At 50.3% G+C, this 141799-nt stretch overlaps 3 protein-coding genes and 2 pseudogenes across 4 annotated transcripts; all 5 read left to right on the forward strand.

The window, feature by feature from the left end:
- Window positions 1-35026: 35026 nt before the first annotated feature.
- On the forward strand, window positions 35027-38983 carry LOC129395337 (small ribosomal subunit protein uS5-like; annotated as a pseudogene).
- Window positions 38984-59076: 20093 nt separating this feature from the next.
- On the forward strand, window positions 59077-64655 carry LOC129395272 (transmembrane protein 185A-like). Its single transcript, XM_055106320.2, has 3 exons — window positions 59077-60923; window positions 61549-61672; window positions 62975-64655. The coding sequence occupies exons 1-3, from the start codon at window positions 60774-60776 to the stop codon at window positions 63217-63219; spliced, it is 519 nt and encodes a 172-aa protein (XP_054962295.1). The 5' UTR covers window positions 59077-60773; the 3' UTR covers window positions 63220-64655.
- A 137-nt stretch (window positions 64656-64792) lies between these two features.
- Window positions 64793-73086, forward strand: LOC100976508 (heat shock transcription factor, X-linked). Its single transcript, XM_008959668.6, has 2 exons — window positions 64793-67074; window positions 67912-73086. The coding sequence occupies exons 1-2, from the start codon at window positions 66511-66513 to the stop codon at window positions 68617-68619; spliced, it is 1272 nt and encodes a 423-aa protein (XP_008957916.2). The 5' UTR covers window positions 64793-66510; the 3' UTR covers window positions 68620-73086.
- Window positions 73087-73777: 691 nt separating this feature from the next.
- LOC117977650 (melanoma-associated antigen 9) lies at window positions 73778-79577 on the forward strand. Of its 2 annotated transcripts, none has more exons than XM_034950023.3 (4): window positions 73778-73869; window positions 77597-77683; window positions 77842-77910; window positions 77986-79577. In XM_034950023.3, exon 4 carries the CDS (start codon window positions 78051-78053, stop codon window positions 78996-78998), a length of 948 nt encoding a protein of 315 aa, XP_034805914.1. In that variant the 5' UTR covers window positions 73778-73869; window positions 77597-77683; window positions 77842-77910; window positions 77986-78050; the 3' UTR covers window positions 78999-79577. The 2 variants fall into 2 exon arrangements, with proteins under 2 accessions (XP_034805914.1, XP_054962294.1); XM_055106319.2 differs by lacking the exon at window positions 73778-73869 and adding an exon at window positions 74331-76835.
- Window positions 79578-99977: 20400 nt separating this feature from the next.
- Window positions 99978-100966, forward strand: LOC129395310 (melanoma-associated antigen 8-like; annotated as a pseudogene).
- The last annotated feature ends 40833 nt before the right edge of the window (window positions 100967-141799 follow it).

Genomic DNA, 141799 nt, shown 5'->3' on the forward strand with positions numbered 1-141799 from the left:
ATCGGCAATTAAATTCTAATTAAATCTATTTGGATAACTGAGATACCCCTGAGAGAGTATAGAGAAGAGAGTAAAAAAAGTAGTCCTAGAGAATACAGACATTTAAAGGATGCACAAATGTTGTCCTTAGAAGGAAGCTAAGAAGAGACAGAGAAGAATAAATGCATATGTGAATGTGTGCATGCATGCATACACACACACTGTAATGAGATACAGTAGAATAATATTATTATCATGTAAAACATTCATTGAGTACATGTTGTATGTCAAGAGGGCTCCTTATATGCATTACCTCATTAAATCTTTCCTGATAACCCTAAGAGTTGGATAGGTACTATTTTCTCCATTTAACAGGTAAGGACAATGAAATGCAAAAAGGTTAATTAATTTGCCCGAGGTTATCTTAAGTGAAAGCCTGAATTCAAATGGAGTAACTTAGAAGCCTATTCTCTTAACCACGGTGCTCTAGACAAGTTAAAAGAAAAGAGTGTCTTGGAGGAGGAAGTGTTGAATAGTGTTTAGTGCTAAGAGTGTAAGTTACATGAGAACTAAAAAGTGCTCACAAGACTTAGCGAAAGGAGCTCTGTAGTGAGACTGCTGTTGGACTTACAGAGGTGCTATATAAACAGAGTGAGCTTGGAGTTCATTCAGGTTAAATGAAAGATGAGGAACTTGAGTTAGTGACTGAGGAAAAGTTCTTCAATAGGCTTTACTGAGAAGGTAAGAGAAGAGAAATGGGGTGGGAGACAGATTCCTCAAGATGGAAGGGAATTAAGCATGTTTACTTGTCAATGAGAAAAGTGTCAGGAAAAAGGTAAGAAGTCGAGGAAAAAAAAGTAAATGAAAGATTCAGAAAGTCCTCCAAGAGTGAATTTAATCTTCTGTTGCCGGAAGTCAGGGACCCCAAATGGAAGGACCGGCTGAAGCCATGGCAGAAGAACATAAATTATGAAGATTTCATGGACATTTATTAGTTCCCCAAATTAATACTTTTATAATTTCTTACGCCTGTCTTTACTGCAATCTCTGAACATAAGTTGTGAAGATTTCATGGACATTTATCACTTCCCCAATCAACACTCTTGTGATTTCCTATGCTTGTCTTTACTTTAATCTCTTAATCCCATTGTCTTCGTAAACTGAGCGTGTATGTCACCTCAGGACCCTGTGATGATTGCATTAACTGCACAAATTGTTTAAACAATATGAAATCTGGGCACCTTGAAAAAAGAACAAGATAACAGCAATGTTCAGGGAACAAGGGAGATAACCATTAGGTATGGCTGCCTGAGAGCTGGGCAGAAAGAGCCATATTTCTCTTCTTTCAAAAGCAAATAGGAGAAATATCACTGAATTCTTTTTCTCAGCAAGGAACATCCCTGAGAAACAGAATGTGTTCCTAGGGGTAGGCCTCTAAAATGGCCACTCTGAGGATGTCTGTCTTTTATGGTTGTCAATAAGGGATGAAATAAGCCCTGGTCTCCTGTAGTGCTCCCAGGTTTATTAGGACGAGGAAATTCCCACCCAATAAATTTTGGTCAGACTGGTTTTCTGCTCTCAAACTCTGTCTCCTGATAAGATGTTATCAATGACAATGCATGCCCCAAACTCATTAGCAATTTTAATTTTGCCCCGGTCCTGTGACCATTTGCCTTGTGATATTTTATTACCTTGTGAAGCATGTGATCTCTGTGACCCACATCCTATTCGTACACTCCCTCCGCTTTTGAAAATCACTAATAAAAACTTGCTGGTTTTGCGGCTTGGGGGGCATCATGGAACCTGCAGACATGTGACGTCTGCCCCGGACACCCAGCTTTACAATTTTTCTCTTTTGTACTCTTTCCCTTTATTTCTCAGACCAGCCAACACTTAGGAAAATAGAAAAGAACTCACGTTGAATCATTGGGGGTGGGTTCCCCCAATAATCTTCAACAGGAGGAACTTTTTCTTATGTTTCTTTGAAAGTGTCAGGTTGATGTTTTTCCTAAACACCACTGCCCTTTTCTAAATCTTTGGTCTTCAGTCTCACCTCCATTTGCCAGACAGAGAGAGACAGAAGGACACATATGTATCCTCTCTCCTACCCACACAAAATCTCTGTTGGAAGATAAAGTATTTCTTTTTTCATCTGGGCACATGGAGGTGGAGATGAATAAACATTTGGGTCTCTAACTCTCTGCTCAACTAAGCATTAAATAATGAGGTGTTGCTACTCTTAAGGGTTGTTATAATCATGGCCTTCACTTCTTTCAGAGGCTCTTAGAAACTTTCAGCTAGTATGTGTTTGCAGTGGGCAAGCAATCCCATTTTTTAGGAAGAACAATAAACAAAGTCATCATTTTCCTGATCATTTTTTCACAAAATATAGTATGAGATAAACTCAGAATGAAATGTGGCATTTATTTAGTAACCAGTGGGATGAGTTTCACCTTTTGTATAATCCTTGAATAGAGGAAGGGGCAACAGTAGCTACACAGTCCATCAAAGATTCATGATAGTTAGATGTCAAACCTGCTTAGGGGAAGCCATGGAACAACATTGCTGTGGGTCACTAGAACAATGCAGTATCTATCTCAAAAGATAAGCTTTTTCTTTATCATAAAGAGATAGATTTATTTTCATAGAGCATAGGAGAATTTAGATCTCAAAGCAATCCATAGCCATAGTAGAGAGACTGAAACTTCCAAGTTTAATAGCTGAAGGTCATAAGCTTCAGTCGTGAAAGAAAATGGCCAGGCGTTTCTTGCTAAGTGCTCAAAGAAATTATAGCCTCAATCCTGCATGAAAATGGTGAAAAGAATCTAGCAAATTCAATAATTTACATTATCTATTGCTTAGGTCACTTGCGGACATCTTATAATAAAGGCACATTAGCTGAACTGAAGAATACTGAGACATGAAAAAGCATTCCAAAGATCAACAAATCCAGGAGCTGGTTTTCTGAAAAAAAATTAATAAAGAGATAGACTCCTAGCTAGAATAAAAAAGAAGAGAGAAGATTCAAATAAACACAATTAGAAATGACAAGGTAGATATTACCACTGACCCACGGAAATACAAACAACTATCAGAGAATATTATGAACACCTCTATGCCCATACTAGAAAATCTATGGCCGGACGCGGTGGCTCACACCTGTAATCCCAGCACTTTGGGAGGCCAAGGTGGGCAGATCATGAGGTCAGGAGATCAAGACCATCCTGGCTAACACAGTGAAACCCCGTCTCTACTAAAAAAAATGCAAAAAAAATTAGCCGGGCACAGTGGCAGGTGCCTGTAGTCCCAGCTGCTCAGGAGACTGAGGCAGGAGAATGGCGTGAACCTGGGAGGCGGAGCTTGCAGTGAGCCGAGATAGCACCGCTGCAGTCTGGCCTGGGCGAAAGGGTGAGACTCCATCTCAAAAAAAAAAAAAAAAAAGAAAATCTATTAGAAATACATAAATTCCTGAACACATACACTCGTGCAAGACTGAGCCAGGAAAAAATTGAAGCCCAAAACAAACCAACAATGAGCTCTGAAATTGAGTCAGTAATAAATAGCTGATACGAGTTCACCAAAATCTCATGTCAAATTGTAATTTCCAGTGCTGGAGGAGGTACCTAGTGGGAGGTGATTGTATCATGGGGGTGGACTTCTCCCTTGCTGTTCTCGTGATAGAGTTCTCATAAGATCTGGTTGTTTGAAAGTGTGCAGTTCCTTTGTGTTCTCTCTCTCTCTCTCTCTCTCTCTCTCTCTCTCGGCAGATCCACTGACAGCTTGCACTGTGGATCTAGAAAAGCCACAGGCACTAAACAGCAGCCCATGAAAGCATGCAGAGCCACAGGGGCAGAGCTTCCCAAGGCCTTGGGAGCTGACCACTTCGATCAGTGTGCCCTGGATGCCAGACAAGGATTCAAAGGAGATAATTTTGGGCCTTTCAAATATAATGACTGCCGTGCTGGGCTCCAGACTTGCATGAGGCCTGTAGCTCCTTTGTTTTGGCCAATTTATTCCTTTCGGAATGGGAGGATTTACCTAATCCCTGAACCCTCATTGTATCTTGGAAGTACCTACCTTGGTTTTATTTTATAGGCTCATAGGCAGAAGGTACTTGCATTGTCTCAGATGAGACTTTGGAATTGGAATTTTGAGTTAATGTTGGAATGAGTTAAGACTTTGGGGGACTCTTTGGAAGGCATAATTTTGATTTAAAATGTGAGAAGGACGTGAGACTTGAGAGGGCCCAGGGGAAAAATGATATGTTTTGGTTCCGTGTCCCCATCCAAATCTCATGTTGAATTGTAATTCCCAGTGTTGCAAGAGGGTCTGGTGGGAGATCGTTCTATCATAGGATAGAGTTCACCCAGGCAAAAATCTGTTTGTTTGAAAATGTAGAACCTCTGGCTTCTCTCTCTTCTGCTGGCCATGTGCCGACATGCTTGCTTCCCCTTCACCTGCCACCATGATTGTAAGTTTTCTGAGGCCTCCCCAGAAGCAGAAGCCTATACATTTACAGAATTGTGGGCAAATTAAACCCACAAACTTTTTTAATGTTAGGCATTAACTTTTTTAATGTTAGGCATTCTCATAAATGTATCCTGGTTTCACATTATGATTTTAATTGATATTTCCATAATGACTAGTAAAGTTAAACCCAGGAGGCGACGGGGCCGGAAGGGTGGTCCAGGGAATAGCAGGAGCCGACGGGGCCGGAAGGGTGGTCCAGGGTTTAGCAGGAGACGACGGGGCCAGAAGGGTGGTCCAGGGTTTAGCCGGAGATGATGGGGCCGGAAGGGTGGTCCAGGGTTTAGCAGGTGACGACGGGGCCGGAAGGGTGGTCCAGGGTTTAGCAGGTGACGACGGGGCCGGAAGGGTGGTCCAGGGGTTAGCAGGAGACGACGGGGCCGAAAGGGTGGTCCAGGGGTTAGTCGGAGACGACATGCCGGAAGGGTGGTCCAAGGCTTAGCCGGAGAGGACGGGGCCGGAAGCGTGGTCCAGGGTTTAGCCGGAGATGACGGGGCCGGAAGGGTGGTCCAGGGTTTAGCAGGTGATGACGGGGCCGGAAGAGTGGTCGAGGGGTTAACAGGAGACGACGGGGCCGGAAGGGTGGTCCAGGGAAAAGCAGGAAACGACGGGGCCTGAAGGGTGGTCCAGGGTTTAGCAGGTGACGACGGGGCAGGAAGGGTGGTCGAGGCGTTAGCAGGAGACGACGGGGCCGCAAGGGTGGTCCAGGGGTTAGCAGGAGACGACGGGGCCGGAAGGGTGGTCCAGGGGTTAGCAGGTGACAACGGGGCCGGAATGGTGGTCCACGGGTTAGCAGGAGACGACGGGGCATAAAGGATGGTCCAGGGTTTAGCAGGTGACGACGGGGCCGGAAGGGTGTTCCATGGGTTAGCAGGAGACGACGGGGCCTGAAGGATGGTCCAGGGTTTAGCAGGTGACGACGGGGTCGGAAGGCTGGTCCAGGGTTTAGCAGGAGACGATGGGGTCGGAAGGGTGGTCCAGGGGTTAGCAGGTGACGACGGGGCCGGAAGGGTGGTCCACAGGTTAGCAGGAGAAGACGGGGCTGGAAGGGTGGTCCAGGGTTTAGCAGGTGACGACGGGGCCGGATGGGTGGTCCAGGGGTTAGCAGGAGACGACGGGGCCGGAAGGGTGGTCCAGGGGTTAGCAGGAGACGACGGGGCCGGACGGGTGGTCCAGGGTTTAGCCGGAGATGACGGGGCCGGAAGGGTGGTCCAGGGTCTAGCAGGTGACGACGGGGCTGGAAGGGTGGTCCAGGGTTTAGCAGGTGACGACGGGGCCGGAAGGGTGGTCCAGGGTTTAGCAGGTGACGACGGGGCCGGATGGGTGGTCCAGGGGTTAGCAGGAGACGACGGGGCCGGAAGGGTGGTCCAGGGGTTAGCAGGAGACGACGGGGCCGGAAGGGTGGTCCAAGGTTTAGCAGGAGACGACAGGGCCGGAAGGGTGGTCCAACGGTTAGCAGGAGATGACTTGTCCGGAAGGGTGTTCCAGGGGTTAGCAGGTGACGACGGGGCCGGAAGGGTTTTCCAGGGTTTAGCCGGAGACGATGGGGCTGGAAGGGTGGTCCAGGGATTAGCAGGTGACGACGGGGTCAGAAGTGTATTCCAGGGGTTAGCAGGAGACGACGCGGCCGGAAGGGTGTTTCAGGGGTTAGCAGGAGACGACGGGGCCGGAAGGCAGGTCCAGGGTTTAGCCGCAGATGACTGGGCCAGAAGGGTGGTCCAGGGATTAGCAGGTGACGACGGGGCCTTAAGGGTGGTCCAGGGGTTAGCCGGAGACCACTGGGCGAGAAGGGTGGTCCAGGGGTTAGCAGGAGACGACGGGGCCGGAAGGGTGGTCCAGGGGTTAGCCGGAGACCACTGGGCGAGAAGGGTCGTCCAGGGGTTAGCAGGAGACGACTCGGCCGGAAGGGTGGTCCAGGGGTTAGCAGGTGACGACGGGGCCGGAAGGGTGTTCCAGGGTTCAGCAGGAGACAACGGGGACGCAAGGTCGTCCAGGGGTTAGCAGGAGACGACGGGGCCTGAAGGGTGGTCCTGGGGTTAGCAGGAGAAGACGGGGCAGGAATGGAGGTCCAGGGGTTAGCCGGAGACAACGGGGCCGGAAGCATGGTCCAGGGCTTATCCGGAGACGATGGGGCCGGAAGGGTGGTCCAGGGCTTAGCCGGAGAGGACAGGGCCGGAAGGGTGGTCCAGGGTTTAGCAGGTGACGACGGGGCAGGAAGGGTGGTCCAGGGGTTAGCAGGAGAAGACGGGGCCGGAAGGGTGGTCCAGGGGTTAGCAGGTGACGACAGGGTCGGAAGCGTGGTTCGGAGGTTACCAGGAGATGACTTGTCCGGAAGGGTGTTCCAGGGGTTAGCAGGTGACGACGGGGCCGGAAGGGTGTTCCAGGGTTTAGCCGGAGATGACGGGGCCAGAAGGGTGGTCCAGGGTTTAGCAGGTGACGACGTGGCCGGAAGGGTGGTCCAGGGGTTAGCAGGAGACGACAGGGCCGGAAGGGTGGTCCAGGGTTTAGCAGGTGACGACGGGGCCGGAAGGGTGTTGCAGCGGCTAACTGGAGACGACAGGGCCGGAAGGGTGGTCCAGGGTTTAGCAGGTGACGACGTGGCCGGAAGGGTGGTCCAGGGCTGAGCCGGAGATGACGGGGCCTGAAAGGTGGTTCAGGGTTTAGCAGGAGGCGACGGGGCCGGAAGGGTGGTCCAGGGGTTAGCAGGAGACGACAGGGCCGGAAGGGTGGTCCAGGGTTTAGCAGGTGACGACGGGGCCGGAAGGGTGGTCCACGGTTTAGCAGGTGACGACGGGGCCGGAAGGGTGGTCCAGGGTTTAGCCGGAGATGACGGGGCCGGAAGGGTGGTCCAGGGTTTAGCAGGTGACGACGGGGCCGGAAGGGTGGTCCAGGGGTTAGCAGGAGACAACGGGGCTGGAAGGGTGGTCCAGGGGTTAGCCGGAGACGACATGGCCGGAAGGGTGATCCAGGGCTTAGCCGGAGAGGACGGGGCTGGAAGCGTGGTCCAGGGTTGAGCCGGAGATGACGGGGCCGGAAGGGTGGTCCAGGGTTTAGCAGGTTGCGACGGGGCCGGACGGGTGGTCGAGGGGTTAGCAGGAGACGACGGGGCCGGAAGGGTGGTCCAGGGGTTAGCCGGAGACGACATGGCCGGAAGGGTGGTCCAGGGCTTAGCCGGAGAGGACGGGGCCGGAAGCGTGGTCCAGGGTTTAGCAGGTGATGACGCGGCCGTGAGGGTGGTCCAGGGGTTACCAGGAGACGACGGGGCCGGAAGGGTGGTCCAGGGTTTAGCAGGTGACGAAGGGGTCGGAAGGGTGGTCCAGGGTTTAGCCGGAGACGATGGGGTCGGAAGGGTGGTCCAGGGGTTAGCAGGTGACGACGGGGCCGGAAGGGTGGTCCACGGGTTAGCAGGAGACGACGGGGCTGGAAAGGTGGTCCAGGGATTAGCAGGAGACGACGGGGCTGGAAAGGTGGTCCAGGGATTAGCAGGTGACGACGGGGCCGGGAGGGTGGTCCAGGGGATAGCAGGGGACGACGGGGCCGGAAGGGTGGTCCAGGGGTTCGCAGGAGACGACGGGGCCGGAAGGGTGGTACAGGGGTTAGCAGGTGACGACGGGGCCAGAAGCGTGGTCCCGGGGTTAGCCGGAGAGGACGGGGCCGGAAGGGTGGTCCAGGGTTTAGCAGGTGACGACGTGGCCGGAAGGGTGGTCCACGGCTGAGCCGGAGATGACGGGCCAGAAGGGTGGTCCAGGGTTTAGCAGGTGACGACGTGGCCGGAAGGGTGGTCCAGGGCTGAGCCGGAGACGATGGGGCCGGAATGGAGGTCCAGGGTTAGCCGGAGACAACGGGGCCGGAAGCGTGGTCCAGGGGTTAGCCGGAGACGACATGGCCGGAAGCGTGGTCCAGGGGTTAGCCGGAGATGACTCGTCCGAAAGGGTGTTCCACGGGTTAGCAGGTGACGACGGGGCCGGAAGGGTGTTCCAGGGTTCAGCAGGAGACGACGGGGACGGAAGGGTCGTCCAGGGGTTAGCAGGAGACGACGGGGCCTGAAGGGTGGTCCAGGGGTTAGCAGGAGACGACGGGGCAGGAATGGAGGTCCAGGGGTTAACCGGAGACAACGGGGCCGGAAGCATGGTCCAGGGGTTATCCGGAGATGACGGGGCCGGAAGGGTGGTCCAGGGTTTAGCAGGTGACGACGGGGTAGGAAGGGTGGTCCAGGGGTTAGCAGGAGACGACGGGGCCGGAAGGGTGGTCCAGGGTTTAGCAGGTGACGACGTGGCCGGAAGGGTGGTCCAGGGCTGAGCCGGAGATGACGGGGCCTGAAAGGTGGTTCAGGGTTTAGCAGGAGGCGACGGGGCCGGAAGGGTGGTCCAGGGGTTAGCAGGAGACGACAGGGCCGGAAGGGTGGTCCAGGGGTTAGCAGGAGACGACAGGGCCGGAAGGGTGTTCCAGGGTTTAGCAGGTGACGACGGGGCCGGAAGGGTGGTCCACGGTTCAGCAGGTGACGACGGGGCCGGAAGGGTGGTCCAGGGTTTAGCCGGAGATGACGGGGCCGGAAGGGTGGTCCAGGGTTTAGCAGGTGACGACGGGGCCGGAGGGGTGGTCCAGGGTTTAGCCGGAGATGACGGGGCCGGAAGGGTGGTCCAGGGTTTAGCAGGTGACGACGGGGCTGGAAGGGTGGTCCAGGGGTTAGCAGGAGACGACGGAGCTGGAAGGGTGGTCCAGGGGTTAGCCGGAGACGACATGGCCGGAAGGGTGGTCCAGGGCTTAGCCGGAGAGGATGGGGCCGGAAGCGTGGTCCAGGGTTTAGCCAGAGATGACGGGGCCGGAAGGGTGGTCCAGGGTTTAGCAGGTTGCGACGGGGCCGGACGGGTGGTCGAGGGGTTAGCAGGAGGCGACGGGGCCGGAAGGGTGGTCCAGGGTTTAGCAGGTGACGACGGGGCCGGAAGGCTGGTCAAGGGGTTAGCAGGATACTACGGGGCCGGAAGGCTGGTCCAGGGGTTAGCCGGAGAAGACGTGGCCGGAAGGGTGGTCCAGGGCTTACCCGGAGATGACGGGGCTGGAAGGCTGCTCCAGGTGTTAGCAGCAGGCGACGGGCCCGGAAGGGTGGTCCAGGGGTTAGCCGGAGACGACGGGGCTGGAAGGGTGGTTCAGGGGTTAGCAGGAGACGACAGGGCCGCAAGGGTGGTCCAGGGGTTCGCAGGTGACGGCGGGGTTGGAAGGGTGGTCCAGGGTTTAGCAGGTGATGACGGGGACGGAAGAGTGGTCCAGGGATTAGCAGGGGATGACGGGGCCGGAAGGGTGGTTCAGGGGTTAGCAGGAGACTACGGGGCCGGAAGGCTGGTCAAGGGGTTAGCAGGAGACGACAGGGCTGGAAGGGTGGTCCAGGGTTTAGCCGGTGACGACGTGGCCGGAAGGGTGGTCCATGGCTGAGCCGGAGATGACGGGGCCTGAAAGGTGGTTCAGGGTTTAGCAGGAGGCGACGGGGCCGGAAGGGTGGTCCAGGGGCTAGCAGGAGACGACAGGGCCGGAAGGGTGTTCCAGGGTTTAGCAGGTGACGACGGGGCCGGAAGGGTGGTCCACGGTTCAGCAGGTGACGACGGGGCCGGAAGGGTGGTCCAGGGTTTAGCCGGAGATGACGGGGCCGGAAGGGTGGTCCAGGGTTTAGCAGGTGACGACGGGGCCGGAGGGGTGGTCCAGGGTTTAGCCGGAGATGACGGGGCCGGAAGGGTGGTCCAGGGTTTAGCAGGTTGCGACGGGGCCAGACGGGTGGACGAGGGGTTAGCAGGAGACGACGGGGCCAAAAGGGTGGTCCAGGGGTTAGCCGGAGACGACATGGCCGGAAGGGTGGTCCAGGGTTTAGCCGGAGAGGACGGGGCCGGAAGGGTGGTCCAGGGTTTAGCAGCTGACGACGGGGCCGGAAGGCTGGTCCAGGGGTTGGCAGGAGACGACAGGGCCTGAAGGGTGGTCCAGGGTTTAGGAGGTGACGACGTGGCCGGAAGGGTGGTCCAGGGCTGAGCCGGAGACGATGGGGCCGGAAGGGTGGTCCAGGGTTTAGCAGGTGATGACGCGGCCGGGAGGGTGGTCCAGGGGTTACCAGGAGACGACGGGGCCGGAAGGGTGGTCCAGGGTTTAGCAGGTGACGAAGGGGTCGGAAGGGTAGTCCAGGGTTTAGCAGGAGACGATGGGGTCGGAAGGGTGGTCCAGGGGTTAGCAGGTGACGACGGGGCCGGAAGGGTGGTCCACGGGTTAGCAGGAGACGACGGGGCTGGAAAGGTGGTCCAGGGATTAGCAGGTGACGACGGGGCCGGAAGGGTGGTCCAGGGGTTACCAGGAGACGACGGGGCTGGAAGGGTGGTCCAGCGGTTAGCCGGAGACGACATGGCCGGAAGGGTGGTCCAGGGCTTAGCTGGAGAGGACGGGGCCGGAAGCGTGGTCCAGGGTTTAGCCGGAGATGACGGGGTCGGAAGGGTGGTCCGGGTTTTAGCAGGTTGCGACGGGGCCAGACGGGTGGTCGAGGGGTTAGCAGGAGACGACGGGGCCGGAAGGGTGGTCCAGGGGTAAGCCGGAGACGACATGGCCGGAAGGGTGGTCCAGGGTTTAGCCGGAGAGGACGGGGCCGGAAGGGTGGTCCAGGGTTTAGCAGGTGACGACGGGGCCGGAAGGGTGGTCCAGGGGTTAGCCGGAGACGACGGGGCCGGAAGGGTGGTTCAGGGGTTAGCAGGAGACGACAGGGCCGCAAGGGTGGTCCAGGGGTTAGCAGGTGACGGCGGGGTTGGAAGGGTGGTCCAGGGTTTAGCAGGTGATGACGGGGACGGAAGAGTGGTCCAGGGATTAGCAGGGGACGACGGGGCCGGAAGGGTGGTTCAGGGGTTAGCAGGAGACTACGGGGCCGGAAGGCTTGTCAAGGGGTTAGCAGGAGACGACAGGGCTGGAAGGGTGGTCCAGGGTTTAGCAGGTGACGACGTGGCCAGAAGGGTGGTCCAGGGTTGAGCCGGAGATGACGGGGCCTGAAGGGTGGTCCAGGGGTTAGCAGGGGACGACGGGGCCGGAAGGCTGGTCAAGGGGTTAGCAGGAGACTACGGGGCCGGAAGGGTGGTCCAGGGGTTAGCCGGAGAACATGTGGCCAGAAGGGTGGTCCAGGGCTTAGCCGGAGATGACGGGGCCAGAAGGATGGTCCAGGGTTTAGAAGGTGACGACGGGGCCGGAAGAGTGGTCGAGGGGTTAACAGGAGACGACGGGGCCGGAAGGGTGGTCCAGGGGTTAGCAGGTGACAACGGGGCCGGAATGGTGGTCCACGGGTTAGCAGGAGACGACGGGGCCTGAAGGATGGTCCAGGGTTTAGCAGGTGACGACGGGGCCGGTAGGGTGTTCCAGGGGTTAGCAGGAGACGACGGGGCCGGACGGGTGGTCCAGGGTTTAGCAGGTGATGACGGGGCCGGAAGGGTGTTCCAGGGTTTAGCCGGAGACGACGGGGCTGGAAGGGTGGTCCAGGGATTAGGAGGTGACGACGGGGCCGGAAGCATGGTCCAGGGGTTACCAGGAGATGACTTGTCCGGAAGGGTGTTCCAGGGGTTAGCAGGTGACGACGGGGCCGGAAGTGTGTTCCAGGGTTTATCCGGAGATGACGGGGCCGGAAGGGTGGTCCAGGGTTTAGCAGGTGACGACGGGGTCGGAAGGTTGGTCCAGGGTTTAGCACGGACGATGGGGTCGGAAGGGTGGTCCAGGGGTTAGCAGGTGACGACGGGGCCGGAAGGCTGGTCCACGGGTTAGCAGGAGACGACGGTGCTGGAAGGGTTGTCCAGGGATTAGCAGGTGACGACGGGGCCGGAAGCATGGTCCAGGTGTTGCCAGGAGATGACTTGTCCGGAAGGGTGTTCCAGAGGTTAGCAGGTGACGACAGGGCCGGAAGGGTGTTGCAGGGTTTAACCGGAGATGACGGGGCCGGAAGGGTGGTCCAGGGTTTAGCAGGTGACGACGTGGCCGGAAGGGTGGTCCAGGGGTTAGCAGGTGACGACGGGGCCGGAAGGCTGGTCAAGGGGTTAGCAGGATACTACGGGGCCGGAAGGCTGGTCCAGGGGTTAGCCGGAGAAGACGTGGCCGGAAGGGTGGTCCAGGGCTTATCCGGAGATGAGGGGGCCGGAAGGGTGGTCCAGGGTTTAGCAGGTGACAACGGGGCCGGAAGGGTGGTCGAGGGGTTACCAGGAGGCGACGGGACCGGAAGGGTGGTCCAGGGTTTAGCAGGTGACGACGGGGCCGGAAGGCTGGTCAAGGGGTTAGCAGGATACTACGGGGCCGGAAGGCTGGTCCAGGGGTTAGCCGGAGAATACGTGGCCGGAAGGGTGGTCCAGGGCTTATCCGGAGATGAGGGGGCCGGAAGGGTGGTCCAGGGTTTAGCAGGTGACAACGGGGCCGGAAGGGTGGTCGAGGGGTTAGCAGGAGGCGACGGGGCCGTAAGGGTGGTCCAGTGTTTAGCCGGAGATGAGGGGGCCGGAAGGGTGGTCCAGGGTTTAGCAGGTGACGACGGGGCCGGAAGGGTGGTCCAGGGTTTAGCAGGTGACGACGGGGCCGGAAGGGTGGTCCAGGGTTTAGCAGGTGATGACGGGGCCGGGAGGGTGGTCCAGGGGTTAGCAGGGGACGACGGGGCCGGAAGGGTGGTCCAGGGGTTAGCCGGAGATGACTTGGCCGGAAGGGTGGTCCAGGGTTTAGCAGGTGACGACGGGGCAGGAAGGGTGGTCCAGGGGTTAGCAGGAGACGACGGGGCCGGAAGGGTTGTCCAGGGGTTAGCAGGTGACGACGGGGTCGGAAGCGTGGTCTAGGGGTTACCAGGTGATGACTTGTCTGGAAGGGTGTTCCAAGGGTTAGCAGGTGACGACGTGGCCGGAAGGGTGGTCCAGGGCTTAGACGCAGATGACGGGGCTGGAAGGGTGGTCCAGGGTTTAGCAGGTGACGACGGGGCCGGAAGGGTGGTCCACGGTTTAGCCGCAGAAGTCGTGGCCGGAAGGGTGGTCCAGGGTTTTGCAGGTGACGACGGGGCCGGAAGGGTGGTCCAGGGGTTAGCCGGAGAACACGTGGCCGGAAGGGTGGTCCAGGGCTTAGCCGGAGAGGACGGGGCCAGAAGGATGGTCCAGGGTTTAGAAGGTGACGACGGGGCCGGAAGAGTGGTCGAGGGGTTAACAGGAGACGACGGGGCCAGACGGGTGGTCCAGGGTTTAGCAGGTGACGACGGGGCCGGAAGGGTGTTCCAGGGTTTAGCCGGAGACGACGGGGCTGGAAGGGTGGTCCAGGGATTAGGAGGTGACGACGGGGCCGGAAGCGTGGTGCAGGGGTTACCAGGAGATGACTTGTCCGGAAGGGTGTTCCAGGGGTTAGCAGGTGACGACGGGGCCGGAAGGCTGGTCAAGGGGTTAGCAGGATACTACGGGGCCGGAAGGCTGGTCCAGGGGTTAGCCGGAGAAGACGTGGCCGGAAGGGTGGTCCAGGGCTTATCCGGAGATGAGGGGGCCGGAAGGGTGGTCCAGGGTTTAGCAGGTGACAACGGGGCCGGAAGGGTGGTCGAGGGGTTAGCAGGAGGCGACGGGGCCGGAAGGGTGGTCCAGGGTTTAGCAGGTGACGACGGGGCCGGAAGGCTGGTCAAGGGGTTAGCAGGATACTACGGGGCCGGAAGGCTGGTCCAGGGGTTAGCCGGAGAAGACGTGGCCGGAAGGGTGGTCCAGGGCTTATCCGGAGATGAGGGGGCCGGAAGGGTGGTCCAGGGTTTAGCAGGTGACAACGGGGCCGGAAGGGTGGTCGAGGGGTTAGCAGGAGGCGACAGGGCCGTAAAGGTGGTCCAGTGTTTAGCCGGAGATGACGGGGCCGGAAGGGTGGTCCAGGGTTTAGCAGGTGACGACGGGGCCGGAAGGGTGGTCCAGGGTTTAGCCGGAGATGACGGGGCCGTAAGGGTGGTCCAGGGTTTAGCAGGTGACGATGGGGCCGGAAGGGTGTTCCAGGGTTTAGCAGGAGGTGATGGGGTCGGAAGGGTGGTCCAGGGGTTAGCAGCTGACGACTGGGCCGGAAGTGTGGTCCAGGGGTTAGCAGGAGACGACGGGGCTGGAAGGGTGGTCCAGGGATTAGCAGGTGACGACGGGGCCGGAAGCGTGGTCCAGGGGTTACCTGGAGATGACTTGTCCGGAAGGGTGTTCCAGGGGTTAGCAGCTGTCGACGGGGCCGGAAGGGTGTTCCAGGGTTTAGCCGGAGATGACGGGGCCGGAAGGGTGGTCCAGGGTTTAGCAGGTGACGACGTGGCCGGAAGGGTGGTCCAGGGCTTAGCCGGAGATGACGGGGCCTGAAGGGTGGTCCAGGGGTTAGCCGGAGACAACATGGCCGGAAGGGTGGTCCAGGGCTTAGCCGGAGAGGACGGGGCCGGAAGCGTGGTCCAGGGTTTAGCCGGAGATGATGGGGCTGGAAGGGTGGTCCAGGGTTTAGCAGGTTGCGACGGGGCCGGAAGGGTGGTCCAGGGGTTAGCCGGAGACGATATGGCCGGAAGGGTGGTCCAGGGTTTAGTCGGAGAGGACGGGGCCGGAAGGGTTGTCCAGGGTTTAGCAGGTGACGACGGGGCTGGAAGGCTGGTTCAGGGGTTAGCAGGAGATGACTTGTCTGGAAGGGTGTTCCACAGGTTAGCAGGTGACGACGGGGCCGGAAGGGTGTTCCAGGGTTTAGCAGGAGACGACGGGGACGCAAGGGTGGTCCAGGGGTTAGCAGGAGACGATGGGGCCGGAATGGTGGTCCAGGGGTTAGCAGGTGACGGCGGGGTCGGAATGGTGGTCCAGGGTTTAGCAAGTGACGACGGGGACGGAAGGGTGGTCCAGGGATTAGCAGGGGACGACGGGGCTGGAAGAGTGGTTCAGGGGTTAGCAGGAGACTACGGGGTCGGAAGGGTGGTCCAGGGGTTAGCCGGAGAAGACGTGGCCGGAAGGGTGGTCCAGGGCTTAGCCGGAGATGATGGGGCCGGAAGGGTGGTCCAGGGTTTAGCAGGTGACGACTGGGCCGGAAGGGTGGTCCAGGGGTTAGCAGGAAACGACGGGGCCGGCAGGGTGGTCCAGGGGTTAGCAGGAGACGACGGGGCCGGAAGGGTGGTCCAGGGTTTAGCAGGTGACGACGGGGCCGGAAGGGTGGTCCAGGGTTTAGAAGGAGACGACGGGGCTGGAAGGGTGTTCCAGGGGTTAGCAGGAGACGACGGGTCCGGAAGGGTGGTCCACGGGTTAGCAGGAGACGACGAGGCTTGAAGGGTGGTCCAGGGTTTAGCAGGTGATGACGGGGTCAGAAGTGTGTTCCAGGGGTTAGCAGGAGACGACGCGGCCGGAAGGGTGTTCCAGGGGTCAGCAGGAGACGACGGGGCCGGAAGGGAGGTCCAGGGTTTAGCCGCAGATGACTGGGCAGGAAGGGTTGTCCAGGGCTTAGCAGGTGACGACGGGGCCGGAAGTGTGGTCCAGGGGTTAGCCGGAGACGACGGGGCCAGAAGGGTGGTCCAGGGGTTAGCCGCAGACGACATGTCCGGAAGGCTGGTCCAGGGCTTAGCCGGAGACGACGGGGCCGGAAGGGTGGTCCTGTGTTTAGCAGTTGACGACGGGTCCGGAAGGGTGGTCCAGGGGTTAGCAGGAGACTACGGGGCCGGAAGGGTCGTCCGGGGGTTAGCCAGAAAAGACGTGGCCGGAAGGGTGGTCCAGGGCTTAGCCGGAGATGACGGGGCCGGAAGGGTGGTCCAGGGTTTAGCAGGTGACGACGGGGCCGGAAGGGTGGTCGAGGGGTTAGCAGGAGACGACGGGGCCGGAAGGGTGTTCCAGGGTTTAGCCGGAGATGACGGGGCCGTAAGGGTGATCCAGGGTTTAGCAGGTGACGATGGGGCCGGAAGGGTGTTCCAGGGTTTAGCAGGAGTTGATGGGGTCGGAAGGGTGGTCCAGGGGTTAGCAGGTGACGACGGGGCCGGAAGCGTGGTCCAGGGCTTAGCAGGAGACGACGGGGCTGGAAGGGTGGTCCAGGGATTAGCAGGTGACGACGGGGCCGGAAGGGTGTTCCAGAGTTTAGCCGGAGATGACGGGGCCGGAAGGGTGGTCCAGGCGTTGGCAGGTGACGACGGGGCTGGAAGGGTGGTCCAGGGGTTAGCAGGTGACGACGGGGCCGGAAGCGTGGTCCAGGTGTTACCAGGAGATGACTTGTCCGAAAGTGTGTTCCAGGGGTTAGCAGGTGACGACGGGGCCGGAAGGGTGTTCCAGGGTTTAGCCGGAGATGACGGGGCCGGAAGGGTGGTCCAGGGTTTAGCAGGTGACGACCTGGCCGGAAGGGTGGTCCAGGGCTTAGCCGCAGATGACGGGGCCGGAAGGGTGGTCCAGGGTTTAGCAGGTGACGACCGGGCCGGAAGGGTGGTCCACGGTTTAGCCGGAGAAGACGTGGCCGGAAGGGTGGTCCAGGGTTTTCCAGGTGACGACGGGGCCGGAAGGGTGATCCAGGGGTTAGCAGGAGATGACTTGGCCGGAAGGGTGGTCCATGGGTTAGCAGGTGACGACGGGGCCGGAGGGTGTTTCAGGGTTTAGCCAGAGATGACGGGGCCGGAAGGGTTGTCCAGGGTTTAGCAGGTGACGTCGTGGCCGGAAGGGTGGTCCAGGGCTTAGCCGGAGATGACGGGGCCGGAAGGGTGGTCCAGGGGTTAGCAGCAGACGACGGGCCCGGAAGAGTGGTCCAGGGGTTAGCGGGAGACGACGGGGCCGGAAAGGTGGTCCAGGGGTTCGCAGGAGACAACGGGGCCGGAAGGGTGTTCCAGGGGTTAGCAGCTGACGTCGGGGCCGCAAGGGTGGTCCACGGATTAGCAGGGGACGACGGGGCCGGAAGGGTGATCCAGGGTTTAGGAAGTTACGAAGGGGCCGGAAGGGTGGTCCAGGGTTTAGCAGGTGACGACGGGGCCGGAAGGGTGGTCCACGGGGTAGCCAGAGATGGCGGGGCCGGAAGGGTGGTCCAGGGTTCAGCAGGTGATGACGGGGCCGGAAGGGTGTTCCAGGGTTTAGCAGGAGACGACGGGCACGCAAGGGTTGTCCAGGGGTTAGGAGGAGACGACGGGGCCGGAAGGGTGGTCAGGGTTTAGCAGGTGACGACGGGTCCGGAAGGGTGTTTCAGGGTATAGCCAGAGATGACGCGGCCGGAAGGGTGGTGCAGGGTTTAGCAGGTGACGACGTGCCCGGAAGGGTGGTCCAGGGCTTAGCCGGAGACGACGGGGCCGGAAGGGTGGTCCAGGGGTTAGCAGGAGACGGCGGGGCCGGAAGGGTGGTCGAGGGGTTAGCAGGAGACGACGGGCCCGGAAGGGTGGTCCAGGGAATAGCAGGAGACGACGGGGCCGGAAGTGTGGTCCAGGGGTTAGCTGGAGACGACAGGGCCGGAACGGTGGTCCAGGGTTTAGCAACAGACGACGGGGTCGGAAGGGGGGTCCAGGGGTTAGCAGGTGACGACGGGGCCGGAAGGGTGTTCCAGGGTTTAGCAGGAGACGACGGGGACGCAAGGGTGGTCCAGGGAATAGCAGGAGACGACGGGGCCGGAAGGGTGTTCCAGGGGTTAGCAGGAGACGAAGGGGCCGGAAGGGTGGTCCAGGGGTTGGCCGGAGAAGACGTGGCCGGAAGGGTGGTCCAGGGTTTAGCAGGTGACGACGGGGCCGGAAGGGTGGTCGAGGGGTTAGCAGGAGATGACGCGGCCGGAAGGGTGGTCCAGGGAATAGCAGGAGACGACGGGGCCGGAAGGGTGGTCCAGGGGTTAGCAGGAGACGAAGGGGCCGAAAGGGTGGTCCAGGGTTTAGCAGGTGACGAGGTGGCCGGAAGGGTGGTCCAGGGGTTAGCAGGTGACGACGGGGCCGGAAGGGTGGTCCAGGGTATAGCAGGAGATGACGGGGCCGGAAGGGTGGTCCAGGGAATAGCAGGAGACGACGGGGCCGGAAGGGTGGTCCAGGGGTTAGCGGGAGATGAAGGGGCCGGAAGGGTGGTCCAGGGTTTAGCAGGTGACGAGGTGGCCGGAAGGGTGGTTCAGGGGTTAGCAGGTGACGACGGGGCCGGAAGTGTGGTCCAGGGAATAGCAGGAGATGACGGGGCCGGAAGGGTGGTCCAGGGAATAGCAGGAGACGACGGGGCCAGAAGGGTGGTCCAGGGGTTAGCGGGAGACGAAGGGGCCGGAAGGGTGGTCCAGGGTTTAGCAGGTGACGAGGTGGCCGGAAGGGTGGTCCACGGGTTAGCCAGAGACGACGGGGCCTGAACGGTGGTCCAGGGTTTAGCAGGTGATGACGGGGCCGGAAGGGTGGTCCAGGGGTTAGCAGGGGACGACGGGGCCGGAAAGGTGGTCCTGGGGTTAGCCGGAGACGACGGGGCCGGAAAGGTGTTCCATGGGTTAGCAGGAGACGACGGGGCCGGAAGCGTGGTCCAGTGGTTAGCAGGAAATGACTTGTCCGGAAGGGTGTTCCAGGGGTTAGAAGGTGACGACGGGGTCGGAAGGGTGTTGCAGGGTTTAGCCGGAGATGACGGGGACGGAAGGGTGGTCCAGGATTTAGCAGGTGACGACGGGGCCGGAAGGGTTGTCCAGGGGTTAGCAGGAGACGACGGGGCCGGAAGGGTGGTCCAGGGGTTAGCCAGAGATGACAGGGCCGGAAGAGTGGTCCAGGGTTTAGGAGGTGACGACGGGGCCGGAAGGGTGGTCTAGGGGTTCGCCGGAGACGACGGGGCCGGAAAGGTGTTCCAGGGGTCAGCAGGAGACGACGGGGCCGTAAGGGTGGTCCAGGGTTTAGCAGGTGACGATGTGGCCGGAAGGGTGGTCCAGGGCTTAGCCGGAGACGACGGGGCCGGAAGGGTGGTCCAGGGGTTAGCAGGAGACGACGGGGCCGGAAGGGTGGTCCAGGGGTTAGTAGCTGACAACGGGGACGCAACGGTGGTCCAGGGGTTAGCAGGAGATGACGGGGCCGGAAGCGTGGTCCAGGGGTTAGCGGGAGACGACGGGGCCGGAAGGGTGGTCCAGGGGTTAGTAGCTGACAACGGGGACGCAACGGTGGTCCAGGGGTTAGCCGGAGACGACGGGGCCGGAAGGGTGGTCCAGGGGTTAGCAGGTGACGACGGAGCCGGAAGGGTGGTCCACGGGTTAGCCAGAGACGACGGGGCCGGAAGGGTGGTCCGGGGTTTAGCAGGTGATGACGGGGTCGGAAGGGTGGTCCAGGGGTTAGCAGGGGACGACGGGGCCGGAAAGGTGGTCCAGCGGTTAGCCGGAGACGACGGGGCCAGAAGGGTGGTCCAGGGTTAAGCAGGTGAGAACGGGGCCGAAAGGCTGGTCCAGGGGTTAGCAGTTGACGACCGGGCCGGAAGCATCGTCTAGGGTTTAGCCAGAGATGACGGGGCCGGAAGGGTGGTCCAGGGTTTAGTCAGAGATGACGGGGCCGGAAGGGTGGTCCAGGGTTTAGCAGGTGACTAGGTGACCGGGTGGGTTGTCCAGGGGTTAGCAGGAGACTACGGGGCCGGAAGGGTGGTCCAGAGGTTAGCCGGAGAAGACGTGGCAGGAAGGGTGGTCCAGGGCTTAGCCGGAGACGACGGGGACGGAAGGGTGGTCCAGGGTTTAGCAGGTGACGACGGGGCCGGAAGCGTGGTCCAGGATTTACCCGGAGATGACGGGGCCGGAAGGGTGGTCCAGGGTTTAGCCGGAGATGACGCGGACGGAAGGGTGGTCCAGGGTTTAGCAGGTGACGAGGTGACCGGAAGGGTGGTCCAGACCTTAGCCGGAGATGACGGGGCCGGAAGGGTGGTCCAGGATTTAGCTGGTGACTACAGGGCCGGAAGGGTGGTCCAGGGTTTAGCAGGTGATGACGGGGCCGGAAGCGTGGTCCAGGGTTTCGCAGGTGACGACGGGGCCGGATTGGTGGTCCAGGGGTTAGCGGGAGACGACGTGGCCGGAAGGGTGGTCCAGGGGTTAGCCGGAGACGACGGGGCCGGAAGGGTGGTCCAGGGTTTAGCAGGTGACGATGGGGCCGGAAGGCTGGTCCAGGGGTTAGCAGGAGACTACGGGGCCGGAAGGGTGGTCCAGGGGTTAGCCGGAGAAGACGTGGCCGGAAGGGTGGTGCAGGGCTTAGCCGGAGACGACGGGGACGGAAGGGTGGTCAAGGGTTTAGCAGGTGACAAGGTGGCCGGAAGGGTGGTCTAGGGATTAGCCGGAGATGACGGGGCCGGAAGGGTGGTCCAGGGTTTAGGAGGTGACGACGGGGCCGGAAGGGTGGTCCAGGGGTTAGCAGGAGACAATGGGGCCGGAATGGTGGTCCAGGTATTAGCAGGAGACGACGGGGCCAGAAGGGCGGTCCAGGGGTTAGCCGGAGACGACGGGGCCAGAAAGGTTTTCCAGGGGTTAGCAGGAGACGACGGGGACGGAAGGGTTGTCCAGGGCTTAGGAGGAGACGACGGGGCCGGAAGGGTGGTCCAGGGGTTAGCAGGAGACGACGGGGCCGGAAGGGTGGTCCAGGGGTTAGTAGCTGACAACGGGGACGCAACGGTGGTCCAGGGGTTAGCAGGAGATGACGGGGCCGGAAGCGTGGTCCAGGGGTTAGCAGGAGACGACGGGGCCGGAAGGGTGGTCCAGGGGTTAGTAGCTGACAACGGGGACGCAACGGTGGTCCAGGGGTTAGCCGGAGACGACGGGGCCGGAAGGGTGGTCCAGGGGTTAGCAGGTGACGACGGAGCCGGAAGGGTGGTCCACGGGTTAGCCAGAGACGACGGGGCCGGAAGGGTGGTCCGGGGTTTAGCAGGTGATGACGGGGTCGGAAGGGTGGTCCAGGGGTTAGCAGGGGACGACGGGGCCGGAAAGGTGGTCCAGCGGTTAGCCGGAGACGACGGGGCCAGAAGGGTGGTCCAGGGTTAAGCAGGTGAGAACGGGGCCGAAAGGCTGGTCCAGGGGTTAGCAGTTGACGACCGGGCCGGAAGCATCGTCTAGGGTTTAGCCAGAGATGACGGGGCCGGAAGGGTGGTCCAGGGTTTAGTCAGAGATGACGGGGCCGGAAGGGTGGTCCAGGGTTTAGCAGGTGACTAGGTGACCGGGTGGGTTGTCCAGGGGTTAGCAGGAGACTACGGGGCCGGAAGGGTGGTCCAGAGGTTAGCCGGAGAAGACGTGGCAGGAAGGGTGGTCCAGGGCTTAGCCGGAGACGACGGGGACGGAAGGGTGGTCCAGGGTTTAGCAGGTGACGACGGGGCCGGAAGCGTGGTCCAGGATTTACCCGGAGATGACGGGGCCGGAAGGGTGGTCCAGGGTTTAGCCGGAGATGACGCGGACGGAAGGGTGGTCCAGGGTTTAGCAGGTGACGAGGTGACCGGAAGGGTGGTCCAGACCTTAGCCGGAGATGACGGGGCCGGAAGGGTGGTCCAGGATTTAGCTGGTGACTACAGGGCCGGAAGGGTGGTCCAGGGTTTAGCAGGTGACGACGGGGCCGGAAGCGTGGTCCAGGGTTTCGCAGGTGACGACGGGGCCGGATTGGTGGTCCAGGGGTTAGCGGGAGACGACGTGGCCGGAAGGGTGGTCCAGGGGTTAGCCGGAGACGACGGGGCCGGAAGGGTGGTCCAGGGTTTAGCAGGTGACGATGGGGCCGGAAGGCTGGTCCAGGGGTTAGCAGGAGACTACGGGGCCGGAAGGGTGGTCCAGGGGTTAGCCGGAGAAGACGTGGCCGGAAGGGTGGTGCAGGGCTTAGCCGGAGACGACGGGGACGGAAGGGTGGTCCAGGGTTTAGCAGGTGACAAGGTGGCCGGAAGGGTGGTCTAGGGATTAGCCGGAGATGACGGGGCCGGAAGGGTGGTCCAGGGTTTAGGAGGTGACGAAGGGGCCGGAAGGGTGGTCCAGGGGTTAGCAGGAGACAATGGGGCCGGAATGGTGGTCCAGGTATTAGCAGGAGACGACGGGGCCAGAAGGGCGGTCCAGGGGTTAGCCGGAGACGACGGGGCCAGAAAGGTTTTCCAGGGGTTAGCAGGAGACGACGGGGACGGAAGGGTTGTCCAGGGCTTAGGAGGAGACGACGGGGCCGGAAGGGTGGTCCAGGGGTTAGCAGGAGACGACGGGGCCGGAAGCGTGGTCCAGGGTTTAGCCGGAGATGACGGGGCCGGAAGGGTGGTCCAGGGTTTAGCCGGAGACGACGGGGCCGGAAGGGTGGTCCAGGGGTTAGCAGGAGACGACGGGGCCGGAAGGGTGGTCCAGGGGTTAGCAGGTGACGACGGGGTCGGAAGCGTGGTCCAGGGTTTAGCCGGAGATGACGGGGCCGGAAGGGTGGTCCAGGATTTAGCTGGTGACTACAGGGCCGGAAGGGTGGTCCAGGGTTTAGCAGGTGACGACGGGGCCGGAAGCGTGGTCCAGGGTTTCGCAGGTGACGACGGGGCCGGATTGGTGGTCCAGGGGTTAGCGGGAGACGACGTGGCTGGAAGGGTGGTCCAGGGGTTAGCCGGAGACGACGGGGCCGGAAGGTTGGTCCAGGGTTTAGCAGGTGACGATGGGGCCGGAAGGCTGGTCCAGGGGTTAGCAGGAGACTACGGGGCCGGAAGGGTGGTCCAGGGGTTAGCTGGAGAAGACGTGGCCGGAAGGGTGGTGCAGGGCTTAGCCGGAGACGACGGGGACGGAAGGGTGGTCCAGGGTTTAGCAGGTGACAAGGTGGCCGGAAGGGTGGTCTAGGGATTAGCCGGAGATGACGGGGCCGGAAGGGTGGTCCAGGGGTTAGCAGGAGACGACGGGGACGGAAGGGTTGTCCAGGGCTTAGGAGGAGACGACGGGGCCGGAAGGGTGGTCCAGGGGTTAGCAGGAGACGACGGGGCCGGAAGCGTGGTCCAGGGTTTAGCCGGAGATGACGGGGCCGGAAGGGTGGTCCAGGGTTTAGCCGGAGACGACGGGGCCGGAAGGGTGGTCCAGGGGTTAGCAGGAGACGACGGGGCCGGAAGGGTGGTCCAGGGGTTAGCAGGTGACGACGGGGTCGGAAGCGTGGTCCAGGGTTTAGCCGGAGATGACGGGGCCGGAAGGGTGGTCCAGGATTTAGCAGGTGACGATGGGGCCGGAAGGGTGGTCCAGGGTTTAGCAGGAGACGACGGGGCCGGAAGGGTGGTCCAGGGGTTAGAAGGTGACGACGGGGTCGGAAGGGTGTTGCAGGGTTGAGCCGGAGATGACGGGGAAGGAAGGGTGGTCCAGGGTTTGGCAGGTGACGAGGTGGCCGGAAGGGTGGTCCAGGGCTTAGCCGGAGATGACGGGGTCGGAAGGGTGGTCCAGGATTTAGCAGGTGACGACGGGGCCGGAAGGGTGCTCCAGGATTTAGCAGGTGACGACGGGACCGGAAGGGTGTTCCAGGGTTTAGCAGGAGACGACGGCCGGAAGCGTGGTCCAGGGTTTAGCAGGTGACGACGGGGCCGGAATGGTGGTCCAGGGGTTAGCGGGAGACGACGGGGCCGGAAGGGTGTTCCAGGGGTTAGCCGGACCCGACGGGGCCGGAAGGGTGGTCCAGGGCTTAGCCGGAGATGACGGGGACGGAAGGGTGGTCCAGGGTTTAGGAGGTGACGACGGGGCCGGAAGGGTGCTCCAGGGGTTAGCCGGAGACGACGGGGCCGGAAAGCTGTTCCAGGTGTTAGCAGGAGACGACGGGGCCGGAAGGGTGGTCCAGGGTTTAGCAGCTGACGACGGGGCAGGAAGGGTGGTCGAGGGGTTAGCAGGAGACGATGGGGCCGGAAGAGTTGTCGAGGGCATAGCAGGAGACGACCGGGCAGGAAGTGTGGTCCAGGGTTTAGCAGGTGACGACGGGGCCGGAAGGGTGGTCCACGGGTTAGCAGGAGACGAAGGGGCCGGAAGGGTGGTCCAGGGTTTAGCCGGAGAAGACGGGCCGGGAAGGGTGGTCCAGGGTTTAGCAGGTGACGACGGGGCCGGAAGGGTGGTCCAGGGTTTAGCAGGTGACGACGGGGCCGGAAGGGTGGTCCAGGGGTTAGCAGGAGACTACGGGGCCAGAAGGGTGGTTCAGGGGTTAGCCGGAGGTGACGGGGCTGGAAGCGTGGACCAGGGTTTAGGAGGTGACGACGCGGCCGGAAGGGTGGTCCAGGGGTTACCAGGAGACGATGGGGCCGGAAGGGTGGTCCAGGAATTAGCAGGAAGCGACAGGGCTGGAAGGGTGGTCCAGGGGTTAGCCGGAGACGACGGGGCCGGAAAGATGTGCCAGGGGTTAGCAGGAGACGACGGGGCCAGAAGGGTGGTCCAGGAATTAGCAGGAGACGACGGGGCCGGAAGGGTGGTCCAGGGGTTAGCCGGAGACGACGGGGCCGGAAAGGTGTTCCAGGGGTTAGCAGAAGACGACGGGGCCGGAATGGTTGTCCAGGGCTGAGCAGGAGACCACGGGGCCGGAAGGGTGGTCCAGGGATTAGCAGGAGACGACGGGGCTGGAAGTGTGGTCCAGGGGTTAGCAGCTGACAACGGGGACGCAACGCTGGTCCAGGGGTTAGCAGGAGACGACGGGGCCAGAAGAGTGGTCCAGGGGTTAGCAGGAGACGACGGGGCCGGAAGGGTTGTCCATGGGTTGGCAGGAGACGACGGGGCCGGAATGGAGGTCCAGGGGATCGCCGGAGACAACGGGGCCGGAAGCGTGGTCCAGGGGTTAGCCGGAGACGACGGGGCCAGAAGGGTGGTCCAGGGGTTAGCAGGTGACGACGGGGCCGGAAGGGTGGTCCCCGGGTTAGGCAAAGACGACGGGGCCGGAAGGGTGGTCCAGGGTTTAGCAGGTGATGACGGGGCCGGAAGGGTGGTCCAGGGGTTAGCAGGGGACGGCGGGGCCGGAAAGTTGGTCCAGGGGTTAGCCGGAGACGACGGGGCCGGAAAGGTGTTCCAGGGGTTACCAGGAGTCGACGGGGCTGGAAGGGTTGTCCAGGGCTGAGCAGGAGACCACGGGGCCGGAAGCGTGGTCCAGGGGTTAGCAGGAGACGACGGGGCCGAAAGGGTGGTCCAGGGGTTAGCAGGTGACGACGGGGCCGGAAGCGTGCTCCAGGGTTTAGCCAGAGATGACGGGGCCGGAAGGTTGTTCCAGGGTTTAGCCGGAGATGACGGGGACGGAAGGGTGGTCCAGGGTTTAGCAGGTGACGAGGTGACCGGATGGGTGGTCCAGGGCTTAACCGGAGATGACGGGGCCGGAAAGGTGGTCCAGGGTTTAGCAGGTGACGACGGGGCTGGAAGGGTGGTCCAGGGTTTAGCAGGTGACGACTGGGCCGGAACGGTGGTACAGGGGTTAGCGGGAGACGACGGGGCCGGAAGGGTAGTCCAGGGGTTAGCCGGAGACGATGGGGCCGGAAAGGTGTTCCAGGGGTTAGCAGGAGACGACGGGGCCGGAATGGTTGTCCAGGGCTTAGCAGGAGACCACGGGGCCGGAAGGGTGGTCCAGGGGTTAGCAGGAGATGACTTGTCCGGAAGGGTGTTCTAGGGGTTAGAATGTGACGACGGGGTCGGAAGGGTATTCCAGGGTTTAGCCGGAGATGACGGGGACGGAAGGGTGGTCCAGGGTTTTGCAGGTGACGAGGTGGCCGGAAGGGTGGTCCAGGGCTTAGCCGGAGATGACTGGGCCGGAAGGGTGGTCCAGGATTTAGCAGGTGATGACGGGGCCGGAAGGGTGCTCCAGGGTTTAGCAGGTGACGACGGGGCCGGAAGGGAGGTCCAGGGGTTAGCGGGAGACGACGGGACCGGAAGGGTGGTCCAGGGGTTAGCCGGAGATGACGGGGCCAGAAGGGTGGTCCAGGGTTAAGCAGGTGACAACGGGGCCGGAAGGGTGGTCCAGGGGTTAGCAGGAGACGATGGGGCCAGAACGGTGGTCCAGGAATTAGCAGGAGACGACTAGGCTGGAAGGGTGGTCCAGGGGTTAGCCGGAGACGACGGGGCCGGAAAGGTGTTCCATGGGTTAGCAGGAGACGACGGGGCCGGAAGGGTGGTCCAGTGGTTAGCAGGAGATGACTTGTCTGGAAGGGTGTTCCAGGGGTTAGAAGGTGACGACGGGGTCGGAAGGGTGTTGCAGGGTTTAGCCGGAGATGACGGGGATGGAAGGGTGGTCCAGGGCTTAGCCGGAGATGACGGGGCCGGAAGGGTGGTCCAGGATTTAGCCGGTGATGACGGGGCCGGAAGGGTGGTCCAGGGTTTAGCAGGTGACGACGGGGCTGGAAGGGTGGTCCAGGGGTTAGCGGAAGACGATGGGGCCGGAAGGGTGGTCCAGGGGTTAGCAGGAGACGACGGGGCTGGAAGGGTGGTCCAGGGGTTAGCAGGAGACGACGGGGCCGGAAGGGTGGTCCATGGCTTGGCAGGAGACGACGGGGCCGGAATGGAGGTCCAGGAGTTAGCCGGAGACAACGGGGTCGGAAGCGTGGTCCAGGGGTTCGCAGGTGACGACGGGGCCAGAAGCGTGGTCCAGGGTTTAGCCGGAGATGACGGGGCCGGAAGGGTGGTCCAGGGGTTAGCAGGAGACGACGGGGCCGGAAGGGTGGTTCAGGAATTAGCAGGAGACGACGGGGCCGGAAGGGTAGTCCATGGGTTAGCCGGAGACGACGGGGCCGGAAAGGTGTTCCAGGGGTTAGCAGGAGACGACGGGGCCGGAAGGGTTGTCAAGGGCTTAGCAGGAGACCACGGGCCCGGAAGGGTGATCCAGGGGTTAGCAGGAGACGACGGGGCCGGAAGCGTGGTCCAGGGTTTAGCCGGAGATGACGGGGCCGGAAGGGTGGTCCAGGGTTTAGCCGGAGATGACGGGGACGGAAGGGTGGTCCAGGGTTTAGCAGGTGACGAGGTGACCGGAAGGGTGGTCCAGGGCTTTACCAGAGATGACGGGGCCGGAAGGGTGGTCCAGGATTTAGCAGGTGACGACGGGGCCGGAAGGGTGGTCCAGGGTTTAGCAGGTGACGACGGGGCCGGAAGCGTGGTCCAGGGTTTAGCAGGTGACGACGGGGCCGGAAGGGTGCTCCAGGTTTTAGCAGGAGATGACGGGGCTGGAAGGGTGGTCCAGGGGTTTGCAGGAGACGACGGGGCCGGACGGGTGGTCCAGGGGTTAGCAGGTGACGACGGGGCCGGAAAGGTGGTCCAGGGGTTCGCAGGAGATGACTTGTCCAGAAGGGTGTTCCAGGGGTTAGCAGGTGACGACGGGGCCCGAAGGGCGTTCCAGGGTTTAGCGGAGATGACGGGGCCGGAAGGGTGGTCCAGGGTTTAGCAGGTGAGGACGGGGCCGGAAGGGTGGTCCAGGTCTTAGCCGGAGATGACAGGGCCGGAAGGGTGGTCCAGGGTTTAGCAGGTGATGGCGGGGCCGGAAGGGTGGTCGAGGGGTTAGCAGGAGACGACGGGGCCGGAAGGGTGGTCCAGGGAGTAGCAGGAGACGACGGGGCCGGAAGGGTGGTCCAGGGGTTAGCAGGAGATGACGGGGCCGGAAGGGTGGTCCAGGGGTTAGCAGCAGACGACGGGGCCGGAAGCGTGATCCAGGGCTTAGCCGGAGATGACGGGGCCGGAAGGGTGATCCAGGGTTTAGCAGGTGACGACGGGGCCGGAAGGGTGGTCCAGGGGTTAGCAGGTGACGACGGGCCCGGAAGGGTGGTCCAGGGGTTAGCAGGAGACGACGGGGCCGGAAGGGTGGTCCAGGGGTTAGCAGGTGACGACGGGGCCGGAAGGGTGGTCCAGGGCTTAGCAGGGGACTACGGGGTCGGAAGGGTGGTCCAGGGGTTAGCAGGTGACGACGGGGCCGGAAGGGTGGTCAAGGGCTTAGCAGGGGACTACGGGGTCGGAAGGGTGATCCAGGGGTTAGCCGGAGAAGACGTGACCGGAAGGGTGCTCCAGGGCTTAGCCGGAGATGACGGGGCCGGAAGGGTGGTCCAGGGTTTAGCAGGTGACGACGGGGCCGGAAGAGTGGTCCAGGGTTTAGCAGGAGACGACGGGGCCGGAAGGGTGGTCCAGGGGTTAGCAGGAGACGACGGGGCCGGAAGGGTGGTCCACGGGTTAGCAGGAGACGACGGCGCCAGAAGGGTGGTCCAGGGGTTAGCAGGAGATGGCGGGGCCGAAAGGGTGGTCCAGGGGTTAGCACGTGACGACGGGGCCAGAAGGGTGTTCCAGGGGTTAGCCGGAGATGACGGGGCCGGAAGGGTGGTCCAGGGGTTAGCAGGAGATCATGGGGCCGGAAGGGTGGTCCAGGGCTTAGCCGGAGATGACGGGGCCGGAAGGGTGGTCCAGGATTTAGAAGGTGACGACGGGGCCGGAAGGGTGGTCCAGGGGTTAGCCGGAGACGACGGGGCCGGAAGGGTGGTCCAGGGTTTAGGAGGTGATGACGGGGCCGGAAGGGTGGTCCAGGGGTTAGCAGGAGACGATGGGGCCGGAAGGGTGGTCCAGGAATTAGCAGGAGACGACGGGGCCGGAAGGGTGTTCCAGGGGTTAGCCGGAGACGACAGGGCCGGAAAGGTGTTCCAGGGGTTTGCAGAAGACGACGGGGCCGGAATGGTTGTCCAGGGCTGAGCAGGAGACCACGGGGCCGGAAGGGTGGTCCAGGGGTTAGCAGGAGACGACGGGGCCGGAAGGGTGGTCCAGGGGTTAGCAGGTGACGACGGGGCCGGAAGCGTGGTCCAGGGTTTAGCCGGAGATGACGGGGCCGGAAGGGTGGTCCAGGGTTTAGCCGGAGATGACGGGGACGGAAGGGTGGTCCAGGGTTTAGCAGGTGACGAGGTGACCGGAAGGGTGGTCCAGGGCTTAGCCGGAGATGACGGGGCCGGAAGGGTGGTCCAGGATTTAGCTGGTGACTACGGGGCCGGAAGTGTGGTCCAGGGTTTAGCAGGTGACGACGGGGCCGGAAGCGTGGTACAGGGTTTCGCAGGTGACGACAGGGCCGGATTGGTGGTCCAGGGGTTAGCGGGAGACGACGGGGCCGGAAGGGTGGTCCGGGGTTAGCCGGAGACGACCGGGCCGGAAGGGTGGTCCAGGGTTTAGCAGGTGACGATGGGGCCGGAAGGCTGGTCCAGGGGTTAGCAGGAGACTACGGGGCCGGAAGGGTGGTGCAGGGGTTAGCCGGAGAAGACGTGGCCGGAAGGGTGTTCCAGGGCTTAGCCGGAGATGACGGAGCTGGAAGGGAGGTCCCGGATTTAGCAGGTGACGACAGGGCCGGAAGGGTGGTCTAGGGGTTAGTCGGAGATGACGGGGCCGGAAGGGTGGTCCAGGGTTTAGGAGGTGACGACGGGGCCGGAAAGGTGGTCCAGGGGTTAGCAGTAGACGATGGGGCCGGAAGGGTGGTCCAGGAATTAGCAGGAGACGACGGGGCCGGAAGGGTGGTCCAGGGGTTAGTCGGAGACGACGGGGCCGGAAAGGTGTTCCAGGGGTTAGCAGGAGACGACGGGGCCGGAAGGGTTGTCCAGGGCTTAGCAGGAGACGACGGGGCCGGAAGGGTGGTCCAAGGGTTAGCAGGAGACGACGGGGCCGGAAGCGTGGTCCAGGGTTTAGCCGGAGATGACGGGGCCGGAAGGGTGGTCCAGGGTTTAGCCGGAGATGACGGGGACGGAAGGGTGGTCCAGGGTTTAGCAGGTGACGAGGTGACCGGAAGGGTGGTCCAGGGCTTAGCCGGAGATGACGGGGCCGGAAGGGTGGTCCAGGGGTTAGCCGGAGAAGACGTCGCCGGAAGGGTGGTCCAGGGCTTAGCCGGAGACGACGGGGACGGAAGGGTGGTCCAGGATTTAGCAGGTGACGAGGTGGCCGGAAGGCTGGTCCAGGGGTTAGCAGGAGACTACGGGGCCGGAAGGGTGGTCCAGGGGTTAGCCGGAGAAGACGTGGCCGGAAGGGTGTTCCAGGGCTTAGCCGGAGATGACGGAGCTGGAAGGGAGGTCCCGGATTTAGCAGGTGACGACGGGGCCGGAAGGGTGGTCTAGGGGTTAGTCGGAGATGACGGGGTCGGAAGGGTGGTCCAGGGTTTAGGAGGTGACGACGGGGCCGGAAAGGTGGTCCAGGGGTTAGCAGGAGACGATGGGGCCGGAAGGGTGGTCCAGGAATTAGCAGGAGACGACGGGGCCGGAAGGGTGGTCCAGGGGTTAGCCGGAGACGACGGGGCCGGAAAGGTGTTCCAGGGGTTAGCAGAAGACGACGGGGCCGGAAGGGTTGTCCAGGGCTTAGCAGGAGACGACGGGGCCGGAAGGGTGGTCCAGGGGTTAGCAGGAGACGACGGGGCCGGAAGGGTGGTCCAGGGGTTAGCAGGTGACGACGGGGCCGGAAGCGTGGTCCAGGGTTTAGCCGGAGATGACGGGGCCGGAAGGGTGGTCCAGGGTTTAGCCGGAGATGACGGGGACGGAAGGGTGGTCCAGGGTTTAGCAGGTGACGAGGTGACCGGAAGGGTGGTCCAGGGCTTAGCCGGAGATGACGGGGCCGGAAGGGTGGTCCAGGGGTTAGCCGGAGAAGACGTCGCCGGAAGGGTGGTCCAGGGCTTAGCCGGAGACGACGGGGACGGAAGGGTGGTCCAGGATTTAGCAGGTGACGAGGTGGCCGGAAGGGTGGTCCAGGGCTTAGCCGGAGATGACGGGGCCGGAAGGGTGGTCCAGGATTTAGCAGGTGACGACGGGGCCGGAAGGGTGGTCCAGGGTTTAGCAGGAGACGACGGGGCCGGAAGGGTGGTCCAGGGGTTAGCAGGAGATGACTTGTCCGGAAGGGTGTTCTAGGGGTTAGAATGTGACGACGGGGTCGGAAGGGTGTTCCAGGGTTTAGCCGGAGATGACGGGGACGAAAGGGTGGTCCAGGGTTTTGCAGGTGACGAGGTGGCCGGAAGGGTGGTCCAGGGCTTAGCCGGAGATGACGGGGCCGGAAGGGTGGTCCAGGATTTAGCAGGTGACGACGGGGCCGGAAGGGTGCTCCAGGGTTTAGCAGGTGACGACGGGGCCGGAAGGGAGGTCCAGGGGTTAGCGGGAGACGACGGGACCGGAAGGGTGGTGCAGGGGTTAGCCGGAGGTGACGGGGCCGGAAGGGTGGTCCAGGGTTTAGGAGGTGACGACGGGGCCGGAAGGGTGGTCTAGGGGTTAGCCGGAGAAGACGGGGCCGGAAAGGTGTTCCAGGGTTTAGCAGGAGACGACGGGGCCGGAAGGGTGGTCCAGGGTTTAGCAGGTGACGACGGGGCCGGAAGCGTGGTCCAGGGTTTAGCAGGTGACGACGGGGCCGGAATGGTGGTCCAGGGGTTAGCGGGAGACGACGGGGCCGGAAGGGTGGTCCAGGGGTTAGCCGGAGACGACGGGGCTGGAAGGGTGGTCCAGGGTTTAGCAGGTGACGATGGGGCCGGAAGACTGGTCCAGGGGTTAGCAGGAGACTACGGGGCCGGAAGGGTGGTCCAGAGGTTAGCCGGAGAAGACGTGGCCGGAAGGGTGGTCCAGGGTTTAGCAGGTGACGAGGTGGCTGGAAGGGTGTTCCAGGGCTTAGCCCGAGATGACGGGGCCGGAAGGGTGGTCCAGGATTTAGTAGGTGACGACGGGGCCGGAAGGGTGGTCTAGGGGTTAGCCGGAGATGACGGGGCCGGAAGGGTGGTCCAGGGTTTAGGAGGTGACGATGGGGCCGGAAGGGTGGTCCAGGGTTTAGCCGGAGACGATGGGGCCGGAAAGCTGTTCCAGGGGTTAGCAGGAGACGACGGGGCCGGAAGGGTGGTCCAGGGCTTAGTCGGAGATGACGGGGCCGGAAAGGTGGTCCAGGGTTTAGCAGGTGACGACGGGGCCGGAAGTGTGGTCGAGGGGTTAGCAGGAGACGACGGGGCCGGAAAGGTGGTCGAGGGCATTGCAGGAGATGACCGGGCAGGAAGTGTGGTCCAGGGGTTAGCAGGTGACGACGGGGCCGGAAGGGTGGTCCACGGTTTAGCAGGAGACGAAGGGGCCGGAAGGGTGGTCCAGGGTTTAGCCGGAGAAGACGGGCCCGGAAGGGTGGTCCAGGGTTTAGCAGGTGACGACGGGGCCGAAAGGGTGGTCCAGGGTTTAGCAGGTGACGACAGGGCCGGAAGGGTGGTCCAGGGGTGAGCAGGAGACGACGGGGCCGGAAGGGTGGTCCAGGGGTTAGCCGGAGATGACGGGGCCAGAAGGGTGGTCCAGGGTTTAGCAGGTGACAACGGGGCCAGAAGGGTGGTCCAGGGGTTAGCAGGAGACAATGGGGCCAGAACGGTGGTCCAGGAATTAGCAGGAGACGACTGGGCTGGAAGGGTGGTCCAGGGGTTAGCCGGAGACGACGGGGCCGGAAAGGTGTTCCATGGGTTAGCAGGAGACGACGGGGCCGGAAGGGTGGTCCAGTGGTTAGCAGGAGATGACTTGTCTGGAAGGGTGTTCGAGGGGTTAGAAGGTGACGACGGGGTCGGAAGGGTGTTGCAGGGTTTAGCCGGAGATGACGGGGACGGAAGGGTGGTCCAGGGCTTAGCCGGAGATGACGGGGCCGGAAGGGTGGTCCAGGATTTAGCCGGTGATGACGGGGCCGGAAGGGTGGTCCAGGGTTTAGCAGGTGACGACGGGGCTGGAAGGGTGGTCCAGGGGTTAGCGGAAGACGATGGGGCCGGAAGGGTGGTCCAGGGGTTAGCAGCTGACGACGGGAACGCAAGGGTGGTCCAGGGGTTAGCAGGAGACGATGGGGCCGGAAGGGTGGTCCAGAGGTTAGCAGGAGACGACGGGGCCGGAAGGGTGGTCCATGGCTTGGCAGGAGACGACGGGGCCGGAATGGAGGTCCAGGAGTTAGCCGGAGACAACGGGGCCGGAAGCGTGGTCCAGGGGTTAGCCAGAGACGACGGGGCCGGAAGGGTGGTCCAGGGGTTAGCAGTTGACGACGGGGCCGGAAGGGTGGTCCACGGGTTAGCCAGAGACGACGGGGCCGGAAGGGTGGTCCAGGGTTTATCAGGTGACGACGGGTCCGGAAGGGTGGTCCAGGGTTTAGCAGGTGACGACGGGGCCGGAAGGGTGGTCCAGGGTTTAGCAGGAGACGACGGGGCCGGAAGGGTGGTCCAGGAATTAGCAGGAGACGACGGGGCCGGAAGGGTGGTCCATGGGTTAGCCGGAGACGACGGGGCCGGGAAGGTGTTCCAGGGGTTAGCAGGAGACGACGGGGCCGGAAGGGTTGTCCAGGGCTTAGCAGGAGACCACGGGCCCGGAAGGGTGATCCAGGGGTTAGCAGGAGACGACGGGGCCGGAAGCGTGGTCCAGGGTTTAGCCGGAGATGACGGGGCCGGAAGGGTGGTCCAGGGTTTAGCAGGTGACGAGGTGACCGGAAGGGTGGTCCAGGGCTTTACCGGAGATGACGCAGTCGGAAGGGTGGTCCAGGATTTAGCAGGTGACGACGGGGCCGGAAGGGTGGTCCAGGGTTTAGCAGGTGATGACGGGGCCGGAAGCGTGGTCCAGGGTTTAGCAGGTGACGACGGGGCCGGAAGGGTGCTCCAGGGTTTAGCAGGAGACGACGGGGCTGGAAGGGTGGTCCAGGGGTTTGCAGGAGACGACGGGGCCGGACGGTTGGTCCAGGGGTTAGCAGGTGACGACGGGGCCGGAAAGGTGGTCCAGGGGTTCGCAGGAGATGACTTGTCCGGAAGGGTGTTCCAGGGGTTAGCAGGTGACGACGGGGCCCGAAGGGTGTTCCAGGGTTTAGCGGAGATGACGGGGCCGGAAGGGTGGTCCAGGGTTTAGCAGGTGACGACGGGGCCGGAAGGGTGGTCCAGGTCTTAGCCGGAGATGACAGGGCCGGAAGGGTGGTCCAGGGTTTAGCAGGTGATGGCGGGGCCGGAAGGGTGGTCGAGGGGTTAGCAGGAGACGACGGGGCCGGAAGGGTGGTCCAGGGAGTAGCAGGAGACGACGGGGCCGGAAGGGTGGTCCAGGGGTTAGCAGGAGATGACGGGGCCGGAAGGGTGGTCCAGGGGTTAGCAGCAGATGACGGGGCGGGAAGCGTGGTCCAGGGCTTAGCCGGAGATGACGGGGCCGGAAGGGTGATCCAGGGTTTAGCAGGTGACGACGGGGCCGGAAGGGTGGTCCAGGGGTTAGCAGGAGACGACGGGCCCGGAAGGGTGGTCCAGGGGTTAGCAGGAGACGACGGGGCCGGAAGGGTGGTCCAGGGGTTAGCAGGTGACGACGGGGCCGGAAGGGTGGTCCAGGGCTTAGCAGGGGACTACGGGGTCGGAAGGGTGGTCCAGGGGTTAGCAGGTGACGACGGGGCCGGAAGGGTGGTCCAGGGCTTAGCAGGGGACTACGGGGTCGGAAGGGTGGTCCAGGGTTTAGCCGGAGAAGACGTGACCGGAAGGGTGGTCCAGGGCTTAGCCGGAGATGACGGGGCCGGAAGGGTGGTCCAGGGTTTAGCAGGTGACGACGGGGCCGGAAGAGTGGTCCAGGGTTTAGCAGGAGACGACGGGGCCGGAAGGGTGGTCCAGGGGTTAGCAGGAGACGACGGGGCCGGAAGGGTGGTCCACGGGTTAGCAGGAGACGACGGCGCCAGAAGGGTTGTCCAGGGGTTAGCAGGAGATGACGGGGCCGAAAGGGTGGTCCAGGGGTTAGCACGTGACGACGGGGCCAGAAGGGTGGTCCAGGGGTTAGCCGGAGATGACGGGGCCGGAAGGGTGGTCCAGGGGTTAGCAGGAGATCATGGGGCCGGAAGGGTGGTCCAGGGGTTAGCCGGAGATGTCGGGGCCGGAAGGGTGGTCCAGGGGTTAGCAGGTGACTACGGGTCCGGAAGGATGGTCCAGGGGTTAGCAGGAGACGACGGGGCTAGAACGGTGGTCCAGGGGTTAGCAGGAGATGACGGGGCCGGAAGGGTGGTCCAGGGGTTAGCAGGTGGTGACGGGGCCAGAACAGGGTTGCAGGGAGGGGGGATGTGGTCCACGGCGGCCTCCTGGGAAGGTATCATTTGAGCAAAGACTTGACAGGCGTGAGAGGAAAGGCTCGCGGTGTCTGGGGAACTGGTGAACTGGGTACAGCTGGTGCGGGGCTCGGAGCGGAGACTGTGCTGGGGATGGGGTGGCCCAGCCGGGAGGTCTGTTGGCCTCGAGTCAGAAAGGTGACAGGCATGGATTAGCAGGGCCTGTGGGCACCAGGAGGATTTGTCCTGCAGGAGGTGGGAGCCACTAAGGGGTCCAGGGCAGAGGAGGAATGGGACCTGACGTCCAACTGTCTTTAAAACCTAAGTCAGGCCAGGCGCAGCAGCTCAGGTTTGTAATCCCAGCACTTTGCGGGGCTGAGGCAGGAAGATTGCCTGAGTCCAGGAGGTCAAGACCAGCCTGGGCAACATGGTGAAACCCCGTCTCTACTAAAAATATAAAAATTCGCCCGGCGCAGTGGTACACGCCCGTGATCCCAGCACTTTGGGAGACCAAGGTGGGCGGATCACTTGAGGACCGGAGTTAAGACCAGCCTGGCCAACATGGTGAAATCCCATCTCTCCTAAAAATACAAAAATTAGCCAGGTGTGGTGGTGGGCGCCTGTGATCCCAGCTACTCGGGAGGCCGAGGCAGGAGAATGGCTTGAACCCGGGGGATGGATGTTGCAGTGAGCCCTGACTGTGCCACTGCACTCCAGCCCCGGCGCCAAAGTGAGACTCTGTCTCAAAAAATAGGCCAGGATTGGGAGGCAGAGGCGGGCGGATCACGAGGTCAAGAGATCGAGACCATCCTGGCCAACATGGTGAAACCCCATCTCTACTAAAAATACAAAAATTAGCTGGGCGTGGTGGCGGGTGCCTGTAATCCCAGCTACTCGGGAGGCTGAGGCAGGAGAATCGCTTGAACCTGGGAGGCAGAGGCTGCAGTGAGCCGAGATCGTGCTACTGCACTCCAGCCTGGGGGACACAAGGAGATACTGTCTGAAAAAAAAAAAATAGCCCAGGGTTGCTTCTCCTGGGAAACACTAAAGGGCGGATGACGCTGGTGCAGTGGGGCGGCCCTGGGATGGGGAACGGCGCTGGCTTCCCCCGAGGCTTCGGCACTGGCTTCCGGGCTGGGGCCGCGGAGCTCACAGAGGCAAGACAGAGGATAAGGAGTAGACGCCTGTCACCAAGCTGGGCCGCCTGGTCCAGGACATAAAGATCATGTCCCTGGAGGAGGTCTGTCTCTTCTCCCTGCCCATCAAGGAATCTGAGATCATTGACCTTTTCCTGAGGGCCTCTCTCTGAAGGACGAGGTTTTGGAGATTATGCCCGTGCAGAAGCAGATCCGCACCGGCCAGCGCACCAGGTTCGAGGCGTCTGTTCCCACCGGGGACTACAATGGCCACGTCGCTCTGGGTGTTGAGTGCTCCAAGGAGGTAGCCACTGCCATCTGTGGGGCCGTCATCCTGGCCAAGCTCTCCGTTGTCCCCATGCACAGAGGCTACTGGGGGAACAAGATCGGCAAGCCCTACACCGTCCCTGGCAAGGTGACAGGCCGCTGCGGCTCTGCGCTGATGTGTCTGATCCCCGTGCCCGGGGCGCTGGCATCGTCTGGGCACCTGTGCCCAAGAAGCTGCTCATGATGGCTGGTATCGGTGACTGCTACACCTTAGCCAGGGGCTGCACTGCCACCCTGGGCCACTTTGCCAAGGCCGCCTCTGATATCCTCTCTAAGACCTACAGCTGCCTGACCCCTGACCTCTGTATTCCCCAAGTCTCTCTTTCAGGTATTCACTGGCCATCTTGTGAAGACTCACGCCAGAGTCTCCGTGCAGACGCCCGGCTCCAGCTGTGGTTACAACATAGGGTTTTATACACGAAAAATAAAGTGAATTAAGCCTGGAAAAAAAAAAAATGGCCAGGCACGACGGCTCACGCCTGTAATCCCAACACTTTGGGAGGCTGAGGTGGGTGGATCACTGGGTCAGGAGTTCGAGACCAGCCTGGCCAACATAGTGAAACCCCATCTCTACTAAAAACACAAAAAACTAGCCAGGTCTGGTGGCGAGTGCCTGTAATCCCAGCTACTTGGGTGGCTGAGGCAGGAGAATCACTTGAGCCTGGGAGGCGGAGGTTACAGTGAGCCGAGATGGCGCCATCGCACTCCAGCCCCGGTGACAGTTCGAGATTCTGACTCAAAAAAAAAAAAAAGAAAAGAAAAGAAAAGTAGGCCGGGCTCGGTGGCTCACGCTTGTAATCCCAGCCCTTTGGGAGGCCGAGGCAGGTGGATCATTTGAAGTCAGGAGCTTGAGACCAGCCTGGCCAACATGGTGAAACCCCGTCTCTACTAAAATACAAAAATTAGATGGGCTTGGTGGCGGGCACCTGTAATCCCATGTACTTGAGAGGCTGAGGCAGGAGAATCACTTGAACCCAGGAGGTTGAGGTTGCAGTGAGCCGAGATGGCGCCATTGCCCTCCAGCCCGAGCGACAGAGCGAGAGACTGTCTCAAAAACTAAACATATGTCAGATCCACCCCCGGGGCCACCCCACCCCCGGGGCTCACCCGCAGCAGGCAGATGTCGTTGGCGTGGGTCATGGGGTGGTAGTCGGGGTGCGTGGTGAGAGCATCGATGCCAAACACCTGCTGGGTGGGCTCCGTGGTACTCAGGACGTGGGCGCCCAGCACCACCAGGCCAGTGCGGAGGTCTCTGCAGGGAGGAGGTGGTGGGTGAGACGGGGGTGAGGGCTGCCCGTCCTGGGCCTCGGTCCACTCATCTATGAAACAGAGGCCCAGGCCGGGCACGGTGGCTCACGCCTGTAATCCCAGCACTTTGGGAGGGTGAGGAGGGTGGATCACCTGAGGTCGGGAGTTCAAGACCAGCCTGATCAACATGGAGAAACCCCGTCTCTACTAAAAATACAAAATTAGCCGGGTGTGGTGGCACATGCCTGTCAACCCAGCTACTCGGGAGGCTGAGGCGGGAGAATTGCTTGAGCCCGGGAGGCGGAGGTTGCAGTGAGCTGAGATTGCACCATTGCACTCCAGCCTGAGCGACAGAACAAGACTCCGTCTCAAAAAAACAAAAAAAAAACAATTACTTTTGCATCAACTTAATATTCTTTTTCTTTCTTCTTTCTTTTTTTTTTTTTTTTTTTTTTGAGACAGAGTCTCACTCTGTCCCCTAGGCCAGAGTGCAATCGAGGCTTACTGCAACCTCTGCCTCCTGGGTTCCGGTGATTCTCCTGCCTCAGCCCTCCAAGCAGCTAAGACTACAGGCGTGCGCCACCACTCCCAGCTAATTTTTGTATTTTCAGTAGAGATGGGATTTCACCATGTTGGCCAGGCTGGTCTCGATCTCCTGACCTGAAGTGATCCACCCACCTCGGCCTCCCAAAGTGCTGGGATGACAGGCATAAGCCACCGTGCCCAGCCACCAATTTAATATTATGATAAGAAATTAATAATTATGTTTATTATTATTCCTACCTCCAATATAGAATTAACTGCAATAGTTGTGGTATTAATTTGAATCATTATTATAAAAACATATTTAGAATGAAGATAATACTTATTATATTTATTATAAGTTCTACTTCAATTATAATATTAACTACAGTAATTTCAATATTCTCCTTTTTTTATTTCTTTAATTTTTTTTTTTGAGACGGAGTCTCGCTCTGTCACCCAGGCAAGATTGCAGTGGTGCAATCTTGGCTCTCTGCAAGCTCCACCTCCCGGGTTCACGCCATTCTCCTGCCTCAGCCTCCTGAATAGCTGGGACTACAGGCGCCCGCCACCATATCCGGCTAATTTTTTGTGTTTTTTTTTAGTAGAGATGGGGTTTCACCGTGTTAGCCAGGACAGTCTCGATCTCCTGACCTCGTGATCCGCCTGCCTCGGCCTCCCAAAGTGCTGGGATTACAGGCGTGAGCCAACGCACCCGGCTTTATTTTTTTATTTTTTTTTTTGAGACAAGGTCTCACTCTGTCACCCAGGCCGCAGTGGTGTGATCACAGCTCACTGCAGCCTCGACCTCCCAGGCCCAAGCGATCCTCCCACAGCAGCCTTTCAAGTAGCTGGGACCACAGAAGCACAGCTCCGGTGCGGAGGACTCTGCGGGGAGGAGGGGGTGGGTGAGATGGGGGTGACGGCTGCCTGTCTGGGCCTCAGTCCACTCATCTATGAAACGGAGGCCCAGTAATCCATTTAATGCTCACGCCGGCCCCGTGATAATATTAGGTTGGTGCAAAAGTAATTGCACGAAAAAAATTAAATGGCAAAAACCACAATTAACTTTATTTTTTTCCGACAGAATCTCACTCTTTCCCCTAGGCTGGAGTGCACTGGTGCCATCTCGGCTCACTGCCACCTCCACCTCCTGGGTTCAAGTGATTCTCCTACCTCAGCCTCCCGAGTAGCTGGGGATACGTACAGCCACTCGCTACCATGCCCAACTAATTTTCGTTGTTTTTTTTTTTTTTTTTTTTTTTTTTTTTGAGACAGAGTCTCGCTCTGTTCCCCAGGCTGGAGTGCAGTGGCGCGATGTCGGCTCACTGAAAGCGCCGTCTCCCAGGTTCACGCCATTCTCCTGCCTCAGCCTCCTCAGTAGCTGGGACTACAGGCGCCTGCCACCACATCCGGCTAATTTTTTTGTATTTTTAGTAGAGATGGAGTTTCACTGTATTAGCTAGGATGGTCTCGATCTCCTGACCTCGAGATCCTCCTGCCTCGGCCTCCCAAAGTGCTGGGATTACAGGCATGAGCCACCGCACCCAGCCTAATTTTCGTATTTTTAGTAGAGACAGAGTTTCACCATGTTGGCCAGGCTGGTCTCATACTCCTGACCTCAAACAATCCACCGTGTCCCAACGTGAGGGGGACTGCAGGCTGGCGGGGGAGCTGGGGACACTGCAGCCCAGGACCAACCTATCCCGTGCCTGGTGGGGGCTCCTGCAGGAGGGGACCCACCCACCTTGGCCCCAATATACATTTTAATAGTTATTATAACAATATGTTTAAAACGAGGCAGGGCATGGCGGCTCACACCTGCAATCCCAGCACTTTGGGAGGCAGGGGCGGGTGGATCATTTGAAGTCAGGAGTTCAAGACCAGCCTGGCCAACATGGTGAAATCCAGTCTCTACTAAAAATACAAAAATTCGCCGGGCATGGTGGCAGGTGCCTGTCATCCCAGCTGCTCGGGAAGCTGAGGCAGGAGAATCGCTTGAGCCCGGGAGGTGGAGGTTGCAGTGAGCCGAGATTGCACCTTGCACTCCAGCCTGGGGAACCGAGACTGCCTCAAAAAAAAAAAAAAAAAAAAAAAAAAAAAAAAAAAACAAGAACACAGTGACAGTTACAGTAACAGAATATGTACTTGTTGCGCCTGTTGCTTCTTCTGTGCTTCTTTTGCCTCCCTGCCTTCTCCTCCTGTTTTCCCTTTGTTGCCCCTTAAATCCAGCCCCTGCTGAGACTCCCCCTCCTGCAGGAGCCACGGCGCCCCCAGTTCCCCCGCCAGCCTGGAGTCCCCCTCATGTCGGGATACGGTGTCCAGAAGGAAGGGGCCCGACAGGTGAGCTCACCTGTGGCTGAAGCAGTGGGCAGCCGAGACCACCCAGCGGGCTCGCAGCAGGAAGCCTCCACAGTGATGTTGGCCCCCGAAGCGCACGGATGCCATGTAGGGCCTGGAGTGGGGGGTCACCTCGTGGCCCCCGATGATCTGGGCCCCCCAGGAGCCTGCTGGAGGGACGGCCTGAGTCAGGGACGAGGCGGGAGGAAGGGATGACGGGGCTGGGGTCAGGGCAGGGGGAGAAGTAGCGGCCGAGACAGAGACGGGGGGTGAGATTAGAGACGGAGAGACCCAGAGAGCTGGAGACAGAGCCCAGACGAGCCCCCCAGATGCGCTGGGAGGGGCTCCCGAGCCCGGGAGATCCAGGGCTGGGCTGGGCAGAGACCCCGGGCCTGATGTGCATCCATTTCCAGCAGAGGCAGCTACAGGGGCTCGGTGGATGGAGAAGGTGGAGCTCTCCCCAGGTCCTCCCGGGACTGGGAGTTCCTGGGTGTGACCCCCGTACGGGGACTTGGTGGGGGCCTGGGTGGGGATCCCGGGGGGCTCCTCACCGGGGGGCTTCACGGGCAGCATCAGGGCGGTGGCCACGGTCAGCAGCGGACGTCCCCAGCCCCTCAACCCGAGCCCCATGGCAGACGCAGGCTGGCGTCTCCCTGCAGAGGTCTTCGGGCCGTGGCTCCCACCCTCAGCCAACGGCCGGAAAGGGGGAGCCTGGCTGTGGCCTGTGGTCGGGAGGCCCCACCAGCAACGCCTGGAGCCCAGGCGGGCGTTTCTGAGAAATCGATGGTCTCAGGTGGTGGCTGGTAATAATCATGTTGATAATAATCATTGTCCCCTAGTCCAGAAACAGGGAGAGGAGGAGACAGCTCTGGGGCTGCAAGTGACCTCGGGAAGGCAATTGACCCTTCTGTGCCTCAGTTTACCCAGCCTCCACGTGGCCCAGCATGTGTGGGGAGCTTTCCGAGGAACCGAGGTCACAGCGGCACTCGAGACCCGCAGCTCCCCTCCGGCCCCCACCCCGCAAACCCCAGTCTTCCCATCTCCAAACCCAGTGCCGACCTCAGGGCTGTGGGGACAGCGAGGAAGGCCGGTCTCCTGGGAAGCTCTGATGATTTCTGCCTTTATTTTATTTTTATTTTTATAGGTGGGGTTTTGCTATGTTGCCCAGGCTGGTCTCGAACTCCTGGGCTCCAGCGATCCTCCCTCCTCGGCCTTCCAAAGTGCTGAGATCACAGAAGAGAGCCACTGCACCTGGCAGATTTCTGCCTTTATTCAGCAGTTATTGAGTGCCTAGTGTATACCAGACCTCATGCTAGGAGGTGAGGATGCAGCAGTGACCGCAACCCAGCCTGTAGCACTGACGTTCTGTGGGGTCCGGAGTCCAGTGGGACATGGCTGTACCTGGGGGTCTTCACCATTTTTTTCTTTTCTTTTTTTTTTTTTTTTGAGTTGGAGTCTTGCTCTTGTTGCCCAGGCTAGAGTGGAATGGCACCATCTCGGCTCACCGCAACCTCTACCTCCCGGGTTCGAGTGATTCTCCTTCCTCAGCCTCCCGAGTAACTGGAAATACAGGCGCCCGCCACCACGCCCCGCTAATTTTGTTTCTGTATTTTTAGTAGAGACGGGGTTTCACCATATTAGTTAGCCAGGATGGTCTTGATCTCCTGACCTCATGATCCGCCTGCCTCGGCCTCCCAAAGTGCTGGGATTACAGGCATGAGCCACGGTGCCCGGCCTTTTTTTTTTTTTTTTTTTTTTTTGAGAAGGAATCTTGCTCTTGTTGCCCAGGCTAGAGTGCAGTGGCGCGATCTTGGCTCACTGCAACCTCTGTCTCCTGAGTTCAAGGGATTCTCCTTCCTCAGCCTCCTAACTGGGATTACAGGTGCCCACCACCACGCCCCGCTAAATTTGTGTGTTTAGTAGAGACGGAGTTTCTCCATGTTGGCCAGGCTGGTCTCGAACTCCCGACCTCAGGTGATCCACCTGCCTCAGCCTCCCAAAGTGCTGGGATTACAGGCCTGAGCCACCGCGCCCGGCCCGGCAGGTCTTCACCTTTCAGTGGGAGCATTCTTAGTGGCAAAGTTCAGGTCGTAAATTGCAGCTCACACAGCCAGGTGATGGCGTTCACGGCAGTGGCTAGCAGTGGGGTGCTCGTCAGCGCTTAATAATGAACAGGCTGGGGCCGGGCGCAGTGGCTCACGCCTATAATCCCAGCACTTTGGGTGGCCGAGGCAGGTGGATCACCTGAGGTCAGGAGTTCAAGACCAGCCTGGCCAACATAGTGAAACCCCCGTCTCTACTTAAAGTACCAAAATTAGCCAGGCGTGGTGGCAGGTGCCTGTAATCCCAGCTACTTGGGAGGCTGAGGCAGGAGAATCGCTTGAACCGGCAGGTGGAGGTGGCAGTGAGCCGAGATTGCACCATTGCACTCCAGCCTGGGTGACAGAGCGAGACTCCATCTCAAAAAAACAAAGTCATCGTTGAACGCTCCAGACCTGTGTTTTACCAAATGTAAAGTGTTCTCAATAAAGAATGAAGTGAAATGAAGCAACAGGAAATGCGTGGAAAGGAAGGTATGAAAAGGCCCCACAATGAACTCGGGCTCTGCGAGATGTGGGCGGCCTCTGGAAGCTAAAAAACGGCAGGAAACGAATTTTCTCCTGGAGCCTCCAGGAAAAGCCAGCCCTACCGATGCCCTGACGTTAGCCCAGCAGGGCCTGCAGGGGCTTCTGACCTCCAGCACTGCCAGATAATAAATTGGTGCCATTTCGTTTATTATTATTATTATTATATTTTCTTGAGATGGAGTCTCGCTCTTTCGCCCAGGCCAGACTGCAGTGGCGCGATCTCGGCTCACTGCAAGCTCCGCCTCCTGGGTTCATGCCATTCTCCTTCCTCACCCTCCCAAGTAACTGGGACTACAGGTGCCCGCCACCACGCCCAGCTGATTTTTTGTATTTTTAGTAGAGACGGGGTTTCACCACGTTAGCCAGGATGGTCTCGATCTCCTGACCTCGTGATCTGCCCGCCTCAGCCTCTCAAAGTGCTGGGATTACAGGTGTGAGCCACCGCGCCCAGCCTCATTTATTATGTATATATTTATTTTGAGACAGGGAGACAGGGTCTTGCTCTGCCGCCCAGGCTGGAGTGCAGCGGTGCAATCAAAGCTCACTGCAGCCTCGACCTCCTAGGCTCAAGCCATCCTCCCACCTCAGCCTCCCAAGTAGCTGGGACCACAGGCACCTGCCACCACCAGGCCCGGCTCATTATTTCATTTTTTGTGGAGACGGGGTTTTGCCATGTTGCCCAGGCTGGTCTTGAACTCCTGGCCTCGAGCAATCCTCCAGCCTCGGCTTCCCGGAGTGCTGGGATTACAGGTGTGAGCCACCATGTCTGGCCCAAGTTGGTATCATTTTAAACCACTACGTTTCTGGGAATTTGTTACAGCAGCTGCAGGAAAGATTTTGGGAAATGGAAAGCTGTTTCCAGGGCCTGGGGACAGGTGGGACCCCAGCTCAGGGTCCGTGTACTTGGGGACCATTTCCTGCTCTGCTGTGGTCTACTGGACCATCTGGCATCGCTGTGACCGCATGGGCTGTGCTCCATCAATATTGTTTTTTTGTGTGTGGGTGTTTTTTTTTTTTTTTTTTAGATGGAGTCTCGATCTGTCACCAGGCTGGAGTGCAGTGGCGTGATCTCAGCTCACTGCAACCTCAGTGTCCCGGGTTCAAGCGATTCTCCTGCCTCAGCCTCCCCAGTAGCTGGGACTACAGGCGTCTGCCCCCATGCCCGGCCAATTTTTTGTATTTTTAGTGGAGATGGGGTTTCACTATGTTGGCCAGGCTGGTCTTGAACTCCTGACCTCGTGATCCGCCCGCCTTGGCCTCCGAAAATGCTGGGATTACAGGCATGAGTCACCGCGCCCGGCCCTGTTTTTATCTTTTAGAGACAGGGTCTCCTTCTTTCGCCCAGGCTGGAGTGCAGTGGTTTGATCTCGGCTCACTGCATCCTCTGCCTCCTGAGTTCAAGCGATCCTACTGCCTTAGCCTCCCAAGTAGGTGGGATTACAGGTGCCTGCCACCACGCCCGGCTAATTTTTGTGTTTTTTTGTTTTGTTTTGTTTTATTTGTTTGGTAGAGATGGGTTTCGCCATATTGCCCAGGCTGGTCTCAAACTCCTGAGCTCAAGTGATCGGCCTGCCTCGGCCTCCCAAAGTGCTGGGATTATAGGCGTGAGCCATCGCACCCGGCTGTCCGTCAATATTGTTGAACGACTGGACAGCAGGCACTCTGGTCTCCACGGTCGTCGTGTCAACACGAGTGGGTCCCCTGGACTTGCTCCTACCTCCCCTGCTGCCCTCCGTCGCGGAGCACTGAGGCAGAGACCTGGAAAACGTCCCCAGCTCCACGGGCGTTAGAAGGAGAATTGCCCGAAGCTGCAGGCGTGTGAAACTTTGTTCCCTCACGATCCTGTCCCTGTCCCGGTCGCTGATGGGGACACAGTAGGGAGAGGGTAAGCGCCTTAGAGCCAGGGGGCCGGGGCTGCTGCCTCGGAGGAGCTCCCACTGCCTCTCGGGACCGATTCTATCCAGAGCTGGGCCATTTCCTTCCCTTTTGGTGAACAGTTGTGAAATAAACAACCGTCCTCCAGCGTCTCAGAAAACCGAGCTCCTGGCAGCCCTGAGGAGGGGGCTGAGTGGAAGTCACTCTTCCCACTTCCCAAACTGAGGCCCAGAGAGGGGAGCCGATTTGTCTGGGGCCGCACAGCACAGGGTCTTGACCCATGAGCCGCTGGACTGCGATTCTCCTGGAGGGTCTCTCCATGGCAGATCTGAGTGGCTCTTCAGGAGCTCAGACACCAGCCACTGCAGGGAGTCAACAGCAATGGTGACAACAGCTTCCTTTATTGTATTTAATTTTACATTTTTATTTTATTTATTTTATTTTTTTGAGACGGAGTCTCGCTCTGTCGCCCAGGCTGCAGTGCAGTGGTGCAATCTCGGCTCACTGCAAGCTCCGCCTCGTGCATTCAAATGATTCTCCTGTCTCAGCCTCCTGAGTAGCTGGGATTGCAGGCGCCCACCACCACGCCCAGCTAATTTTTTGTATTTTTAGTAGAGATGGGGTTTCACCATGTTGGCCAGGCTGGTCTTGAACTTCTGATGGCAGGTGATCCACCCGCCTGGGCCTCCCAAAGTGCTGGGAAGACGGGCGTGAGCCACCGCGCCCGGCCTCTCCCCTGCGAAAAATTGTTTTTCAAGACAAGATGTTGCCTGGTCGCTGAGACTGCAATCACAGCTCACTGCAGCCTCTGCCTCCTGGCTCCGCCTTCCCTGTAGCTGGGACCACAGGCTCACAAAACCACCAGGGTAATTAAAAAAAAAAACAAAAACTAGACACCTATTACTTCTGTAATAGGTATATATATATATATATATATATATATATATATATATATATATATTTATTCCCCCTTCCCAGGACTTCTTGATTTTGCTTGCTCTGGGTTGTAGGGGTTTGTTGTTTGTTTAGTGACTTTTCTGGACTATATTTTAAAGTCTATATTCTTTGTCATGTACAGACACTGCCATCTCTTAATTTATTAGCTTAGCGGCCACCTAGTGATTTGATAGAGATTTTCTTAAATGTATGGAATTTAAAAAAAATCCCAGTATTTGTAGATGCTATGCGTGTGTCTGTGTTGGAGCACATAATACCTCAAAAGATGAGCTAGTCTATCTTCACTTTGGCCAATTTAAGAGTTTTTCATGATGATAGCAATACCTTGAATATCCACATAGTATCATTGTGGAAAATAGTCATACTTTATATAATAGTACATTTTCACAATGGGCAATTTTATCCTGGTTAGCCCCAAGGGCAGCTTGAGAGAATCACAATTGTGATAGTCATACTTAGCCATGATGCATCACCTTTCTTCTGAGAATGAAAAAAAAAAGTCATAAATGGTAAATAAGCTTCCCAACACCCACTGGGGAATGGATATTATTATACAAGCTAATTTTAAAGATGAGTAACCGAAATCAAGTTTTCATCTGCTGAAGCATTAGGACCCTGCCCCAGATGTTTGGGTCCAGCTTCCTTTCCCATCCTCTGGGTAAAGTCCAATGTGTAGCCCAGAGGTGGTTCTCAATGAACTCTCAAATACAAACGAGGAACTAAGGCACAGAGAAGCTTGTGTAACAGGTCCTGAGCCACCAAGCAAGTAAGGGTGGAGGAGCACAGATGCAACTCAGGGTCTAGCTGAACCTGCAGCCCATACTGTTAGAAAGAGGTGCTTGCCAGTGTTCCTATCGGACAGCATCATCTTTATTACCAGTGATCATGCCCAAAGCAGGCATGAAGGGGGAGATGGCTTGTCAGTTCAGACACTTGAATAACAGGCACCATTGCCTTTTCAAGAGCTTCATAGATGGAAACCACTCAAGCCCCTCAGAGTCTAGAGCCTTGAGGGCAGACGATATTTTAGTGAGATCCAGGGAGTCCTGGAGCTGAACCACTACTCTGCAGGCCCACAAATTCAGTTTTAGCAGTCCTCCCAGAGTTGTCCAGGCCCCAGAGGCTATCTAGCAAAAGCAACACGACACTGACACACAAACCAGTTGTCAACCTCAAGGTTTCTTACTATTAAGTAAAAATTTCCAGACAGACAAGGAGAGGAGGCTGTAATGATCTCTGCGATAGCAGATTTGAGTTAGAGATATTAGGAAGAACTCACTGTTGACTTAATATTCATGCAGATCATTGCACCTAGAAATATTTATAGATATATTAACAGGTTACTATACACACATATAATTTCTTGCTCTGTCAGCAGATACCACAAACACCCCAGTAGGAATGAGCATACCTAATATACATATCTAGATTTCTAATACCATTCTCCAATTTTAAAAAATGGGCTCAGTGGAGAAATTGCTGATGGTTGAAGCAGATCAGGAAATATGCATTCTATTCCTGGAACATCTTATTGTGCTTGACAGTAAAGAATTACTAAAAAAAAAAAAAATTAAACACATTGACAAATGTATAAGAAAGACATGTACAAAGAGAACTAAGAGAAAGTGCTCCCAGTGGCCAAACCTGGAGTAATTTTAACAACAGAACATATAAAGTTGTATTGGATTTTCAACAAAGTGTAAAATTAGTATCCGTAAGTCCACATCGAGATAAATAAATGATTACTTAAATGCAAAAATGAGGGTGAACAGACAAATTTCTTATGGGAAAGAGTTCCAAACAATTTATGCAGATACTCTCACTCTCACAAGAAAGCAGAATGTGATTCCCCACTGCTCATAGTGTGGGCTACACAGAGTAACTTTCTTCCAAAGAGAACACTATGAAATAGGGGAATAAAAGAGAAACTTTACAGTAACCATACTTCGCGAGCACTACTTCAGCCAGGTGTTCAAGGTAAACATCATTAGTAATAAGTCATGCTGATAATATGTAGCCTTGATGTGAAGTGATGAGAATGGCATTTCTCCTTTATTGTCTTCTTCCCCAGAACCCATAACCCCAGCCTAATCATGAGAAAAGTACCAGACAAACCACAACTGAGGGTCATTCTACAAAATACCTGACCAATACTCCTCAAAACTGTCAAGATCATCCAAAACAAGAGAAGTATCACACCCAAGAGGAATCTAAAGGGACCTTACCACTAAATATAATGTGGCATCCTGGATGGAATCATGGAGGACCAAAAGGACACTAGGTAAAAATGAAATAAATCTCAATAAAGAGTGACCTTTAGTTAGTAACACGTAACGCAACAATTGTAGCAAATGTACCATACTCATGTAGGATGTTAACAATAGGGGAACCTGAAACTGAAGGAGGAGGCATATAGAAACTTTGTACTATCTTTGAAAATTATTTTCAAGCATAGAATACCTCAAAATAAATAAAGTCTATGAAATTTTAAAAATGGATGTAACAAAAGGAAACTTTGCAGACTGATGAATTTAATTTTCATAAAAGAAACCATACACAAGCACAGAGAACTAGGAAATGTGACGCCAACCATTTCTGAGTTGTCCTCAGACCTTTCCTCCCCTGCAGCCTCTAAGCTGGACTCGCCCACAAGACCCGCCTCTTCCCCCTGTGCGATACCTCGGAAATCCATCCCTCATCTCCAGCCTTTCAACCACTGCCCTAATTTGGCCTCACAATTCCTCTCACTTGGACTGTGACCACAGCCCTCTAATAAGGCTAGATGCTCTGGGACCCCATACTTGCTCAAGAAGGGCTATAGAACACTTACCAGGGGTAATTGCCACAGAGAAAGGCTGGCAAGAGCCAGGCAGGAGATCAGCCCCTTGTCAAGGAGGCTGGAGTTCAGAGTAGGGGGTTTAGCCATGGCTGGTGGAACAGGGAGGTTTCTCAGGGAAGTGAGACCATGGCTGAGAGGTCTCTCACCAGCCCCTCAGGGGGCAGGCTTGGGGCACCTGGAAACCCTCAAGACCTATCCACGGATGGGCACAGGTATGCTCCCATCTGCTCTGCCCTGTGATGTTCAGAATTGTCCCAGTCCTGTGTGATGTGTGTCCATACAGGAGGCTGCTGTGGAGGATGCTGGACCCTGAAATGCCTGTAGGAGAGGATGTGGGGTGCATGGAACGTCCTAGCTGCTGCAGCCCTGCAGTCCTTAGGAAACACAGGGTGAGCATTCTCCATATCCCTTTGCTCTGTCCAATAAGGGACATGTGGTGTTGCTGTTTCCACCAATGTCCCCTGTGGGGTCCAAGGGCCCACCCTGAGACCAGCAAGATGCAAGTTCTTGAGTACATAGCCAACGCCAATGGGAGGGATCCCACTTCTTACCCATCCTTCTGCGGACGTGAGTCTCCATCCCTCAGATTCTCAACGCCGAATGAGGAGGCACCTCAGTCTAAGATGGGGGCGGGGTGGGCCCCCTGTCCTGGGGTGCTGGGTCCCCTCAGGCCTCTCTCATCTCCCAGGAACTCATAGCATGCAGGATCACTGCCAGGCACTTGCCGGTACACCGGGTACTTTTCCTGCACCCAATCTTGGGTGAGGAGCTTCTTGGGCTCCCCAAAGAGGAAGTGCTCCCTTCCAGCATACACCCCCATAATGCTGAGGACTTCCCACATAACCTCCATGGGACGCAGTTCCCCTCCATGAAGATCACACCCAGGACTATTATCAGGAGGCCAGACTTGGGCATGCTCTGCTCATCACCCAGTATGCCATCATAAGAGAGGCCGAGGGAAACAGAGGAAGCTGGGATTTGTGAGATCCCTTTATCTTGGCATGTGAGAGGGTACCTTCTTACCTTCAGTCTTCACCAATATTCCTCTCCTTGACTACTGGTGAGAGGTGACAGCATGCTGGCAGCCCTCACAGCCCTTGCTCACTCTCGGCACCTCCTCTGCCTGGGCTCCCACTTTGGCAGCACTTGAGGAGCCCTTCAGCCCACTGCTGCACTGTGGGAGCCCCTTCCTGGGCTGGCGGAGGCTCCCTCAGCTTGCGGGGAGGTGTGGAGGGAGAGGCGCAGGCGGGAACCGGGGCTGCGCTCGGTGCTTGCGGGCCAGCACGAGTTCCGGGTGGGTGTGGGCTGGGCAGGCCCGCACTCAGAGCGGCCGGCTGGCCCCGCCTGCCCGGGGCAGTGAGGGGCTTAGCACCTGGGCCAGCAGCTGCTGTGCTCAATTTCTTGCCGGGCCTTAGCTGCCTTCCCGCGGGGCAGGGCTCGGGACCAGCAGCCCACCATGCCTGAGCCTCCCCCTCGCTCCGTGGGCTCCTGTGCTGCCCGAGCCTCCTGGACGAGCGCCACTCCCTGCTCCACGGCGCCCAGTCCCATCGACCACCCAAGGGCTGAGGAATGCCGGCGCACGGCGCGGGACTGGCAGGCAGCTCCACCTGCGGCCCCGGTGCCCGATCCACTGGGTGAAGCCAGCTGGGCTCCTGAGTCTGGTGGGGACTTGGAGAACCTTTATGTCTAGCTAAGGGATTGTAAATACACCAATCGGCACTCTGTATCTAGCTCAAGGTTTGTAAACACACCAATCAGCACCCTGTGTCTAGCTCAGGGTTTGTGAATGCACCAATGGACACTCTGTATCTAGCTGCTCTGGTGGGGACTTGGAGAACTTTTATGTCTAGCTCAGGGATTGTAAATATACCAATTGGCACTCTGTATCTAGCTCAAGGTTTGTAAACACACCAATCAGCACCCTGTGTCTAGCTCAGGGTTTGTGAATGCACCAGTTGACACTCTGTATCTAGCTACTCTGGTGGGGACTTGGAGAACCTTTGTGTCCACACTCTGTATCTAGCTAATCTAGTGGGGAGGTGGAGAACCTTTGTGTCTAGCTCAGGGATTGCAAAGGCACCAATCAGCACCCTGTCAAAACAGACCACTGGGCTCTCTGTAAAATGGACCAATTAGCAGGATGTGGGTGGGGCCAGATAAGAATAAAAGCAGGCTGCTCCAGCCAGCAGTGGCAACCCACTCAGGTCCCCTTTCGCACTGTGGAAGCTTTGTTCTTTTGCTCTTTGTAATAAATCTTGCTGCTGCTCATTCTTTGGGTTCACACTGCCTTTATGAGCTGTAACACTCACCGCGAATTCACCGCGAAGGTCTGCAGCTTCACTCCTAAAGCCAGCGAGACCACGAACCCACCAGGAGGAACGAACAACTCCAGACGCGCCACCTTAAGAGCTGTAACACTCACCGCGAAGGTCCGCAGCTTCACTCCTGAGCCGGCGAGACCACGAACCCCACCAGAAGGAAGAAACTCCGAACACATCCGAACATCAGAAGGAACAAACTCCGGACACGCCGCCCTTAAGAACTGTAACACTCACCGTGAGGGTCCACGGCTTCATTCTTGAAGTGAGTGAGACCAAGAACCCACCAATTCCGGACACACTGGCAGATCCTGGACTCCACCCTGTGCTGACCAGGTGTCTATCCCTCTGCTGACCTGACAACCTGCCTCAGACCAAGGGCCCCACCTCTCTGAGATGTGGGAGGCACAAAGTGAAGGGGCACTACACGGACAGCCCTGCATGGCATGCCAAAGGCTGACAGATGGAGCAGATTTCAGGGGTGCCTGCTCTCTCTGGGTGTCCTCCAGGTATTCAGATTTACTCATGACAATGCCTGCCCCTTTCCCTTCATCCCCTGGAGGCCCCAGGTAGGGGAGGCATGTGCCATGCTCACATTTCTGCCAGGTGGTTGGGGGTGGGAGGTTTCATGGAGGTGAGCATCTGGTTCCAAGGGGGTGATGATAGGTAGGTAAGCAGTGGAGCCACAACTGGTCAGCAGAGGAAGGAGTCCCAGGATCTTTAGGACTCAAGATGTGAACCCCTCGTGAGGACTGGAGATACCCCCATCCCATAATGAAGGGATCCCACAGAGTCTCTCTGTCCCCTGTCCTTGTCTCTTTGGAGACCTGATCATGGGTGGCTCTAAGTGGCAAGGTCACTTGTACCACAGGCAGGAAGTTGGGGAATCTTCAGGGAGATTCCCTGAAGATTGGTGTAAAGGGAAGTCTTGGTGTAAAGGGATATGTTTGCTCATCTCAGGGGTTGGGAGTAGAGGAAGGACAGGCCCTGGCAGAAGTAAAGATGAAAAACCCACAGGAGGACTTTGGAATCCCCAGAACAGAAGGGTCCAGCCTCTGTTGTCAGCCCTGGACAACCACATGATGGGGTGATGGGACGTGGGGCCCCTTGCTTCTGTTTTGGAATCTTGGGCAGGTGAGCACTATGTTCTCAGAGGACGACTTCCAGTCAACAGAAAGAGCCCCATATGGTCCACAACTACAGTGGTCCCAGGATCTGCCAAGAGTCCAGGTGAGAAACCTGAGGGAGGATTGAGGGTTCCTCCTGGCCAGAACACAGAGGGCTGCTTAGAAATCTGCTCTGCCCCTGCCGTCTCCCCAGAGAGCATGTGCAGGACTATCTGCTGAGACCCCTCTCTTATACTGGGATCATTGGTCTCAGGGAGGGGGAGGCATTGGTCTGAGAGGGCTGCACTTAGGTCAGCAGTGGGAGGGTCCCAGGCCATGACCACAATCAAGGTGAGGGCTGACGGGACAGCACTTACCAAAAACATGGGACTCAGCCCTTCCCTGCCCCTTCTGTCAGCCATGCGAAGTCCCCGGGAACCATGGGTGTTTCCACTTCCCTGATCTCCTCTTCTGATGTCTCCTGGAGATAGAGCTTTGGTTTAAGGAGATGGCCTTAGGTCAAAAGAGGGAGGGTCCCAGGCCCAGATACACACCAAAGATGGGGACCAAACAGGCTCCTTACCCCAGCACACATGGACCCAGCTGACTATCACCACCTCCTGCTGTCCTTTTTGGGTATCCCTGAATTGTGGATGGGTTTTGCAGGCCAAGACCACCATCTCCCAGAGAAATCCAACTAGGAAGTGGGGAGCTGCCTCTCTTTCCTAGAGTCCTGCCTGGGGCCTCCCAGGACTGATGGCAGGGGCAGGTTTTCTACCTCAGGGATAACTTGTTGTCTGAGTCCTCCCTCAGTGCTCTGGGACTTCTCCTGGGGTTGACCTGAGGCTCCACTCCTCAGACCACAACCCACTCCTCTCTGACACCCCAAAGGCAGAGTGAGGATGCACCACATTTGGGCACTGTGCCTTGAAACTCCAAGGGCCAAGGTCCCCACTGAACTGGAGTCCAAGGCCTCCTGAGTCCTCCCTCTTCCTCCCATTGATCCTGGCAGGGCTGAACCAGAGATCCCCTCTGCGGACCTGAGTCTCCATCCCTCAGATTCCCAACGCTGAATGAGGAGGCACCTCAGTCTAAGATGGGGGCGGGGTGGGCCCCCTGTCCTGGGGTGCTGGGTCCCCTCAGGCCTCCCTCATCTCCCAGCAGGGACTGGGCCTTATCTGTGCTCCCCCTAGGCCATTCTCATGATACCAAGCCTCTTCCCTCGGTCAGCCCGGGATGCGGAAATCAGGATCCACTTGCCTGGCAGCAATGCCAGGAACTTCCCAGGGCTGACAGCAGAGAGGGAGCCTCGCTCTGTGGGGCCTCAGCCCTCCCTTGGGGTCCTGACCTTGATGCCTGGCAGAACCTGCGTCCTGCTCCCTCCTAACCAGCCCTGCCCTGGTCACACCAAGCTCTGACCCCACAGTCCCTTGAGGCTTAAGCGGCAGGGGGCAGAAGGGGGTGGGGGGTGCGGCAGGAGGGGAAGGCCCAGCCTGAGAAGTCCATCCCCATGGGGTGATCCAGGGCTGGCAGCAGAGGCGGTGCTGGATTATCTGGGGTCCTCTATCTGGGGAGGGAGCGTCCTCAGTCCTCCCTCAGTGTCTCATCTTGCCTCCTCACAGAGCCTGGGCCCGCTGCCCTCAGCAGGTCACAAGCCGCCCTTCAGAACCGGGCTGTCACTTCTCTCTGACCCCCTAAAGTGCAAGTCCGCAGTACCAAGCCCGGAGGTCCTTTGCGTTGACTGCAGGGACAAGGATGGACTCTGGGGCCCCTCTATCAGGATGGGGTGGAACCTCTCCATAATTTCTCAGAGTCCTGATGTTGATGTCTGGAAAGGCCGGGGCCCCACCCTTTACGGAACTGCCTCTGCCCGGGTCACACCATAGACTCGCAGAGTCTCCTTGAGCATTGAGGTGGGGGATTGTCTCAGCCTGATAATTTGGTCCCCTGTTGTTTCAGGGCTGGCTCCAGGGTTGGCGCTGGATTATTTGCGGCCCTCTATCTGGGTAGGAGGCCTCCTCAGTCCTCCCTCAGCTCTCACCTTGCCTCCTCATGGAGCCTGGGCCCGCTGCCTTCTGCCACTCTCAAGACACCCCTCAGAGAGATGCCCTCTCTTCTCTCAGATCCCAGAGGCAGAAGCCAGTGGAGGTCACATCTGGCCCCCATGCCTGGAGCTTCCCTGGATTGACAGCAGTGGCAGTACTCGATTCTGCTGGGGTGGGGGCAGGGGGAAGAGTAATGGCGAGGGGTGCAGATGTGGTCGAGGGTCATGGAGGTGCCTCAATCCTCCCTCAGGTTTCTGTCCTTCATTCTCTGCAGAGCCTGGAGCTCCGTCCTCTGCCAATGGTGTCTCCTCTCCTCAGACCAAGTCTCTGACTCTGAGTCCCCTGAAGTGGCAGTGAGGGGGAGGTGTCAGGTCGGGGGACAACATTGCCAAGGTCTTCCAGGGCTGACAGGAGGGACCGAGCTGGATTCTGTGGCCCCTCTATGTGGGGACGGTGGACCCTCACTTCTCACTCAGGAGACTCTTCCTCCTGGCTCCCAGCTCTTTGATGAAGTGATGGGTGGGAGATGCTCTGTTTCTGTCACCTCTGAGCATTTGCCAACTGCACCCCTTGCAGAGAATGGCCGTGGGTCCCAGGCTAGGTGCTTCCTGGGGGTCTTCAGCACCTGTAATTTTAGTGACCTCTGGGAGAAGACCCACACCTTCCTACAGGGGCTTCTCCCCAACCAGAGCTAAAGGCTGGCCCTGTTGGTTCTGGGATGGGTGTACCAAAGTCCTCCTGTGGGTTATTCATCTTTACATCTGCTGGGGCCTGCCATTCCTCGGCTCCCAATCCCTGAGATGAGCAGACATCTGCCCTTTACACCAAGACCCTATCTCCCTGGGGGTTCCCTAACTTCCTGCCTGTGGTACAAGTGAGCTTGACACTTAGGGCCACCCGTGATCAGGTCCCCGTAGAGCCAAGAACAGGAGACAACAAGATTCTATTTGCTAGATCATTTTTCTGTAAGACTGTTGTAAGAAATGTATTGAATTGCCTGACACAGTGCCTGGCATATATTGAATATTTAATAAATGGTAGTTTTCAAATATTATTTTTAGACCACATCTTACTATAATCTCCTTTGGGAATTACTTCTGTTGTTATCTAAAATATCTCAGAGAATATGCAGCTCAATAGAACATATAATATCAAATTAGTCAAAATTGAAGCTTTGTGAATAAAAGTTAGTAAAATTTCCCTCCGAGATGGCCTATTATTTAATTTGGGCATATAAGAGTCTTCCCCATCTGGATGCAGCTCAAAGATCTTGAAAGTTGAGTGAAAGACCAACTCATTCTCTCCCTCCCAGCTGCTTTTCCATCCAAACCACTATTTTCATTCATTTTACTCCTATCCCAAACCTAGCCCTTGATTATCTGAGTTCTCCATTTCAGACCAAGGCCTTACCTCCCTGAAGCCCCACTCTCACCCCACTGCAGAAGTGAGAGCATGCCACATCCAGCCTCTTGCCAGGGTCATCCTAGGGCTGACAATCGGCAACAGCCAGAATCCTGGAGGGCCCTTCTTTTCTGGAGTGTTGAGTTCCTTCTAACTTTATTCTTACAGGCTCTACTCACTTCCACAGTTACTTATGCCAGCACCTTTTCTCTTGATATTCATTAAAGAGGTTGTTTCATATCTTTGTAATATATAGTTATTCTGTTTTGTCATATTGTCCATTCTTTCCTGGGATATTCAGACCTCCTAAATTATTTTTTTATATTTGCATACATTAGGGGTCACAATTGTTCTGAGCATTTTGACAAATGCATAGTGTTATATTCACCATTACAGTATCATACAGGATAGCTTCACCACCCTAATAAATCCCCTGTGCTTACCCTATTCAATCCTTCCCCCTCACCCACCCAACCCCTGGAAGCAACTGATCTTTTTACTGTCTCTATAGTTTTGCCTTTTCCAGAATGCCAAATAAATTGTATCATCATACACTATCTAAACTTTTCAGGCTGGTTTTTTTCACTTAGGGATAGGCATTTAATATTTATCCATGTCTTTGTATGGCTTGTGATGTGGTTTGGCTGTGTCCCCACCCAAATCTCAACTTGAATTGTGTCTCCCAGAATTCCCATGTGTTGTGGGAGGGACCCAGGGGGGAGGTAACTAAATCATGGGAGCTGGTCTTTCCCATGCTATTCTTGTGATAGTGAATAAGACTCAAGAGATCTGACGGGTTTATTAGGGGTTTCCACTTTTGCTTCTTCCTTATTTTGTTTCTCTTGCCACTGCCATATAAGAAGTGCCTTTCGCCTCCTGCCATGATTCTGAGGCCTCCCCAGCCGTGTGGAACCGTAAGTCCAATTAAATCTCTTTTTCTTCCCAGGCTTAGGTGTGTCTTTATCAGCGGCATGAAAACAGACTAATATAGCTTGATAGCTCATTTCTTTTTATTGATTAATAGTGTTCTATTAAATGGTTGTACCACAGTTTGTTTATCCATTCACCTACTGAAGAACAACTTAGTTCATTCCATTACTGACAATTATAAAATAAGCTATGATACAAATTTATATGCAAGATTTTGTGTAGAATTAAAATTTCAAATTACTTGGATTAATACCTAGGGGTGTGTTCTCTGAATCACATGGTAATACTATGTTCAGCTTTGTAAGAAACTCACAAACTGTACTACAAAGTGACTGTACTATTTGCATTCCCACCAGCAATGAGTGATTCTTTTTGCTCAGCATCCGTGCCAGCAATTGATATTGTCTGTTTTTTTTAACTTTAGACACTCTAAATATGAAATTAATGTAGCTATTCCAGCTTACTTTTGTCAGTGTTAGAATACCTTTTTCAACCTCCTTACATTGAACTTATGTGAGTCCTTATAATTAAAAATGGGTTTCTTATAGACAACATGTTCTGGAGTATTATTTTTTATTAATTCTGACAACCTGTCTTTTATTGGTATACTTAGACCATTCAAACTGAAAGAGATTATTAATATAATTCATTAATATCTACCATGCATGTAACTGTTTTCTATGTATTTAATTTTTCTTTATTCCTCTTCTTTTTCTGTCTTCTTTCGCTTTATAAAACATTTAGTACATGTAAAATACACCTTTTTTTAAAAAAATTAGTCTTTGTCTTAGAGTTTATAATATATATTTTAATAACATGCCATAAAACAACACTATACTGCTTCATATGTACTATAGATACCTTATAAAAGAGTATACTCAGTTCCTTCATTGCATTGCTTGTAACATTACAATCATTTATTTCATTTATCCATATACACTAATTGTCTGATACATTGTTACTATTATTAACTTAAATAAATAGTTACCTTTTAGGTCAGTTAAGAATAAGAAAGCATTTTATTTTACCTTTATTTATTTCTTCTCTGGTATTCTTTCTTTATGTAGACCTAAACTTAGGACCTTTATAAGATTCCTATAATTGATAGAGAAAAGTAGAAAATCAGTAAGAGCAAAGAAGATCTAATGACCATTAAATGCAGAGTATCATTTGAAAATTTCAACACATTTTATTTTAAAAAATTCTCAGCAAATTAAAAATATATGTGAGCATTATCAATTCATTAAAGGAAATCTACAAAAAAACTAGAGCTAAGAATATGCTTAATGATGAAATACTGAATGTTTTCCATCTAAGGTCAGGATCAAGGCAAAAATAACGGATTTCATACTTCTCAACTTTTTCTATTAGAGGTTCAAACTATTGCAATAGAGCAAGAGAAAGAAATGAAAAACATGATTCAAAAGGAAGAAATACAATGGTCTTTACTGCAAACAACATGATGGACAGTGTGGAAAATCCTAAGGATTCTACAAAGAAAAAAGGAAAACTGCAATTAATAAGTGAATATACCACGGTTATAAGATACACATTTAATACAAAGAAATTAATACTATAGCTCTATACTAACAGCAAACACATGAAAATGACAAAAAGCAAGTGCTTTATGAATAGCAAAACATAAAATACTTTGGAATACATTTAATGAAAAATTTGTAAGACCTGTACACTGAAAACTACAAAATATGACAGAAAAATTTGAAAACAGCTAAATAAATGAAGAGATAATCCATGCTCATACCTGAGAAAAATCTAAATTGTTGTTTTATTCTATTGCTTATAATTCAGTACTACCATTATTTATATTGTTACTCAAATTTTCCAGCTTTTGGGAGCCCTTTTAGTCTTTGGAAGCTCCTGTACCCTTTTTATATACTGCATCATTTCTTAAGCACGTCTTTATTTTCCGGCACCACAAAATGCTAAGCTCACCTTGTATTTTCTATGCCCCAGTCCTAGAACCAAATAAATAAATAAATTTGGACTTCCTCAAAAATAAAATAAAGACAGGCCACAGACTGGGAGAAAATATTTGCAAAACACACATCAAAACACTGACTTGCACCCAGAACATACAGAGAACTCTTAAAAACTCAAAACTGCAAAAAGAAACACCTAAAATTTGGCAAAAGAGTTGACAATTTGCGAAGGGGATATACACATGGCGAAAAAGCACAGGAAAAGATGCTCAACGCCATTACAGGTTAGGGAAGACAAACTACAACCAGGATGAGGGCCCGAAACACATGGCTTCAGAATGGTGAAACTCAGCAACACTGACAAGGCCACGTGCCTGGGAGGATGCAGAGGAACTGGGACACTCCAGTGTTACTGGCGGGAAGGCAGGTGGTACGGGCACTGTAGAAAATGGTTTGGCCATCTCTGATGCAGTTAAAAGCGCACTTACCGTGGGACTTGGCTGCCCCACTCCTGGGTATAAGATTTACCCCCAGAGAAGTGAAAGCGCGCAGCCTTGTAGAAACCCACACACCAGTGTTTGTAGCAGTCTTGTTTGCATTTTGGATAGCGGCCTTGTTTGGTTTTCACAAACCACCCTCAGCGGACAGTCAGATAAACTGTAGGCATCCATACAATGGAATACCACTCAGAACTGAGAGGGAACGACCTGTGGATACAGGGAGGGAACAACTTGGGTGAATCTCATTAGAGACATTATGTGGATGGCGGGAAGCCAGTCTCAACAGGTTACTTGTCTCGCGATGCCATCTACATAAAGTTCCAGCAGAGACAAAAGTACAGTGACAGAGAACAGATCAGTGTTTGCCGGGGCTAATGGTGGGGACGGTGTGATAGTGAAGGGACAGCACGGAGAGTTTTGCAGGGTGACAGACCTCTTCTGCATCCTGCCAACGGCTGTGCGAATCTACTTGTGTGAAGACTCAGGGAACTCACACCAAAGGAAGACGGTCACTTTTCCTACTGTATGATAGATAATTAATAAAAAGGGAGAACGGAGGAGTGTCGTCCCAGGAGGCAGGGCAGGAGGGCAAAGACGTGTCACAGGGGAGCCTGGCCAAGTGGCGCCCCCGGAACTCATCCTCTGGGCTTGTGTGTGGATGAGACAAGGTCTACCTGGTACGACAGGGACATACTGGGAATGCGCCCTTGCCGTGGAGGCGGGGACCCGGCAGCGCTACGTATCCAGCATCACCCTGTATCCAGCATCAACCCGCCAAGTTCACTAACTTGGTAGGGGTGAGGTTAGGGATCCTTAGGAGCCCAGGCAGCCAGACTTTCTGGGGAGCCCATTCCCATTTGTGTTGCCAAAGTACCCCCAGCAGGTTGTGGGAATGTTGCCTGTGAAGAGAGTCTGTTGGGGTGAGATCTTGTGTGTGTGCACAGGGTGACAGTTGTGTCCCATTTCCCGGGAAGCTGTGATGGCAGCAGAACCTAGAGGAGCCTGAGAGAGTGTGGGAGAGTGGGCCTCTGGAAGAGTAGAGGCTGCGGAGCCAGGTGCAGGGCTGTCTGTCACCCAAAGGAAGAGGGACTGATGACTCAGCGTGTGTGTCCCCTGGTGGCAGCAGGCCCCATAGTGAACATACCATACCTTTTCTGTCCTGAGCGATGCTCCCAGCAGTCCTGGGAGATGGAACGGTCCTTATTCGGCTCACGGGAAGGACCGCCTTAACTGGACAGACACAGCAAGGTGCTAAAGATGCCTTCCATCAGAGGCCAGGTTGGAAGCTCTAAAGAGACTTCTCTTGCTGTTCTCTCACCCACCCCCAGGTTGTGTGTGTCCCGCTGTGGATTCTCATGTCCTTTCTGTGCCTGGTGGTCCTCTACTACATTGTGTGGTCCGTCTTGTTCTTGCGCTCTATGGATGTGATTGCGGAGCAGCGCAGGACACACATAACCATGGCCCTGAGCTGGATGACCATCGTCGTGCCCCTTCTTACATTTGAGGTAAGCGTTCCACGGGAAGCCTCTTCAGCCCCTGAAGCTTGCGCTTCCCCTGACAGGATTCTGCACCCCTAGAAAGGCAGCCTCTGTCCCTCGAGCTCACAGTGAGCCCACTCCAGGAGAGGGGAGAGAACACAGCCGTCTCCGAGAGGGAGCTTCGGGGAAAGGAGAGCATCCTTCCTTTCTCTTGGGGGCAGCACGTGGGGCTGGCAGGGAGAAGAGTGCACCTTTTTAGCCATGGTGCCTCTGTATGGCTCCAGTTTCCACTCTCGGGAAAGCAGACTTGGATGTCAGATTTGTGTATTGGAGTCACGTGGAGAATTCTAGAATGGGAGCTGCTGACTCCTTAGAACAAACACCGGGAGGAGTTTGCCATAAAACTGCTGGCACTGGGAACTTTTCAAGTGGATAGGCTATTGCCGAGCTCTGAAGAGGGACATAAAAGCTCATTTCGAGCTTTCCCCAGGGATAGGTGGTTTCCTGCCTTTTTCTGGCAGTGCTGATGTTCCCTCTTGTGGGAGCTCACGCGGGGGTGGGGTGGTGGGGAGGAACTGCCTAATGAAGTCTGGCTTCCGCCTCTGCCCATTTTCGGTGCTGGCATCAACCGGGACTATGTCTCTTTCTTTAGATTCTGCTGGTTCACAAACTGGATGGCCACAACGCCTTCTCCTGCATCCCGATCTTTGTCCCCCTTTGGCTCTCGTTGATCACGCTGATGGCAACCACATTTGGACAGAAGGGAGGAAACCACTGTATGTACTCAGCATTTCAGAAGTCCTTGGTGTGTGTCTGGGGTGGGACCAGGGGGTGGGGGGGGCGGATAGAAGTCTAGGAAGGGATGAGTCCCCGAGGGCCCCAATTTAGAAGCTTGTGTGGGAAAGTGAGGGCTGAGGAAATTCTGGGACCTTCTAAGGGAAGGGCATGCCGTAACTCTGGTGTTCTGCTGGCCTGCACCGGGACTTTTCTCGCAGTGCACGCTGCCATTTGAGGTAGAACCAGACACGGCAGGCAACCTCTCAGAGATCCCGTTCCCTCCTCTGCAAAATGGGGATCAAGACAGATTCTTCCCAGGCCCGGGAGGGTTTGATGGAAAATCCACATCTCCCACCCAAACCTGGGATTCATCCTAGGTCCCTGTTGGCCTCTCTGCCTCCCCCATATCCTTGCTGCCATCATCCGAGTCTTGCCTGTCTTGCCTTGCTAACACTCTATTCCCCTCCACCTGCTTGCTGAGGCAGACACTTCCAAAACGATCTCTGCAGAGGGTGCCTTCCTGGCAAGGCTGTGAGCTCCATGGCATGGAAGCCCAGAGCATTGCCCTTCGGAAAGCCAGTGGGTTTAGGGGCAGGGCCTCACTGCAGCCCAGCAGCCCGGGCTGTGCTTGCTGTTTGTGCCTCTGCGCCCCCCCCACCCCGCCCCGGGAGCAGGGAGGGCTTGCACCGAGCTGACACTCCAGTAGCCTACAGAGAGGAATAGTGGGACTGGGAAAGTGGCTTTAAGGTGGCTCCATGAGTTCAGGCCCCCTCCTGGCCAGGACCCATGCATGACTACCGCCCTCACGGATTCCAGAGGGTGACAGAAATCTTGTTCTTGGGTGGCACTGTCATCCATGAGTTTATCCTGGCTGGAGAAGATTAGCGGAAGACACCGTAGTCTGCGCACCACAGATATTTTGAGACTCACTGGAGCAGTAGTTCTCAAACTTGGGCATCCAGCAGAATCCCAAAAGGGCCAGGAAAAGGGGACCGCTGGAGCCCACCCTAGCCCGACTCAGTTTCTGGAGGTCTGGGCTGGGGCCCGAGAATGGCATCCCTAACTAGGCCCCGTGGACGCTGTCCCTGCCGGTCCGGGAACCCCACTCCAAGCACCACAGAGCTAGCATTTGCACTTCTTCCCCATTTTGGGTACTCAAGCCCTGTTCAGGCTTTGTGACTCAGGAGTCTGGATAAAGTATGTTATGACATTGTAGGAGTGAAACTTCTTGTTATGGAAAGAAAGTTAACAGGAAGGTCAGTTGAGCCTCGTGTGTGAAATAAAAAATTCTTATTTTTCAGGGTGGTTTGGTATCCGCAAAGATTTCTGTCAGTTTCTGCTTGAAATCTTCCCATTTCTACGAGAATATGGAAACATTTCCTATGATCTCCATCACGAAGATAATGAAGAAACCGAAGAGATCCCAGTTCCGGAGCCCCCTAAAATCGCACCCATGTTTCGAAAGAAGGCCAGGGTGGTCATTACCCAGAGCCCTGGGAAGTATGTGCTCCCACCTCCCAAATTAAATATCGAAATGCCAGATTAGATGCCACTTCCGGGGACAGAGCTTAAGTGGACTGGGACGCACTCTCTCCGCCTTCCTCTGCCCCCTCGTTCACCCCGCAGACCAGAACCAGTACTGGAGCTGGGTCTCCAGGTACGTCCATCTCATGCCTTGTTTGCATCCAGCGCCTATCAGCCACTCACCACGACGGGACGCGGAAGTGGCAGGTGACGGGGGTGTGTGCCAGCAGATGCGGATGCCAGGAAGAGTGTCAGAACAGGGGTGGGATTACCATCTGTCTGGGAGGGCCTCCAGGTACCCCTCTTCCCCGTCAGACCCACTGGGAGATGGCTGCTTGCCAGGCCCCCAGAAGGAACATCTGTCTATACGGTGCTGAAATCCCAATCAAAAGTATTGTTTAGAAATGTATTTCTCCACAGGGCTGACCTCCTGCAGCTCGCTCAGCACTCCCAGGTCGTGGCTGGGGCAGTCAGTAGGAACTGTAACTATGTCTCTGATGCACCACGTGTTTAGACACAGCACAGTCCTTTTTTCTGTTCCTACTGTGGAAGTAGTTTCTCTTTGGGCATGCTGACAGCAGTTTTTCATAGCCTCACCGATGAGCCCTTTCTACGGGAGTGACTCCATGCTTGTATACAGAGTATTTATACAAATGTTTTAGCATCTTCATATGTGGTGTTAAACCCTAGTTCTGTACAGCATATTCTGTTCAAGTATTTTTTTACAAGCTTGTGCTGTAGGCACATGCCTTCTGCTGCAGAAGTGGACGCCCGTGGCACACTCCCCCCCTCCCGTGGGGTGCCACGCCTTCATGGGACATTGCCACTTCTGCCCTGGAACTCATGCAGGTACGTAGTAGCTGCTACTGCCAGAACGGCAACACCAAGCAAGAGATGGTCCATGCTTTTCTGACGTTCTCAGAATAGTGGCTGGCTTCGAACCTGACAAGCGCTGCTTGAAGCCGGAACACTAGAGAATGTTGCTGAGAGCAGAAACGGCCACGCGGGTCACGACTATGCGTGGGAAAGTCTCAAGCTTCCCTCCTGCCAGCAACAAGAAGGCTTTGGAGTAGGCATGATGTTTTCACGTGTGCGTGCCGTTTCTCCAAGCACTGCAGGTTCCACCGTGTGTCAGAGGCTGCAAGTTTAACATCCTCCTGCCTGAAAACAAATAGGTCCTTTGCTGAAAAGAGGGTAAAAAAAGAGCTTTGATCTTCTCAGCCAGGAGAAGAGGGTGGTGTTTTCACGCGGGCAACTGCTCGCCGGCCTACATGGGGTTAATTCAAGTCTGCTGCGAGCACGACTCCGCCCTTGGCACTGGCCTCCAGCAAGCCCTGTTCTCTTTGGGGTATAGGGGAACGGGATGGTTTAGCCTTTCCTGCTCAGTGTGTGAAAAATGTAGCTAATGCCACTATTTTTGCTCTCTTAAGCTGTTCAATAAACCGGTTCCTCATTTTACACGTGCATGATGTGTATCTTCTTTGCTGGATGGCCCAGGAAACTGGAATGGTCCTCTCAGCCAGCCTCAGAGGAAAGAAATCTCTAGCTGGCACAGGCAGCCAGCGAGTGAGGCTGGCGGCTGCAGGGGCACAGCCTTTAGAATGAGTCCTTCAGTGCACAGGTCCCAGGGTATACGGGGTAGTGGGAGGAAGGAGGGGACGCCTTGCAGATGCCACTGTTGGCTGGGCTACACCTTGCCACACTTGTTACTGCTTAGGAGGCTTTCTGGAGTGTTCCTTGGGTGCTACGACAATCTGCAGCAGACACTGTCCTTTCACCGCTCCTGGTCCCCGTTTGCTCCCCAGTGATGTCAACAGCTGAGGACTGCTCACGCTGCAACAAAAGGCTCTGCAGTTGCTGTCTAGCTTGCCCTAGCCGTCTCTAGAGTTCTACCTGAACTGAAACTCAAGTGGGGTTCAGCTCATGACTTGTGGCAATTGACCAGGAAATTCACCAGTTGCTGTGGCTGGAAGGATTTTCAGTCCTGTGGGTTGTAACCAGAGGCCACAGGTGGATTCTGCCTTAGGCTCATGAGATTTCCGACTTGCTGTTCAAGAAAATGCCTTGTGAAGTGACAACAGTAGCTCTGACCCAACTGCCGGTGCCTCGCTAGTTCCTATACGTCCCACTGGATCCTCACAGCCCCGGGAAGCAGGTGCTACTACTCTTATCCCCGGGAGGAGACAGAGGCCGAGAGAGGTTAAGTGACGTGCCCAAGTCACACAGCTCGGCAGCGGCCGGGTTGAGCATCAGCAGTCTGTTTGCAGACCCCTCACTGTCACCCCCTGAGCCAGTGCGTCTTGGGCCCTGCGGTCAGGATGTCTCAAGCGTGGAGGCATCACCGGTTCGTGGCAGTCTCTGGAAGGTCACTGAGCTCTGTGCCCAGAATCGAGTCGGGGGAGTCTGTGCAGAGGTGGTCCTGTGTGTGGGGACAGTGTGTGACACAGACACTGCTTTGGATGGACACCTCTCCCGTGACCTCCTAGCATCCAATCCCAAAGGAACAACTGTTGCAGAGATGGACCGCTGGACACAAACCCACGTGCGTTTCTCTGGAGACACTGGCCAAGGAAAACAAAACATGCTCGAAGGCCAACAGCTGCATGCCCCACCGCGATGTGACCGCAGAGACCCGGGGTGTAGAAGGGTCTCTGCCTGGTGGGGGGACACGTGCAGGCCGAGGAGAGGCAGGAAGGAGGCTGCCTCCGACTCCCCACTGGACTGCATGGCGACGGCGTGTGGTGGGGCAGTCAGCTAAGCCATTTGCCTAAGTGGCTGTCGGGCATCTGCGTGCTGGGGACCGACAGTGTGGGTGTGTTAGGAGGATCTGTATGGAGCACATTGCTGCCTCTGGCTAGGACAGGGTGGAAAGGGTGGCGTGGCTACAGCCTGACCCATGGGCACCGTCCTACCCTTTGTTCTGTGCTTCCGAGTGTCAGTCATGTGCTGGGGTCTGTGGGCCCATGACTCAGACGGTGAGCTCTGACCTTCCTGAGCCAGGGCTTTGCTGTAGTTGTGCCTGGCTCAGGAGCTCTAGGACAAGGGGACCGCTCCAGGTCTGCATCTACGGTGTGGCAGGGCCCCTCGGCACTCTTGTGCACTAGTGTCATCTTTCCCATTGAAATGACTGTGAGGACCAGAATGTGCACATGCAGATGGGCAGCTACTTGTCTGCCTTGGCCCTTTATTACATAACTTGCTGGGGGTGGAGATGCCACCCCCCGGCAGTCAGAGCCCCTTTATGATGTCATGGGGCTGGTTACATGACTGCCAAGGGGTGCTGCTGGCCACACTGCACTAGCAAGTTTGCCAGATGGAGGACAAGCCATCATTGAGTATGGCTCGCTGTGAAGAAAGAAATTCGAGAGGACAGGATCATGGCTTGGAAAGGGGGCCTTTCCCTCCCCAATTGCAGTCAGAGACCTACCTTCACCCAGCAGATCCTTCCCCTGCCTGGGACGACCCGGGGTCCACTGGGAGCCCTAACTTGAGGCTGCTGACAGAAGAAATCACTTTCCAACCTCTGGCCAAGGAAGCTTCGTTCAGAAGGCCGCACCCTGACGGTGACTTCCCGCCCCAGGGAGAAGATAATCTCCTCTCCCTCCCCTTTCCACAGAAACTGTGGAGACTGGTCAGCAGCAACCAGTTTTCGTCCATCTGGTGGGATGACAGTGGGGCTTGTATAGTGATCAATCAAAAACTCTTTGAAAAGGAGATTCTCAAAAGGGACGTCGCACACAAAGTGTTTGCCACAACTTCGATAAAGAGCTTCTTCCGCCAGCTAAACTTGTATGGCTTCCGAAAACGGCGTCAATGCACTTTCAGGACCTTCACCCGCATTTTCTCCGCAAAAAGGCTGGTCTCCATCTTGAATAAGGTAATGAACGACAAGCCTCTGGAGGGGTTAAGTCGGTGGGCTCTGGGGCCTGGTCGGGTGGAAGTCCCAGGACTGCCTCCTGGGAAGTGGGCGGCCTCAGTCAGGGTGTGGGGCCATCGCTGTGGGCCTGTGTCCCCCTCTGGGTGGAGGTGACATGAACTAAGAGTGACTGTGGGGAGAGGGCTGAGGATGGTGCGGGCCCCTCTTGAGTGTGTAAAATATCACAGGTGCTAAGTAGCCGTATCTGCGTGTCGTCCTCCCCGGGGCCAGCCATGTCGTCTGGCGGTTGCTGTGTCCCCCTGACTCCATAGCACATTACCCTGTGAGGTGAGCAGGCCAGGGGAGTCTGGTATTTGTACCACTGTCACCCTAGCTGGTGTCTGGAGAGGTGCTCAAGTGGAAGCACTGAAGGGCGCCTGGCGCAGGAGGTGCAGATGCTCCTGCTGCTCTTGGTAGGTGGGCCCCTGGTGTGGAAGAGCCAGTACCCAGGGCCTCCAACCCAGCCGGGGTGCATTCTGTTGCCAGCTGACACTGCATGGGGGAGGCCCAGAATCTTCTTCCCTCCTGGTCTGCAACTTCAAAGACCCTTTCCGCCGGCCATGGACACCCTAATCTGCCATTTTGAGGCTTTTTCCAAGACGGAGAGGCCCGCCACAACTTGGTAAACCTTGACGATGTGAACGCGAGTCCCCAGCTTCCTTTGGGGACTGGGACCTTTTCCAGAAAGGCCTCCTGGGCCAGTAGAGTTCTCTTGCACAGGGGCGTAGATGGTTGGTAGTTGTAGTCCATCCTTGTGACTTGCAGTTTCCTTTTGTTTATTTAAACTTTGACTTATAGTTAGAGTTCTACTGCCATCCTTACTTTCAAAGAGACTCCCCTCACCTCCTCGTGAGGATGAAGAGAAGAGTGGGCGTCAAGTCTGCACCAAGACATCAGGAGGAGGACAAGCCAGAAGCTGCTGGATCCTGTCTGGCACCAGCAGACACTGAGCAACAAGATCACACGTCTCCGAATGAGAATGACCAGGTCACACCGCAACACCGGGAACCGGCCGGTCCCAACACCCAAATCAGGAGTGGCTCTGCTCCACCAGCAACTCCTGTGATGGTGCCCGATTCCGCCGTGGCGAGTGACAACAGTCCAGTGACCCAGCCGGCCGGCGAGTGGTCAGAGGGCAGCCAGGCTCACGTCACTCCGGTGGCCACTGTCCCTGGGCCTGCAGCACTGCCCTTCCTCTATGTCCCTGGATCTCCCACTCAGATGAATTCTTACGGGCCTGTGGTGGCCCTTCCCACAGCGTCCCGTAGTACCCTTGCCATGGACACCACAGGACTTCCTGCACCTGGCATGCTGCCCTTTTGCCATCTCTGGGTACCGGTGACCCTAGTGGCTGCTGGGGCTGCACAGCCTGCTGCCTCCATGGTCATGTTCCCCCATCTCCCAGCTCTGCACCACCATTGCCCCCACAGCCACCGCACGTCACAGTACATGCCAGCTAGCGATGAGCCCCAGGTGTACCCAGACTACGCAGACCAGAGCACATAGAGGGGAGCATTTGGGCAGAATATGTGCTGGTCAATAAATGTGTCAGAAAATGAGTAATTTTCTGACTGCACAAAAAAGTCTTCATGGTCTCCATCCTTTTTCTTTCTTTGCAGTCCAGTACCCCCCTCCGACATCTTTGGCTTGCACGATAGAGACTTCAGCCTAACACGCCTCCCTGGAAAAGTGCCCAGGAGATACTCGAGCAGGTGCTGGGTTTTAGGAAGCCCCTCAGACATCCTGCCTCTACTCATTAAAAATTACCTGGAGCTGGCCGGGCGCAGTGGCTCACGCCTGTAATCCCAGCACTTTGGGAGGCCGAGGCGGGCGGATCACGAGCTCGGGAGATCGAGACTCTCCTGACTAACACGGTGAAACCCCGTCTGTACTAAAAATACAAAAAGTTAGCCGGGCGTGGCGGCGGGCACCTGTAGTCCCAGCTACTCGGGAGGCTGAGGCAGGAGAATGGCATGAACCCGGGAGGCGGAGCATGCAGCAAGCCGAGATCGCGCCACTGCACTCCAGCCTGGGCGACAGAGCAGGACTCCGTCTAAAAAAAAAAAAAAAAAAAAAAGTTACCTGGAGTTGCTCGCTGAGTGCCAATTGTGCTGCTAGCATTGCCGGCCTAGGGTTCACAATGACTCTGTGTTACTGGCCATTCCTTGTCATGGCGGTGCCTTTATATAACAGGATCTTCACTTTACATTCAGATGAGATCACGTCTGGCTTTGTCATTGGGTTAAAAAGTGCCCTTGATAGTTGTGGAGGTGACACATACTACCAAGGAGTCCTACGGGTTTGCAGTTTAGAGGGTGCTCATTAGTGTCTGGTGCACAGGATTTACGTTTGGCTTTTATGTCTGTGCTGGATCCGGTGGGGTTTTTTACTTCCTTCCTTGATTCCCCCACTATGCCCCCACTTTTTCTTTCTTGTTTTCCTTCCTTCCTACTTTCCTTTCCTCTCCTTTTTTCTTTCTCTCTTTCTCTCTCTCTTTGCTTCCTTCTTTCCTTCCTTCCTTCCATCTCTCTCTCTCTCTCTGCTTCCTTCTTTCCTTCCTTCCTTCCTTCCTTCCTTCCTTCCTTCCTTCCTTCCTTCCTTCCTTCCGTCTCTCTCTCTCTCTCTCTTTCCCTCCCTCCCTTCCTTCTCCTTTCTTTTGGAGTCAAAAATTAATTTAAAAGATGTCATGTCATGTTTTAACTTAGGAAGCAGCCTTTTCTGGTCACTTGGGGTGTTCATCTTAGAACACATGCTATCATCGACGAACTTCTTTGACTGATCAGAGGAAATAGATTCAAGTTCTTACCGTAGACACAACTGGGCACAGACATCAAAAGAGCTCTGAAATCAGGGCGTGCAGAGAGCCCCAACACCCACACACCAGAACCCAGAGGTATCCCTGCCTGTGATTTTTAATTTGACAGTAGCTGGCAGAGTCCTGGGAGACGTGGGAAGAGGCCATAAGAGAATGCAGACATGGGAATGGATTAATCCAGAGTCCAGCCATGGTCTGCAGGTGGATCTCCCTGTCTCGGCCTGCTCACTTACAAATGGGTGCTCATTTACAAATCGGTGTGAATCACATTTCATCATTTGTGAGCTCCTTAGTTTCCAAGAAGTACAATTTTCTCATGTGTTTCTTGGACTTTATGCATATGCCTCCAGAGTTTGAATCATGCAGAGATGCTGCCACTTAAAAACCTCTTTCCTACAAACTTACACCCCTCCGATCGTGGTTTTCCTGTGAATCTCAGCCGGGCACGATGGCTGATGCCTGTCATCCCAGCACTTTGGGAGACTGAGGCAGGTGGATCACGAGGTCAGGAGTTCAAGACCAGCCTGGCCAAGATGGTGAAATCCTGTCTCTACTAAAAATACAAAAAATAGCCGGGCACGTTGGCAGGCACCTGTAATCCCAGCTACTTGGGAGGCTGAGGCAGGAGAATCGCTTGAACTCAGGGGGCAGAGGTTGCAGTGAGTCGAGATCACGCCACTGCACTCCAGGCTGGGTGACAGAGTGAGACTCCATCTCCAAAAAAAAAAAAAAAAAAAAATACTGTTAGAAGAATGGAAAAAACTATATAGATGGAGAGAAAATATTAGTAATCTGATATCTGATAAAGAACTCATATGCTGAATAAATACCAAACATTTAACATTCAACCTTTGAAAACAAAGAAGCCAGCTAAAGATGTAAATGATTTGAAGACATTCACCAGTGAAGACACGCAGAAATACACATACATTCACCAATGAAGATACACACATGAAAAGATGATCACCATAATTATTCACTAATAATGCAAATGTCAACAGCACTAAGATTCCTCTACCCACCTATTACAATGGATAGAATTCAAATACCTGAGAATATCAAATTCTGGAGAGGATGTGGGATTCTCATTCATAGCTGGTAGACAAGAAAAATGTTTCATTCACTCTAGAAGGCCTTTTGGCCCTTTCTTATGTAGTAAAACATAGACTTACCCTTAGATCCATCAGTCGTACTACTAGGTTTTACCTAAGTGAATTGGAAACTGGTTCTCACATGGAAAATCGTGTACACGAATGTATATAGTAGTTTATTCATAATCACCAACCAAGATGTCCTTGAAGAGGTGAATGGATAAAACCAATGGTACTTCCACAAACTGAAAGTGTATTCAAAGTTCAATCTACCCTCAAATATTCCAGGACAGGAAATTTTGGAAGCCAGTTCAGCCAAGTGGCAAGGGAAAATGAATCACCATCTTATCTCAACTCTTCCAATGCATCCAAAATGGGCAATTGTTTAACTCATTCTCCCAGGCTCGCTCTCCTAGATTCATAAACAGATGAAGGCACCCGAGCACTCATGAAAAGAATTTGTGAGGCAAGTGTTCACACACATCGCAGCAAATGTCATAAACAGATAATCACATATCCAACACAACAGTGGATTAAACGAACAAGCTGCCTGTATGCATGGAATAAAAATAGGATTAAATGTTAGAAAAAAATTCAATTCTAATTCCCTGCATACCAGATAGACTAGAAAAAAACATTCAGTCATGACAATGGGTACAGGAAAAGGCTCTGAAATGAATCTATGTAAGTACAAATTAACAATGTTTAGCAAACTAACATTAAAAGGAACTTCCATTTCCTAAAATCGGCAGCAAGCATACATAAATGTGAAATGTCAGAAGCTCTGCCATTCACGGCAGTGACAAGTCGTTGACATATGCTGTCACCACTACCACCTACATCTGCAGTGAATATCAAAATGAAAAAGAGCCAGAGCTATGGATGTCAAGATGAAAATGAGATATGAAGACTGCAAAGAAATATAGTATTTGTTAACTATATGATTGTCTACATAGAAAATTCAAAGGAATAGACACATTGAATATTCAAATGAATAAAAGACTTCAGAAAACATCATACAGAAGGTCATTGAAGCAAAATCAAGAGCCTTGCCACACAAAAGCAACTTAGTGCATAAAATAGAAAATAGAAAATACACCATTCACAGAAGCATTAAAATCCAAAATGTAAATAAGAAGAGCCTGACAAGACCTTTATGGAAGCAACTGTGCAAAGTTGCTGATAGACTCAGGAAATAATCTCAAGTAAATGGATCTGTATACCATATTCCTTGATGGGGAACAGAATATGGCAAAGATGTAAATGCTACTTAAATTAAATACAGAGTGAGTGCCTTAACTGTCATTGCCAAAGTGACAACCAAGCTCAGGTTGCTGTGCTCTGCTCCCCAAATCAACCCCGGAAAAAATATAGGAGGGAAAAGATTTAAAAAAAAAAAAACCATCAAAACAGAGAAAGCCCTGGGGATGACTGAAGACTGTGCTAAACTGGTACTTGTGTTTTGGGTCCAGGGAGCAGCAGGGAAATCGAGGAGGTCTGTACCCTGCATAGATGGCAGATTACGGGATGGATGGGAGAAAGTGTTTAACATTCCACCCCACATCATCGCGCAATCTGAGGCAGCACCACAAAATCTGATGCCAGTAGCCCTGGAGTAATATCAGGACACCAGGAAATTTGAGTTGATTGAGACACTATGGCTCCAGAGTTCTGCTAACAACCACCTGAAACAAACTTAGTAGGAGAAGATCAGCCTTCCAAAAAATTATTATTTTAATGGAATATAAACAATGAACTAGGAATAGAATAGTAAGTATGTGTGAAGGCCACATACTATGGGTAGATATTAATAAAATATGTGTGCATATATATAGTATAAAGTCTAGAAATACAAGCGAATATGTAGCTAAAGATATATACATGTAAGTATATATAAGATATAAAGATATATATGCGTGTATGTATACATATAAGCATAGATGTATATAATGTCTAAAACAGGTATGTATATAAACGTAGATATAAACAAAATGTACAATACCATATATAACGTACACATACAATGTAAAATTTATTACCATGTGAATGAGAATTAAAATATGAAAATCGCTAATCTGGACTCTGCTGTGTTCGATACCTTCAAAACACATGGCTTCTCCAAATCTCTTGCTGCTGCTCAGCCTCTTCCGTGTAAAAATAAATCTTTTAGGACAAAAGGTTTGCAAAGTCTAGCTCTGGCTGGGGAGGAGCCCCCATGGGAAGGTGTGCATCTTCTCTCACAGGTCCTACAATCACAGGTGCTGCAGCCCCCCAGGGAGCATCTAGCCTTGGACCCGCAGCCATTGTCTGCAACGCGTGCAGCTGGGCAAATGCTCAAAGGTGACATAAACAGATCATCTCCCACACATCACTTCATCAAAGAGCCAGGAGCCAGGAGGAGAACCCTCCTGAGAGGGGACTGAAGGTCCACCCTCCCCACATAGAGGGGCCACAGAATCCAGCTCAGCCCTTCCTGTCAGCCCTGGGAGACCCTGGCAATGTTGTCACCCTGACCGCACCCCTCCCCTCACTGCCACCTCATGTGACTGGGAGTCAGAGACTTGGTCCGAGAGGAGCAGACCCAATGGGCAGAGGATGGGGATCGAGACCCAGGCATCAAGGTCGGGACCCCCTGAGGGATGACTGAGGGCCCCTATCCCCATCCCCACCCCTACTCCGCCAGAACCCGGTTCAGCCCCTACTGGCAACCCAGGGAAGCCCCAGGCTTGGGGGCCGGATGTGACGTCACTGACGCGCGCACTGGGGTCAGAGAGAAGGGAGAGGCCTCCTTCTGAGGGGCGGCTTGACGCCGGTGGAGGGAAGCGGGCCGAGGCTCTGTGAGGAGTCAAGGTGAGGTGCTGAGGGAAGACTGAGGATGCCCCCACCCCAGATAGAGGACCCGAAAGAACCAAGTGCCGTCTCTGCTCCCAGCCCTGGACCACCCGGGGGCCGATCTGGGGCTGACTTGTGAGGCTGGGCCGACCCCCTCCCTCCGCCGCTCAAGCTGCTGGGCACTCTGGAGTGAGAGCTTGGTGTGACCAGGGCAGGGCTGGTTAGGAGAGGGCAGGGCCCAGGCTCTGCCGGGCATCACGGTCAGGACCCTGAGGGAGGGCTGGGCCCCCCCAACCCAACCATGACCTACAGCCCCAGGTTCCCCAGCCCCATCCGCAGCTCCACTCTACACCCCACCCCACCCCACCCCACCCCAAACTCCACCCCACCTCCCAACTCTCCCGCGGCAGAATCTGGTTCCGCCCCTGTTGTCAACCCAGGGAAGCCCCAGGTGCCCGGATGTACGGCCAGTGACTCCCACACTGGGGCTCAGAGAGTAGCTGGGGCCTCGCTGTGAGGGGCGGGTCGATATCGGCGGAGGGAAGCGGGCCCAGGCTCTGTGAGGAGGCAAGGTGAGACCCTGAGGGAGGACTCAAGACTCCCCCGCCCCAGATAGAGGACCCCAAATAATACAGCAGCACCCCTGTGCCAGCCCTGGACCACCCCGCGGGGTCGGGCTTATCAGGCTGGGCCCAGGCTCTGACTGGCATCAAGGTCAGAACCCTGAGGGAGGGCTGAACGCCTCCACACCCCTAACCCAGCCACCACCACCATGACCTACAGCCTCAGGTTCCCCACCTCCATCCTCACCCCCCCCCCCCACTCCACCCCACCCCCAAGTCTCCCGTGGCAGAATCCGGTTCGGCTCCTGCTGTCAACCCAGGGAAGCTCCGGGTGCCCGGATGTAAGGCCTCTGACTTGGGCACTGGGGGTCAGAGAGTAGCAAGGGCTTGGTCCTGAGTGGTGGCTGAAGATCGGCAGAGGGAAGCGGGCCCAGGCTCTGTGAGGAGGCAAGATGAGACGCTGAGGGAGGACTGAGGACGCCCCCACCCCAGATAGAGGGCCCCAAATAATCCAGCAGCACCCCTGCTGCCAGCCCTGAACCACCCCGGGGGCGGACTTCTCAGGCTGTGGGCCACCCTTCGCCACCCCACCGCTTAAGCCCCAGGGGACTCTGGGTCAGAGCTTGGTGTGACCAGGGCAGGACTGGTTAAGAGAGGGCAGGGGCCAGGCTCTGCCAGGCATCAGGGCCAGGACCCTGAGGGACGGCTGAGGCCCCATAGAGGGAGTCACTGCCCCTGCAGTGGACCCTGGGAAGTTCCGGGCATGGCGGTCAGGCAAGCGGATCCTGATATCTGCATCCTGGGCTGACCGAGGGAAGGGGCTTGGTATCGTTAGCGTGGCCGCGGGAGAACAGAGGGAGGGCCCAGGTCCTGCTGGGAGACAAGGGAGGCCTGAGGGGACCCAATACCCCAGGACAAGGGGCCCACCCCGCCCCTATCTGAGACCGAGGCCCCTCCTCATTCAGCCTCGGGAATCCGACAGATAGAGACTCAGGTCCGCAGAGGGGTGGGGCCCAGCCCTCTAGGAGACCAGGGAAGGAACAAGACGGAGGACAGAGGGGACCCCGGAGTCCAGCTCAGTGGGGATCTTGGCCTGGGCGATCCCGGGCACGGTGGCCGCATGTGGTGCATTGTGGCTGGTGGGATCGGGTGTCAATGGGAACAGGGCTGTGGTATGAGGAGTGGGGCCTCAGGTGAGCAGAAGGAGGAGTCCCAGAGGCCTGAGGAAGGATTCACCAGACCTCTCATCCCAGACCTAGGAAACCTGCCCCTGCCGTCAGTCTTGGGAGGCCCCAGGCAGGACGGTGAGGAAGGGAAGTGCCCCCTCCACCCCCAACACACACTTTCTCAAAGAGGGTCTAAGGGAGAAATTGGCCTTGGTCTGCAAGACTCATCTCTGGTTCAGCAAAATGGAAGGGGCCAGATTCTGTCAGAAGCAAATATGAATACCTAGAGGACACCCAGACCGACGAGGCCCCCTGGAACCTGCTCCTTTGGTCAGCCTTGGGTATCTCATGCATGAGTGACCATGAGGTGGCCCCTCACTTCTGCCTCCCGGGTCTCAGGGAGGTGGGGGCCTGGGTCCGAGGGGTTTCCTCAGCTCGGCAGAGGGAGCCACACCTGGTCAGCACAGGGTGGAATCCAGGGTCTTCCAGGAGTGACGGGGAGGAAGTTTGGTGAGGATTGAAGGTAAGAAGGTACCTCCACGCTCTCAAAAAAGAAAGGACCTCACAGACACTGGTGTCACCTGTTCTCAGCCCCAGGTGGCCCCAGGCAGGAATGGCATGAGGCATGCTCTCATTTCTCCCACGTGACTGGGGGTGAGAGGTCTCAGGGAGGTGAGTACCTTGATCCCGGGGGCACTGAGAGATTCAACAGAGGGCTCCACACCTGGTCAGTAGAAGGAGGACTCCCAGGATCAGCAGGACCCAAGGTGTGCCCCCTTCATGAGGAATGGAGGTACCCCCAACGCAGAAAGAAGCCACCCCACAGAGTCTAGGTGAACTCTGTTCTTAAATCTGGGGGCGGGGGCGGGGGGCCTGATCAAGGATGGTGCTAAGTGGCAAGCTCATTTGTACCACGGCAGGAAGTTGAGGAACCCTCAGGGGGATGAGGCGTTGGTGTAAAGGGAGATGTCTGCTCATCTCAAGGGTTTGGGGGTCGAGGAAGTAGAAGCCCCAGCAGGAGTAAAGATGAATAACCCACAGGAGGACTTTGGAACACCCACCTCATACCTGAAGGGTTCAGCTGGTGGGGTCAGCCCCGGACACCCCACGCAGGGGTGACATATGTGGGGCCTCCTCACCTCTGTTTCTGGATCTCAGGGAGGTGAGGACTTTGTTCTCAAGAGGGTGTGTGGACAAAACAGGGAGGCCCTGTGTTCGACAGACACAGTGGTCCCAGGATTGGAGAGCAGTCCAGGTGAGGAACCTAAGGGAGGATCGAGGGTACCTCCAGGCCAGAGAAACTCTCAGATCAAGAGAGTTTGCCCTGCCCCTACTGTCACCCTAGAGAGCCCGGGCAGGGCTGTCTGCTGAGGTCCCTCCTTTATCCTGGGATCACTGGTGTCAGGGAGGGCTGGCCTTGGTCTGAGGGGGCTGCACTCACGTCAGCAGAGGGAGGGTCCCAGGCCCTGCCAGGAGTCCAGGTGCAGACTGAGGGAACCCCACTCACCAAACACAGAGGACCTAGCCCCACCCTGCCCCTTGTGTCAGCTGAGGGAAGCCGCTGGGTGGATGGACTCCCCTCACTTCCTCTTCAGGTGTCTCCTGGAGATAGGGCCTCAGGTCAACAGAGGGAGGGTTCCAGACCCTGCAGGCATCAAGATGAGGACCAGGCAGTATCCTCACCCCAGGACACATGGACCCCATTGAATTTAGACATCTCTTACTGTACTTCCGAGGAAACCCTGGGCAGGTGTGGGCAGATGTTGGTTGGGGCATGTCCTTCTGTTCCATATCAGGGATGTGAGCTCTTGATCTGAGAGACTCTCAGGCAAGTAGAGGAGTAGAGTCCAGTCCCTGCCAGGAGAAAGGTCAGGGCCCTGAGTGAGCGCAGAGGGGACCATCCACCCCAAAAGTGTGTGGAACTCAAGAGTGTCCAGCCCGCCCTCTTGACAGCACTGAGGGACCGGGGCTCTGCCTGCAGTCTGCAGCCTAAGGGCCCCTCGATTCCTCTTCCAGGAGCTCCAGGAAGCCGGCAGGCCTTGGTCTGAGACAGTGTCCTCAGGTCGCAGAGCAGAGGAGACCCAGGCAGTGTCAGCAGTGAAGGTGAAGTGTTCACCCTGAATGTGCACCAAGGGCCCCACCTGCCCCAGCACACATGGGACCCCATAGCACCTGGCCCCATTCGCCCTACTGTCACTCATAGAGCCTTGATCTCTGCAGGCTAGCTGCACGCTGAGTAGCCCTCTCACTTCCTCCTTCAGGTTCTCGGGACAGGCTAACCAGGAGGACAGGAGCCCCAAGAGGCCCCAGAGCAGCACTGACGAAGACCTGTAAGTCAGCCTTTGTTAGAACCTCCAAGGTTCGGTTCTCAGCTGAAGTCTCTCACACACTCCCTCTCTCCCCAGGCCTGTGGGTCTCCATCGCCCAGCTCCTGCCCACGCTCCTGACTGCTGCCCTGACCAGAGTCATCATGTCTCTCGCGCAGAGGAGTCCGCACCGCAAGCCTGATGAAGACCTTGAAGCCCAAGGACAGGACTTGGGCCTGATGGGTGCACAGGAACCCACAGGCGAGGAGCAGGAGACTACCTCCTCCTCTGACAGCGAGGAGGAGGAGGTGTCTGCTTCTGGGTCATCAAGTCCTCCCCAGAGTCCTCAGGGAGGCGCTTCCTCCTCCTTTTCCGTCTACTACACTTTATGGAGCCAATTCGATGAGGGCTCCAGCAGTCAAGAAGAGGAAGAGCCAAGCCCCTCGGTCGACCCAGCTCAGCTGGAGTTCATGTTCCAAGAAGCACTGAAATTGAAGGTGGCTGAGTTGGTTCATTTCCTGCTCCACAAATATCGAGTCAAGGAGCCGGTCACAAAGGCGGAAATGCTGGAGAGCGTCATCAAAAATTACAAGCGCTACTTTCCTGTGATCTTCGGCAAAGCCTCCGAATTCATGCAGGTGATCTTTGGCACTGATGTGAAGGAGGTGGACCCCGCCGGCCACTCCTACATCCTTGTCACTGCTCTTGGCCTCTCGTGCGATAGCATGCTGGGTGATGGTCATAGCATGCCCAAGGCCGCCCTCCTGATCATTATCCTGGGTGTGATCCTAACCAAAGACAACTGCGCCCCTGAAGAGGTTATCTGGGAAGCGTTGAGTGTGATGGGGGTGTATGTTGGGAAGGAGCACATTTTCTATGGGGAGCCCAGGAAGCTGCTCACCCAAGATTGGGTGCAGGAAAACTACCTGGAGTACCGGCAGGTGCCCGGCAGTGATCCTGCGCACTACGAGTTCCTGTGGGGTTCCAAGGCCCACGCTGAAACCAGCTATGAGAAGGTCATAAATTATTTGGTCATGCTCAATGCAAGAGAGCCCATTTGCTACCCATCCCTTTATGAAGAGGTTTTGGGAGAGGAGCAAGAGGGAGTCTGAGCACCAGCCGCAGCCGGTGCCAAAGTTTGTGGGGTCAGGGCCCCATCCAGCAGCTGCCCTGCCCCATGTGACATGAGGCCCATTCTTCACTCTGTGTTTGAAGAGAGCAATCAGTGTTCTCAGTGGCAGTGGGTGGAGGTGAGCACACTGTATGTCATCTCTGGGTTCCTTGTCTATTGGGTGATTTGGAGATTTATCCTTGCTCCCTTTTGGAATTGTTCAAATGTTCTTTTAATGGTCAGTTTAATGAACTTCACCATCGAAGTTAATGAATGACAGTAGTCACACATATTGCTGTTTATGTTATTTAGGAGTAAGATTCTTGCTTTTGAGTCACATGGGGAAATCCCTGTTATTTTGTGAATTGGGACAAGATAACATAGCAGAGGAATTAATAATTTTTTTGAAACTTGAACTTAGCAGCAAAATAGAGCTCATAAAGAAATAGTGAAATGAAAATGTAGTTAATTCTTGCCTTATACCTCTTTCTCTCTCCTGTAAAATTAAAATATATACATGTATACCTGGATTTGCTTGGCTTCTTTGAGCATGTAAGAGAAATAAAAATTGAAAGAATAATTTTTCCTGTTCACTGGCTCATTTTTTCTTCAAACATGCACTGAACATCTGTTATTCGGAACACCCTGGGTTAGTAGTAGAGATACTCGGTAAGCCAGACCCACCCCTTTGCCATAGGGTGGTGAAGTCTAGGGGCTACAATCCTAAAATTAAGGTGGTGCCTTGTCCTCTAAGAACTAGAGGAAAATAAAACATGGGTGAGGGTTTGGGGCTCTAGATGACAGCAGTCGAGTGTATATGCCCTGAGCCAGGGCCCTTTGGGCTTTGGGAAACTGCAGTTCCTTCTGGGGGAGGTAATTCTATTGAAGCTGGGTGGTGCCAGAGCCAGATTCTCAGAGGATGAGAGAAAGGCCTGGAATGGACGACTGCTCAGCAGTTCCTTTTGGATAGTGGATGAACAGAGAAGAGTCTCCACCTGGGGCAGGAATAGAAGGAAATCGTCCCGCGCTCTTGTCTCGGTGCGCTTGAACACAGTGCAGGGGCTAGGTGATGGATACCTATCATCTGCAAGGGTTTCCTGCAAGATGAGGGTGAATCTCCCAGAAGGGAAGCCCAGAAGTCATTGGCCAGGTGCTTTTCTGCCTGTCTGGGAGAGCCAGAGTTGATCGTATTTAAAAGGCATTCTAATCAAGTTATCTCAGGTGGGATTTGACCAATTGTGAGCAAAGGCTAGATTTCGAGTGTTAACAAAATAAGTGAAAACACAGTCTTGGATCCAAAAGCAGGTGGGAGAGAGGAAAGGAGTTGATCCTCGATTCAAATTCTAGGAGCTTTGAGCTGCATTCAGCTGCGCAAGACTCCAGCACACCCAAATTTTGAAGCACATTCGCTAAGAGGAAATACTTAATTTTATTGACGAAACTTCCTGTTGGGGCTGATTATCCCATGTCCTACTGAGCTGTATATTCTCTGGTAAGTCTTGGAGAACAACAACATTTACGAAATCCCAGAGTGCTAGGGTCTAGGGTCAAATAGTATTAGATATGACAGCCATCCGCCATTCCTTAAACTTCTAACTTAATGCCAGGCCCTGAGCCAGATGCTTCACTTACATTGCACACACTCTAACCGTCCTAGTGGAAGGGCCTCATCATACCTGCTTCACAGATGAAGAACCAGAGGCTCACAGAACTTGGGTATTTCCCAGGATCAGGTGGCTAGTAAGGAACAGAGCTGGAACCGGATCCCTGATCTGAATTCCTCTAGAGCCCGTGCTGTTCCCACTGCCCTGAGCCGGAGGCAGACCTCCTCACTGGCACTTCATTTCTCTTCTCAGCAATGCATCATGTCTCTCAAGCAACAAAAAGAAGGACCCTGAGGCCAAGGTACTAAATGCAGGCCTAAAGAAGGTGACAATGAGCATCAAATACAATTTGGGGATGGCATGCCGGGGGTCCCCTGGGAACTGTCTGCTGGGTGCTGCCTGTTGAGCACCTACTATGCAACAGGTTGTAGGAGCGCCTACAAATGCTCATCCACATCTTTGATCTTCTCTTTCCTGGGCACAAGGGACGAATACATAATCAGCACTTCTGTCTGGCATCAGCACGTTCCCGTGTCACAGTGCCCTTCCCCGGTCACTATCATGTTTCCTCCCTTCTGAATCTGCGACCTGACCTACTGCTTGCTCTTCACTGTTGCCTCCCCATGGAGGCTGGGCAGACCCCCCTGCCCTTCCTGCAACATGGAGCATTCCTAGCCCTCGAAGTAGTCCCCTGGTCCTCGCACGGCTCGCCCTTAGTCCAGTCCCACAGCCGCAACCATTCTGGACGGTGACTTTAGACACTTGGTCCTCCCTCCCCGGGAGAATTCTACTCTGTGTATTCCCAGTGGGCTGTGAGAAGAGTCCAATTTGACCCATAAGCTCCTGGTTGGGTTACAGCCCCCAGGATTGAGAGAGTATTTTCGCAGTCAGTTGCATATTTGTAGTAGGATTTTATTGAGTTTGTTATCTGAAGCTGGGGACAGAACACGCAAACAGACGGATGGTGCTCAGAAATTCCCCTCCTAAGAGGTAGAAGAGGAGCAGCCATTTCATGAAGCTGAATTCTTACAAACCCTGGGCTCCTCCCAGGAGGGGAAAAATGGTCCCATGGCGAACATGCCAGCTGGAGTTTCAAAAGAATATTTAACCAGCCTTTCACTGCTTCCTGTCTGGCATCTGTCCCCAGGAACACGCCGGCTTTCAGCGTGACTAGTGGCACCTACACAGGTGTTCAGGTAAGAACAGTCATATGGAGGGTAGCAGAGATGATGGGTAAGATTCTGCCCCTGCATCAGATGGAAGGAGGAAATCCTCAGCTTCCTGAGCTGATAGATGGTGTGGCAAAGGGAAGTGCAGAAAATGCTATGGAGTGTAGAAGGTGAACTCTCCATGCTAACCTTACAGGATCCTCTTCAAATTAGATGGGTTAATGCAGTGATCCCCACCCTTCCTGGCACCAGGGACCGGTTTCTGGAAGACAATTTTCCATGAGCACGGGGTGGGGGTGGGGCATTGTTTCAAGATGATTCAAGCACATTACATTTATTGCGCACTTTATTTCTATTATTATTGCATACTCACCATCATGCAGAATCAGTGGGAGCCCTGAGCTTGTTTTCCTGCAAATAGATGGTCCCATCTGGGGGTGATGGGAGACAGTAACAGATCATCAAGCGTTAGATTCTCATCAGGAACGCAAAACCTAGACCCCTCACGTGTGCAGTTCACAATAGGGTTCCCGCTCCTATGAGAATCTAATGTCGCCACTGACGTGACAGGAGGTGGAGTTCAGCTTCACCTGCTTGCCCAACCACTCACTTCCTGCTGTGCAGCCCAGTTCCTATCCATGGCCGGGGGTGTTGGGGACCCCTGGGTTAATACGTTTGAAAGCATCTGTAACATAGCAGACACGTTGAGCATTTCAAGGCAAATCTGGTCTTCTCAGAAACTTCTCTAAGAAACATTGTTGTTGTCACAACAGTTAATAGTTTCTGTAAAGTGTCCTCTACTTCTAGCTGTGTTCAAAGCTGTTGCTTCTCCAAAACCACGTTTTCTGGGGTTTGGCTTTGTTTTGTGAGACAGAGACTCACTCTGTTGCCCAAGCTGGAGTGCAGTGGCAAGATCACAGCTCACTGCAATCCCTGCCTCCCAGGCTCAAGCCATTTTCGTACCTCAGTCTCCCGAATAGCTGGTATTAGAGGCATGCACCGCACGCCTGGCTAATTTTTGTATTTTTAGTAGAGACAGGGTTTCACCATCTTGGCCAGGCTGGTCTTGAACTCCTGGCCTCAACAGATCTGCCTGCTTCTGCCTCAAAAAGTACTGGGATTACAGGCTTGAACCACCGCACCTGGCCCAAACCCATGTGTTTTAAATTTCTCAGATTGACTTCGGGCCTTTCGGCTTGTCTGATCTACTTAAAGATCTAACTTTTGATTCCATCAGTATTATTTACTGTTTTTCTAAAATTTCTGAAATCTCAATTTCATTAATTTTTCTCTTCTTGTCTATATTATCCCCATCGTTTTGCTCACCTTAGGTTTAATTTCCTTTTTCTTTTCTAGCTATTTGAGATCAAAATATACATATTTGAGTCTTTTATTACTTTCTAATATAAACATTTCAGTACATAAAATGTCCCCTAGGCACATTTTAGCTAAATTGCAGATATTTTAAAACATCACATTTCCATTTTTATTTATTTGAAAATATTTTCTAACTTTCCTCAAGAATTTTTTTAAACATGGATTAGTAAAAATGTGTTGTTTATTTTAAAAATACTTAAGGACTTTACAGATATTTCCTTTGTTATATTTTGAATCACATTCCATTATAGATTTTAAAAAGATACTTTGTACAATTCCAATTATTTTAAATTTTTTATGGGTTGTTTTCTGGTCTCTTTTGGTAAAAATTCCACACACACTTGAAAATACCACATAATCTACCGTCGTTCTGAGGAGTGTTCACTAAAATCTAATCAGCTCACATTTGTTCTTTGTTGTTCAGCTCCTCCTACACCCTTGCAGAATTTCTGTCTACTTCAATCATTTACTTGGAGAGGACTGTTGCCATCTCCAAATATCATTGTAGATTTGACGATTTATCCTTGCAGTTCTATCAGATGTAGTTTCTTGCATTTTGAAGCTCTGCTTTTAGGTGAATTAATAGTTAAGATTATTACGTCTTCTCCCCAAAAGAAACCTCCTCCATGTGCAATTCATTTATAGCTGTACCCACCACTGCGCGCCGAAGCCTGACAGCCACTCATCTGTACTCCATCGTTTCAGTTTTCTCTTTCAAGAATGCCAGGTAAACAGAATAATAGAATATGTAACTGGTTGAGACTGGCTCCTTTCACACAGCAAAACACCTTCGAGTTTGAAACACATTGTTGTGTGTATCAGCAGTTCATTCTTTTTCATTGCTGAGAAGTATTTCATAGTAAGTAAGGATGCCCCAAAATTTCATTTCCCATTTACCCATGGAAATACATTTGTATAATTTCCAGGTTTTGGCAAATATGACTGGAGCTGCTATAAACATTCACGTACATAGGCTTTTGTGTGAACATAAATTTTTCTTTTTCCCTTAGATGAAATCGCTGAGTCACATGGCATGTGTTCATAAGTAATTACCAAACCATTTTCTGCAGTTGTCCCGTTTCATAACTGCCACTAGCAATGTATGAAATTTCAAGTTGTTCTTCATCCTTGTTAGCACTTACAAGTATCTCGTTAAAAATTTCAGTCATTTTCAAATACGTGTTATGGCATCTGATCATGGTTTAATTTGCATTTCTCTAATAGCTGTGATGTAGAATAGTTTTTCATGGGCTTATTTGTCATGCGTATGTCCTTTTGGGTGAAATGTCTATTGATATGTTTTGCCTTTCTAAAAAATGTGGTTGTTTGTGTTAAATGAACTCATGGGAGGCCATTGTTTTGCCCTAATCTCTGGCCCCAGACCCCAGCAGAACAGACAAAATCAGAATAGTGTCCCTTGTACTAATTGCCATTCATCAAAGTGAACATTGAAACGGGCCAGTTCTCAAGAAACTAAAAACAGAATAGTCACAGCAACCAATAACGAGGAGCCCACCGTACCTGAGCAGGCACGATAAGAAAGTTTTCTCTGCTTTAATCCTACAAGGAAATCAACTTTGAAATCACCAAACCACCTTTTGTTCCCTGTTTCTACTTTTTTCGTCCTCTTCTGCCTATAAGCCAACGTCTTTTGCTCAGCACATAGGGACACTCATTTAAGTTGACGGAGAGAAAAAATGCCCATTCAAGAATCAAAAAGAAAAGCCAGTTAGATCTTTGAACAAAATTTGGTGAAACTTTGTGTTTTGACATGTGTTCTAAGTTTTGAGATTTTGGGAATCTTTATACAATTTTCATAAAAGGCCTTTGGTGTATATATGATTTGCAAATACTTGTGAATACTTCGTTTGGCTTTTTAGTGTCTCCTCAGTGTCTTTCTCAGAGCAAAAGTTTTAACTTTGAGGAAGTTTAATTTATTGTTTCTTTTCTTTATGAATCACACTGCTGGTGTCATGTTTAAGAGCTCTTTGCCTCACATCAGGCTACTAATATTTCACCCTGTGTTTTCTTTAAAAGTTTTTTCTTGCTGTTGTTGTTTGTTTGTTTGTTTGTTTTTTGAGACGGAGTCTCACTCTATTGCCCAGGCTGGAGTGCAATGGCAGGATCTCGGCTCACTGCAACCTCCGCCTCCCGGGTTCAAGCGATTCTCCTGCTTCAGCCTCCCGAGTAGCTGGGATTGCAGGTGCGCACCACCACGCCCAGCTAATTTTTATACTTTTACTAGAGATGGGGTTTCACCATGTTGGCCAGGCTGGTCTTGAACTCCTGACCTCGTGATCTGCCCACCTCGGCCTCCCAAAGTGCTGGGATTACAGGCGTGAGCCACTGCACCCGGCCTTCTTTAAAAGTTTTATAGTATTTCATGTAACATTTGGATCTGTAATCCACTTTGAGTTAATTTTTGTATAACGTGAGGTTTTGGTCAAGTCTTTTTTATAACACATGGATGTTCAGTTGTTCCAATACCACTAATTGAAAAGACTAATATTTTTCCAATAAATTGTCTTTACCCCTTTCTAAAACCTCCGTTGCTATATTCGTGTGGATCTATTTATGGATTCTCTGTTTTAATCCATTAATCTATACGTGTATCCCTTAGAAAATTCCATAATGACTTGATTGTTTTAGGCTTATGCTAAATCTTAAAATTGAGTGGTACGATTTGTGCAATTATTCTGTGTTTTGAAAATTGTTTTAATTATTTCAAAACCTTTACCTTTCCGTATGCTTTTTGAATCAGCTTGTGTACAAGTACAAAAAAGCTTGCTGGTGTTTTACTGGAGTTACACTGGATCTATGGATCGCTTTGTTACAGATCACATATCTTCACTGAGTCTTCCAGTGAATGTACATGCTATGTCTATTTAGTTGGGCCTTCTTTGAATTTTTCATCAGCATTTTGTAGTTTTCACCATCCTGATATGTACATGTTTTGTTAGATATATACCAAAGCATTTCATTTTTAATTTTATTAAAACGGCTATTTTGTTTTTGTTTTTGTTTTTTGGGTTTTTTTTTGGTAAAAAAAAAATCAAGAATTTATAGTATAGAATCTACAGTGTAGCTGGAGTCAACAAAGCCTTTGAGGATAATATGCTGTATCAGCTGGGCCTCAAATGATTATTTGGAAAGGAGAAAAGGGCACACAAGAAGTGATACTAAAAGAGCAAAGTGATTGAGATGGGAATTTTTTTCCAGAGAATCTCTTTTAATTTTAAATTATTATTATTACATTTTAAGTTCTGGGGTATATGTGCAGAACCTGCAGGTTTGTTACATAGTGCGGAACGTGCAGGTTTGTTACATAGGTATACACGTGCCATGCGGCACTATTCACAATAGCAAAGACTTGGTACCAACCCAAATGTCCAACAATGATAGACTGGATAAAGAAAATGTGGCACATATACACCATGGAATACTACGCAGCCATAAAAAAGGATGAGTTCATGTCCTTTGTAGGGACATGGATGAAGCTGGAAACCATCATTCTCAGCAAACTAACACAAGAACAGAAATCCGAACACCGTATGTTCTCACTCATAAGTGGGAGTTAAACCATGAGAACACATGGACACAGGGAGGGGAGCATCATACACTGGGGCCTGTCAGGGGGTGGGGGGCTAGAGGAGGGATAGCATTAGGAGAAATACCTAATGTAGATGACAGGTTGATGGGTGCAGCAAACCACCATGCCACATGTATACCTATGTAAAACTGCTATGTTTAAAAAAGTTTTCCAATTTTCTTAAATTCTTATGTTCACTCGGGTATGTAAGGAGCTAGATGGCTCTCTGCCTCTGACACAAACAAGATAAGTAGCTGAACAAATTGGAAAACAACAACTTTTCTCTGATCCCTCAGAGAGCTGAGGCCATAGGGCTGATTGCTGACCCAAAACAGAAGAGACAGTAGATACAGTCAGCCACAAGTTTGGAGAGCAGAAGCTCAGGAGCTAAATGCCCAGAAACAAGGACCAGGATACGAAAACCTCATCTTTATAAGACGAATGGTGGAGGGCTCACTATGGACAAATTTGAGAACTAAAAACTCCTGGGGGCACCATCTAGAAGGCTACCACAGTTTCCAGAGTTTCACCTCTGGGAGCCCTATCAGGTTCCCCCAGTGAGGACCAGAGGGAGAAAGGAGTCATTCGAAAATATGCCCAGAGTATTCTGTTCTTCAAACGAGGGCCTGCCCTCAAGAGAAACTGTTTTACCAGAGTCTGTCCTACTTGGTTTTTTTCTAGACTCTCATCAACATTGGGTAAGGAAAACACCCAACTACAACATTCTGGCCCCTTAATGTCTGTCCAAGGAGAAAACAAAACAAAACTGAGAAGCACTAGTGAAAGCCACAGCCCGGTGTACACTGACTCGAGCCTGCCATGTAGTCATAGGAGGATAGAAGTCTTCCCCTCCCTCTGCAGCTCACTGCCACATCAACTGGGGAATAAAAATGAAAGAACTGTGAGTGCCAGACCATAGTGAACAGGTCTCCAAGGAAAACCAAACACAGCCAAGGAGGAAAAGTGAAGGACACCACAGGGAGGTTTAGCCTCTGACACCTACAGCTACAGCAAACAGTAAACACAGCCAGATGAAGGTAAACCTCACACTAAAGGCCTATTTAACTTCATTCTTTTCATCTGACGCATTGTGGCAAGTTTGCAAAAGGAAATTTCAAAGCATACTAATAGATAAAAAAAAAAAACCACAGTGTGAAGACAAAGAGCAGGTATCAGAAACAGACTCAGATATGATAGAGATGTTGGAATGATCTGACTGGGAATTTAAGACAAGTATGAGTAACATGCTGTGGGCCATAATGGAAAAAGTGGATAATATCCAAGAATAGGTAAGTACTATAAGTCAAAATATGGAAACTCTTCAAGAACAACTGAAAAGGGGCCTGTAATCCCAGGGCTTTGGGAAGCCGAGGTGGATGGATCACTTGACGTCAGGAGTTTGAGACCAGCCTGGTCAACGTGGTGAAACCCCATCTCTACTTAAAAAATAAATAAATAAATGAGTACAATACAAAAATTAGCCAGGTGTGGTGGCAGGCGCCTGTAATCCCAGCTTCTCGGGAGGCTGAGGCACAAGGATCGCTTGAGCCTGGGAGGCAGATGTTGCAGTGAACCAAGATCGTGCCACTGCACTCCAGCCTGGGCAACAGAGCGAGACTCCTTCTCAAAAAAAAAAATGAATGAATGAAAAGGAAATGCTAAAAATTAAAAAAAGAATGAATGAACACATGAAAAGGAAATGCTAAAAATTAAAAAAATATATAGACCATAAGGGAAATGAAGAATGCCTTTGTTGGGCTCATCAGGGGACTGGACAGGGTGAAAGGTACAATCAGAGAGCCTAAGGAAATGCAACAGCAACTTCCCATTTTTATTGCCATTATATGAAATACGATAATACGATTATCGTGTGTTGCGCTTCTACCTTGCGACCTGCCTGCACTCACTTATTTGAGGAGTTTTTGTGCAGTTTCCTTGGTACTTTCTGCATAGGCAGTTGTGTCTTCTGAGGTTGGAAACAACATTATATATTCTGTCCCATTCAAGATGTCTCTTATTTATATTTCTTGATTGATTTCACTGGTAAGAATCCCACCACCTTTCTGAATAGGAGTGGTGAGAGGGGACATCCTTTTCTTGTTTCTCTTTTTAGGGGTAGGCATTCAGTCTTTCACTATCCAGTTTGATATTTGCTCTTGGTTTTCTGTACATGTACTCTGTCAGGTTAAGTTCCTTTCTATTTCTAGTTTCCTGAGACTTTTCACTGTGATTATGTTGTACATTCTCAAGTGCTTTTGTCTGCTTTAGTTGAGGTCATCATACATTTCTGGATATAGTGGACAGCATTGATCAACTATCAACTATTCAACCAGCCTTGCATTCTCCAGATAAATCCCACTTTTAAGATATTGCTGGATTCTATTTGCTAATTTTTTGGAGATTTTGCATCTATGTTTATGAAGCATATTGACCTCTAGAATTTTTATTGGTTTGTGTTTCCTTGTTTGTTTGTACTGTTAGCCTGGTAATACCGTGGTAATGTTAACCAGGTAAAATGATTTGGGAAACATCCCCTTCTCTTCTATTTTCTCTGAGAGACTGTGCAAATTCATGTTACTTCTTTAAATGGTTGTACGAAATCTCCAGTGAACCTATCTGGGTCTACAGATTTCTTTCTCAGAAAGAGTTTTACTATGAAATCAGTTATTTTGGTAGCTAAAGTACTCTTCAAGTTATCCATTTTGTCTAAGGTGAGTTCCGCTAGTTTCTGATTTTGGTAGAATTTCATTTCATTTTATCATGAATTCCATTTCAGTTATTGAATTTTTCTGCACAGATTTCTTCTTAGCATTTCATGGCTATCTTCAGGTCTACAGGTTCTCTAATGATATTTCCTGTTTCACTTTTGATCTTAATAATTTGTATCTTGTCTCTTACTTTCCATGACTGACTAGAGTTCCATCCATTTTCTTGATCCTTTCAAAGAACAGCTTTTGGTTTCCATGATTTTTCTTTCTTTCCTTTTTTTTTTTCGGATTTCATTGTGAACTATTTCTGTTGTGTTTTTTTCTTTTTTTTCTGCTTGCTTTGAATTAATTGGTTTCCCTCTTTTTCTGGTTAGTTAAGGTAGAGGCTCACATTATTTATGTGAGATCTTTCTTTTATCTTAATCTAAGTAATGTTATAATTTTCTCTCTAAACACTGTTTTAGCTGCATCCCACAAGTTGTGATATGTTGCTTTTCCAATTAAATTCAGTTCTATGGACTTTTTAATTTCCTTGAGGCTACCTTTTTGATCCTTGAATTGTTGAAGATGGTGTCGTTTAATTCCACAAGGTATGATAATTTCCTATTGTACTTATGTTATTGTTTGATTTCTAATATGGTGCCATAGAGGTCGAAGAACATAAGCTTGATGATGTGGATTTTTAAAAATCTGTTGTTTGAAAAATGAAAGAAAGAAAGAAAGAGAGACTGGCAAGGTGGCTCACACCTGTAATCCCAGCACTTTGGGAGACCAAGGCAGAGAGATCACTTGAGGTCAAGAGTTCCAGAACAGCCTGACCAACATGGTGAAACCCTGTCTCTACTAAAAATAAAACAATTAGCCGGCCAGGCGTGGTGGCTCACACCTGTAATCCCAGCATTTTGGGAGGCCGAGACAGGCAGATCACGAGGTCAGGAGATCAAGACCATCCTGGCCAACATGGTGAAACCCCATCTCTACTAAAAATACAAAAAAAAAAAAAAAAATTAGCTGGGCGTGGTGATATGCGCCTGTAGTCCCAGCTACTTCGGAGGCTGAGGCAGGAGAATCACTTGAACCTGGGAGGCGGAGGTTGCAGTGAGCCGAGATCACGCCAGTGCACTCCAGCCTGGTGACAGAGCGAGATTCTGTCTAAAAAAAAAAAATTAGCCAAGCATGGTGGTGTGTGTCTGTAATCCCAGCTACTCGGGTGGCTGAGGCAGGAAAATCCCTTGAACCTGGGAGGCAGAGGCTGTAGTAAGCTGAGATCTCACTACTGTACTCCAGCCTGGGCAATGGAGCAAGACTCTGTCTTAGGAAAAAAAAAATATTTATTTTATGACCCAAGAGATAATCTAGCTTGGTGTGTTTTCCATGTGTGCTTGAAAAAAGGCATATTCTTATGTTGGTGGTGCTGTGATATTTGCATCCATAGCATTTCTGAGTCCTCCTGAATAATGGCTGACTACTGGGTGATGGTCTACCACTAGTTCAGTCCTCCAGTCCTCGGTAACTATGAAGATTTCTGTGTGAGCACCTTAGGTTGAGCCCAGGAATTTCTGCTCAATTTAATGTGTTCTCTTGCTTACATTCGCTACTCTCAGTGGTTTTTCCCAAGCTCACTGGGTCCCTGGGGACTTTCTCTGATCCTCTAGCTAGAAGGTAAGTCTTTTGTGTCCTCACATTGCTGTGCATTTCCCTTTCAGGGGTCAGGCTAGGCGGCCAAGTGTTGAGAGGATAGACAGAGAAAGGATTTCTCTCACACTTGTTTTTCCTCCAGCTTCTTTCAAGATTTTTTTTCTCTTTGATTTTCTGCAGTTTGAATATGTACATAGATGTATACTTCTTAGTATTTATCCTGTTTCCTGTTCTATGAGCTTCCTGAATCTGCAGTTTCATGTCTGTCATTAATTCGGGGAATTCTCAGCCATTACCACTTCAAATATTTCCTTTGTTTCTTTCTCACCTTCTGAACATGGTGTTTCAGTTATGCACAGTGGTGGTGCCTTTTGTAACTGTCTCACGCTTCTTGAATTTTCTGTTACTTTTCTTCCTTTTTTCTCTCTTTGCATTTCAGGTTTGGATTTTTGATTGACGTTTCTTCAGGCTTGCTGCTTGTTACCTCAGCCATGTCCTGCCTATTGATGAATTAATCAAAGATATCCTTCATTTCTGTTACAGTGGGGGTTGTTTTATTTTTCCTAATAAATTATTTTTATCATGATAAAACACCTATCACATAAACCCTCCTAACCATGGTAAGTGCACAGTTCAGGGCTCTTAAATACATCCATACTCTTATTCAACCATCACCATGGCTCATCTGAAGAACTCTTTTCCTCTGACAAAAATGAAACACTATACCCGTTCAACAATAACTCCCCATTTTTCCTCCCTCTCATCTGGTAACTAGCTTTCTATTTCCTGTCTCTATGAATTTGACGACTCTATGTACCGTGTGTAAATGATATCCTACAGTATTTGTCTTTTCATGCCTGACTTATTTCACTTAGCATAATGTCCTCAGGTTCAGTCACGCTGTACCTTATGCCAGAATTTCCTTCCTTTTGAATGCTGAATAATTTCCCATTGTATGTATATTGCATTTTCCTAATCCAATTATGTGTCAAGGGACACTTAGGCTGGTTTCACAGTTTAGCTATGGTGAACATTGCTGCTATATATATGGGTCTACAAATATCTCTTTGAGACTCTGCTTTTAATTATTCTGGGTATACATTCGGAAGGGGAATTGCTAGATAATATGGTAACCCTATTTGGAATTTTGTGAGGAATCACATACTGTTACCCACGGCAATTTTGTCACATTTTATATTCCAACCTACACAGAGATTCCATTAACACCACATCCTTGCCAACTTGTTATTTCCTGGTTGGTTGTTGCTTTATTTGTTTTAACAGTAGCCATCCTAGTGAGTGGCAGGAGGTGCCTCATCGTGCCTTTGATTCCTATTTCCCTAATGATTAGTGATGTTGAGTATCTTTTCTCATGCGCATCAGTCACTTGTGTACATTTTTAGGAGAAATGTCTATTCAAATATTTTCCCCATTTTTGATTTTGCTGTCGTTGTTGTTTTTGTCATGTTTCAGGAGTTCTCTATATATCCTGGATATATATCCCTTAACACATATGTGATTTACAAATATTTTCTCCCAGTCTTTTGGTTGCATTTTGATTCTGTTCATTGTGTTTTTGATGCACAAAAGTTCTTAATTTTCATGAAGTCTAATTTGCCTGTGTTCTTTTATTGCCTATTTAGAGTGTTTTAGATTTTTAGTGTTTTCTTGTGATTCTTCTTAAAGAGTTTCCATCTCCCTGCTATTATTACCCACCTGTTCTTGCATGTTGTTCACTTTTTCCACTAGCGCCCTTAGCCTATTCATCATAGTTGTATTAATTCTCAAGCTGGTAATTCCAACATCTCCGCTAAACCTGCATATGTACCTGATATTTACTCTTCAACCTGTGATTTTGTTTTCCCCCTTCACTATGCCTTGTAACATTTTTGGTGAAAGCCAGTAGTAATGTCCTGAGTAAATGGAATGGAAGAGAATGGGCCTTTCAGCTGAGAGTTTATTTTTATCTGACTATGCGGTAGACTGTGTTTACTGTTTGCTGGAGCTATAGGTGTCAGAGGTTAAACTTTACTCAGGTGTCCTTGTTTTGTTCTTCCCTCCTGTCTTGGATTTCCCTAGAGACTTTTTCTTCTTCTATTTGGTTTGTTTCTTTTAGACACAGTGTCGCTCTATGTTGCCTTGGCTGGTCTCAAACTCCTGGCCTCAAGTCACCCTCCCGCCTTGTCAACCGAAAATGCTGTGATTACAGGTGGGAGCCATTGTGCCTGGCATGGGACTCTTCTTAAATGAAGTTTGCGATGTGCACTTGTTTCAGTGCTGCTCCCCTGCTATTACACAGGAGCCTACTGACATCGTGGTAAGGTGTGGGGGAGGGGAACTGTTCTACACACCTATGAGCAGGGCTCAGTCTTTTTATTGGCCTCTGCCACTGTGCTATGACCTGCACGAGTGCTTTTCATTTCCTACCCCCAAACTCTCCCCCTACTTTTTGGTTGAAATTTCTTGTCAGAGAGCAGGAATCACCTATTCGAGGGTTTTAGGTGCCTGCCTGCCCAGCTGTGGTTGATGCTGCAACCGCAGGTTATAGATGCAGGACTGGGGCTGGTGTGGAGGCAGGTCCAGCAGGATCGAAAGGTTTTTTTCCCTCATTACCCATGTCCTCTATGGGCCTGCCTTCCTAGCTTTTGGACCATAAAGAGAGACCTTCATACATACAGCTTTTCCTATCCTTGTGCAATTCTCAAATGTAGGCTGCCTTTGAGTCCACGCTTGGAGATACAAGAGGGACAAATAGCACAGGAATTTCTCCACCATATTGACCTTACTTCAACTTCTGGTTTCTTTGCCCAGTGCTCCTTTTCTGAACCACGCACCCTTTTGGACAAGGTGTCCTTACAGGAAATTATCAGTAGGACCTGACACAGCAGGGCGAAACCGAGCTGCATATAGATGTCACATACGCCGTTAGGGGTCCTGGACTGAACCAGTTAACACGAACCCCATTAACCACAGAGGTGCATCTTAGACAGCCACGTGGCTTCCCTCTTAAATTTCCGTATTAACTTTTTCTTTATACTTGGCCAATTGAATCAATTGGGGCATCAATTCAGGCAGGACACAGCTCTGGACCGTTGTGACCTGACCTGAAAGCCATCCTGGACTGAGGCCATGTCACAAAGGCAGGGCACACATGGGACTTACAACCCCGAGGGCACATGTGGTCCCCCTGCAAAGACACACGGTACCATAATTTGGGCACCCCAAGGTGGCCGAACTGAGTCAGGAAGCACAGAATATCAAGGCCTCACTGTGATATATCACCATGGCACCTCCTGCCAGCTACAAGGGTATCCAGTACAGGACACATAATCCAGTTCAGTCCCTGGTTTCACTTGCAGACAATTTGGCTTCTCCATGACTGGTAGGGAGGGCATCTGAAGGTACTCCGTGGGGAACACAGTGGAGCCGGGGTCTCTCCCTCTGTCCCCTAGTCAGCGAGGTCAGATGTTGTCATGGGTGCAGCCATCAGTTTGGGGTCACGGAAATTGCAGCTGCTTGCAAAGGCAGCATGGGGAGTTTTCTTTCAGCAAGAGAAGAAAGCTTCCAGGAACAGTTCTGCAACACCAGGATCACAATGCCCTCCTCACACCTCCCCAGATGTTGTGTTTTTCCTCCGTCCTTACTAAATCAGCATGGCCCACTCAATAATAAAAGCTTTACATTGTTTCAATCATCCCCTTATGCCTGAGGCCTTCTCACCTGGCAGGGCTGTGTGTCATGGGGACAAAACCATTTTCACAGTAAAACACTGTCATAAAACAAGATGTGAACAGAAAGACCCATCATGTTTAGGAAGCAGCCAGGAAAAAATCCTATGTTTCTAAAAGATTCCAAAATGAGTTTGCATACCCCTTTTCATCCTGCTCATTTATGCAGTAAACAGTATAGAACAATAATGATAAAAAGAAAACAAAATCCATCCCTTCCTGGGCTCAGCTGCATTTGATAATCCTACTGCCTGGCGTGTGGACCAGGAGGAAGGAGAGGAAGCAGAGTTAGGCTGTCTGTCCACTGTCAAAAACTGCAACTGAAGTGGGTCCTGGGACACAAATGACTGGCAGTGGACACGCTAGAGAGAAGATCTGAGACTGATCTGTCACGAGTGGGTGGAGAAATCACAGTCGATGGGGGGTGCCATCCCACAACATGCAGCTTTCAGCAGACATCGCACAAGTTAGAAGTGCAACCTGTCTGCATCAGAAATACAGTGCCCATGAGCAGCTTCACTCCAGTTGGCCCCACCGGAGAACAAGCCCTTCATCATGGGCATCTGCAAGAGATGTGGGAGGTCTGTGCTGCATCTGTGCTGTGTGGTGACGGTTTCGAACCCCACTAACAGGTGTTTAAAACCTGCCAGGGTTCCAGAGTCAAAGATGCCTTTGTTGCATTGAGCTATGCCTGCTTTCTGCTTGGCACAGCTTGTGGTGAGTCCGAAACAGCTCAGAGCAGATACTTTGGTTTTAGTTTAGAGTCAAGGCCAGCCTACTGAGATTTGTGAGTTTGCAATTCCAAAACAGTCGGGGGTGGGAGGAAGGGGTTCTGTAGCAGCAGGATAGCCAGCATGCTGCAAGGCCAGAAAACAGTGGGGCAGGGAGACGCCTGCCTGGCATGCTTTCCTATGGCCTTTAGGCCTTGCCAGTCTTACAGTCCAAACATGCACCTCAAATCACGCACCTTAGCTCCGACAGTCATCAGCTTATACGTGGCTGACATCCCAGTTCAGAAGAGCTCATTTCACACTGTTTGGGACTGGGGGTTGATCATGGAAAATGAGAGGATCACCAGAGGCTGTACCATACAAGCAGCTTTATTGGGTGGTGCTTGGACAGGGAATGCAGGGAGGGGGCAGACTGTCCAGAGTCTATGTTTCCAGGGTCACCATCAGAACGGAAGGAAGGCAGGAGAACTGATGGTGCAGATGGGAATTGGAGAAGGACCTTATGAGTATAGGTGATGTTGCTCAGCAGCTGGGCCAAGTGGCTTGGGAGTCTCGTAACCATAAGGTTCTATCTTATCTATGGTTAGCAGATGTTAGGTGAGGACTAGCAGGGTATGCAAGCGAGGAAGGCTCTGAATGCCTAAAAACGTGCTTAGCTGTGCCACGTTTCAAACCATCAACTGTATGAAACATTCAGTTTTGTGCTGATGGGCTTCTGAGCCAACAGGTCTCAGTCTTGTGAAGAAAAACAGTAGAGAAACATCAGCAGTGCTGCACGACAGCTGAGATGCTACTGCAAGGCCCTTTGCCAGCCACATCCCACGTCTAAACAATAAGCAAGGCCTTCCTCCAGCCTAGGGGCTACACACACAGGTCATCTTTGGTTCATTTATAGAACACAAGCTGAAAACTGTTTTTAAAATCTCTGAAGATGTATCTCCACCTGGAGACCATCTCTCTTTTTCCATGTGGACTTCCTTTCTCCAGGGATCCCAGGAGGCAAGAATTATCACCTTCAGAAACACTTTCTGTTTCCCATACTTGAAAAGCTTAACGCGAACACACATGCAGAGTTAGAGAGAAAGAGCGTGAAAGCCAATCCAAGCACTAGATATACACTGATTGAGAATAGTGTTAATACTGTAATTCCTCACAGACAAAGTTTCCTACAGAAGGCTTTTAAGATTCTGTAGAAAAGAAAACCAGTGGAAATCACGAGCATCCAAGTATCCCTGTCTACAGCAAGGGAGGAAAGCTCGGTGTTAAGCAAAGCTAGCACTGTTTCCTTTAGAAAGGCTCATTAACTCGGGGGCCTGTGTGAAACAACATTCAGGGGAGGCCACTGCTGTGGACTAGCCTCCTGCCCTAAGCCCCAGCTGACCACACCTGACCAGAATGGGGTCACTTGTGCTGAGCGCCTTGGGGATCACAGAGAAGTGAGGGCCTGGTTCTGATGAGATTGTTGGAGGGAAGCGGGCCCAGCTTCCGTGAGGAGGCAAGGTGAGGCCCTGAGGGAGGACTGAGGACGCCCCCGCCCCAGAGGGAAGACCCCAAATAATCCAGCACCACCCCTGCTGCCAGCCCTGGACCACCCGGGGGCGGACTTCTCAGGCTGTGGGCCACCCTTCGCCACCCCACCGCTTAAGCCTCAGGGGACTCTGGAGTCAGAGCTTGGTATGACCAGGGCAGGGCTGGTTAGGAGAGGGCAGGGGCCAGGCTCTCCCAGGCATCAAGGTCAGGATTCTGAGGGAGGGCTGAGGCCCCATAGAAGGAAGCTCTGTCTTTGCTGTCAGTGCTGGGAAATGCCGGGAATGGGGACCAGGCACGTTGATGCTGCTGTCCACATCCTGGGCTGATGGAGGGAAGGGGCTTGACACCATGAGCATCACCTCAGAGGAGTAGACGGAGGGCCCAGGTCCTGCCGGGAGAGCACGGAGGCCTTAAAGGACAATCACTACAGGACAGGGGACCCGCCCCGCCCCCATCTCAGGCTAAGGCACCTCCTCATTTCGCCTCAGGAATCCGACAGATAGACTCAGGTCCGCAGAGGGGAGCTCTGACGCAGCCCTGCCAGGATCAAGGGGAGGAAAAAGAGGGAGGACTCAGGACACCTTGGACTCCAGATCACTGGGGACCTCCGCCCTTGGAGGTCCCACGCACGATGGCTGCATGTGGTGCATCCCTGCCTATGCCTTGGAGACGACAAAGAGGAGAGGGCTTTGGTATGAGGAGTGGAGGCTCAGGTTAGCAGAGGGAGGAGTCTCAGGACCCTGAGGGAAGACTCAGCAGAGCTTCTTTCCCAGAGGTAGGACACCTGCCCTTCCTGTCAGTCCTGGGGGGCCTCGGGCAGGACTGTGGGGAACGGACCTGGCCCCCACTTCCTCGTTAGAGATCCCAGGGAGATGGTGGCCTTGACCTGGAAGACCGTCCAAAGTTCAGCAGGAGGGAAAGGGCCAGGCCCTGTCGGAAGTAAATCTGAATATCTATAGGACACCCAGACACAGGAGGCACTCCTGAAATATGCACTTTTTGTCAGTCTTGGGAATCCCATTGAGGGGTGTCAGTGTAGAGTCCCTTCACTTCTGCCTCCCAGGCCCCAGAGAGGTGGGGGCCTCCGTCTGAGGGGTGTCCTCAGCTCAGCAGAGATAGCCACACCTGGTCAGCACAGGTTGGGTCCAGTCTGCCAGGAGTCAAGAGGAGGAAGGTTGGTGAGGACTGAAGGTAAGAAGGTACCTCCACACCTCCAAGAAGAAGGGAACTCGCAGAACCTGGCTTCCACTGTTCTCAGCCCCGGGTGGCCCCAGGCATAGGTACCATGTGGCATGCTCTCCTTTCTGCCATATGGCGGGAGGTGGGAGGTCTCAGGGAGGTGAACACCTTGGTATTAGTGGTACTTACGGTTCAACAGAGGAAGCCACATCTGGCCAGCAGAGGGAGGGGTCCCAGGATCAGCAGGACCCAAGGAGTGCCCCCTTCATGAGGACTGACGGTACCCCTGGCCCAGAAGGAAAGGACTCCACAGATTATGGCTGTCACTTGTTCTTAGCTCTGGGACAACCAGATCAGGAATGTCCCTAATTGGCAATCTCACTTGTACCACAGATAGGAAGTTGGGGAACCCTCGGGGACATGGGGTGTTGGTGTAAAGGCGAGATGGCTGCTCCTCTCAGGAGTTTGGGGGTTGAGGAAGGGCAGGCGCCAGGAGGAGTAAAGATGAATAACCCACCGGAAGACATTGGAAGCCTCACCCCAGAACCAAAGGGGCCAGCTCCTGGAGTGAGCCCTGGACACCCCACCCAATGGTGATGGGATGTGGCGCCTCCTCACTTCTGTTTCTAGATCTTAGGGAGGTGAGGACCTTGCTTTCAGAGGGTGACTCAGGTCAACACAGGGACCCCAGTCTGATCGACTGACACACTGGTCCCAGGATCTGCCAGGTGTCCAGGTGAGGAACCTGAGGGAGGACTGAGGGTACCCCCAGGCAAGAACGCAAACGGGGGCTCCACAGAAATCTTCCCTGCCCCTGATGTCACCCCAGAAAGCATAGGCAGGGCTGTCAGCTGAGGTCTCTCTCTTATCCTGGGATCATCAGTGTCAGGGAGGGGGATGCCTTGGTCTTAGGGGGCTGCACTCAGGTCAGTAGAGGGAGAGCCCCAGATTCTGCCAGGAGTCAACATGAGGACCCAGCAGGCTCCTCGCCCAGGACACATGGTGTCCAGTGAATTTGGATATCTCTTGCTGTCTCTCCCAGTGGACCTAGGCACATGTGGCCAGATGTGGGTCCCCTCATACCCTTCTGTTCCATATCAGGGTTGTGAACTCTTTATCTGAGTTTCTCGAGCCAGCAAAAGGGCAGGATGAGGCCCCTCCAGGAGAAAGGTGAGTGAGCACAGAGGGGACCATGCACCCCATGAGAGTAGGGACCTCACAGAGCCTGGTCAACCCTTCTGACAGCACTGGAAAGCCGGGGCTGTGCTTGCAGTCTGCACCCTGAGGGCCCCTCGATTCCTCTTTTAGGAGCTCCAGCAACCAGGCAGTTAGGCCTTGGTCTGAGGCACTGTGCTCAGGTCACAGAGCAGAGGAGTCGCAGGCAGTGTTAGCAGTCAAGGCGAGGTTCTGATCTGAATGGACAACAAGGGCCCCACACTCCCCAGAACACAAGGGACTCCAGAGAGCCCAGCCTCACCTTCCCTACTGTCAGTCCTGCAGCCTCAGCCTCTGCTGGCCGGCTATACCCTGAGGTGCCCTCTCACTTCCTCCTTCAGGTTCTCAGCGGACAGGCCGACCAGGAGGTCAGAAGCCCCAGGAGGCCCCAGAGGAGCACCAAAGGAGAAGATCTGTAAGTAGGCCTTTGTTAGGGCCTCCAGGGCGTGGTTCGCAAATGAGGCCCCTCACAAGCTCCTTCTCTCCCCAGATCTGTGGGTTCCTCCCCATCGCCCAGCTGCTGCCCGCACTCCAGCCTGCTGCCCTGACCAGAGTCATCATGCCTTCTGAGCAGAGGAGTCAGCACTGCAAGCCTGAGGATGGCCTTGAGGCCCAAGGACAGGAGGCTCTGGGCCTGGTGGGTGCGCAGGCCCCCGCCACCGAGGAGCACGAGGCTGCCTCCTCCTTCACTCTGATTGAAGGCACCCTGGAGGAGGTGCCTGCTGCTGGGTCCCCCAGTCCTCCCCTGAGTCTCAGGGTTCCTCCTTTTCCCTGACCATCAGCAACAACACTCTATGGAGCCCATCCAGTGAGGGCACCAGCAGCCGGGAAGAGGAGGGGCCAACCACCTAGACACACCCCACTCACCTGGCGTCCTTGTTCCAACGGGAAGGTGGCTGAGTTGGTTCGCTTCCTGCTGCACAAGTATCGAGTCAAGGAGCTGGTCACAAAGGCAGAAATGCTGGACAGTGTCATCAAAAATTACAAGCACTAGTTTCCTGTGATCTATGGCAAAGCCTCAGAGTGCATGCAGCTGATGTTTGGCATTGACGTGAAGGAAGTGGACCCCGCGGCCACTCCTACGTCCTTGTCACCTGCTTGGGCCTCTCCTACAATGGCCTGCTGGGTGATGATCAGAGCATGCCCGAGACCGGCCTTCTGATTATGGTCTTGACCATGATCTTAATGGAGGGCCACTGTGCCCCTGAGGAGGCAATCTGGGAAGCGTTGAGTGTAATGGTGTATGATGGGATGGAGCAGTTTCTTTGGGCAGCTGAGGAAGCTGCTCACCCAAGATTGGGTGCAGGAAAACTACCTGCAATACCGCCAGGTGCCCAGCAGTGATCCCCCGTGCTACCAGTTCCTGTGGGGTCCAAGGGCCCTCATTGAAACCAGCTATGTGAAAGTCCTGGAGTATGCAGCCAGGGTCAGTACTAAAGAGAGCATTTCCTACCCATCCCTGCATGAAGAGGCTTTGGGAGAGGAGGAAGAGGGAGTCTGAGCAGAAGTTGCAGCCAGGGCCAGTGGGGCAGGTTGGGGGAGGGCCTGGGCCAGTGCACATTCCACACATCCACCACCTTCCCTGTCCTGTTACATGAGGCCCATTCTTCACTCTGTGTTTGAAGAGAGCAGTCAATGTTCTCAGTAGTGGGGAGTGTGTTGGGTGTGAGGGAGTACAAGGTGGACCATCTCTCAGTTCCTGTTCTCTTGGGCGATTTGGAGGTTTATCTTTGTTTCCTTTTGCAGTCGTTCAAATGTTCCTTTTAATGGATGGTGTAATGAACTTCAACATTCATTTCATGTATGACAGTAGGCAGACTTACTGTTTTTTATATAGTTAAAAGTAAGTGCATTGTTTTTTATTTATGTAAGAAAATCTATGTTATTTCTTGAATTGGGACAACATAACATAGCAGAGGATTAAGTACCTTTTATAATGTGAAAGAACAAAGCGGTAACATGGGTGAGATAAAGAAATAAAGAAATTAAATTGGCTGGGCACGGTGGCTCATGCCTGTAATCCCAGCACTTTGGGAGGCCGAGGCACGGGGATCACGAGGTCAGGAGATCGAGACCATTCTGGCTAACACAGTGAAACACCATCTCTACTAAAAATACAAAACTTAGCCGGGCGTGGTGGCGGGTGCCTGTAGTCCCAGCTACTGGGGAGGCTGCGGCAGGAGAATGGTGTGAACCCTGGAGGCGGAGCTCGCAGTGAGCCGAGATCGCGCCACTGCACTCCATCCAGCCTGGGCGACAGAGCGAGACTCCGTCTCAAAAAAAAAAAAAAAAAAAAATTAGCTGGGTGAGGCGGTGGGTGCCTGTAGTCCCAGCTACTCAGGAGGCTGAGAAGGAGAATGGTGTGAACCCAGGAGACAGAGCATGCAGTGAGCCGAGATCGCACTGCTGTAGCCTGGACGACAGAGCAAGACTCTATCTCAAAAAAAAAAAAAATTAAATTATAGTTAATTCTTGTCTTTCTTGTATTCTGTGTAGTTAAGAAATACATATTTGCTTGGCTAATATATATTGGATTAGCTTGGCTTCTTTGAGAATGTAATTGAATTAAATATGAATAAATGCATTCCCCTGCTCACTGACTCATTTCGTCCTGAAACATTCATTGAGCTTCTGCTATTTGTAAGTCCCTGGGTTAGTATTGGAGATGCTAAGGTAAGCCAGGCCCACCCCTAACCTTACGGTGGGTGAGTCTAGGATCTGCAGTCATATAACTAAGGTGGACAGATGTCCTCCAACATCTAGAGGAAAAATAAGAGAGGGGTGAGGGTGTGGGGCAACAGGTGAGAGTGGTGGAGTGTACATGCCCTGAGCCAAGGCCTTTTGGGCTTTGGGAAACTGCAGTACCTTTTGGGAGAGCTGATTCTAGTGAAATGGGGTAGGACCAGAGCCAGATTCTCAGAGGATGAGAGAAAAGCTTGGAAGGGAAACCTGCTCAGCAGTTCCTTTTGGATGGTGGATGAAACAGAGAGGCATCTCCTCCTGGGGCAGGAATGGGAGGTGTCCTGCACTCTTGTCTCAGTGCGGTTGAACACGGCACACGAAGTTGATGATGGATACCCATTATCCGGAAGGGTTTCCTTAGAGAGAAGCGTGAATCTCCTGGGATGTGAGGCTCAGATGCCACTGGCCAGGTGTTTTTCTTCCTGGTTGTGAGAGCCAGAGCTGACTCTATTAAAGAGACATTCTAACTAGCTTATCTGAAGTACAATTTGGCCAATTATAACAACGGAAAGATTTTGGGTCGTGACATAATCAATGAAAAAAGTGGTTTGGATGTAAAAGAAGCTGAGAGAGAGGGAAGGACTTTATTCTTGACTCATATTCTAAGAGCTTTGAGTTGCATTCCAGTTGGGGGAGAGTTCTGCACACTGAAATTTTGAAGTATGCCCCGTGAGAGGGTAAACTAACTGAAATTCATTGACAAAACTTCCTTTTTTTTGGCCGAGTAATTGTTCCATGTCCTATTCGCCTGCATAGTTTCTGATAAGTCCTGGAGAACCACAACAACAATAAGAAAATCCCAGAATACTAGGATCTGGGGTCAAATACTAGAAATAAAAGCCATCTGCCATTCCGTAAACTTCTTATTTGTGTCAGGACTTGAGCCAGGTGCATCACTTACATTCCATACACTCCGACAGCCCTATTGGTCAAGGCTTATTACCCATGCTTCACGGACGAAGAATCTGAGGCTCACAGGGCTTGAGAATGTCCCAGGATCACGAGGGTAGTAAGTAACAGGGCCGGAACCAGATCTCTAGTCTGATTCCACTGGAGCCCAAGCTGTTCCCACTCCTCCCAGCCTGAGGCCCACTTCCTGAGCAGTAGTTCATTTCTCACCACTGCATCATGTCTCTCAGGTGACAAAAGGAAGGACCCTGGGGACAAAGTACTAAAAGCAGGCCAAAAGAAGGTGACAATGAGAATCAAACAGAATTTGGGTGGCATGTGTTGGGGCCCCTGGGAGCTGACTGCTGGGTGCTTTCTGTTGAGCACCTACTATGAAAGATGTTATGGGAGAGCCTACAAGTGCTCATCCACATCTTGGTTCCTCCGTCAAAGGCACAAGGGACAAGTACACTCCCAGCCAGCATGTCTGTCTGGCCCCAACACTTTCCCGAGTTACAACACCCTTCCCTTGGTCGCCCTCACGTGCCCTCCATTCCAACTCAGAGGCCCAGCCTGGTGCTTGCTCTTCCTTGCTGCCTCAGGAGGCTGCACAGAATCCCCTGCTTTCCCCAGAACATGGAGCATCCCTATCCCCTGCAGAACCCCCCTAGCTTTCCCACGGCTCACCTTCGGTCCTGTCCCACAGCCACAGCCACCTGGTCCTCCCTCCCTGGGAGTTCTATACACATTCTTTATTTTCCCAATGGGCTGTGAATAGACTATACTTTGCCCATAATCTCCTGACTCTTGGGAAACAGCCCTGAAGGTGGAGAGTAGATTTTTAAGCCACTCACATATTTGCAGTAGGATTTTAATGGGCTTCTTATCTGAAGCTGGGAACTGAACAGGCAAACAAATAGATAGTGCTCAGAAATTCCATTCCCTCATAAGAGGTAGAAGAGGAGCACCCATCCTCTAAAGCTGAATTCTTACAAACACTGGGCTCCTCCCGGGGTATGAGAAATGCGTCCTTGATGGACATGCCACCTGGAATTTGAAAAGAATGATGAATCACTCTTCCACTGCCTCCTGTCTGGCATCTGCACCCAGGGACATACTGGCTTTCAGTGTGACTAGTGGCACCTGCACAGGTGTTTAGGCAAGAACAGTTATGTGGAGAGAAGCAGATATGTCAGGTAAGATTCTGCCCCTGCATCAGGTGGAAGGAGGAAATCCGCAGCCTCCTGAGATGATAGATGGCATTGCAAAGGGAAGTGCGGTAAATGCTATGGAGTATGGAAGGTGAAATCTCCCTGCTAACTTTTGCAGGATCTTCTTCAATTTGACGGGTTAATGCATTTGAAAGCATCTGCTACGTGGTAGACACTTGCAAATTCAGAGAATTTCAAGGCAAAACTGGTCTTCTCAGAACCGTCTATAAGAAATGAAGAGTGTAGTTATCATAACAAATTAGAGTTTGTATGTAGCTTCTTCCACTTCTGGCTGCGTTCATAGCCGTTGTTTCTCCACAACTATATTGTTCAAATTTCTCATACTGCCATGGGACATTTTAGCTAGTCTGATCTATTGAAAAAAATAACACTTGGTTTCATCAATTGCATTTATTGTTTCCAGAAGTTTCTGAAGTTTCAATTTCATTAATTTTTCTCTTCCTGTCTATATCATCCCAATCCTTTTGTTTTCCTCAGGTTTAATTTACTTTTATTTTTCTAATTATTTAACATCAATGATTAGATGTTTTATTTGAGCCATTTGTTACTTTCTTACATAAGCACTCAAGGAGATAAAAATTCCTCTAGGCACTACGTTAGCTGATTTCCACATATTTTAAAACATCATATTACCATTTTTATTTATCAGAATATATTTTCTCATTTTCCTTAATAATTTTTTAAACAAAGAAGAGTAAAAATGTGTTGCTTATTTAAAATTACATGGAGACTTTACAAATATGTCCTTTGTTATATTTTTATTTTATTTTATTCTGGATCTTTAAAATTTCCACTTTGTACAATTTCAATTATTAAATTGAAATGTATAATTTGAAATGCATACTTTTTCGTATTAAAACGTATATTTTGTACAACTTCAATTATTTTAAATTTGTTAAGGGTTGTTTTATGGTCTATCTTGGTAAAAATTCCACATACACTTGAAAACAATATTTATTCTGCTGTTGTTCTGTGACGTGTTCAGTAAAAGCCAGTCAGCTCAAGTTGGTTCTTTGTGTTATTCGGGTTGGTCTATAACCTTGCAGAGTTTCTGTGTACTTCAATCATTTACTCAGAGAGGAGTTTTGCAATCTCCAAATGCAAGTGTAGATTTGACTATTTATTCTTTCAATTCTATCAGATGTTTCATGTATTTTAAAACAATGCTTTTAGGTGAACTAACAGGATTATGATGTATTTTTTGTTAATTGACTCTTTTATCATTGCATAATGTCCCTATTTATCCAGGGTAATTTTCCTTCCCATAAAGTTTTTAGAAGTTTACTTTTCTGTTTTTCCAGCTTTCTTTTTAATTTTCAATTTTATTATTTAAATAGACAAACAGTGTTTTTTTCCTTTTCTGTCCAATTCTGTGGGTTTTGCTCATGTGTAGATTCATGGAACCACCATCACAATCTTCATACAAACAATTCCGTCACCCTCCTCTCCAAAAGAAACCCCTTTTACTTGCTATACACTTACAGTTATACCCACATGTCTACAACTAACAGTGGGAACCTCTCATCTGTACTCACTATTTCAGTTTTCTCTTTCAAGAATGTCACATGAATAGAAAAAATAGAATATGTACCTGGTTGAGACTGGCTCTTTCCACACAGCAAGACACCTTTGAGTTTGATACACCTTGTTGTGCATACCAGTAGTTCATGCCTTTTATTGCAGAGTAGTTATTTCATAGTATGGATACACAAAAACTTCATTGTCCATTTATCCACAAAAATATATTTGTGTAATTTTCAGGTTTTCTCAAATATGACTAGAGCTGCTGTAAACATTCATGTAGTAATGTCTTTTAAAATTTTTTTTAGTTATTTTCAAATATATGTTACTGTAGCTCATTATGCCTTAATATGCATTTCTCTAATAGCTGTGATGTAGAATAATTTCTCATGTGCTTCTTTGTCATGCATGTGTCCACACTGGACAATGCCCTCAACATACTGGGCACTGCAGGAACACACCTCAAAATAATATAGCCATCTATGTACAAACCCACAGCCAACATCATATGGAATGGACAAAAGATGGAAGTGATCTCCATGAGAACCAGAACAAAACAAGGATGCATACTCTCACCATTCCTATTCAACATATTATGGAAGTCCTAGCCAGAGCAATCAGGCAAGGCAAAGATATAAAAGGCATCCAAATAGGAAGAGAGGAAGTCAAATTATCTCTCCTTGCAGATGATATGATTTTACACCAAGAAAGCCCCGATAGTCTCTGCCCAGAAGCTCCTAGATCTGATAAATAACTTCAGCAAAGTTTCAAGATACGAAATCAAGGTACAAAAATCAGCAACAATTCTATACACCAACAACATCCAAGTGGAGAGCCAAATCAAAAACATAATCGCATTCATGATACAAAAGTATAAAATGCCTAGGAATGCAGCGAATCAGAGAGGTGAAACGCCTTTAAAGTGGCAGTTACAAATACTGCTGAAAAAAATCAGAGATGACACAGGCAAATGGGAAAACATTACATGCTCATGCTTAGGAAAAATCAATAATATTTAAATGGCCATAATGCCTAAAGCAATTTACCGATTTAACGCTATTCCTAACAAACTACCAATGACATTTTTCACAGATTAGAAAAAAACTATTCTAAATTCCATGTGGAACCAGAAATAAACCTGAATAGTCAAAAGCAATCATAAGCAAAAAGAGCATAGCCAGAGGCATCACAGGACCTGACTCTAAACTATACTATAATGCTACAGTAACCAAAACATGATAGTCTTCTCTAACACAGGTCATAAGCAAAAAGAGCATAGCCAGAGGCATCACAGGACCTGACTCTAAACTATACTATAATGCTACAGTAACCAAAACATGATAGTCTTCTCTAACACGGGTTAGAGAACCCAGAAATAAAGCCACACAGCTATAACCATCTGATCTTCAACAAAATTGACAAAAACAAGCAATGAGGAAATGAGTTCCTATCAATAAATGGTGCTGGCATAACTGGCTAGCCATACGCAGAAGATTGAAACTGAGCCCCTTCCAGTTTCAACTCAAGATGAATTCATCTTTAATCCATCAACTCAAGATGGATTAAAGACATAAATGAAAAACCTAAAACGATAAAAGTCCTAGAAGAAAACCTAGGAAATACCATTCTGGATGTGGGCCTTGACAAAGATTTCATGATGAGGATTCCAAAAGCTATTGTAAAAACCCCCAAATTGAGAATAAGACCTAAGTAAACTAAAGAACTTCTTCACGTGAAAAGAAACTATCAACCCAGCAAACAGAAAGGCTACAGAATGGGAGAAAGATTTGCAGACTACGCATCCAACAGAGGTCTAATATCCAGAATCTATAAGGAACTTTAACAAATTAACAAGGAAAAAACAACCCCATTAAAAAATGGGCCAAGAACATGAGCAGACACTTCTCAAAAGATGACATACACACAGCCAACAAGCATAGGAAAAAGTGTCCAATGTCACTAACATAGAAATGCAAATTAAAATTACAATGAGATACCATCTCACAACAGTCAGAATGGCTATTAATAAAAAGTCAAAAAAGAAACTGATGCTGCTGAGGTCATGAGGAAACTGATACACTACTGGTGGGAATGTACATTCCTTCAGCTATCGTGAAAAGTAGTTTGTAAATTTCTCCAAGAAATTAAATCAGAATTACCAATCGACCCAGCAATCCCATTACTGGATATGTACCCAAGGGAATATAAATTGTTCTACCATAAAGACACATGCACACATATGTTCATCACAGCACTATTCACAGTAGCAAAGACATAGAATTAACTGAGATGCTCATCAATGGTGGACTGGATAAAGAAAATGTGGTATATATGGACCATGAAATACTATGCAGCCATTAAAAATAACAAAATCATGACCTTTGCAGCAACATGGATGGAGCTGGAGCTATTATTCTAAGCAAATTAATGCAGGAACAGAAAACCAAATACCACATGTTCTCACTTATAAGTAGGAGCTACACATTGAGCATATGTGGACACAAAGGAGGGAACAATAGGCACTGGAAACTATTTTACCAATGTGGAGAGTGGAGCCTAGGGGTAGGGTGACAATTTGAAAACCACCTATCTGATACTATGATGACTACCTGAGTGATAAGTCGTCAGTACACCAAACCTCTGAGACACGCAATATACCCATGCAACAAGTCTGCACAGGTACCCCCTGAAACAAAAATAAAAGTTGGGAAGAACCAAAGAACCAAAACATAATTAAATTTTTTTAAAAAATAAATGCAGTAAAGATTGTAAAGTCAGAAAAAAAATTTCCAAATCATTTTCCACAGTGGTTGTACTATTTCATAATTCCCACTGGCAACACATCAGATTTTAAATTGGTCTTCATCCTTGCTAGCACTTAGTAATATCTTTTTTGAGAAATTTTCAGTCATTTTAAACTATGTGTTATGCTATCTCTTTATGGTTTAATTCTCACTTCTCTAATAGATATGATGAACAATGATTTTTCATGTCTTTATTTGTCATGCATATGTCCACTTAGGGGAAGTGTCTATTGATATCTTTTCCCCATTTACGAAATTTAGTTATTTGTGATAAGTGAACTCATGTTAGGTGATTGTTTTGGACTAAGGTCTGTCTCCAGGCCCTAGCAGAACAGACCTATACAGAATGGAGACACTGGTGCTAATTGTCACTTAATCAAAGCAAATGTTGGCTCATCCTGTATTCTCTTGTTCCCTGGACTGTCTCCTCTGCTTTCCTTTTGCTCTGCTATGCCCTGCTCTGAAAAGACACCTGCCATTTCTCCCCCAGCAAGCAGGCCTGACCTGCCAGGAGGGCAGCATGTAGCTGTGCTTTGCCTGCTCTCCAAGCATGCTATGGCCCTGAACCAGGGGTCTTGGCTGACCGCAGACTATAACCTGTATAGCGCCTACGATTATACAATACCATCTACGGAGTAAGCGCTTGTGAAAACTGCTCTTCCTGCTGGCTGCAATGGATGAGTGGCTCAGTGGTCTGGCCTGGCTGCAAAACACTTTATAGATACAGGAGCTGGTGTCACAGACGAAGGTTATAGAGGAAATGGTGGGGCTGTAGTGCTTAATTTGGGTAAAGAAAGGTTTGAAGTCAAAAAAAGTGATCAAATTGCACAAGTTTTCTGTGAATGGATTTTTTATCCGTAAACAGAAGTTCAAGCTCTGGATGAAGCTGAAAGGCCTTCAGAAGGTTTAGGTTCCACTGGAAAGAATTAAAATCTATGCCAAAATAGAAAATGTGAAATCATACTGTTTTCTGAAAAATGAAGAGTTTTGCTTAAAGTGATTTGTTGTTTGGTACTTCTCTAAATTTAATAACTATAACCTTCTAAAAAGACTGCATTTTCATATGATCAAGGAAAGAGTACATCTGTACAGATCACATAATATACTTTCTTATGTTTTTTTTCCAATAAACAGTTGTATGTAAATCTGTCTTGTGGTGACCTTATTCAAATGGTGTCTTTTAAAAAATTAAATGTATATCAATTACTAATACAGAAAAACTTGTATTGCTTAACTCAACCAATGATACCCCATTAGCAATTTATTTTGCTTTAATGGCTTTAAATCATTAATACTTTTTTTTGAATAAACTTAAATTCTTTCATGGATACAAAATCTTGCATAAGCTAAACCAAAATAAATAAAAAATGAAAGGGAGAGATTAAAGTTGTTCCTTGTTCTTCCCTTCTCTTCACTAGTCTAATTTTTTTTAATCTTAAAATTATTTGTGAGGGTGAGAAAAGAGTCCTCAGTTTATTTTTTTATTATTACATTTCTTTTGGTAGATCTCCTGTTGACTAGGAGAGGTATGCTCTTGAAAAGACATGTGTCTTGGGAATTTCTTACATTTAGTTTGTTTCCCTGAATTTCATCTGAAAACTAAAAAGTATCTGAGATAGGTGTCAATCAATTTGGAAGTTTATTTTGCCAATCTTAAGGGCATGCCCAGGAGGTAGGTCTGTGCCTTTCTCCAGAGATGATTTTGAGGGCTTCAATATTTAAAGGGGAAAAGCAAGCTGGAGGACATTGAGGGAGGGCATGGTCACATTACTGAATGCACATGTTGCAAGAGGAATAGGAGCAGGTAGGGGCATAACCAGTTATGTATTCCTCTCTCCCTCATTAAACTGGCACTTTACGTAAGATAAAGTGAACGTAGAGTAGCTACCTGTGGATATATTTAACCTTTTATCTGTAGCTATCTGCTTAGGAACAAAAGGAAAGGCAGCTTCTTACATGACTCACCTTTCAGATTCATTTTCTTCTTTTGGCATAGTGAACTAGGGTCCCACATTTTTATGTTTCTTTCACATTTCTCCCTCTTTTCTTCTGAAAATCTTTCAGACAAAGCATTTGTATTAGTCACCTTCACACTGCTATAACAAACTACCTGAGCCTGAGCAATATATAAACAAAAGAGGTTTAGTTGACTCACAGTTCCGCATGACTGCGGAGTCCTCAGGAAACACAATCATGGCAGAAAGTGAAGGGGAAGCAAGGCACCTCTCACATGGTAGCAGGAGAGAAAGAGCACAAGGGGGGACCTGCCAAACACTTTTAAACCATCAGATCTCATGAGAACTCACTCACTATCATGAGAACAGCATGGGGGAAACTGCCCCCATGGTCCAATCATTTCCTACCAGGTCCCTCCCTTGTCATGTGGGGATTATAATTCAAGATGAGATTTGGGTGGGGACCAGAGTCAAACCATATCACCATTTTAGAAAAAAATGAGTTTCTGGTTTTGGGTTTTATCTGATCACTCATGGCTAGGACTGTTTATTTCTAGAATACATAATGTAATTCATCATTGCAGTATCCTAGAGAATAATTTCACCAGTCTAATAAATCCCTTCTGCTTATCTAAGGCATACCTTCTCCCAACCCCAGATCACTGGCCACAACAGACATTTTTACTGTCTTTATAGCTTCGCCTTTTCTAGAATGTCAGGTAAATTAGATCATATACTATCTATCATTTTCAGACTGGCTTCTTTCACTTAACACTAAGCACTTAAGATTCATTCATGTTTTTTGTGCCTCAGGGGTCATTTTTTTGGTTGATGAATAATGTTCTGTTGTTGTTGGAACACAGTTTTTCCATTCACCTCCTGAAGAACATCTTGTGTGCTTCCAGTTTCTGACAATGATGAAGTAAGCTGCCACATACATTTGTATGCAAGATTTTTGCGTGGGCATAAGTTTGCAAACCAGCTGGATGTATACCTAGGATTGAAGAGACTGTGCTCAGTTTTGTAATGGAAACAGCTGACAAACTGTCTTTGAAAGTTGCTTTACTACTTTGCATTCCCCGCAGTGATGACCAACAGTGTCTTTTGTTCCTCGTTGCCAGCCATTGGCATTTTCGATTTTTTGGATTTTAGTCATCCTCATACGTGTGTATCTCACTTTTATTTAACTCACAATTTCCTTCTGAAGAATGATGTTGATTATCTTGTCTTATGATTATTTTCCATCTGCATATGTTTTTTGTCAATGTGTCCATTTAGAGATTTTTGCCTGTGAACTTTAAAAAGCAGTTGGGTCCAGGTGCGGTGGCTTACGCCTATAATACCAGCACTTTGGGAGGCTGAGGCAGGCAGATCACCTGAGGTCGGGAGTTCGAGACCAGCCTGACCAACATGGAGAAAGCCCGTCTCTACTTAAAATACAAAATTAGCTGGGCATGGTGGCGCATGCCTGTAATCCCAGCTACTCAGGAAGGCTGAGGCAGGAGAATCGCTTGAACCTGGGAGGTGGAGGTTGCGGTGAGCCGAGATCGCGCCACTGCACTCTAGCCTGGGCAATAAGAGTGAAACTCGGTCTCAAAAAAAAAAAAAAAAAAAGCATCTGGGCTTCTATTTTTCTGATAAAGTCTTTTAGCACTTTTTTGTCTTTAAGTCAATTAAATATAGAAAATTAAATCATATAAATTATATATAAGCATATAAAATATATAATATATAATCATATATAAGATAACTAATGAGCTGTTTTGAAATTAGAAAAAAATCTAATTTTACAAACCTCAAAATTATTTAACGTCCATTATGCAGCAGAGAGTAGCAAGAAGAAAGAGACAGGCAGAAATAAATGGAGAAAACAGAATTCAGTTGACTGAGAAGGGTAAAAAAAATCCCTTTTTGTCAAAAAAAATAATATCCTAGAAGAGAAAGAAAGCATAAAGGCCTGATATATATATATATATGCTTGCTTTATACATATATATATGTATGTGTATGTGTATATGTATGTATATTTACCTTTTTTATTATTATACTTTAAGATCTAGGGTACATGTGCATGACGTGCAGGTTTGTTACATATGTATACATGTGCCATATTGGTGTACTGCACCCATTAACTCGTCATTTACATTCCTATTACATTAGGAATATCTCCTAATGCTATTCCTCCCGCCTCTTCCCACTCCACGACAGGCCCCGGTGTGTGATGTTCCCCACCCTGTGTCCAAGTGTTCTCATTGTTCAATTCCCACCTATGAGTGAGAACATGCGGTGTTTGGTTTTTTGTCCTTGCGATAGTTTGCTGAGAATGATGGTTTCCAGCTTCATCCATGTCCCTACAAAGGACATGAACTCATCCTTTTTTATGCCTGCATAGTATTCCATGGTGTATATGTGCCACATTTTCTTAATCCAGTCTATCATTGATGGACATCTGGGTTGGTTCCAAGTCTTTGCTATTGTGAATAGTGCCGCAATAAACATACGTGTGCATGTGTATTTATAGCAGCATTATTTATAATCCTTTGATGTGCTGCTGGATTCAGTTTGCCAGTATTTTATTGAGGATTTTTGCATCGATGTTCATCAGGGATATTGGTCTAAAATTCTTTTTGTTGTGTCTCTGCCAGGCTTTGATATCAGGATGATGCTGGCCTCATAAAATGAGTTAGGGAGGATTCCCTCTCTTTCTATTGATTGGAATAGTTTCAGAAGGAATGGTACCAGCTCCTCTTTGTACCTCTGGTACAATTCGGCTGTGAATCTGTCTGGTCCTCGACTTTTTTTTGGTTGGTAGGCTATTAATTATTGCCTCAATTTCAGAGCCTGTTATTGGTCTATTCAGGGATTCAACTTCTTCCTGGTTTAGGCTTGAGAAGGCGTATGTGTCCAGGAATTTATTCATTTCTTCTAGATTTTCTAGTTTATTTGCGTAGAGGTGTTTATAGTATTCTCTGATGGTAGTTTATATTTCTGTGGGATTGGTGGTGATATCCCCTTTATCATTTTTTATTGTGTCTATTTGATTCTTCTCTCTTTTCTTCTTTATTAGTCTTGCTAGCAGTCTATCAATTTTGTTGATCTTTTCAAAAACCAGCTCCTGGATTCACTGATTTTTTGAAGGGTTTTTTGTGTCTCTGTCTCCTTCAGTTCTGCTTTGATTTTAGTTATTTCTTCCCTTCTGCTAGCTTTTGAATATGTTTGCTCTTGCTTCTCTAGTTCTTTTAATTGTGATGTTAGGGTGTCAATTTTAGATCTTTCCTGCTTTCTCTTGTGGGCATTTAGTGCTATAAATTTCCCTCTACACACTGCTTTAAATGTGTCCCAGAAATTCTGGTATGTTGTGTCTTTGTTCTCGTTGGTTTCAAAGAACATCTTTATTTCTGCCTTCATTTCGTTATGTACCCAGTAGTCATTCAGGAGCAGGTTGTTCAGTTTCCATGTAGTTGTGTGGTTTTAAGTGAGTTTCTTAATCGTGAGTTCTAGTTTGATTGCACTGTGGTCTGAAAGACAGTTTGTTATAGTTTCTGTTCTTTTACATTTGCTGAGGAGTGCTTTACTTCCAACTATGTGGTCAATTTTGGAATAAGTGTGATGTGGTACTGAGAAGAATGTATATTCTGTTGATTTGGGGTGGAGAGTTCTGTAGATGTCTATTAGGTCGGCTTGGTGCAGAGCTGAGTTCAATTCCTGGATATCCTTGTTAACTTTCTGTCTTGATCTGTCTAATGTTGACAGTGGGGAATTAAAGTCTCCTATTATTATTGTGTGGGAGACTAAGTCTCTTTGTCGGTCTCTAAGGACTTGCTTTATGAATCTGGGTGCTCCTGTATTGGGTGCATATATATTTAGGACAGTTAGTTCTTCTTGTTGAATGGATCCCTTTACCATTATGTAATGGCCTTTGTCTCTTTTGATCTTTGTTGGTTTAAAGTCTGTTTTATCCAAGACTAGGATTGCAACCCCTGTCTTTTTTTGTTTTCCATTTGCTTGGTAGATCTTCCTCCATCCTTTTATTTTGAGCCTATGTGTGTCTCTACACTTGAGATGGGTTTTCTGAATACAGCACACTGATGGGTCTTGACTCTTTATCCAATTTGCCAGTCTGTGTCTTTTAACTGGAGCATTTAGCCCATTTACATTTAAGGTTAATATTGTTATGTGTGAATTTGATCCTGTCATTACGATGTTAGCTGGTGATTTTGCTTGTTAGTTGATGAAGTTTCTTCCTAGCATCAGTGGTCTTTACGATTTGGCATGTTTTTACAGTGGCTGGTACCACTTGTTCCTTTCCATGTTTAGTGCTTCCTTCAGGAGCTCTTGTAACGCAGGCCTGGTGATGACAAAATCTCTCAGCATTTGCTTGTCTGTAAAGGATTTTATTTCTCCTTCACTTACGAAGCTTAGTTTGGCAGGATATGAAATTCTGGGTTGAAAATTCTTTTCTTTAAGAATGTTGAATATTGGCCCCCGCTCTCTTCTGGCTTCTATGTAGAGTTTCTACCAAGAGATCCGCTGTTAGTCTGATGGGCTTCCCTTTGTGGGAAACCTGACCTTTCTCTCTGGCTGCCCTTAATATTTTTTCCTTCATTTCAACTTTGGTGAATCTGATAATTATGTGTCTTGGAGTTGCTCTTCTCGAGGAGTATCTTTGTGGCGTTCTCTGTATTTCCTGAATTTGAATGTTGGCCTGCCTTGCTAGGTTGGGGAAGTTCTCCTGGATAGTATCCTGAAGAGTGTTTTCCAACTTGGTTCCATTCCCCCCATCACTTTCAGGTACATCAATTAGACGTAGATTTGGTCTTTTCACATAGTCCCATATTTCTTGGAGGCTTTCTTTGTTTCTTTTTACTCTTTTTTCTCTAAACTTCTCTTCTTGCTTTATTTCATTCATTTGATCTTCAATCACTGATACCCTTTCTTCCACTTGATCAAATCAGCTACTGAGGCTTGTGCATATGTCACGTAGTTCTCGTGCCATGGTTTTCAGCTCCATCAGGTCAGTTAAGGTCTTCTCTATGCTGTTTATTCTAGTTAGCCATTCATCTAATCCTTTTTCAAGATTTTTAGCTTCTTTGCGATGGGTTTGAACATCCTCCTTTAGCTTGGAGAAGTTTGTTATTACCGATCGTCTGAAGCCTTCTTTTCTCAACTCGTCAAAGTCATTCTCCATCCAGCTTTGTTCTGTTGCTGGCAAGGAGCTGCATTTCTTTGGAGGGGAAGAGGCACTCTGATTTTTAGAATTTTCAGCTTTTCTGCTCTGTTTTTTCCCCATCTTTGTGGTTTTATCTACCTTTGGTCTTTGACGTACAGATGGGGTTTTGGTGTGGATGTCCTTTCTGTTTGTTAGTTTTCCTTCTAACCATCAGGACCTTCAGCTGCAGGTCTGTTGGAGTTTGCCTAGGTCCACTCCAGACCCCGTTTGCCTGGGTATCAATCACCAGAGGAGGCTGCAGAACAGCAGATATCGCAGAACGGCAAATGTTGCTGCCTTATTCTTCCTCTGGAAGCTTCGTCTCAGAGGGGCACCGGGCTGTATGAGGTGTCAGTCAGTCCCTACTGGGAGGTGTCTCCCAGTTAGACTACTCGGGGGTCAGGGACCCACTTGAGGAGGCAGTCTGTCCATTCTCAGATCTCAAACTCTGTGTTGGGAGAACCACTACTCTCTTCAAAGCTGTCAGACAGGGACGTTTAAGTCTGCAGAAGTTTCTGCTGCTTTTTGTTCAGCTATGGCCTGCCCCCAGAGGTGGAGTCTACAGAGGCAGGCAGGTCTCCTTGAGCTGCGGTGGGCTCCACCCAGTTCGAGCTTCCCAGCTGCTTTGTTTACCTACTCAAGCCTCAGCAATGGCAGACGTCCCTCCCCCAGCCTTGTTGCTGCCTTGCAGTTCAATCTCAGACTGCTGTGCTAGCAGTGAGCAAGGATCCGTGGGCGTGGGACCCTCCAAGCCAGGCGCAGGATATAATCTCCTTGTGTGCTGTTTGCTAAGACTGTTGGAAAAGTGCAGTATTAGGGTGGGAGTGTCCTAATTTTCCAGGTACTGTCTGTCATGGCTTCCCTTGGCTAGGAAAGGGAATTCTCCTACCCGTTGCACTTCCCGGGTGAGGTGATGCCCCGCCCTGCTTCAGCTCACAATCCGTGAACTGCACCCACTGTCCGACAAGCCCCAGTGAGATGAACCTGGTACCTCAGTTGGAAATGCAGAAATCACCCATCTTCTGCATCACTCAAGCTGGGAGCTGCAGACTGGAGCTGTTCCTATTCGGCCATCTTGAAACTGCTCTATATTTACCTTTTAAAATTCTTGTTTCTTTTTTTCTCAGACGTTAGATATGAGTTCTAAATTTCTTTTCAAATAATTAATATGTCAGTATGTTCAATTCTTTGCTTTCTACTTTTAAACTTAACTTCCTTGTAAAGCAACCTTTTTCGATTACCTACTCCACCCTGACTCATTCAAATTACCTACTCCACCCTGACTCATTCCAATCACCTGTGCCACCTTAACTCATTCTGATCACCTGCTCCACCCTAACTCATTCGGATTACCTGCTACCTGCTCTGCCCTGACTCCCGCCAAAGCACTCAACCCAACATTCTCTTTAAATTAGCCAATCTGAATTTAGCCTGTGCAGGCTAACCCTAGCCAATAGGAGAATGACACAGCAGCAGGGGCCACATGCGTCAGGGATAAGAACCCCTTCCCCTCCCTTGTCCAAGTGTGCGCTCACCATTGCTCCATCTGTAAGGGCATACCCTTTTATAGAAGTAACTTGCCTTGCTGAGAATTAAAAATAAAATTTTATATTTGAGTGCTATTACTTTTGCTGCACTGAAACTTTATATATAACAATTTAGGGGCTGCCTGTGATTACATTCCCCTCTAGGGACGTTGTCTGGTTCTCTCTTGTGAGGAGGCACACCCCGCCCCCTTGTGGCAGCCTCAGGGGTGAGAAATCAAGACCCACCCAGTGTGAGGAATAACCTGGGCTCTCAGCAACGTGGGGGCAGGGGACTGGCCAGCAACCTAGCTTAAAGGATCCTCACATAGTGTGGCAACAACTCTGTGCACAGACCAAGGAAGGAGAAGCTGTGGGAGCTGGAAAAATATTTCCTTGGTGGTCAGGACCAAGGTAAGAAAGTTGCAGTGGGGCGGGGGCAGTGAAGTACTCCTTGGTTGGGGTGGCTTAGAAGTTAAAAAGTGGTGAGACATCCCCATTGTGGGGGATTGAACCTCACACAAATCTCCAGTAGTAGAAATGGCAAGAAACTTCCAGTGGGGGATTGAACCTCACACAAATCTCCAGTAGTAGAAATGGCAAGAAACTTCCAGTGGGGAAATTGAGCCTCACCCCAAAATGCAAGAAATCTCCAGTGGGGACATTGAGCCTCACCCCAAAAGGCAAGAAATTTCCAGTGGGGAAATTGAGCCTTACCCCAAAATGCAAGAAATTTCCAGTGGGGACATTGAGCCTCACCCCAAAAGGTGAGAAATTCCCAGTAAGGGAAATTGAACCTTGAACCTTACCCCAAAACCATCAAGATGGGAAATGCCCCAAGCAAGACAGGGAGCAAGGAGGATAAAGATGGTAACAAAGATATCCCCCCGGATAGCCCCCTAGGTCTCATGCTAAAACACTGGAAGGATAATGAAGGGACTAAAAGAAAAAAGGAAAAAGCAACAAATGATACAATATTGCTGTTTTATTTGAACTCAGGGACCCATCCTCAAACCCTCAATCTTCTGGCTAAAGTTTAGGTCGAATGAGGATGTAATGTGTCAGCTTCTAATCCGATATGTTAATGATAAAAGTCCAGTGTCTCAAGAAGAACTAGGCTATGGAGACAAGGACCTGCCCTCCTTTTTCCCTTAAAAACAAATAGGGAAGAACTCAATCTGGCACCTCAAAATGAAAAGTCAGAGGAGCCAGCTCTCTCGCCTAAACATTCCAGCGCATGAGATCCTCTAGACTATCTTCCCCCATTCAGTGTCCCCAATCTTTCCCCTCACACAGCCACTGACACCTCAGATCCCATTCCAAATCCCCCTCTACTCATGTTATCCCTCCTCCTTATAACCCTGACTCTTGGGAATTACCATTCCATCAGTCTGTTCCCTCCCGACCTAAATACCCCTGTCTAAAAGGACTGCAGTATGAGGTAGAACGACGTAAAAAAGATATTCAGAATTTCCCATTTCCCTCTGTACATAAGGGGTTAGCCCTGATCCTCTTACCTTTGAAAGAGGTACCACAAGGAGGGTGGGGGGAGGGGGGAAGGGGGCATTGGATTGGTAAATGCTACCCTACCGAGTTCAGAAGTCCACAGTTTTAAAAAAGGAGCTTAAATCACTACTAGATGACCCTTACAGAGTGGCAGACCAAATTGACCAATTCTTAGGACCTCAGTTGTACACCTGGGTCGAGTTAATGTCCATCTTGGGCATCCTCTTTTCAGAGGAAGAAAGAGTAGCTCCACTCCTGCCAGTCCCTCCCCTAGGGAAAGGGGAAGGAGAGGGGAGAACAGCAGCATAAGCAGCTGGCAGAGGCAGGGAAAGAACAGCAGAGAGGAAAGAGAGGGAGGGGGGAAAGAGAGAGAGAGAGGAAGAGACAAAGAGGGAATCAAAGAGAGAAAGAGAGAGAGACACACACAAAGAGGGAGTCAAAGAGAGAGAGAGAAAGAGGCAGAGAGAGAGGAAGAGACAAAGATGGAGTCAGAGAGAGAGGAAGAGACAGAGAGACAAAGAGGGAGTCAAAGAGAGAGAGAGAGAAAGAGGAAGAGACAGAGAAAGAGGGAGTCAGAGAGAGACAGGAAGAGAGACAAAGAGGGAGTCAGAGAGAGAGAGAGACAGAAAGTCAAAGAGAGACAGAAAAAGAGAGGCAGAGAGAGAGGAAGAGACAGACAAAGAGGGAGTCAAAGAGAAAGAGAGGGCAGAGAGGGAGTCAAAGGGAGAGAAAGAGAGAGACAGAAAGTCAAAGAAAGAAAGATAGAAGTAGTGAAGAAGAAACAGTGTACCCTATTCCTTTAAAAGCCAGGGTAAATTTAAAACCTATAATTGATAATTGAAGGTCTTCTCCACGACCCTATAACACTCCAATACCACCTTGTTGTCAGTGTAAACAAGGGCATAGCCCTAAAGCACTTAGGCCACTGACAACCCGTAGCCTTCCTATCTAAAATCCTTAAGCTGCGGATGGCCCAAATGCATTTAATCTGTAGCAGCAACTGCTTTGCTAGCAGAAGAAAGTAGAAAAATCGCTTTTAGAGGAAACTTCATTGTGAGCACACCTCACAAGTTCAGAACTATCTTAAGTCAAAAAAAAAAAAAAAAAGCAGAAAGGTAGCTTACTAACTCAAAAATCTTAAAGTATGGGACTCTTCTGTTAGAAAAAGATGATTTAACATTAACCACGGATAATTCCCTTAACCCAGCAGGTTTCCTAACAGGGGCTCTAAATCTTAATTAATTACCATACAAAGGTCTGACCATACCTAGGAGGAACTCCCTTCAGGACAGGACAATAGATGGTTCCTCCCTGGTGACTGAGGGAAAAAGACACAATAGGTATTCAGTAACTGATGGGGAAACTCTTGTAAAAGCAGAGTTACGAAAATGGCCTAATAATTGGTCTAATCAAACCTGAGAGCTGTTTCCACTCAGCCAAGCCTTAAAGTACTTAAAGAACCAGGAAAGAACCATCTATACCAATTCTAAGTAAATCTGGCCTAAACAAGGTCTTGTTAACAGCAAAGGATAATTGAAATCCCAAACTTACAAGGTTTTCAACAAAAGTAAAGTTTGTTAAAAGTTAACAGTGTAACATGTATTATCCTAACTTCTAATCTTATGGTCTTAGGCAGTCTAGTCCACAGACATGAAGGAAGTTCGCTTTGGAAAAGAATGGTTATCATCTTTAGGAAAAAAAGGGTGGGGGGGGGGTGAATTTATGTAAAAAGAATGTTATATGGTAAATTTTTGTCCTAAAGTAAATTAACTGGTTGTTTAAAGAAAAGGATGTTTGCAGCAAGTCAGAAAGTTGAGGCATATGGAAGAATTGTCTGTGAAAGTCATGACCAAAAAAAAGTTATAAAAGGGAATTTATGCAAGAAATGTTGTATAATTTAAAAGTAATTAGGCCTCCTGAATGTAGAATTATTGAAGAAACAGTTTACGTGCAAAGTGTATAAGGAAAGTAAAATATACCTTTGGTAAAAGGATTATATGGAGGCATAATGATGTGGATTTTTACCTATATTAAAAGGTTAAAAAAAAATTTTGTTTTAAAGGTTTAAGCAAGTTTTGAAACGTTAATTGTAAAGGGAGTCCTGTGTGTAAACATATTGGCTAAAGTTACAGAGGTATCATCCAGTTTTTCTGTGAACTGGACATTGTAAATAAAAAGTAAAGTAGAAGTTCGTCTTCAAAGACTTTCCTTCCCATCTAATTAGGAATAAATAGTAACTTCTCTTAGAAGCAAAATTTATTCAAAGACCTGTGCTCCTAAATACTTGCCCTGGCATGCTTATACTGGTCCAAGCAAGCATCAGGTCATAGCCTGTGCCTCTTCCTTATTTAAAAGTGTTTTTACCTTTCTCGGCATTCCACAATTTACTTCCTCCTTCCTTTGTTCTCCTCTACCTTTGCCTCTTTTAAAAACTCCTAAGTTGCTAGCCATTCGGGACGAATACAGACTGTGAGGTCCCGTTCCAGCCAATGGAAACCGGACACAGCAGTAGGGTGGATGCGTCAGGTCATAAATGACCCTGTCTCCTTTGTTTGGTGTATTCTCGTGGCAAAACTGCTGGCGAGTGTACCCTTTCTGCAGAAAGTAAAAATGGCCTTACTAAATAATAATGTTCAAGTGCTATTTCTTTACGGCACTAGGGAACAAGCATTTCAAACAATTTGATGGGCCTTATGGGGATACATTCTCCTCTGGGGGTGGTCTCCAGTCGTCTCTCATGATGGAGCGTGCTCCCTTACCTCATTGCAAGCGTCTCATGGGTGAGAAATTGAGACCCACCCGGTGTGATGAATAAACTTGTACTCTCAGCAATGCAAAAATAAAAAGAGAGAGAGAGAGAGAGAGAGAGAGGGAGAGAGAGAAAACAGAAACTGGCCAGCAACCTAACTTAAAGGATCCTCACATACTGCAGTGATGACTCTGTGCACAGACCAAGGAAGGAGAAGCCGCAGCAACCGGTAAAGTAAAAAAACTGCAGGGGTGGTAAAGTATTCCTTAGTCAGGATGTCCTGGAGGTTAGAAAGAGGTGAGAAATCCCCAGGGGCGTTGAACCTCAGAAAGAGCTGAGAATTCCTTGGGGGGGGGGTTGAACCTCAGAAACAGGTGAGAAATCCCCATGGTGGGGGAGTTGAACCTCACACAAACCTCCGGAAGTAAGAAAAATATTTAGAAACCGCCCTTTCCTTTCTTCTCAGGGGAAGAAAGAGTAGCTCCACTCCCGCCGGTCCCTCCCCTAAGGGAAGGGAAAGGAGAAGGAAAAACAGCAGCATAGGTGGCTGGCAGAGACTAAGGAAAGACCAGCAGAGAAGAAAAAGAACTTAGGAGAGAAGAGAGAAAGCAAGCAAAAACAGCAGTCACAGAGCCAAACAGCGAGGCAGGCACGCCAAGGGTTAAGTCCCTCTCCCCAGCCCCAGTCTATGTGAAAAAGAGGGCGGTGGACCCTTGCTGGGAGGAGAGCAGAGGAGGTGAATAGGGCATAATTCTTGCAATTTGCGGCAGGCATCTGCCAAGCCTCCAGGCTGGTGACTGCCCGAGGCCCAGACTGCAGCCACGCAAATCTCACCCAGCCCGAGAAACTAAGTGTAAAAAGAAATGAAAAAAAAGAAAGTAAAGGGGGGGGAACACAGGAGAAACAGCTGGCCGCGCACGCATGGGGGGCGGCCGTGGCTGGTCCCCGCTCACGGCAGGAGCAAGAGAACTCGGCAAAAGAAAGGGAAACAGGATGACAAAGGATGACAGAGGATGAGAGAGAGAGAGAGAGAGAGAGACCGAGAGAAATACAGTGCAAATGAGAGAGAAAGAGAAATGGAAAGGGTAAGTAAGAGAAACTGGAAGAGACAGAAATCAAAGACATAGAGGGTGAAACTAGAAAAAGAAATAGTGTAAAAGGAAGGCACAAAGTTAAGACATGTTGCAGATTGTGAAAGTTGTAAGAAAAGCTATAAAAGGGAATTTATGCAAGAAATATTGTATAATTTAAAAGTAATTAGGCCTCCTGAATGTAAAATTATTTTTAAAAAGTTTATGTACAAGGTATGTAAGAAACATAAAATATACTTTTAATAACAGGATTTTAAGGAGGCATAAGAATGTGGATTTTTACCTACATTAAAGGTTTAAAATTTTTTTTGTTTTAAAGGTTTAAGCAAGTTTTAAAAAGTTAATTGTAAAGGAAATTCTGTGTGTAAACATACTGGCTAAAGTTAAAGGGGTATCATCCAGTTTTTCTGAACTGGACGTTAAAATTAAAGCACAATAGATCTTTCTTGAAGCACTAACCTGCTCTTTAACAAAAATTATAAAAAGTTAAAAAGAGTCTATAAAAGTCTTACCTTATAATCAGACATTCAAATTAGATAATGTCTACAAAATTTTATTAAAATTAAGTTTAACATTAATAGCATATTAATATAAAGATAAAATTTAACTATAGTCAGACATTCAAATTAGATAATGTCTACAAAATTTTATTAAAATTAAGTTTAACATTAATAGCATATTAATATAAAGATAAAATTTAACTTATCTGGTATAAAATCATATAAAAAACATTGTCAAATATAAAATGGTGTTTAGCTTTCTTAAGGCCCAAAGGCAGCCAGGTAAGTCACAAGGCCCCTCATCCTCAAGGTCACAGTGCACAGGGGCAGTGAAGGCCACAAGAAGGCCAAGACATTAAGAAGGGGCAGGACCGCAGCGTCCCCTAGGTGGCACTGAGCAAGAATGGAGCAGGAGGTGTCACCATGAGGCCTCAAGCCCCAGAATATGCAGCAAAAATTATATACTTATCTTCCACTTTTCCTTCCCTTGGAACTAAAAGTCTTTTAGCACAGGTGCCACCCCTAGAATTTCCAGTACATCAGCACCAGCCTGAAAACCACGTCCTCATCAAAAGATAGAAAAACTCAAGCCAGCCTAGGAAGAACCCTATTTTATGCTGTTAACTGCTGAGACTGCCGTCCGCACAGCCAAGACAAAAAAAAATGGACCCACCATACTCGAGTCAAAAAAAACTTCCTCTCAAAATCGTGGGTTACTGTACTAGGATCAAGCCCTACTAAGTTAAAGAAAGCTTAATTTTCATATACCTTCTATATTGCTTCCTTTCCTTTCCTTATTCTGTTACTAGCTCCTTTGTTATTAATGTAACTAAATCTAACTCACCTCAAACCATTGCCTTTAATGCTTGCGCTGTCGTACCTTGTGGAAATGTAAAAGACCAACAACAGCTAGTCTTTTCACACAAATATTTATGTCCCAGCCCTCTAATTGACACGGTTACCCCTAGCACTCATTGTTGTAATCACATGCAGCCAAGATGCCAATTTTCTGCTCCTACAGGCTGGCAACCTTGTAGTAAATGGGACTACATCCATTAAACTACTCAGGAGCAAAGTTAAACTTCCACGAAAAAGGTTTGTGCAGATCTAAAATCCCTCATCTATTTCACTAAAAGGACTACCCCTTCTAACTGTCAGCCTTATCAATATAACCCCGTCCTTCTCTCTGTCACCACCTCCACCTTAACTAACTCTAAACCTGCCCTTAGTCGCTTCTATAGTATAAGGATTGACGTAAATGGAAAAGACCCCCATAAGTATTTTTAAAATATGCATTATTCCCCCGTCTTCCCCTTCTTCAGTAGCCTCAGTTCTAGATCTCACACCGGTTGCTCCTACGTCTAATAAAACTAGGGTGTCTATTATAAAAATAAGAGACCTAAGACAAACAGCCGTCAAGAGAAAATATCAAAATGCAAATGCCTGGCTGAAATTGACTAAATAATCCGTTAATAAAAGCGATTATGACGCTTGTATGCACGGTAGGCCAGAGGCCCAGATTATCCCCTTTCCATTCGAATGGTCTCCCCATTGACCACATACGGACTGTACGGTGGCTCTTTTTCAAAATCCCACTGCTTAGAATAATCCATCCTACTGAGCTCTCTCTGCTATCTCCTAAAGTTCAACCCCCTGTGGGCCAGCCCCCGAGGGCAATCCAGCTTCCACCTCTAAATGCCAAGTTTACTTTGTACCTCTCATGGCAGGGGGAAGATTTGGTGTTTCTTGGAAACATAAAAGGATATAAAGAGCTCAAGCCTTTCTAAGAGCTTGCCCATCAGTCCATGCTTAGCCATCCCCAAGCAAATGTATGGTAATCCTGTAGAGGATCTTTACTAGACACTTTGCCAAATAATTGGAGCAGTACTTGTGCTGTAATCCAATTGGCTATCCCCTTCACCCTGGCATTTCATCCATCTAAAAAGGTAAAAAGAAAGCACCGCAGGCCAAGGAAAACTCCTTGTAAGTCCTTTAATCCTCAGGTTTATATAAATGCTATTAAGGTCCTGTGAGAACTGCCAAATAATTTTAAAGCACAAAATCAAATAGATGCAAAATTTAAATCCACGTTGTTCTAATAGGTAACTATAAATTAAAAAAAAAATTTAACTTCAATTCTCACCTTGTTCGTTCTTATTATTGGTGTACTTATTCTTGTAGACTGTTATATTATTCCCTGCCTTCAAAGTTTTCTGCAAAAACTTGTCTCTGCCACTCTTATAGAGTTAACTCCTAACTCTCCTCCACCCTATTCAAAAAAAAATTACTTCTTTTACAGGGACAAAGCAATTAAGTCAAAACATATTAAACACGTTTGAAGAGAAATTATGAAATAAAAAGGGGGAATATTGTAAAAAGTAAAGTAGAGGTTCCTCTTCAAAGACTTTCCTCCCTATCTAATTAGGAATAAATAGTAACTTCTCTTAGAAGCAAAATTTATTCAAAGACCTGTGCTCCTAAGTATTTGCCCTGGCATGCTTATACTGGTCCAAGCAAGCATCAGGTCATAGCCTGTTCCTCTTCCTTATTTAAAAGTGTTTTTACCTTTCTCAGCATTCCACAAGTTACTTCCTCCTTCCTTTGTTCTTCTCTACCTTTGCCTCTTTTAAAAAGCTCTAAGTTGCTAGCCAATCGGGACAAATAAAGAATGTGAGGTCCCGTTCCAGCCAATGGAAACCAGACACAGCAGTAGGGTGGACATGTCAGGTTATAAATGACCCTGTCTCCTTTGTTTGGTGTACTCTCATGGCAAAACTGCTGGCGAGTGTACCCTTTCTGTAGGAAGTAAAAATGGCCTTATTAAATAAATTAAATTTATGTTCAAGTGCTATTTCTTTACAGCACTGGGGAACAAGCATTTCAAACAACAGCAAAATAAAAGCACAGCAGGTTTTTCTGAAAGCACTAACCTGCTCTTTAACAAAAAATATAAAAGGTTAAAGAGTCTATAAAAATCTTACCTTATGGTCAGACATTAAAAATCGAATAAGTATGTCTACAAAGTTTTATTAAAACTAAGTTTAACATTAATAACACACTAATATAAAGGTGAAATTTAGCTTATCTGGTATAAAAATCATACAGGAAGCATTGTCAAATATAAAATGATGTTTGGCTTTCTTTGGTCTAAAAACTAATAAAAATGGGTGCGAAAAGAAATTTCTCAGTAAGAAGGCACCAAGGACTATAAAGTCCACTGCTGATGTCCTCACATTTAAAACAAAAGGTCAGTTTGTTAGAAATTATATACTTGGTTTATCTTCCACTTTCCTTTCCCTCAAAACTAAAAGTCTTAGCACAGGTACCACCCCTGGTTTACAGTAAACCAGCACCAGCCTGAAGGTCATGATCTCATCAAAGGGTGGAAAGAAGGAAAACTCGAGCTACTCTGGGAAGGACCCTACCTTGTACTGCTAACCACCAAGACTGCTGTTGGTACAGCGAAAAAGGGATGGACTCATCACACCCAAGTCAAGAAAGTGCCACCCCCTCCAGAGTTGTGGGCCATAGTCTCAGGGAAAAACCCTACCAAACTAAAGCTAAGAAAAATTTAACTCTCTTTCACCTCTTCTATTACTCTTTGTTCTTTCCTCACTCTATTGCTGACCATCTAGTTATTAACATAACCAAGTCAATTTCACCTCAAACTATTGGATTTGATGCTTGCCTTGTTACACCCTGTGGGGACTTGCCAAGTCAAAGACAGCTCTCTACTTCAGAAAAGTACCTCTGTCCCTCCTGACTCTCCTCAGACTGGGCATTAGTAAATTAGGACCATTTAATCCGGGGAGATTTCGATAAAGACCCCAGTGCCAACCAGGAGTCTTGCTCCCTGATGTACAGCTTTTATGCAGTAGTTGGTCCAACGTTTTCTGGACCACTAAAGAGCAAGGATGGACTGCCCCAACCGGTTTTTGTAATTTCCTAAAACTATACATTCATTTTACTAGAGGATCATAGAAGTTAAAGACTTAAAACAAACTTTGGCAATTAAGACAGGATACCAAGATGCAAATGCCTGGTTGGAATGGATCAAATATTCGGTCCACATGTTAAACAAAAGCAATTGGTATGCTTTGCACACGGCAGGCCAGAGGCCCAGATTGTCCCTTTTCCACTAAGGTGGTCCTCCAGTTGACAAGGTATGGGCTGCATGGTAGCTCTTTTCCAGGATTCTACAGCCTGGAGTAATAAGTCGTGCCAAGCTCCCTCTCTGCTATATCCCAAAGTCCGGCACCCTGCGAGTGAGACCCCGAGGGCCATCCAGCTTCTGTCTCCCAACACCAAGTTCACTTCGTGTCTCTCACTACAGGGAGGAAACTTAGCATTACTCGGGGACCTGAAGGGATGCAGTGAGCTTAAGAATTTTCAAGAGCTTATCAATCAGTCAGCCCTTGTTCATCCCCAAGTGGATGTGTGGTGGTATTGTGGTGGACCTTTACTGAACACTTTGCCAAATAACTGGAGTGGCACTTGTGCTTTAGTCCAATTGGCTAGCCCTTTCACCCTGGCATTTCATCAACCAGAGGAAGGAAAAAATAAGACACCATAAAGCAAGAGAAGCCCCTTATGGGTCTTTTGACTCTCACATCTATTGAGACACAATTAAAGTCCCACAGGGAATACCAGATCAATTTAAAGCCCGAAATCAAATAGCTGCAGGATTTGAGTCAATACTTTGGTGGATGACAATTAATAAAAATGTAGATTGGATAAACTACATCTATTGCAACCAACAGCAATTTATTAACTACACTGGAGATGCTGTTAAAGAAATAGCTGAACAAATGGGGCTACTGGCCAGATGGCTTAGGAAAATAGGATAGCCGTAGACATGATATTAGCAGAAAGAGGAGGAGTTTGCATCATGATGACAACTCAGTGTTGCACCTTCATCCCAAACAACACCACCCCTAGTGGAAGTATAACAAAGGCACTGCAAGGTCTGACTGCTCTATCCAATGAGCTAGCCAGCAACTTGGGTAAATGGTCCCTTTACAGGATGGCTAGAAAAGTAGTTCAGTAAATGGAAAGGAATAATAGCCTCGATTCTTATTTCCCTTGCAGCGTAATAGGTGTACTTATTCTTGTCGGGTGCTGTGTCATACCATGCATCTGTAAGTTGATGCAGAGGCTCATAAAAACGGCACTTACTAAAACCTCCCTTAACTATCCTCCACTTTATCCGGAGACGCTTCTTCTTTGGAAAATCAAGCAAAACAACTAAGCCAAGACATGTTAAAAAAAAAAAAAAAAAAGTTTGAAAAGAAAGCTGTAAGGAAATACAAGGGGAGGGGTTGTTAGATATGAGTTCTAAATTTCTTTTCAAATAATATGTCAGTATGTTCAATTCTTTGCCTTCTACTTTTAAACTTAACTTCCTCGTAAAGCAACCTTTTTCGATTTCCCACTCCACCTTGACTCATTCTGATCACCTGCTCCACCCTAACTCATTCTGATCACCTGCTCCACCCTAACTCATTCAGATTACCTGCTACCTGCTCTGTCCTGACTCCTGCCAAAGCACTCAACCCGATATTCTCTTTAAATTAGCCAATCGGAATTAGTTTAGCCTCTGCAGTCTAACCCTAACCAACAGGGGAACGACACAGCAGGTGTCACGTGCATCAGGGATAAGAACCCCTTCCCCTCCCTTGTCCAAGTGTGCGCTCACCAGAAGTAACTTGCCTTGCTGAGAATTAAAAAGAAAATTTTATATTTGAGTGCTATTCCTTTTGTGGCACCGAAACTTTATATATAACACATACACAGACACACACACACACACACACACACACACACACAGGCACACACAAACATATATATCTTGGATCTTAGCTTTTAATTAAGCTGATTTTTAACCATTGTGCTCTTTAAAAAAAATCCTTTTAAATCTCATTACCATATTTTGGCTGGGACAAACTGCTGATATTTCAAAAGTAACAAAAATATCAAACCAGAAAGGACTTGATTTAGGAACAAATGCAGGCTGTCTTGTGAAAAAAAGGCAGAAGCTTAGCTAGTGTACTACAACCATTGCTGTTTCAGTTTGGCTTGTCTACTAAAAGGTGGCCTTCTTATGTAAATAAAGCACCACAGGTAATCAAATTCTTGTTTTTTTTTCTTTTCTTTTTTTTTTTTTTTCCAGCTGCATGAATTTAGCCAATTCAGAGACCTTGTTCCCCATAATTTGGAACTTTCCTTTGGATTTGGCCAAGTTCAGTAGAGTTGGTCAGAAAAATCCCTTCCTACTTCCTGTAAAAAGATTGGAAAGAATTCATTAGAAAATATGCCCAGAGTGTTCTGTTCTTCTTACCAGATAAATTATTTTTCCAGAGTCTAACTTGCTGGGTTTTTTTCTAGACTTTAACCAACCTGTGGGAAGGGAAATATCCAATTACAACACCATCCAGCCTTTTGTGTCTTCAAGGAGAAAACAAAACTGAGAAGCACTAGTGAAAGCTACAGCCCAGGGCACACTGATTCAAGCCTGACACCTAGTCATAGGAGGATAGAACATTTTCCCTCCCTCCACAGCTCACTGCCACATCAATGGGGGAATGAAACTGAAAGAACTGTACATGCCAGATCGTAGTGAGCAAGTCTCCAAGGAAAACCAAACACAACCAAGGAGGAAAAATGAAGGATACCACAGGGAGGTTTAGCCTCTGACACCTACAGCTACAGCAAACAGTAAACACAGCCAGATGAACATAAAGCCTCACACTAAAGGCCTATTTAACTCCATTGTTTTTATCCATTCCATTACGTCAAATTTGCAACAAAAAATTTCAAACCATAATACACAAGAAATGCAGTGTGAAGAGACAGAGCATTCATTAGAAACAGACTCATATGGTAGAGATATTGTAATAATCTGACTAGGAATTTTTTTTTTTTTTTTTGAGATGGAGTCTCGCTCTGTCGCCCAGGTTGGAGTGTAGTGGCGCAATCTTGGCTCACTGCAAGCTCCGCCTCCTGGGTTCACACCTGGGTTCACACCATTCTCCTGCCTCAGCCTCCTGAGTAGCTGGGACTACAGATGCCCACCACCACACCTGGCTAATTTTTTGTGTTTTTAGTAGAGATAGGGTTTCACCGTGTTAGCCAGGATGGTCTTGATCTCCTGACCTCGTGATCTGCCCACCTCAGCCTCCCAAAGTGCTGGGATTACAGGCGCAAGCCACCATGCCCAGCCCTGACTAGGAATTTAAAACAACTTTGAGGGATGTGCTGAGGTCTCTGAGGAAACAGTAGATAATGTCCAAGAGCAGATAAGTAATATCAGCAGAAAGATAGAAACTCTGTAAAAAAGAGTCAAAAGGAAATGCTAAAAATAAAAAAAAAAATACTATAACGAAAATGAAGAATGACTTTGATGAGCTGAACAGTAGACTAGGCAGAGCAAAGGACACAACCTGAAGAAATGGCAAGAACAATTTTCCACTTTTTTTGCCATTACATAGAAATATGATTATTGTATATTGAGTTTCTATCTTGTGAGCTTGCTGCACCCACTTGTTTGAGAAGTTATTGTGCAGTTTCCTTGGGATTTTCTGCATAGACAGGGATGTCTTCTGAGGTTAGAAATAGTGTTGTCTAATCCATTCCATTCTGGATGCTGCTTATTTATATTTCTTGTTGGATTTCACTGGTAAGAATCCCACTACATTGCTGAATAGGAGTGGTGAGAGGAGACATACTTTTCTTGTTTATGCTCTTAGGGGAAGGCATTTAGTCTTTCCCTACATTGATATTTGCTCTAGGGTTTGGTATATGTACTCTGTCAGGTTAAGTTCCTTTCTACATCTAGTTTTCTGAGACTTCTGATTATGAATGTGTTGTATTTTTTCAATGCTCTTCTCTGCTTTAGTTCAAATCATCATAAGTTTCATTAGTCTGTTGAGATAGTGAATTATATTGCTTAATTATCAAATATTGAACCAGCCTTCCATTTCCCAGAAAAATCCCACTTTTTAGATGTTGCTGTACTCTATTCAAAAAGGTTTTGATGGAGATTTTTCACATCTATGTTTATAAAGCATATTGGCCTCTAATTTTTTCCTTTATATTTCTTTTTTTTCTTTTTTTGTACTGCTGGCCTGGTAATAGCTCAGTAATGTTAACCTGATAAAAAGATTCAGAAAACATTCCATTCTCTTTTATTTGCTGTATTAGTGTCCAGATGAGTGTGACGTTTTCCTTATATGTTTGTAAGATATCTCCAGTGAACATATCTGGGTCTACATATTTAATTTTCAAAAACATTTTTACTATGAAATCAATTACTTTATTAGCTAGAGTACTATTCAGGTTATCCATTTCAGCTAAGATGAGTTCTGGTAGTTTCTGAGTTTAGAGGAAATTTATTTAATTTCATCACCAATTCCATCTCAATTCTTGAATTTTTCTGCATATATTTGTTTTCAGTATTTCATTTTTACCTTTCTAATGTCTGCAGGTTCTGTAATGATAACTCCTGTTTCCTTCCTGATTTGAATAATTTGTGTCTTCTCTCTTTTTACTTTGTCTGGATGACTAGAGTTCCATCCATTTTCTTTATCTTTTCAAAGAACTAGATTTTGGTTTCTTAATTTTTTTCCTATGTATTTTCTCTTTTTAATATCAGTTATTGACTTTCTACTTCTGCTTGCTTTGAATTAATTTGTTTTCTTCTTTTTCTAGTTAGTTAAGGTAGAAGCTTAGATTATTTGAGACCTTTAAAAAGTCTTAATCTAAGTGTTAACTGCTGTAATTCTCTCTCTAAACACTGTTTTAGCTTCATCCTACAAGTTGTGATATGTTGCTTTTTCAGTTTAACTTAGTTCTGTGGATTTTTTATTTTGTTGAGATTAAGTGTGATCCTTGAATTGTTGAAGATTGTGTGATTTAGTTTCTAAGTGGTTTCAGATTTTCCTGTTGTATTAATGTTATTGTTTGATTGCAAATTTGATGCCATGAAAGGCCAGAGACCATACTCGGTGATTTCAATTTTTCTTTTTTTTTTTTTTGAGACGGAGTCTCGTTCTGTCACCCAGGCTGGAGTGCAGTGGCGTGATCTTGGCTCACTGCGAGCTCCGCCTCCCGGGTTCATGCCATTCTCCTGCCTCAGCCTCCCGAGTAGCTGGGACTACAGGCACCCTCCACGCCCAGCTAATTTTTTGTATTTTTAGTAGAGACGGGGTTTCACCGTGTTAGCCAGGATGGTCTCGATCTCCTGACCTCGTGATCAGTTTATTGTGTGTTCCACTACTCAGAAGATAATCCAGCTTGGTGAGTGTTGCATGTGTGCTGGAAAAAATGTATTATACATTCTGCTATTGCTGCTGTCATGATATTTGAATCCATGGGTTGTGAGTGGTCCTGCTCAGGGTTGAGAACTGGGTAATGCTCTATCTCTAGTCCAGTTCTCCAATCCTAGATTAATAGAAAGATTCCTGCATGGGCACCTTGGGTTGATGCAGGAAATTCTATCAAATTTAAAGTGTTCTTTCTTACATTTGCTGCCATTATTGGTTTGTTCTTGTGTCGTTATAAAGAACCACCTGAGACTGGGTAATTTATTTTTAAAAAGAGGTTAACTCACAGTTCTGCAGACTATACAGGAAGCATAGCTGGGGAGGCCTCAGGAAACTTACAATCATGCTGGAAGGTGAAGGGGAAGCAGGCATGTCTTACATGGTCAGAGAAGTGGAAGAGAGCAGCAGGAGGTGCCATACACTTCCAAACAACCAGATCTCATGAGAACTCACTCACTATCACAAGAACAGCAAGAGGGATATCCACCCCCATCATCCAATCACTTCCCACCAGGGCCCCACTCCAACACTGGGGATCACAATTTGACATGAGATTTTGGTGGAGACACAAATCCAAACCATATCATTCTACCCCTGGCCCATCCCAAATCACATGTTCTCCTCACATTACAAAATACAATCATGCCTTCCCAACAGTCCCCCAAAGTCTTAACTCATTCCAGCATTAACTCAAAAGTCCACAGTCCAAAGTCTCATCTGAGACAGGGTAAGTCCCTTCCACCCATGAGCCTGTAAAACCAAAACCAGTTAGTTACTTCTAAGATACAATGAGGGTACAGACATGGACTAAATACTCCTGTTCCAAAAGGAAGAAATTAGCCAAAACAAAGGGGTTACAGACCCCATACAAGTCTGAAATCCAGCAGTGCAGTCATTAAATCTTAAAGCTCCAAAATAATTTCTTTTGACTCTATGTCTCACTTCCAGGCAACACTGATACAAAGGGTGGGCTCCCAAGGCCTTGGGCATCTCTGCCTCTGTGGCTCTACAGGGTACAGCCCCCTCGGCTGCTTTCACGGGCTGGTGTTGAGTGCCTGTGGCTTTTCTAGGTACATGATGCCAGCTGTCAGTGGATCTCCTGTTCTGGGGTCTGGAGGATGGTGGCCCTCTTCTCACAGCTCCACTAGGCAGTGCACCGGTGGGGACTCTGTGTAGGGGCTCCAACCCCACATTTCTCCTTTGCACTGCCCTAGCAGAGGTTCTCCACGAGGGCTGCAGCCCTGCAGCAGACATTTCCATATATCCTCTGAAATCTATGTAGAGGCTTCCAAGCCTCAACTCTTGCCCTTTGTGCTCATGAAGGCTTAACAATATGTGGAGGCTGCCATGGCTTATGGTTTACACCCTTTGGAACAGAATCCTGAGACATATCTGTGGCCTTTTTAGCCACAGCTGAAGCTGGAGTGGCTGGGACACAGGGAGTGATGTCCTGAGGTTGCACATGGTAGAAGGGCCCTGGGCCTGGTGGCAAAATTGTTCTTCCCTCCTAGGCCTCCAGGCCTGTGATTGGAGGGGCTGCCAGGAAGGTCTCTGAAATGCCTTCAAGGCATTTTCCCCATCGTCTTGACAATTAACATTTGTCTCCTCTTTACGTATGCAAATTTCTACAGCCAGCGGGAATTCCTCCCCAGAAAATGGGTTTGTCTTTTCTACCACATGGCTGGGCTGCAAGTTTTCAAACTTTTATACTCTGCTTCTCTTTAAAATATAAGTACCAGTTCCAGATTATCTTTCTCAAGTTCAAAGTTCCATAGATCTCTGGAACAGGGGCACAATGCTTCCAAACTCTTTGTTAACACATGACAAAAGTAACCTTTGCTCTAGTTTTTTTTTTTTTTTTTTTTTTTTAGATGGTGTTTCACTCTTGTTGCCCAGGCAGGAGTACAAGGGTGTGATCTCGGCTCACTGCAACCTCCGCCTCCCGGGTTAAAGTGATTCTCCTGCTTCAGCCTCCCGAGTAGCTGAGATTACAGCGTGTACCACCGTGCCTGGCTAATTTTGTATTTTTAGTAGAAATGGGGTTTCTCCATGTTGGTCAGGCTGGTCTCGAACTCTTGACCTCAGGTGATCTGCCCACCTCAGCCTCCCAAAGTGCTGGGATTACAGGCATGAGCCACAACGCCTGGCCTGCTCTAGTTCTTAGTAAGTTATTTATTTCCATCTGAGACCTTCTCAGCCTAAACCTCATTGACCATATCACCATCAGCATTTTGGTCACAACAAATTAACAAGTCTTTAGGGAGCTCCAAACTTTCCCTCATCTTTTCTTCTTCTGAGCCCACCACACTCTTCCAACCTCTGCCTATTACCTAGTTCCAAGTCACTTCCACATTTTCAGATATCTTTATAGAAATACCCCACTCTCAGTACCAATTTTCTGTATTGGTCCATTCTCACATTGCTATAAAGAACTACTTGAGACTTGGTAATTTATAAATAAAAAAGGTCTAATTAACAGGCTGTACAAGAAGCATGGCTAGGGAAGCCTCAGGAAACTTACGATCATGGCAGAAGGCAAAGGGGAAGAAGGAATGTTTTACACAGTCAGAGAAGGAGGAAGAGAGAGCAGGGTGAGGTGCCACACACGTCCAAATAAGCAGATCTCATGATAACTCACTCACTATCATGAGAACAGCAAGGGGGAAACCCACCTTCATGATCCAGTCACCTCCCATCAGGTCCCCCCTCCAACACTAGGGAATCACAATTTGACATGAGATTTGGGTGGGGACACAAATTCAAACCACATCAATTATTCTCAGTGATCTTCACCATGTCCACTGGATCCCAGGGAACGCCCTCTGACCTTCTCACTAGAAGGTGGGTCTTTTGTCTACTCATACTGTTGTGCATTTCCCTTTAAAGGGCTTGGTTAGGAAACTAGGAAGCAGGAAGATAGAGTAAAATAACAATAGGAATTCCTCTGATACTTGTTTTTCCCTCCAGCTCCTTTCAATATTTTTTTCTCTTTGATTTTCTACAGTTTGTCTATGATTTGTGTAGATGTATACTTTTTAGTTTTTATCCTACTTGGTGTTCTATGAGATTCCTAGACCTGTGAATACATGTCTGTCATTAATTTGGGGGCATTCTCAGCCATTGCCAATTCAAATATTTCTCCTGTTCCTTTCTTTCTTTCTTTTCCTTCTGGTATTTCAATTATACATATTTATACCATGTGTAATTGTCACACAGTTCTTGAATATTCTGTTCTGTCTTTTTCCTTTCTTTTTTCTCTTTGCATTTCAGGTTTGAAAATTTATATTGACATTTCATCAGGCTTGTGCTTGTTTCCTCAGCCCTGTCCTGTCTATTGATGAGCCAATCAAAGGCATTATTCATTTTTGTTACGGTAGGGGTTTCTTTCTTTTCTTAATAAAAGATACATAACATGAAATTGACCTTCTCAACCAGTTTTTGTTTACAGAGCAATGATATTTAAGTACATTCATATTATTATGCAACCATCTACACCATTCATCTCAAGAACTCTTTTCTCTGGCACAACAAACACTATAACCATTAAACAATAGCTCCCCATTCACTTTTCCCAACTCCCCTAGCAACTACCTTTCTAGTTTCTGTCTCTGTGAATTTGACCACTCTAAGTATCTCGTGTAAATGGAATCATGCAGTATTTGTCTTGTTGTTACTGATTTATTTCATTCAGCATAATATCTTCAAGGTTCATGCATGTTGTAATGTATGCTAGAATGTCCTTCCTTTGTAAGGCTGAATAAGTTTCCATTGTATGCATATACCACATTTTGCCTCTCTATTCATTTAGCAATGGACACTTGGGTTGCTTCTACATTTTAGCTATTGTGAGTAATAATGCCATATTTTTCAGTACACAAAAATGTAGGTCTGTGTATTTGTTTATTTTGGACACATACTCAGAAGTGAAATTGTTGAATTATATAGTAATTCTACTTTGAATTTTTTGAGAAATCACACAGGGTTATGCATAACAGTCATATCGTTTTACATTCCAGAAGACACAAATGTTCCAATATCACCACGTTTGCCAACACTTATTTCCTGACTTGTTGATGTTTCATTTTTTAAAAAAAATAGTAGCCATCTTAGTGAGCGTGAGGTGGTATATCGCTATGGTTTTGAGTTGTATTTCCCTAACAATTAGTTTCATTAAGTATCTTTTCATGTGCCTACTGCCCACTTCCATAGCTTTTAAGCAGAAATTTCTAATCAAATACTTTCCACAGCTTTGAATTGGTTTGTTTTCTGTTGTTGTTGAATTTTAGGAGTCCTCTATATATGCTGCATGTGCATCTCTTATCAGATATATGATTTGGAAATATTTGTTTCTGGTCTGTGGATTGCATTGTGGTTCTCTTCCTAATATCTTTTCATGCACAGAAGTTTTTAATTTTTATGAAGTCCAATAGGTATACATTTTCTTTTACTGATGGTTTTATAGAATTTTCAACTTCTAGCATATCCTTTTTGACTCTGCTTCAAAGAGTTTCCATCTCCCTGCCTATGTTACCAACCTATTTTTGCATGCTATTCACTTTTGCCATCAGAGCCCTTAGCATATTCACCATACTGGTATTAAATTGTCAGACTGATAATCCAACATCTCTTCCGTACCTGAGTCTGTTTGATATTTAGTCTCTTCAAACTGGGTATTTTCTTTTTTTATAATGCTTTGTAACTCCTTTTTCAGTTGAAAGCCAGACATAACGTACTAGGTAAACGGAATTGAGGAAAATAAGCCTTTATAGTTACAGTTTACTTTTGTCTGCTTAGGAGTGCAACTGTGTTTACGGTTTCCTGGAGCCATAGGTTTCAGAGGTTAAACTTTCTGCTCTTGTGTTGAGTTTCCCTAGATATTTATTCTTAAATGAAATCTGACATATGAAGTTGTTTCAGTGCTATTCCCCTGCTATTACCCAGGAGTCCTACTGACATACTGGTAAGGTGTGGCAAAGAGGAAGTGTTCCACAGACCTATGAGTAAGTCTCAGTCTTTTTATTGGCCTGTGCCCTGGGCTGAGACCTGCAAAAGTGCTACTCATTACCACCTTCCAATCTTCTCACACCTTTTTGGACAAAATCTCTTGTTTGAGAGTAGGATTCCCCTCCTTGAGATTTTTAGATGCTTTTCCAGCTGTGGTTGGTGCTGCAGCCACAGGATACAGATTCAGGACTGGAGCTAATCTGTGAGCTGGGCCAGCAGGATCCAAATGTTCTTTCCCTCATTCCCTGTATACTGTATGGGCCTGCCTTCCTAGCTCTTGGGCCATAGACAGAGACCTGTTTCATAAAACTCTTTTTGTCCACACCTCATGTGCAATTTAGAAATTTGGGCAGCCTTTGAGTTCAGTCTTGGAGATAGAGGAGGAAAAAAAAGCACAAAAATTTTACCACCATACTGATTTTACTTCAACTTCTAGTTTCTTTGCCCAAACCTCCTGGTACCATTTACTTTATAGAAGCATGAACTTTTGGTATGAGAAGAGATTTGGATTTACAGAAAAGTTGCGTAGAGAAAACCAAGGATTTATTTCACAAAATTGGTGAAACGATAGAATCTATCTCAACGGGGAGTGATGAGGAATATATTAGATGTTTTAAAAAGCATTGAGAAGAGTCCCTGAGATCTAAGAAGCACTCAAGCAAGCTTGTCCATTATGATTCCTCTCAGTAGTGTCCTGATCTGAACTTCCTGGAGTGTGAGATGGAGGGGCCGGATGGATATGCCAGATATGGGGCATGTGGACCAAATGGGGGACCCCAAACCACTAAATCTGGTCCAGTATCTCACTAACGGGGAACTCACAGGACTCACCATATAGTCCTACCCATGACTACAACTTATTACAGTGAAAGGGTACCAAGCACAATCAGCAAAGGGAAAGGGTGCACAGGGAGACGTGCAGGAGACCAGACACAAGTTTCCAGAGTCATCTCATCTCCCAGTAGGGTCACATAGAACGCACTTAATTCCCTCACAGCAAGGTGTGACCACACATGTAAAATGCTGCCAACCAGTGGAGTTCAGTAAAACCTCATCACCCATGAGTTGAACTTGGGCTGGTCACACAAGTGGTTCTTCCCAGGCATGGACCAAAATTCCAGACTCCCAGGAGGAAAGCACTGTGCAGCTTTTTGTTTCCATACATAGTTTAGGTATAATGAGTTCTGAGAAAAGTGAAATCCCTCCCAAATCCAAGTCCTCAGAATCCAGCCAATGGACAACGTTGAAAGTAATAGGCTGTTCTAAGTAGAGGAATGAAGCCTGCTGTGTGCAGTCTTTTCTGCACAGTGCACCGCATTGGTCAAGGCATATTACAGGAAATTATCAATAGGACCGGACACAGCAGGGTGTAATCAAGCTGCATACAGATATCACTTATGCCTGTTAGGAGTCCTGGATTGAACCAGTCAACACAAACCCCATTAACCACACAGGACTATCTTAGACAACCAAATAGCTCCCTCCTTAAATTTTAGTACAAATGGTTTCCTTTTACCTAGCCGAGGGCATCAATTCAGGTAGAATACAACTCTGGTCAGTAAGTTGGAGCTGATCTGAAAGTCATCCAGGCCTGAGGCAGTGTCATGACAGGCAGGGCACACAGGATGTACAATACATGAGGGCACACATCGTGTCCCTGCACACACCAAGTGTACCATGGTTTGGGCACCCCAAGAGAGTGTACCTAAGTCAGGAAGCACAGGACATCAAGGCCTCATTGTGGCCTTCCTCTGTGGCAGCTGCTGCCAGCCACAGGGTATCCAGTACAGGCCGCATAATCCAGTTCAGTCCCTGGTTTCATTGCAGACAATTTGGCTTGTCCATGACTGCTGTGGATGACAACTGCAGGTGCTCCGTGGGGAACATGGAGGGGCTGGAGCCACTGCCTCTCTCCCCTAGTCAGTGGGGTCAGGTATGGCGTCAGCTATGGGCTCAGGTGAAGCCATCAGTTTGGAGTCACAGAGCTTGCAGCAGCTTGCAAAGGCAGCATGGGGAGTTTTCCTTCAGCAAGGGAGGAAACCTTCCAGGAACAGTTCTGCAACACTAAGACCACAGTGCTCTCCCTCTCACCTCCACAGATATCTTGTGTTTTTCTCCACCCTTATAAAATCAACGTGGCTCACTCAGTAATAAAAACTTTACATTCCCTCAATCACTCATACCTTCTCTCAGGCCTTCTCACCTAGCAAGGCTGTATGTAACAGGGACAAAAACACTGTCATAAAACAAGATGTGAACAGAAAAACCCATCATATTTAAAATCCTGCATTTTGAAAAGATTTCAAAATGGGTTTACATATCCCTTTCCATCCCCCCTATTTATGCAGTGAGCAGAGCAGAAAAAACTCATCCCTTCCTGGGCATCGCTGCATTTGATAACCCCACTGCCTGGCATGTGGACCAGGAGGAGAGAGAGGAAGTGAAGTCAGGCTGTCCATCTGCTATACCAACCTGTAACTGATGTAGGTTGTCAAACACGAGTCACCAGCAGTGGGCATCCCAGAGAGGGGGTTTGAGACTGATCCGTCATGAGTCGGCAGAGGGATCACAGTCTCTGTGGGGTGCCCTCTCCCGATGTGCAGCTTTTGGCCACCATGACTGGTTAGAAGTGCAATCCGCCTGAATCAGAAATACAGTGCCCATGAGCAGTCCCACTCTAGTGGGTCCCACCTGAGAACAAGCCCTAAATCATGGGCATCTGCAAGAGATGTGGATGGCCCAGGGCTGCATGCAGGTTGCAACAGTTTTGAACCCCATGGAGTAGGGCCCAGAACAATCAAGATTCCAGTGTCAAAGACTAATTTATTGCATTGAGCTATGCCTGCTTTCTGTCCAGCACAGCTTGTGGCGAGTCTGAAACAGCTCAGGGTGGACAATTTGGGTTTTAGCTTAGAGTCAAGCCCAGCCTGTTGAGATCTGTGAATTCAGAATCCAAAACAGTCAGGGGGGTTTCTCCAGCACAAGAAAGCCGAGATGCTGCAAGGCCAGACAACATCAGCATTCCATGTCCCCATGAGACGCCTGCCTGGTGTGCTTTCCTAAGGCCTTTTGGCCTTGTCCAAACAGACCCCCTCAAATCATGCAACTCAGCTCAATCATCAGCCTCTAAGGGTCAGATATCTGAGTTCATAAGAGCTCATTTCACACTGTGTGCGCCTGGGGGGGTTGATCAAGGAAAATGATAGGACCACCAGAGGCTGTACCACACAAAGCAGCTTTATTGGGTGGTGATTGGATAGGGTGCTGGGGAGGGGATATCCTCAGAGCAGGGGGCTGTCCAGAGTTTATAGTTCAGGGGTCACCATCAGACATGTAAGAAGGCAGGAGAACTGCTGGAGGAGGTGGGAATTGGATAAGGGCCTTACAGGTCTAGCTGCTGTGTATCAGTAGCTGGACAAAGTGGCTTTGAGGTCTCCTAACCACAAGGTTCTATCTTATCTATGGTTAGCAGATGTGGGGTGAAGTTTAGCAGGGTATGGAAGCCAGGTAGGCTCTGAATGCCTAACAATCTGCTTGGCAGTGCCATGTTTCAAACGATCAAACGTGTGAAAAATTGAGTTTTGTGCTGGTGGGCTTCGGAGCCAACAGGTCTCAGTCTTGTGAAGAAAAAGAGTAGAGAAACACGAGCGGTACTGCAGGATAGCCGAGGAGCCTCAAGGCCAATCAACAGCAACATCCCATGTCTAAACGACAACCAAGGCGTTCATCCAGCCTAGGGATTACACACAGGTCATCTTTGGTACGTGTATATAACACAGGCTGAAAACTGCTTTTAAATCTCTGAGGATGTATCTCCACCTGAAGATTGCCTCTCTTTTCCATGTGGACTTCCTTTCTCCAAGGACCCCAAGAGGCAAGAATTATCACCTACAGAGACATGTTCTAGTTTCCATACTTGAAAAGCTTAGCACACACACACACACATACAGAGAGAGAGAGAGAGAGAGAGAGAGAGAGAAGGCAAATCCAAGCACTAAATATCGATTGAGAATTTTAATACTACAATTCCTCACAGACAAGCTTTTCTATGAAAATCATTTAAGATATTGTAGAAAAGAAAACCAGTGTAAACCACTAGCATCCAGATGTTCCTGTCTACAGAGGGGGAGGAAAGCTGGCTGTTTAGGAAAGCTAGCACAGCCTCCTTTAGAAAGCTCCATTAACTCAGGGGCTTGAGTGAAACAACCTACACAAGAGGCCACTGCTGTGAACTAGCCTCCTGTCCTAAGCCCCAGCTGACCACACCCAACCAGAATGGGGTCACTTGTG

Source organism: Pan paniscus, chromosome X (genome assembly GCF_029289425.2).
Source record: "Pan paniscus chromosome X, NHGRI_mPanPan1-v2.0_pri, whole genome shotgun sequence".
Taxonomy (NCBI): domain Eukaryota; kingdom Metazoa; phylum Chordata; class Mammalia; order Primates; family Hominidae; genus Pan; species Pan paniscus.

Excerpts from the sequence above, each read along its gene's own strand:
- LOC129395272 (XM_055106320.2), top strand. The coding sequence starts at position 60,774 with ATGTCCTTTCTGTGCCTGGTGGTCCTCTACTACATTGTGTGGTCCGTC. Across the intron at positions 60,924-61,548 it reads TGCCCCTTCTTACATTTGAG|ATTCTGCTGGTTCACAAACT; the intron begins GTAAGCGTTCCA and ends CTCTTTCTTTAG. Across the intron at positions 61,673-62,974 it reads ACAGAAGGGAGGAAACCACT|GGTGGTTTGGTATCCGCAAA; the intron begins GTATGTACTCAG and ends CTTATTTTTCAG.
- LOC100976508 (XM_008959668.6), top strand. The coding sequence starts at position 66,511 with ATGGAGGACAAGCCATCATTGAGTATGGCTCGCTGTGAAGAAAGAAAT. Across the intron at positions 67,075-67,911 it reads TGGTCTCCATCTTGAATAAG|TTAGAGTTCTACTGCCATCC; the intron begins GTAATGAACGAC and ends TTTGACTTATAG.
- LOC117977650 (XM_034950023.3), top strand. The coding sequence starts at position 78,051 with ATGTCTCTCGCGCAGAGGAGTCCGCACCGCAAGCCTGATGAAGACCTT.